General features: G+C 38.4%; 1 protein-coding gene across 1 annotated transcript; it reads right to left on the reverse strand.

The window, feature by feature from the left end:
• Nucleotides 1-21,850: 21,850 nt before the first annotated feature.
• On the reverse strand, nt 21,851-98,466 carry SLCO4C1 (solute carrier organic anion transporter family member 4C1). The gene is made up of 13 exons (XM_065919868.1): nt 97,827-98,466; nt 93,993-94,256; nt 52,565-52,747; nt 47,002-47,098; nt 45,290-45,411; nt 44,240-44,352; nt 41,265-41,409; nt 40,295-40,490; nt 34,081-34,234; nt 30,295-30,485; nt 28,607-28,671; nt 27,129-27,266; nt 21,851-24,941 (listed from the first exon to the last, which is right to left on the reverse strand). Exons 1-13 carry the CDS (start codon nt 98,155-98,157, stop codon nt 24,781-24,783), a joined length of 2,160 nt encoding a protein of 719 aa, XP_065775940.1. The 5' UTR covers nt 98,158-98,466; the 3' UTR covers nt 21,851-24,780.
• Between the last annotated feature and the right edge of the window lie 45,713 nt (nt 98,467-144,179).

Below are 144,179 nucleotides of genomic sequence, written 5' to 3' on the forward strand. Positions count from 1 at the left end.
AAGTCTGGTCCTTGTTCCTGTCGGCTCTCCATGGCATCTTTGTACCCCAGTGATGTTATGAAAGAAAGCACCAAGTCATATGATTATAAAGGCCATCTTTCTTTAATTATTCATCGATTGGCCCACTTCTAACATATTATAACTGACGACAGAAATCAAAATCCATTTTCCCAGATGACTTGTAAAATGTCAATAACAGAGATAAACCACAAGAAATTGGAAGTATGGCAAAGCTTTACAGCTAGAACTTTTTATTTTTCCCTTACTTCTGAAGCTGCTCTTAAGGTGTTCCTTTAGGGCTTCGCTGGTGGCTCTGTGGTAAAGACTCCACCTGCCAACGCAGAAGAAACGGGTTTGATCCCTGGTCCAGGAAGATCCCGCATACGATGGAGCGACGAAGCCATAACCCTCATCTACTGAGCCTGAGCTCTAGCGCCTGGGAGCCGCAACTGTCGAGCCCACGCGGCGCAGCTGCTGAAACTCAGGAGCCCCGGAGCGTGCGCTCGGCGACAGGAGGAGCCATGGCAACGAGAAGTCTGCACACCGCGGCTACAGGGCAGCCCCTGCGCCTCACAGCTGCAGAAAAGACTGCACGGCTGCAGAGACCGGCGCAGCCAAAAATCAGTAAATGAAAGTTTAAAAAAGACGTTCCTTTAAAGGCTTAGTCAGTGATGTCACAAACTCTGCAGAAACCCCACACTCCTTTTGCAAAAACCCCAGGTATTTATTTATTTGTTACCTGAGGAGAAGGCTCATTCCTAAGAGATTCTAACTTGATTTTTCTAAGCCAGCAGGATATTGTGAAAAATAAAAAGAACGGATCTCTGGATCCCTTAAGTGACAGGTAACTAATAGTATCTGAAGGAAACAGACCAAATATTCGAAACAAAAAATCAATACCATATTACTATGGTAATTATTACCACAAACAAAAATTAATAGTGTATTGTTATGATAATAGCATACTTAGTTACATAAATCCATATATTTTCTCCTAATTTCACTCTAACTGGAGGGTGAGTGGCATGCAAGCATCTAGGTTCCAATCTATGGCTACTCTTAATGAATCCTTTTAATCGCACCATTAAATAAAGAATAAAGAATGATTTAAGAATTCATTGTATTTAAGGGCATAGTAAATTAAAAATAAAAGAGTACCCTTAATTGAGATCTCCATTTCCTAATATTCATTCCTCTTAACTACCTAATTCCACAGAAAATAATGCATCTAATCACAAGAAAAGAAAGACAAATCATCAAACCTTTCAAGTTTGGAATTTGGAATTTTCAATTAATTTTGTTCTCAGGCATAAGATAAGGAAAAACAGGTCCGCCAGTTTCGAGGTTGTAGGATATTCTTCCTAAGAGATATTTGCAGGGTAGGAAAACAGAATCTTGTTCAACTCAAGCCTTTCCTCTTTCCTTTGAAAAATGTCAGCCTATGAAGAGATTATCGTAAAGTGAGATGAGTTGAGGAGTGAACCAAATCTTCCAGAGGATTCCAACCCTCAATATTAGAAAGTGGTATATTGAGAAGTAAACCTAAGGAAAAATAAGTCAAAATAATGACATTTTCTACTCTGAAAAGACCTCTAAGAATTTTCAACATTTTCCAACTCTTCATATTTGTCATATGAAGTGATGAATCAAGAGAATGGATTGAGAGGATGGGGAGAAGGTCAACTGGAGATGAGGGGAAGGTGAAAAGGTTTCTGGCAGGGACACTAGCATTCCTATTTCCATTCTAAGTCCCCTGACTGGGGCCATGCTGCGTTACTTGTCTTCAGTGACATAGAACTTCATTAGTGATTACTTTTATGAAGAGAACCAAAAGTTACGGCAGGTAAAGAGTGGTTATAACTGATGTACTTCATGTTGCTGTTTCTTTCAGGTTATGGGGGGGGAGCCAAATGTTCCAAAATAGTCTAAATGATTTCCTATGTTCTTCTACTTACCCAGGGTTTCTGTTGGTATGCAGTAAATTTTATAAGGTATGCTATTATGTCTAAGTGTTGAAACTTGTTTCCTGAAACATGCTTAGTTACAGAGCTGACCAGAGCTATTATTTACTGGGTTTAAGACTGCCCCATAAAAGATACATTTTATGTGTGTTGTATGCAAGAAAGAGACAGTGAGGTCTTCATGTTACTATGCCAACACAGCTCTAGAGTGTGTTCATTCGTTTCTTTTATAGTGGTGAGTTTGAATAACCGTCATTTAACCTTCTCAAATCTCCATTTCATTATTTATTAAACCCATCCCCAAAGGTTGTCTGGACTAAAGAAGTTAATGTATGTGAAGAACACTTGCTTTCAGGAACATATGTGTTCTGAATTTTTCTAAACTTCACTGATTCATGAAGTAGCAGCTATGATATAAGCGACTTGAATCAATGCAGATATATATGATGCGTTCTCTACCCTAAACTTCTGAGGTACATTCATGACTAGGTCAGTAACAGAACTTGAAGCATGCAACCTCATGGACTGCAGCCCGCCAGGCTCCTCCGTCCGTGGGATTTTCCAGGCAGGAGTACTGGAGTGGGCTGCCATTGCCTTCTCCAAGTAAACTTAGCCCGCAGTAGCACCCTGTCTCTGACAATGATTTGTGAGGGGTCTCTCATGTACTTCCTGCCGGTGCTATGGGGACACTTTCTGCCCGGAGCTCGGAACTCTTTCAGCACTGACTGGCCAGCAATAAATTGCTCTCTCCACACAGCAAGACCCCAGACCCCCTGGGCTGGGAGTCTGTGCAAGGCGCCGTCACTGATTTCCCCACGCTTCCCTTCTCTCCTCTCGTGGTACTCCATCAACATTCCAGTCACCACCTGGCTGTCTTGCTTAGGAAAAGGTTACTAACCGGCCATAGATAAGCTCTGCAGAACACAGCAAGCCCGTAATAAATATGTCCTGGAACAAAATGACCGGCAGACAACGCCCTGGTATGGGAAGCCGAAGGATAGGGGGACCACGCACTGGATCTATGTGACAAGAGTGCAATTTTTATGACTGAAGGCAGGAATTTTTCACATCTTCTTTAGCAAGAATGGATCGTATGACCCAAAATATACATATGTTATCCTAGGACTATGAGGACACTTCCACATTTCACTTTCTGAGAAACGTTTTGCAAATTTCTAATATTTCCATAAATCAGTACCTGGGTATTTAAAATTGTGATTATGTAGTCTCTGCAAAACCAGATGAAAACTTCTTTAGGTGACTAACTTCAGGAGTTTCAAAGTATGCATATTTCATGTATTTTAACTTCAATTATAAGCATCCAATCCCTGGGCACTTCGGCCTGCTCCATACCCGAGTCAAACTTCCTCCATGACCAGCAAGGTAGACAATAAATGGTGGGTAAGCTCCCCGAGCAGGCTAAAGGAAGGGGCTGGGTGCTGACTGTATCCTGGCACAGTAAGGTGGAATCTGTGACTTAAGATGGTTTGAATTTGCGTGATTTGAAGCAAATGATGGAATAAGTATGGTCAGAAAGAAGAGTATGTGTGGACTCAGCCCAGTTTTGATAGCACCGGGTATGTGATGCTAATGGGACATTTGAAAATGTGTGGATGGGACTTGAGAACTGATGTGGCTGAGTCTGATACAGCATAAACCAGAAGACACACTGGGGGGAATTCCCCGGCAGTCCACTGGTTAGGGCTCCATGCTCTCACTGCCAAGGGCCCAGGTTCGATCCCTGGTTTGAAGAACTAAATATGCCAAATGCCGGGAGGCACAGCCAAAAATAAATAAATAAATAAATAAATGTCTGGAACAAGAGGAAAGTTGGCATTTGGAGGCAAGAAGAGCCACCCCCCAAAAAAAAGAGCAAGATTAAAGATTGAGGAGGAATGAGGTATTAACGAATTGGTATTAAACTTACAGTACTATGCCAGTTTTACGATTTTAGAACTTTTTATCTAAGATACTTTGCGTCTGACATTAATTTGGAGATGTACTGAAAGTTTTGGTTCTGCAGTATTAAATTTCATTCATCACTGATGCAAGATGATCTGTAAGAGGAAGTGTACAGACTAATTTTTACAAAAGTAGACATTGTTTCCTGAGACTCCAGTTTTCAAACACTGCTGAATAAATACTTCTTCAACTTTTAAACCACACCCTCAGGAAAGCCTGAGAACAAATGGGAAAGACTGAAGTCAAAACTAGGTTTTATTTTAGTTCATTCCAAGTGATTGCAAATTTGGTATTTTGTTGAAAGCTAGTTTATAAATTTAGTTATTATATTCATTATCATATACCCCATAATAGCAGAGTCATTTCGTCCAAATGACTTTCCCTCATTTTGGTTTAATGAAAATGCTGTTCCAGTTGCTCCTACTGCAAAAACCGCCTGTATAACACTGCCTCTGCAAGATCGGCCACTGTTGGGATTGCAAAGTTTGCTCTCCTGGCCAGGATCAAACTTCAAGTCCAGATGCATCGCATTTCTGTGACTAGAAAACAGATGATGCAATCAAAGCATGAAAGTACCAACAGAAGGAAAGAGAAACAAGACTAGCAGGTTCTTTCAGGGAGATTCTTTAGGGTTATTATCTCTCGTGATAGTATCTTAACAACATGATGAGCTGTTCTCTTCATATTAGTTTAATGGAAAAGCTTCTGATATCTGGATATTACATGAACTCAGTGATGATTTTACTAGATTCTAATTTTCTCACTCTTAGATAGCTTAAGGGTGCTTATCAGTAACAAAGAAAAATGATTACTTTGATTTTCAGAGTATGCTAAAGTCATACACATTTCTTTTATTAACAAAGCTGCGGAACACATAACTCTAAGGCACACATTGGCTAAAATTTACCCCATGTGAATGAATCACAAAACTTGCCTTCCACACCAATCCCTGATTATTTTCATGCCATAAGCTGCCAGCATTAGGTTTTCAATCAAATAAACTTAAAGTTGTGCCTGTAAGCATAAAAATGAAGTATTGTATTTCTGTGGATTTCTATTATTGTGGTCAAGAAGCTTTTTCAAAAGTCAGAATTTGACTATGAGAAAAAATGTGTGTGTGCACACGCGTGTGTGTGTGTGCACACGTGTGTGTGTGTGCAGTGCAAAAAAAAAACCTTGGAGGTCTATTTAACCATTCCATAGCAAATGTATTTAAAACACATTAGTATAAATGCTAGAAAGCACTGAATTGGTATCTATACAAGATGGAAAAAACTTGGCAATGAACCAAGACTTTTTGCATCCCCTTGACTAAATTCTTTCCTTTTTAGCTGATTATTCTGGCATCCTGGGCAGACGTAGTGTATCTATTACAAATTTTTAGACAAATAACAAATTTCAGAAAAGCTTCCCTCCGTGTGTTTTCCTTTGAGATTCATCAGCCTCTGTGCATCTTTTTCATAATAACATGAGCGAGCAGAATGAAAAAGGATACACTGTAAAAGCTCTATCAAAGTTTAGGTAATTGTACTGAAGGAAAATTTTAGACCTTTCACTGAAAAACCCACAAAACTCTTTGTAAGTCCATGTTTTTGCAAAAATAATCCATTTTCTTGTATGAATCAGAAGGTTTTAAACTTTAATCTTTGTATAAATAATATACACAGAGAATTTGAAATGTCAAACAGCGCTGTAAACTTAATAAAAACAAGTTTTGTGAAATGTCACACAAAGACAGAAGCTGTGTCATTTCAGTTACATGAGGAAAATAAAAAACGAACAGACATAACAAAATGGAGTCATAGATACAGAAAACAAACAGGAGTTTTGCCAGAGGAGAGGGAGCTGGGTGGAGGAGAGAAACAGATGAGGGAGATTAACTGCAATCTTCTAGTTACAAAATAAACAAATAATTTGTAGGGGAAAAATGCACAGTTAGGAAAGATAGTCAATAAGTTTGTAATATCTTTGTATGGTGACAGGTGATAACTAGCCTTATCGTGGTGATCATTTTAAAATATATAGAAATATCAAATCATTGTGTATAATAGGAATGAACACAGTGTTGTAGGTCAATTATACTTCAAAAACAAACAAGCAAACAAATTCACAGAAAAAGAGATCAGATTTGTGGTTACCAAAGGCGTGGGGTGGTGGGAGGGGGAACTGGAGAAAGGTGGTCAAAAGGTACAAGTTGTGAGATGTATCAGTTATAATTGGAATAAATACTAGGGATGTAATGTACAACAAGGCAACATATAGCTGCATGTTATATTTAGATATTAAGACAGAATTCTGAGTTCTTGACACAAAAATTTCTTTTCACATTTCTTTATTTCTGTTTCTATAAGAGATGATTATTCACTTATTCACTAGAGTTAGTGTGATAATCATTTTATGATGTATGTAAGTCAAATCATTATGGAGTCCCATCTATGTTATGTTTATAATAATGCTCTGAGTTTGGCAAACACTGTCCCGCAAGAAAGTATCTTTCATGCTTTTTAAAAATTAGTATGTTCCTCCATGATTAGTACTGGATCATTTTCAAATGCCACTGCTGCTGCTGCGGCTAAGTCGCTTCAGTCGTGTCCGACTCTGTGCGACCCCACAGACGGCAGCCCACCAGGCTCCCCCGGCCCTGGGATTCTCCAGGCAAGGACTAGTTCATCTTTAATCCATTGTAATCTCATCCCCTGAACGTTCTGCTTAAAATTTGTCATTCCTTAGAAATGTTTCTAAGATATTGATCTCAGGTCTATTAAGTTGGATGACGTGGTTTCAAAGCTATTGAAAATAAAACGTTTTCTCTTCTTTTGATTTCATTTTCATGTTCTGAAATCACTTTATGTTCTGAAGTATCACATCTACCAGTTTAGACTCTATTGTTTATCTCCAGGTACAATTGTTTATCTCACAGTAACTGATAGACTCATCAAATTCATCTCTGATGTCTGATGCATCTTGTATTGCACTCAAACCCATTTAAAGATATTGACCTGTCATATTATTAATATTTTTATACTATGGAAAGGAAGTAAATTAATCATGATAGTCACACGTTAAAAGTCTGTAAGAGTGTTTTAAAAATCTAATGGGTTAGATCAAGAGAGACATTGACTTGGCCCATGACAAAGTAAAAAAATGGGGGGAAGTAGTGTAAGATTTGCTTTAGAGTTTTATAAAATAGACAAATGAATAAGTAAGAAAACTCTCTGTGAATGTGTGTGTGTGTGTGACTACACGTAGGAAAAATTAGAAAGCCTAATCCACTCTCACAGCAGTTAATTAAGGGAGTTGAATCATGAGACGTGGGAAGATTGAGCAAAGAGTGGTGATGGGATGAAAAAATTATTTGATTTGTGTCAATAGTCACATAAAAATGTTATAATTTAAACTAATACAGAAAATATAAAGTATAGTCTCCTGAAAAGAAAATTCCATCACTGACTTGAACCTGGCATCACTGACGCGATGGATATGAGTTTGAGTAAACTCTGGGAGTTGATGATGGACAGGAAGGCCTGGCGTGCTGTGGTCCATGGGATCAGAAAGAGTCGGACACGACTGAGCGAGTGAACTGAACTGAACTTGAACCTGAGTTCTGATGTCTTACATATTTTAATGCACAGGAAGATTTTTTTGTCATAATTTAACCATATTTCTTCTTTGCTAGTCATTTAAAAAAAAATGACCCTTCTTCAATGAAGCTGTGAAAAGTATAATGAGATACTGAAATTTAGATACTGAATTGGACTGTTGGGCAAGCCACATACTCTGAGTTTGTTAAAACTATGTTATAATGTGAAACAATGGTTATCATACTCATCCTAGGTACAAACCTTGTACCTTTTCTGGCAACTAATGTCATCCTTGTTAGATTCCCCTTTGTCTATAAAATGATTTTTTTTAAAGAGTATGATATCTCCCTTGACTTTTGAACTCTGGGGGAGAACGTGAGGGTGGGATGTTTTGAAAGAACAGCACGTATATTATCTATGGTGAAACAGACCACCAGCCCAGGTGGGATGCATGAGTCAAGTGCTCGGGCCTGGTGCACTGGGAGGACCCTGAGGAGTCGGGTGGAGAGGGAGGTGGGAGGGGGGATCGGGATGGGGAATACGTGTAACTCTATGGCTGATTCATGTCAATGTATGACAAAACCCACTGAAATGTTGTGAAGTGATTGGCCTCCAACTAATAAAATAATATTTAAAAAAAAAAAGAAGGTTATGGTAATGTTATGGGATACGAATTGTCTAACATATTAAAAAGTGAAAATGTCTGTGAGTATAAATCCATAATAATTTGTAATATTTGAATCATGTCAAAAATGGCAGATTACACACTTTGCATCTAACTAAGCAAAGAGGAAAAATCTTAGTGAATATAATTAAAAACAAAATCTCCTCCTTATAGGAGGAGACGGAAGGAAGTTACCAGTTCAAGTTTTCCAAAGTAAATGTTCTTAGAAAAGTGAGAGAAAAATTAAGTTTCTTTCTTTGTCCTTATAGAGAGAGTTGAGCAGCTAGTTTTTAATCTGTACTTGCTCATACACATCACGATATCCCACAGCAAACTCACAAAGGCCCCATGGGATATGTCAAGTTTTTAGGAAAACATAGCATACCTCAGTCAGTATCTGTTGTACTCTGTACAAACTGCTAGCTTGAGAAATTCAAAAAGCCTTAATATTTGATTGTACTCTATTCCTTTACATGATGACATATCTTTGCAAAGCTGGGATTTCAGCAGTCACTATTAAAAAGCAGAGACATCACTTTGCCCACAAAGGTCTGTACAGTCAAAGCTACAGTTTTTCCAGTAGTACAGATGTGAGAGCTGGACCATAAAGAAGGCTGAGCACCTAGGAATTGATGCTTTCAAACTGTGGTGCTGGAGAAGTCTCCTGAGAGTCCTTTGGATGGCAAGGAGATCAAACCAATCAATCCTAAAGGAAATCAACCATGAATATTCATTGGAAGGACTGAAACCGAAGCTGAAGCCCAATACTTTGCCCACCTGATGCAAAGAGCTGACTCATCAGAAAAGACCCTGATGATGGGAAAGATGGAGGGCAGGAGAAGAAGGGGATGACAGAGGATGAAATGGTTGGATGGCATCACCCACTCAATGGACATGAGTTTGAGCAAGCTCCAGGAGATCTGAAAGACAGGGAAGCCTGGCGTGCTGCAGTCTATGGGGTCCCAAAGAGTCCAAAATGATGGAGCGACCCAACAACAACAACAATGATAATAAAACAAGTACCTGTGGAAATCAAAGTAGGAAAGGAAACAAGAATAGCAGTTTCTAATCCAATCCTAAGCTTTAAGAAGATGTGCCCAACGGATGCATACATTAGTAATTCTGGTTACTGAAGAACGAAATAAAAATATAATTTTTCTTTCATTTTACCTATGATTTTTTTTCAAATAACTATTTTTAAATATTTATTTATTTGACTGTGCCGGGTCTTAGTTGCAGCACATGGATCTTCAAGCTTTGCTGCAGCATGAGGGATCTTTAGTTGAAGCACGTGAACTCTTAGTTGCAGCGTGTGGGATCTAGTTCCTTGACCAGGGACGGAACCCAGGCCCCTTGCATTTTTGAGCATAACATCTTAGCTACTGGAACACCAAGGAAGTTCCCAAATAACTATTAAATTTTTAGGAAATAAATATTTATTAAATTTTGGATCTGTCTAGTTAATCAACACAACTGTTAGCTGTTTCTCTGGATCTAGATATGCCATGAAAAAATTACTGAGATGCTATGTTTGTTGTGAGCCATGAAAGCTTGGGACCTTCTGGGTCAGTACCCAATCTCTGCAAAACTACTGTGCTATATCTATATCTATATATATCTATATATATATATCTATATATATATATATAGATATATATATATAGGAATACAGTGAAGCCACCTCAGTCTGTGCCTCTTTTCCTGAGACTCAAGTGTGTATTCATTAAAATGGGAGTAATTCTAAGACTATCTTTTTGTTTTTATTCAGTATCTTTTCCAGTAGTCGTATATGGATGTGAAAGTTGAACTATAAAGAAAGCTGAGTGCAAAAGAATTGATGCTTTTGGACTGTTGGAGGAGACTCTTGAGAGTCCGTTGGACAGCAAGGAGATCCAACTAGTCCATCCTAAAGGAGATCAGTCCTGAGTGTTCATTGAAAGGACTGATGCTGAAGCTGAAGCTCCAATACTTTGGCCACCTGATGTGAAGAGCTGACTAATTTGAAAAGACCCTGAAAGATTGAGGGCAGGAGGAGAAGGGGATGACAGAGGATGAAATGGCTGGATGGCATCACTGACATGATGGACATGAGTTTGAGTAAACTCCAGGAGTTGGTGATGGACAGAGAGGCCTGGCCTGCTGCAGTCCATGGGGGTCACAAAGAGTCGGACATGACTGAGCAACTGAACTGAACTGAACTGATCTTTTTGTTTAGAACAGATAAGAAATGGCACCACATTTAAGTTTTGTGTTTTGTTTCCCCTCCCTAATGACTAGGCCCACTGCTATCTTTTTATCTTCTTGTGTGTGTGAATTCTTTATATATATATATATACTTTGGGGAGGAGGGGAGGACACTCTGCACCCACAGCATACAGGATCTTAGTTCCCCAACCAGGGATCAAACCCGTGCTGCATGCCGTGGAAGATAGAGTCCTAACCACTGAACCACCAGGGAAGTGCCATTGTATCTTTTCCTAAGAATAATAAAGCATATTATTTACATTTATATGTGCATGAGAATGAATTAATAAAAAATATATATTTTCCACCAAAACACAGACATCTACCCAACAGAGTGTCTGACTTCCAAGGCTTAACAATTCGTTGAAAATTGAGAAAACAACCCTGCTTTGACAACCCATCATTTCATTACTTAAATTCTTATTAATGTGCACTTCCAGCAGTGTTTTGATTGATAAAGAGGACATGACATTGGGAAAGTCCTGTCTTCAGCTCGATAAGCATAGCCCGTTGCATCTCTATTCCACATGGCTTCACGTGTACAGAATTGTATATCTGCAATGTAATTAATTATCTAAGTATTAAAGAAAACAGAAAAAGCAAAGAAACGAAGGCAAAAAAAAAGCTAACTGTAGACCACCAATGTGTCTCATGTTCTCTTATAAATACTGGATTCACGAACCATTGCCAAAGAAGGTCATTCATTTCAACTGGAATGAAACACAATAGCAATGTAATTTTCTTAATCTCCTGTATGGCTTTCCTTCCATGCGTTACATTTCCATCCCTCATTTCTTTTGTCTCATTTCATGTCTTCTATTATAGTGGCTTTAATATGCTTACTCCCCAATCTCTTATTGGCCCACATTCAAACCAGTTTCTGTAAGTAATTAGCTGTAGTGTGTCTGAGTCTGTGTTATCTCTGCCTGCTCTGCTCACAGCAGTCTTTTATGTGTAGTCTTCTCATACCAGAATTTTAAAGAGTCAGAATAGGATCAATGTCTGCTGAGGACATTATTCAGTTTCTAGCAACTAATTGCTCCATTCAACTCTGTGAGTAAAAACACAAATCCATTGACAGATGTATCATTTAATTAAAAAAAAAAAACAAAAGGTTAAATTAGACTAGAATTTATGAAAGGTTATTACTATATTACAGAGTCCCTAAGTTCAAATACCAAGTGTTGAATTTAAAAAAGAGAAATACATTTGAGAGCTGGGAGTAAAGTTTTATTGGGGGCAAATAAAAAGACCTTGATTCTGGGAAAGATTGAAGGCAGGAGGAGAAGGGGACGATGGAGGATGAGATGGTGGGATGGCATCACCGACTCAAGGGACATGAATTTGGGTAAACTCCGGGAGTTGGTGATGGACAAGGAGTTCTGGCGTGCTACGGTTCATGGGGTCGCAAAGAGTCGGACACGACTGAGTGACTGAACTGACTGAAGACTGCAGCCTGGAAGACAGCAGCTCAAGTAACTGAGGAACTGCTCTGAAGAGGTAGCAGGGGAAGGCCAGTTCATACGTGACTTTGGTGAAGGTGGGAGAACATGCAATCAAGCGCGTTTAGTTTTTAGGAAGTTTCTGCTGGTCTCGTGAGGCCTCTGCTAGTCACGAGAAACAGTTTTCACCATGAAGGACTTCAGTGCTTTTCTAGATCTAAGGAGATACAAGAATTGGGCTCAAAAAACCAGCCCCTGAGAATACCTAACTACTTGGAAGACCCGTCCTGCCGGGTTTTCCCCCAACCCTGAACAGAAGGCCGCATTTCTGCTCTCCACTCTCAACTCCATTCAGGAGGCGCTGAAGGTCAGCAGCTGCAGGAGCAGACGGTATAATCCTTGTAGAGGTAGACGGCAAGTGCCCATGATGGCAAGTACCAACTTGTAGTTGGCACAAGCAACTGTAAAACACACTATATAAAATTGTGCTCAGACAGGGTCAAGGAAAATTGAAATAAGGTTAAAAAAAAAAAAAAATAGAATTTGCCTCCTTTTGACAAAGACAGCCTCAACATTTCCCTCAGCTTGACTGATCTTAAAAATTAAGCTTCTTCCTAATTCTAGGCCCTACCTTAGAACATTTGCTTTTAGAAAACCAGTTACTGTAAGTTCATTCTCTGCTCATTTAAGATGTAAACATTTTCTTCCCTCGTTTAGTTTTTTGCCTATTATACAAACCGGGATTGTCTTTCACAATGACTTGAGAGATTTCCCCTTAAAATGTATTATCAATGGAAATTCTATTCATAATGAGTTGAAGAAATGAGATTGGTAGATAACTGTTACAAAGGATTCCTTTCCCACTGAGATGGAAAAAAAAATGGATAAAAATACGGTACTATTCATCCCTCCTTCACCCATTTCTCTGTAAAGATTGGAGCCTAACTTCAGTGGGTTCCTTGCTCTGAGCAGTAAAACTATCTCACTCACGAAAAGACTAGAAAGTTTACTTTTCCTTTGGTAAAAGCCAGTTGGCAAACACAGATGGCCTATAGCCTCCCCCTCGCCCCACCTCTTACAAACTACACCACCGTTTCCTTACGCAGAGCTGAGTTCATACTGAGTTTGGTGTCCCTCCTCGGCTGCAGCAACCTTGAATAACGTCTTCCTTCCTGGTTTAACTTGGCTAGAGTAATTTTTGCTCTGATGCCCTAATACTGCCCCTTGGTGCTCAGCTGGTAAAGAATCTGCCTGCAGTGTGGGAGACCTGGTTTGACCCCTGGTTTGGGAAGATCCCCTGGAGAAGGGAACAGCTATTGACTCCGGTGTTCTGGCCTGGAGAATTCCACCTGTTAAAATTATTTAAAAATATATTCAAAATTTTCAGTTTTGCTTCATATTTTTTCCCCATCCCTGGCCAATCAGCTGAGTATTGTGGAGTTGGAAAAAAAGAATTCAAGAAAATAAGCATTTCCATTGATAATCTATATCAGCAAGGTAATTCATATTTCAGATTATGAAATTATCATATATTCATAAAAGAAATGCTTGAAAATAAAATTAAGAAGTTAAATTTACTATTTTATCATTCTTGATGGTTTAAAATTCTATTGTATCTTCACAATAACATATACTATATGAAAAAAAAATTTACTCTAGTTGTAGACATGGCATTTTATTTATTCTGCTTTCATATAGTACAACCCAACACATATATATTGAAGAAATTTAAAACTGTTTCTAAGCCTATCATATATTTATATGTTTCAATTCAGTTCAGTGGCTCAGTCGTGTCTGACTATTTGTGACCCCATGGACTGCAGCACGCCAGGCTTCCCTGTCCATCACCAACTCCCAGAATTTACTCAAACTCATGTCCATTGAGTCAGGGATGCCATCCAACCATCTTATCCTCTGTCATTCCCTTCTCTTCCAACCTTCAATCTTTTCCAGAATCAGGGTCTTTTCAAATGAGTCAGCTCTTCGCATCAGGTGGCCAAAGGATTGGAGTTTCAGCTTCAACATCAATCCTCCCAATGAACACCCAGGACTGATCTCCTTTATGATGGACTGGTTGGATCTCCTTGCAGTCCAAGGGACACTCAAGAGTCTTCTCCAACACCACAGTTCAAAAGCATCAATTCTTCGGCGCTCAACTTTCTTCACAGTCCAACTCTCACATCCATACATGACTACTGGAAAAACCATAGCTTTGACTAGATGGACCTTTGTCAGCAATGTCTCTGCTTTTTAATATGCTGTTGAGGTTGGTCATAACTTTCCTGTCACTTTGACAACAAGCAAGCGTCTTTTAATTTCATGGCTGCAGTCAACATCTGCAGTGATTTTGGAGCCCAAAAATGTCTGTTTCCACTGTTTCCCCATCTATTTCCCATGAAGTGATGGGACCAGATGCCATGATCTTAGTTTTCTGAATGTTGAGGTTTAAGCCAACTTTTTCACTCTCCTCTTTCACTTTCATCAAGAGGCCCTTTAGTTCTTCTTCAGTTTCTGCTGTAAGGGTGTTGTTACTGCATATCTGAGGTTATTGATATTTATATGTGTATTTCCTTGAAATTATAGTCATTGTATGCAATAGTGGTGAGTTTATAATCAATGGTAGAGATAGGGATTGTTTATGGATTTAGAATAGATGCCGAAGGGGTTAGAATGCAAAGGCAGAAGTTGTTTGGGGCTCAGCTGGATCCAGTCATTAATCAAAACAGAGAAAACCAGACAGGTGAGAAAAGTGGGTGGGGCAGGGAAGATGGTGAGGTGAGCTGCTGACCAAACGAGTTACCAATGCCTGTGACTTAGCCCAAGAGAGGTGTCCACTAAAATTCTAAATATTTAAAGACTCATCAGGGCTAGACTTAGGCATTGGAAAGCATGAGGGAGAAAGATAATGTCCTGTAGAAGGAGAAACATGGAACTCTTTCAATGAAAAAAATGAAATGAAACAGACAAAGGTTAATATATTCCACAGAAGAGAGAGAACTTGAGCAATGTCTTGAGAAAGAAGATCAGGGGGTTCAGAATGGGATGAAGTTATAGGCTAGTAGATAGGTAACTGCTAAAAAGAACCTGTTTTCCACTGAAATGGAATGAAAGACAGATAAACCATTAATTTATAAACAGAGTATCAGTTCCGTTCAGTTCAGTCGCTCAGTTGTGTCCGACTCTTTGCGACTCCATGGATTGCAGAAGGCCAGGCCTCCCTGTCCATCACCAAGTCCTGGAGTTCACCCAAACTCATGTCCATCCAGTCGGTGATGACATCCAGACATCTCATCCTCTGCCGTCCCCTTCTCCTCCTGCCCTCAATCCCTCCCAGCATCAGGGTCTTTTCCAATGAGTCAGCTCTCCGCATCAGGTGGCCAAAGTACTGGAGCTTCAGCTTCAGCATCAGTCCTTCCAATGAACACCCTGGACTGATCTCCTTGCAGTCCAAGGCATAAAGAGATGTAAATAGAAGCTGAGAACACTCCTACTGAACAGCCTCTGTGGACTCAGATAAGGATAAAGCCCTGCCACCTGTGGAAAATGAGGTCGGGCTGGGTAGTCAGGGCTTCCAAGCGTCTGCTCGCTGCGGAGACAGCGCTCACCGCACCAGCCGGGGCAGAGGGCGCTGCGGCCCGTTTGCGACTGGCATCGCCCGGTGACGTGACAGCAGTCCGTCAGCTCCCAAGTCACTGATGCAGCGGCCCTGCCCTGCGTGAGCTGCTGTGTCGCCCCAGCGCGTGTTCTGGTAGCCGTCTGAACACCGCTGCACCTACAGAGGCTGATTGATCCTAAGCTCCAGCTGGGGACTGGGATGTGCGGGAGGAGCTGTTTCCCCACGTTACCAATGGTACGCTTGACACCGAACTCCACCCCCCCCCCCCCCCACACACACACACACAAAACTCCTGGGAGTAAAATTGGATTGTATTTTAATATTATTGATTAAATACAATTCAATTCACAAAAGTCCACAAGCCCCTAAAGATTAAATACAGACAGAAGGGCCTGTCTCTGGAGTTCCAAGCATTAAGTGTCAATAAACATTTCTGGAAGGTGAATATTTTGACTTTGTGTTTAAATCTTTGATTGCTTTACTTGCTAACCCTTAACACACTTGTTTTATTTTGCCAATTAGATTCCAACCTTTTGAGGAGAGTAACTTTAGTCACAAAACTGCACAATAAAACCTCTATTAGCTTGAAAAGAAAACCTTGAGAGAGGCAGTTTTGTAAGAAAATGACATATTACATCTCGGCTAGCCAAAAAGGATTTGAGAATCATAAAAACAACTGAAATCTCCTTTTAATAGGAAGTATAAAGTAAGAGAGCATTTTATGTTCTTCTATCAGATTTGCTCTCTTTTTCATTTAATTTTGAGGAGGTCTTATCAACATCGATGGGATGAAATGTCAGCATAAAAGTAAAAAAAATGTTAATTTTAGCATGTACATAATGCATGCTGACCAATGAAAAGGCAACTTAAACAAAATTTTGAATTTTTTTTTATTTTAGGGTATTTTTTTTCTGTTTTTAAAGGATCAAATTCTTTTTATGAAAGATAATTCAGATAGCTAGTTGGCATTTTAAAATAAAATATAGAATAATAAGAAAAATTCACTCTTGGTCAGTACTTGGATAGAAAACTCATGAAATTAGAAATATGTGACATCCTATTTCTAACCAATTAAAATCAACACAATGAAAACCATTCTGCTGCATTCACCAAATAATTCTTGTTAGTTATTAAATAGTTTCTTTTCTAACTGGAAACCTTTCCAATGATATGCAAAGAGAAAATAATTATGTAAAAATTATTAAAAGATAGGAAATGAAAAATTGCAAATGTAATTTTTACCAAAGAGCCAGAAATACTCTTCCATTAAGAAAAAATTTGAACTGTGGTGTTGGAAAAGATTCGACAGTCCCTTGGACTGCAAGGAGATCCAACCAGTCCATCCTAAAGGAAATCTGTCCTGAGTATTCATTGGAAGGACTGATATTGAAGCTGAAACTCCAATACTTTGGCCACTTGATGCAAAGAGCTGACTCCTTGGAAAAGACCCTGATGCTGGGAAAGATTGAAGGAAGGAGGAGAAGGGGACAACAGAGGATGAGATGGTTGGATGGCATCACCGACTCAATGGACATGAGTTTGAGCAAACTCCGGGAGATGGTGAAGGACAGGGAAGCCTGGCGTGCTGCAGTCCATGGGTTCACAGAGTTAAACAAAACTAAGCGACGTAACAGAACTGAAGAAAAGGTTCAGGGCTTCCCTGCTAGGCCAGTAGTTAAGAATCTTCCTGCCAACACAGGGCACACAGGTTCAGTCACTGGTCCAGGAAGATCCCACAAGCCGCAGAGCAACTAAGCAACTGTCCAGTTGCTACTGCAGCCCCAGCACCCTAGAATCCATGCTCGGCAACTGAAGAAAGTCCCCTGGGCAGCGAGGAAGACACCACAGTCAGAAATTTTAAAAAAAATTCAAAATCAAAGCACTTTTACTGCGGTAGCCAGGTCAACACTGCCACCTGCTGGTAAAAATACAAATTGCAAGCCTGGAAAGGATATGAAAGGGTTTAAATGAAACACTTTTTCTGGAAAGTGAAGTGAAAGTCGCTCAGTCCAGTCTGACTCTTCCCAACCCGATGGACTATACAGTCCGTGGAATTTTCCCGGCCAGAATACTGGAGTTGGTAACAGTTCCCTTCTCCAGGGGATCTTCCCAAGGGATCTTCACAATCCAGGGATCAAACCCATCTCCCACATTCTTTACCCGCTGAGCCACCAGTGAAACTCCAGAATACTGGAGTGGGCAGTCTATCTCTTCTCCAGGGGATCTTCCCAACCCAGGAACGGAACCAGGGTCTCCTGCATTGCAGGTGAATTCTTTACCAGCTGAGGACCAGGGAGACCAAATTATTTTCATGTCTGTGTGCCTGAAATTTGCTTATCAACAGTAACTTCATAAAAATTTTGGAGCCAAAACTTGATTCAAGTTCTAGCTCTGACCATTTATTAGCTTTTCGGCATTGAAACAACTTAATTTCCCTGGGTGTTAGCTGTCTCACATGTGAAACAGAACTGCAGTGAGTATAAACCATATATATGTTCAGCTCATATTTTCAAGCAAGAGCAGCCTCATTTTCACTAGAATTACCTGATCTCTGCTAGTGTTTTAAAAAGTGTTTTCATGGCTAGTGTTACCCAGCAGGTTTTGCTGCTGATAATTTTCAGACCTTGAAATTCCTTCTTAAAGACCCATGATAATCATCATTACACCACTTACAGAAACAGAAAGCTAACAATAGACTGATTTAACATAACCAAGGCAAAAGAAGGCTGTACATTAAACAAGGAGAAGAGAGAGGAAAAGGGGAAAACATTCAGAGACGTGTGAATCAGTGATTCAATTTTTCCTTATAAGCTTCTGCTTATTTAACTTATATGCAGAGTACATCATGAGAAACGCTGGGCTGGAGGAAGCACAAGCTGGAATAAAGATTGCCAGGGGAAATATTAATAACCTCAGATATGCAGATGACACCACCCTTATGGCAGAAAGTGAAGAACTAAAGAGCCTCTTGATGAAAGTGAAAGAGGAGTGAAAAAGTTGGCTTAAAGCTCAACATTCAGAAAACTAAGATCCTGGCATACAGTCCCATCACTTCATGCAAATTGATGGGGAAACAGTGGAAACAGTAGCAGACTTTATTTTTTTGGGCTCCAAAATCACTGCAGATGGTGACTGCAGTCATGAAATTAAAAGATACTTACTCCTTGGAAGGAAAGTTATGACCAACCTGGACAGCATATTAAAAAGCAGAGACATTACTTTGTCAACAAAGGTCCATCTGGTCAAGGCTATGGTTTTTCCAGTGGTCATGTATGGATGGGAGAGTTGGACTGTGAAGAAAACTGAGCACCGAAAAATTGATGCTTTTGAACTTGGTATTGGAGAAGACTCTTGAGAGTCCCTTGGACTGCAAGGAGATCCAGCCAGTCCATCCTAAAGGAGATCAGTCCTGGGTGTTCACTAGAAGGACTGATGCTGAAGCTGAAACTCCAGTACTTTGGCCACCTGATGTGAAGAGCTGACTCATTTGAAAAGACCCTGATGCTGGGAAAGACTGAGGGCAGGAGTAGAAGGGGACGACAGAGGATGAGAAGGCTGGATGGCATCACCGACTCAATGAACATGAGTTTGAGTAAACTCCAGGAGTTGGTGATGGACAGGGAGGCCTGGCGTGCTGGGGTTCATCGGGCTGCAAAGAGCCGGATACGACTGAGCGACTGAACTGAACTGAACTACTTTGTTGACAAGTAGCAGAGACCAGCCAGAGAGCACCCTGTCATTAAAAGCTATGTGTCCGCTTTTTCCAGATCCTTTGAAAGATCTCAGGAATAATCCTGAGGAGCACATGCCAGGGCGTCCTTATTTTATGACTGTCAGTGTCTCTAGAATTGCCACTTAGTTATGTCAAATCTGCTCCATTTCACTCTGCCTATCAGAACATCTCACGTTTCCATCACCACATGATGCCATGCACTCAAGCCCATAATTCATGGGTCCCTCCATGAAACAGGCTGCAGGAGAAGTGACACCTTATTTCTGAAGTACCTCGCTAATACAACAGAAGAAGGAACTTAGCAAGTGCCATCTCTAAGGTTTCATTTCTGAAAGGAGGCACCTTGGGAAAAATTGCAACACTGCTTTCCAACTTCCTAGCACCCTTTCTTCCTCAACTCACTGTCCTGCATCCCAGAGAACATGTGCTTCTGTATTTTCAGAAGCAAACCCTGGCACTATCTCAACCCTCGAAATTACTCAATTATTCGTTCTCTCTCGTTTGCTTTCAAACCAAACATGAATTTTCTTGGGGATCAAAATTAGTAATAAGAAAACACACTTAAGTCACTGATCACGAAATAAGATTCACACTCTTCCCCAATCTTCTTCAATGTGTTACTTTGTAATTAGAAGTTCCCAGCCCTGATTTCACTTTAACAATCCCCTAGGGAATTTTTAACAAATTGAACTGGTCTGGGATGGGGCTTGAACGTTGTTAAATTTTAAAGCCCCACAGGTGGCTTCAATTACAGTCATCTTGGTCAACAACTCAATCCAAAAGCTTAATGAATTTTAAAAAGTTAAATATTTTCATAGGTTAGAGAGGAAGATGTTTATTTCCTCTAAGTAAAATGAAGACACAAAAATAGTAAAATAATTTAAAAAGATGACACTCATGAAAATCAACCTTTTTATCCCACTGTTACCTTCAAATAACATTCTACTTTAATCCCTTGAAAACATTCATGGATAGATTCCATCATTATGTGGCCATTTTTGGTATCAGAAAGTTTCCACTTCCCTCTGGCCTTGAATTAGAACTGATTTTGGAAAAAAGTCCTACTAAGCAGAGTAGCTTCAGGATCAGTCGTTCCAGTGAATACCCAGGACTGATCTCCTTCAGGATGGACTGGTTGGATCTCCTTTAGTCCAAGGGACTCTCAAGAGTCAAAAACATCAATTCTTCAGCACTCCACTTTCTTTATAGTCCAACTCTCACATCCATACATGACCACTGGAAAAACCATAGCCTTAACTAGACAGACCTTGAAGGATTGACGCTGAAGCTGAAACTCCAGTACTTTGGCCACCACATGTGAAAAGCTGACTCATCTGAAAAGACCCTGATGCTGGGAAAGATTGAGGGCAGGAGGAGAAGGGGATGACAGAGGATGAGATGGTTGGATGGCATCACCGACTCAATGGACATGGGTTTGGGTAAACTCCGGGAGTTGGTGATGGACAGGGAGACCTGGAGTGCTGCGGTTCATGGGGTCGCAAAGAGTTGGACACGACTGAGCGACTGAACTGAACTGAAGCAGAGTAGGTTAAATTCCTCACTACAGACAGTCTCAAACATAGGATGGTTCAACATAGTTTTTTCGAACCTTCGGATGGTGTGAAAGTGACGCTCGTTCGGTGGAAATTGTACTGTGCATTTTGTCTTCGGATCTTTTCCTGGGTCAGCGATGTGGGGCAGACGTGCTCTCCACGTGAAGAGCAGTGGCAACCGCTCCCAGTCAGTCACCTGGTCATGGAGGTAGACCACTGATACACTTACAATCACGCTAAAATACTAAAATGTTTCGACCCACTTCACCAGACCTGATTCTGATTGCTTAGTTATTTTAGATCACTTACATGAAGTCCCAGTACTTTGGCCACCTGATGCAAAGAGCTGCCACGTTCATTGCAAAAGACCCTGATGCTGGGAAAGACTGAAGGCAAAAGGAGAAGGGGGTGACAGAGGATGAGATGGTTGGATGGCATCACCGACTCATTGGACATGGGTTTGGGTGAACTCCGGGAGATGACATGACTGAGCCAGACATGACTGAGCAACTGAAAAACAACAAACGTAACATATGTTAATGTTATTGTCTGGGGTACAAAAAGGCTAAGGGAACCTGAATGTGTTAAAGTGAAGGGAAAACATCATTACATCTCAAATTAATGACCAATGTGATTTCTTTAAAAGATATTGTACTGAGTATTTTGACAATCCATGATGAATTAAATATATAACCTTTTGCAGACACATTACTTTTGGTGTCAGATACTTCAAAACAAACCATCTGTAACACATATCCTTATTATATCAATCCTATATATTCATCTGCCTTACATGGAAACTGTTGTGTGAAAGAATCTTAGTATGTATTTCATAATGAATGGCTTATACTGAATTAAATACATCCACTGAGACAGCAGAAATCACTGTATTAAATTACATTCTCAAGTTCAAAAGGACAGATTTTCCCTCTCCCAACCAACAAATGTCTGTGTATATATAAAGAGAAATAAATCATATTTTAAAATCTGTGACTTTAATAAGATTAAACACTTAAACAAGTACAAACATATTGATATTTTAAAATATATAAATTTTACATAATTATTTATAATAAAGATTGAAAAAATAGAGCTAAAATTTTATTTGCATTTTCTTCCAATTTACAGAGGTAAACAATTGTACAGTTCTTTCCATATGTAAAGGTTTTACATTTGTATTTCCTACAATTAAGAAAATTCAAATGTTAAATTTTAAGACATATATTCAATTATGTACAAAAAAAATAACCAAATTACAAACTTAAAAATCATTATAAATTGTGAAAAATACATATTATAAAAAATTATGTTCTTAAAGTAGCATAATACCAATTCATATAATCTAGGTAACTCCAAAAGAATAAACAATGTTTAATAATTATAGTAGTGTCTATATTGCCCTAGCATAAGAGGAGGTATTCTTTGTAAATATGTATGTTATAAATGAGTCTGACTTCTTTCAAGTGCCAAAATTATTTTCACTTTAATCACGTTCATTAAAATTTTGTAAAAATGTTTATCATCTACTAAAATTGAGTATGCTGAACACAATGAAACCCTTGATAACTAAAAATCATTGTGAATGCCAATCATTTAGTGACTTATTTAACTATTCCTGAGTGGCGTGATTTTTTTTCTTTTCTCTCAAGTGGCTTTAGACTAATATGTTTTATAGTTTTTGTTTCCACTCTATAAATGAGTTCTTGAGGATTTGCCGTTATTTTACATCTAGAAAATGTTTCCAGTCAACTCCCAGCTTCCACATATAGGATTGTTGTTGTTTAGTCCCTAAGTCGTGCCAGACTCTTTTGCGACACCCTAGACTGAAGCCCACCAGGCTCCTCTGTCCATGGGATTTTCCAGGCAAGCATATTGGAGTGGGCTGCCATTTCCTTCTCCAGGGGATCTGCTCAACCCAGGGATCGAACCCATGTCTCCTGCACTGGCAGGCAGATTCGTTACCATTCAGCCACTGTGAAAGCCCCACACATAGGATATAGAAAGCCTAAACTCTCCCGTTAACCTTGGCTCTAAGAAGCATTTAAAAGGTGTCTGAGTGGGGCTTCCCTGGTGACTCAAAGAACCGGCCTCCCAATGCAGGTGATGTGGGCTCAATCCCTGGTCCGGGAAGACCCCACATGCCACGGAGCAACGAAGCCCGCCTACCACAACTGTTGAGCCTCTGCTCTGGAGCGCGGATCTGCAGTATTTAAGTGCACGCAGGAGGCCATGCTCTGCGAGAGAAGCCGCCCCAAAGAGAAGCCTGAGTACTGCCGCTGGAGAGTGGGCCCTGCCCCCAGCAACTAGGGAAGAGCCTCAGCAGCAGTGAAGACCCACAAAGCCACAATAAAAATAAGAAAGTGATCTAAAATGTGTCCGGCTGGGTAGGAGGGAGACCGCTTCTGAACTAGGAGTATCACATGTTTGCTCCCCTGTCCACCTTGAGCTGTCCCTTGGCTGTCATGCATTTCCTGCTTCTCAAGCACCTGGGTTTTGGCCACCCATTCTGGCTTCAGCCTTTGGTGCCTACATGTTCCTAGTTTAAGTAGATCTGTCTCTCTGCTGGGCGACCCACTGCTCCTCCAATCCCTAATATCCATGTGTGCCTGCCTCACTTCAAATTCATTCCTCCTGCATCTCAATCTATAAAGCTACTCAATTCTTGAATCGCCTCTGGCCACCAATTACCACAAAATATAATTCTTCAAAACTCTGTGAATTACTAGTGCTTCTGATCCTGCTCTCCTATCAGGCCTTTACCCATTTCGTTACTCAATAAAACACTGATTGTAAACAGCTAACCTAGGAAAAAGCTGATAATGAGTCTTATTAAATCAGTAACCTTATTTTATGAAATTTCAAATGGGTATGAACTTCAACAATTTTCTTAATCAGTACAGCTCTTGACCAGGTAGAAGTTATTTTTATTGATGTTTACTGATATATGTCCTCCACAATTCTGAGTACACAAAGTTGGCAAAAGTCTGAGCTGAAAAAATGGAATTATAATGCTATATATGTGAAATACTTAATCTTTAAATAAACGGATCAGTTAAAAGTAGAGTTTAATGTTTTAACCAAACAATAATACAAGCCTACGATAAGCAAAGTGCTGCTTATGTGCTATAAGTAATGTACTAGGAGATCCATTTTTCAAACGACAAAAGTTGAGCTACTGAGTATATAAACACTGATCATAGTTCATGAAGAAAGCTTTTCAAAGAAAATCAATAAAATGGACATAAGCCTTTTTTTAAAAAAAGAAATCTTTTCCTATCTAATTGGCACTTTACTGAAGCTGGCACCTTTCTCTGGAAGACATGGAACTGAATAATACTATCACAGAATAATAAAAATGGTAAAAATCAGCAATATCAACAAATCACTTCCTGTAATTCTTGAGTTAAAGTGAAGATATGTGTATAGAATGCCAATAATTCTGAACGCACTATGTACTTGGACACAAAACAGATAATTAACCAACATTCTAACAGTTCACTGTCTATAATACATCGACAGATTAGTACGTATAAATTTAAAAACAAATAATATTATTTAGATGGTTTTAAATTCATGTTCTTTCAATAACAGTTCTTGAAACTTAGAACTTAAACTAGATATATTTGAACTTTTACACCATGAATTTTCTAAAAAAGGCCAAACTACTGACAATGTTAATTAAAATAAAACAAGTTGTAAGAGGGACAGAAATATCACTTTGGTTTTAAAATATAAACTGTTAACTAAACACTGGCTTTTTCTTTCTAGTACTGTTTATTAGCTGGGGATTTCATCTATATATGTGTGTGTGTCTGTTTTGAGGCTTTTGATGAGCTTTGAAGGCACAGGTCTGTTTCTTATATTAAAACAAAAACAAATTAAGAGTCCATACATACACAGGAAACACATTTAATTATAAAAAAAAAAATTTCTAAAATATGATTGTCCACATTGGATAGTTAATGCTGCAGTGATATGCACTCTTACAAATGCAGGCCGATTTTCAATCTTTTCTTTTGCGATTTCATTCGTCATTCCCTGCTTTGCTGAGATCACTTACTAATGAAACCGTAGTCACAGCTGCATTCTGATTTTGAAATGCCACATCTGTGACTGATGGTGGAGGTTTATACAAAAAGACTGCAAGTCCATTGAAGAAAACAGTGATAATTTTACAAATAACACCTAAATAGAAAAACAAAAATTAATCATGGATTTTAGGCTTTAATTATTACAAAAATTGGTCCTCATTGAAAATTCTTCATGAATAGAATCTCACTACATACAGAAACTTTCACTTTTGTGTAAAGAAAAGGAGTATACAGGCAATTAGTTTTATGTTTTTAATTTTTAAAACTTTAGTAAGAAAGGTGATAGTTTTCAATAGAACATTGTCTACAAATCAAAGAATGAGTCTTATTTTTTCTAAACAATGAAAATATATAATAACTATTCTATTTTTGGCTATGATCGTACGTTCTTCTGGAGAAGGGCATGGCACCCCATTCCACCATTCCTGTCTGAGAATCCCATGGGCAGAGGAAGCTGGTGGGCTACAGCCCATGGGGTTGCAAAGAGTCAGACACGACTGAAGCAACTCAGCATAACACAGCACACACTGCATGCACATTCTTAACCAAGGAAAGATACTGATGGCTTACAGTATCATTGAACGTGAGTAATCAGTTGCAAAATTTTCATGTCCATGATGAAAAGTAATTCTAAAATTAAAAAAAGCTTCAGAGTACTTAGGAGAAAGTCTCTTTGGGAATATATAACATTCAATACTTAAAATTTACCTTTAAGCATCAACTAAAAATACGAAACATTTAGATTCACATCACAGGCTTCAATTTATTTTCAAAGAACTCTGAGAGTTCTTTGAAAGAATATCATCTTTCTTACCAAAGTTTTAAAAGTTTAAAAAGAGACTCTTTAAAGAAACTAGTTCTGGCCATAGTACATCTAAGTGCTAACTAAATATATTAAATGACCCCACATTGTAGTTTTTGCAGCAGCTAATTTGTATTAATCATTAATATCTGACTCAAACTGGGTATTTGAGAAACAGAAATACTCATTGAGCTAAGCATTTCTAGATTTAGACTAATTATAGGTACTATTATTATAATATTTTTGGAATATCTAAAGGTACGTATGTTTCTGGTGGAGGAATTCTCCTATTTATCACTGAGTAGGTAAAAGAAAAATTATCTACATTTTTGGTCAAAAAGTATAAATATAATCAATTAAATAAATTTTTAAACATAAAAATACACTGAATAAAAAAATGTTTCTTAACAGGTAAAAGTTATGGGAAGATTAATTTTGCCTATTTTAGTCAGTATTTACCATCTCATTGTTTTCCTAGATTTATGTATTTATTTCTTCAGTGGATAATTTATTATTCTGTCATTATAAATTCAGACAGCATACTCTGAATTTAAACACATGTAGGAGAAATAAGGGGCTTCCCTGGTAGCTCAGTTGGTAAAGAATCCACCTGCAATGCAGGAGACCATGGTTCAATTCCTGGGCAGGGAAGTTCCCCTGGAGAATGGACCGGCTACCCATTCCAGTATTCATGGATTTCCCTGGTGGCTCAGACAGTAAACAGTTTGCCTACAATGCAGGAGACCTGGGTTCAATCCCTGGGTTGGGAATATCCCCTTGAGGAGGGCATGGCAACCCACTCTAGTATTCTTGCCTTGAGAATCCCCATGGACAGAAGAGCCTGGTGGGCTACAGTCCAAGGGGTTTGAAAGAGTCGGACACGACCGAGCAACTAAGCACAATTTCTTAGGTTGTTTTTTAAATTTTCTAATTTTATCATACTCTTTCAAATTAGGTGCACTGCTCTAGTTCCTTAATCTTAATTTCCATTGATTGCTTAAGCAAGACTACAGAAGAGAGATTACTGAAGGCAAAACGGGTTAAACATCACGGCTAACCTGTTATATCATAAAAAGGTCTCTTACAAAGTACCTAGGAGCCAAGAATACATCCTGACCGAGGCTCCATGTGCTCTCCAAAGGGCAGGTGCTTAGATGACAGTCATTCCAGTTTCTCAGAATTTTCTTTTAGCCTTTTGTTATACTTTCCAAAAAATTTTGAGAAAAATTGTTCAAAGAAAATTATATAATATGTGATGCAATGACAGCTAAAATGTTACTCTCTTCTATCTTGGACTGTGCCTCACACACTCTAGGTATGGCCTTTTGAAACATGCTTTGATAACTGATTTCTGCTTCAGGACGAAAGGGCAGTCCAACTGCATGGACCAAACATGTCAAAACCTAAGTAAGTCACAATAAGGTGTTTTCTCTCTTGTCATAATCCATTTACGTAAAGTCACAAGAGGTCACCACTTACTTATGGCTACTAGCATATAGGCCATCCTGACGTTGTTGTACACCCAGCAAGCTCCTTTGTTTCCACATTCATTAATATCCCAGAGAATACAGGTGCTGTCTATTATACTGCCAAATATAATAGGCCCAGGTATGGTGCCTAAAAGAAATCACACGTAAAATGCATGAGTGAAGATTAAAGTTTACAGTAACAGGGTTTTTTACATATATTTTTTACATAAACGGGTAATAGGTATTGATCTGTCTATCCTACAAATCAATCAGTTCATGTACAAGTGATAGGAATATAAAGAAACAGACAAAACATTCTAAAATAATTATACATAATTATTATATATTTCTAGTCAATTCAAAAATTTATTTTAATAAACATCTTATAAATGTATTGGATTAATATTTTAATAAATATTAATGTATTGGATTAATATTTAGTTAAGGAAATGTTTTTGTTCACTGCTTTTCTAATTTAATAATTGTCTTTGAAATTACCTATTATATTTTTAAAAAATCAAAATAAATATCTGATGCATGGAATAAGTCTCCTAAACTTCAGCATATGTATTATGTGTGCATGTAAACTAATATGGGTATGAGTATACATATATATACTGTATAAACATGCATACACTGACAGGTATGTGCATGGGAATGTACATGCACACACACATTCACACTGACATGTTGCGTTCACCATTAACTGTACAACTATGGGCAAATCCCTGAATCTCTCAGGTCCTTAATTTATTCATGTAAAAAATGGGAAAATCAGTCTAGGGGATCTCTACCATTCCCTGCTTTTGGTTTTCATTTTTATAAACAATTGTAATATTATGTGTATAATATTATATGTAAAATTATACACACAAATAATTATGTGTAAGACATGTTTCTGTCTTATTATTCTTCCTATATCTGGAATCTTAAATTTTGGGGGGCTTAAGTTATTTCTTCCATCAATTTTTAACTAGACACAATATTTAAGTATAGTTTTTATTGAAACATACAAACTCATTATTTTTCACTGCTAATGCAAGAAGATTATGTCCCAAATGGAGTTAAATGCAGGGAGAAAAAGGAATTACAATGGTTGTAGATAAGATTTTATCATAATTTATGTTGGTAGTAGGTTTTATATGAATAAACAAAAAATTTGTCTTTTACTGTGCTCTATTAGAAATGTGCTGGTGATCATATGTCATATCTTAAATAAATATACTCTTTAGGGTTATATTTGTGACAGAATTGGAAACAACAGATAATCAATCAGATAAGTAAAAAGTAAAGTCCATATCTTTTTATGTGATCTGTAAATACTACATCTTGAATAATGGAAGATAGTTTTCTTCAATGACAGTTATGTAGTTGTCCACTGCAAATAAACCAATTGTTTTCTTGGCACATATTGTAAGTAAATAAATCAATAACAGTAAGGAATAAAAACAGTCAGCAGTTACCAATGCACTTAGAAAAATGACATACCTAATAATCGAAGCAACGTACACTGTATTCCCAATGCTAGAGATCGCTGCCTTTGATTAACACACCTGGAGATATTTAATGCATAGGAGACAAAAAATAGTTGTACAGTATATTTACTCTTTGAGAAAATTCATTTTTATATGAGCTCAGCATTTCTAGATTAAAATAAACACTATATGCAGGAAGTAAGCAATTATTTATAACAGCTTATATACAGTTCAACCTTTCTGGGACTGTAAGAGAAGAAAAATTTTATCCAAACTAAAGCAGTACAAATAATACCAAAGAGAGCTAAATGAGTTTTAACAAATATACAGAATATGTAGGAATAACACCAAACATAAAGGAGAAAGGACATTCATTAACCAGACTATTCTTGACTGTTTGACTATTCTGTGAGTTACAAGTCACACAACTTAAGTTGCAAGCAAATAATTCTTCTTCTCTTACTAACTTTGAGACAGAAATTACACCTGTGAGTTACAGTCACAAATTAGAGTCAGTGTAAAACAGTTTCTGATATTCAATTTGATTCCACAATAAATCTTTTCAGTAATAACTCTCAAATACGGATAAAACATGATGTTTGCACACAAGAGAGTTGGATAGGAGATAAAGGAGATCAAGCGATCTTCAAAAAGCAAATATGTAGATAAAAAGTGATGTAGATAAAATAGGTGTAATATTAAAACACTACTTAATGCTTTTAGACAAATCTCTAAAGTTTCCATTTGTCAAAAAGTATGTGAGAAGGTAGTGACTGAGTATCAAGAAACAAAGACTGAAGAGGGAAAAAATCTAGTTTGTTAGGAAATATAAAAGAAAGGCTGATGAGCTTCTAAAACGGCAAACAGGAAATAAAAATAATAGGAAATATTTTTATAACTCAGATGATAAGGAATCCACGTCCCAATGCAGGAGACCTGGGTTCGATCCCTGGGTTGGGAAGATCCCCTGAAGAAGGGAAAGGCAACCCACTCCAGTATTCTTGCCTGGAAAACCCCAAGGACAGAGGAGCCTGGGGGGCTACAGTCCATGGGGTCACAAAGAGGAAGTTCAAGACGGCGGGGATATATGTACACCTATGGCTGATTCATGTTGATGTTCGACAGAAAACAACAAAACACTGTGAAGCAATTATCCTTCAATTAAAAAAGTAAATTAATTTTTAAAAAAAAAGAGTCAGACACAACTGAATGACTCACACACACACGGAGAATGAAGAGGCAATGAAACTATGAAATATTGTGAAGAGCCCAGTGACAGGCAGCGTTTTTACTGTTTATAGGAAGGTTTACTATAACAGCACCTACTGTATAAGGCAGAATGCCCGCCATTCTGATTCTGACATGTGGAATGTATTCCCATTTCCATCATACTCAAATACAACCGATCATAACCCCAGCTTACAACTGAAGCCTCATTACAGGAGCAGAGAAAATAGCATTGAACAGATGTCAAGTAGGTAACGTTAAGGCACTTTCACAACCATAATCTCATTAAAGCCTCAAACATTTCGGGTTCAATGAGGTAGCTCTTCCAATGCCATAGAACTAATGATCTAGTAAGGGCTGAATTAGTACTGGAACCAACAGTCAATATAAACCCCAAATGCATCCCTGAGTCCATTTTCTTTTTCATTCAACATGTTGCCTTAGGGATGGCAAATTTCACAATATAACACATACCTGAGGATGGACACAGTTATAGGAGTACCAGCCATGAAGGTAAAAACAATTGCAGCAAAGAAAATGCCGAGGAATGGGGGCAAGTTTTTACAATGACTTGAACACTTTCCAGCTTGAGCTTCAAGACTAACACTTGATGGAGTAGGTGTTACATCAATTTCCCCTTCAATACATGAACAGTTATAATATACCTAGAAATATCAGACATAAACATATGGAAAGTGCTTATCTTGAAAACATTTTATCATCTCAAATTAAGTGATTTCTAGACATGGCAAACACTCTTACACAATCTTAATTCATACCAACAAATAGTGATGAGAAACAGTAATAACCCTTAAGAAATTAAGCAAGTGAAAACAAAGGGCCATATTTACAAAGTAGAATGCTCTGTATTTGACTTTAGTGTCTATGATTTTAACTTGTAACCTGTTACTGATTCATGTCTTATAAGACAAATTGACAAGAATATAACTATTAGAAGATCTAGGGGGCCTCCCTGGTGGCTCAGATGGTAGAGAATCTGCCTGCAATGCTGGAGACTCAAGTTCAATCCCTGGGTCAGGAAGATCCTCTGGGGAGGGAATGGCAACCCACTCCAGTATCCTTCCCTGGAGAATCCCACAGACAGAGGAGCCTGTTGGGCTATAGTCTATGGGGTCACAAAGAATCAGACACGATGGAGTGCTCACTCACACACACACACACACACACACACACACACATTCTAGACTGCTTTCAATAGACCTATTCAATTGCTCAGTTTTCCTGCTAATTTTCTTCTTTTCCATTATTATGATACAAAGAAAAGCATGCATTGTGACAATCTCACTATCTATGCTAGCTTGAAAGAACGAACACTTAATATAATTTTAACCACTGCCACAGTAAAATTAAATAATACATTACAAGAGCTTGGGAAAAAAATTACTGCTTTCAACTTAACTTTTTACTGTAATTTTCTGAATTATCTTACCAAAAACAAACTGTATCCCTCTAAAGATGACATATTTACCACAAACAAAAACCAGAAGTTATTACATTATCCTAAATGCTATTTTATATATAACAAATTAACTATTTAATATATGTATACACATATATGTGTATATATACATATAATAGCATGATATGTTGGAAAGTAACATGTTTTAAAAATCAAAAGTATTACCTTTGTAGGAAAATAATTCAGGTATATGAAAAGTGAGGCATAATCATTTTGCAAAGGCTTTTTACATCTCAACTATATCCTCACTACAAATCTTCGTATATGTTTAAGGCCACAATAAAGTCAGCAGAGCTAGAGAAGTCAAAGTCAATCAGTTCTTTTATTGCCCCAAAGGCAAGAAACCCCTGGTACTGACTCAGGAAATCCAAATATGGAGGTGACATTCCTAAAATGACGTTATGGACTCAGCAACCAGATACACCAAATAATGAAATAATGGAGCCTTTAGAAATATTAAGAAGAAAAACTGAAAAGAGTATTTTCTATCTTAATGAAATCTTACAACTCTCTTACATAAAAAAATATACAGTTCCTATAATATAGCTAACTGCTAGTCAACATCTGTTTCTGTCATTTAGACCACTGGTATGAAATATATTCTATTTCTGTGAACAAACGTGTACAATTCTTTATTACATTATTATCAATGCCTTTTGCCTATCTAAAATATTTCATTTAAAAAATCCAGTGAAAAAATGAGTTGTTACATGGATTAGCTGGGCATAAAAAAGCCAGGACAAATAGAAAATTTGGAAGTCAAACTAACTTGCTTTTCTAAAACAATCCCTAGAAGACAATTTACTGTTTAAAATGGTAATGATAATATTTGGTGACAAATACAAATATTGAATTAACCACATCAAAATGACCAATACCATTTCAGGTGTGCTCTAGGTACTAGAATTTTTTACTTATTTACTTATTTATTTATTCATTTATTTTGGTTTCCTTGTGCAGGATGTTATTTCTGTCTATACATTTTGATATGTGGATAAAACCTTTCCAACAATTTAATTCCTTGTCATAATCTTCTAACTGAAGTTAATCAGTAGCACTTACTGATATTCTGTTGATGATATTTAATATACAGGAAAAAGCTACCTACTTATCTGCTTCTCAAAGAAATAGTTTACCTTCTAGATAGTTCTGAATCTATGATATGTACCATGCTCACTTGTGGAATTTGATTCCTTATAACTGACACAAATACCTAATTTTTTCAACCTGTTTTGAAACTAAAGCCTCCCCAGATGTCCACAGATTTGAAGATATGATAACTCTCAGTTTTGGGGCTTTAAAAATCTTCCTGATGTCTTTCCTAAGTCTTTATAGTAACTTTATGGTAGTGATCTAATTAATTAGTTTTATTCCAAGGATTAAAACTGCACATGTCAATCAAGTCTATTAAATCTGCTATGATTTATCACATTTTTTCTGCCACATTTTCAATATTCTTACACAACTATTTTTAAATCTAGTAAGCAAAATTTAAACTACTTTTAAATCTAGTAAGCTCCAGGAGTTGGTGATGGACAGGGAAGCCTGGCATGCTGCAGTTCATGGGGCTGCAAAGAGTTGGACACGACTGAGTGACTGAACTGAACTGAACTGAAGTTAGATAATATGAAAAAAAAAATGTTCACTCTTTCCCACATTCTGGTTGACCCCCAGCGGAAAAATAAAACCCTACATCTCTGCTGAGATAAATGTTCAATGTATTTATCACACACAATATCCTTAGATATGTATACATATGCAAGACATATTTATGTATGTGTATACACGAACATATAAATATGTATAACCACACACACACACACAGATATCCATGTTAGTTCTAAGAGAAATATGAAGTAATTTTGTGATCTTAAACTTATCTTTATGTAGGAAAAAAAAGAATGCCATATCACCAATCCATATTTCAAATAACCAAGACTGTGCTGTTTTGTCATATAATTCTTATCTATCTTATTCATTGTAGTCTTTTATATATTTCCCTCAGATCTTTTCAAAGTTATCACATTATCTGTTAATATATAACATAACCTATTATGTACTACTAGTAATATGAATATTATTTTTCCCAAGGCTTTCAAATTTAATGAAGATAAAATTTTTAGATTGTAGATATAGTACAACAAAATTCTATGGGATTTTTTAAAAACTATTTAATTGAATTTAAAATAAATCATATTTAGGTAAGTTAATATGCACTCTAATCCAGTACTAAAAGTAACGTTGCACTAGAGAATGGGTTAGTGATTTGTATTTTTTAATGTGTCCATCGTTTAGCAATTAAAGGCAACCAATATTTATTCAGTTTTTATTATATACAATGTACTTAGTAAGAGTAAGAGAAGTTTCCTGACTTCAAGGGACAAACAATATAGTTGAAAAAAATAAAACAATGTAAAAAGCTAAATAATATTACAGAAGTGATGTTTAAAGATATATGCGAGGAACTGCCACGATGGTAATTGAATCTGAGGCATAAAGAGTGGGACCGTTTGGGGCCTTGTTTAAAACTTAAGGCAAGAACAATGAATTTTAAGTGTATAAGGCATTACTGCTGACTGTAGGTGCAACGCCTACAGCAGAGCTCTAGAACTGACTCATATTACTCGACTGAAGCTTTACACCTGGCTTCTGGATGGAGGAGGCAGGTCAGGGAGAAAAGACTAGTCGCAGCGTAACTCTCCTAGAGGAATACAGAAGGGCATCCAGAAATATATAAACACACTGCCTCATATGGTAGTAAAGGAGCAAACACAAGTTACCTTTGCGTGTCTTTTGGAGACAGATTGTGTACAACCTGCATAGCAGGGAGAAAAATACTGGACTCCATTTCCTCCACAGATAGGATAGTAATACGATCGCAGGCAGTTACAATCCGCATTACAAGGAGCGGTCAAGTTTCCCAGTTCCCCTGTCCTGTCAACAAGAAATAAAAGATGAATAAATTATCTACGTCATAACTTTTAACGAACAGATCAGAAGCATTGCTATATCTTGCATTTAGCCATTTATTCACTCACTTAATGCTTATTTAATTAGTGAACAAATAGAATGTCTGCCTTTTCACATAGAGCTTAACTTCATGTGGAAGAGACACGCAGTAGAAACAACAGCTATATAATAGAATGTCAATGTTTTAAAAAGCATAGACAGAGTAAGCAAATAAAGCGGTTTTCTAATTTCTCATAGATAATTTTTTTTTGGTGGGGGTTGGGGAGGGCTGGTTCTGGGGATTGTAAGACGTTCAGCAGCATCCCTGACCTCTACCCACTGGATGTCAGTAGCATCCCCGTAGCTATGACAACCAAACTGTCTCCAGACACTACCGTATTTCCCTAAAGTGAAAGACAATGAAGTCGCTCGGTCATGTCCAACTCTCCGTGACCCCACAGACTGTAGCCTGCCACACTCCTCTGTCCATGGGATTTTCCAGGCAAGAATATTGGAATGGGTTGCCATTTCCTTCTCCAGGAGATTTCCCTAGGGTGTGGTTAAAATGTTAAACCTGGAAGGATGAATACAATTATAATGTTCACCACACTCACTTTATCAATGGGAAAACTGAGGCCTAGAGAAATTAATTTACTTAACTTTCTTTGCCATCTAATACTCCTGGTTCCCAGACTCACTGTTATTCCCTCCTGCCTCTTGAGAGGAGGCAACCTCTTTTAAAATATAAAGGGTTACTCTCGGCAAAGATGGGCTTCCATGTGGCACAGTGATAAAAGAATCCATCTGCAATGCAGGAGAGACAAGAGACTACAGGTTTGATCCCTGGGTCAGGAAGGTCCCCTGGAGGAGGAAATGGCAACCCACTCCAGTACTCCTGCCTGGGAAATTCCATGGACAGAGGAGCCTGGTGGGCTACAATCTGCGGGGTGGCTAAGAGTTGGACATGACTGAGCACACATGCATAGACAAAAGATATTTCTCCAATCCCTTATCTATTTATTCATTCAATGAACATATACTGAGCAAGTGCAAGCCGCTATCCTAGGAACTGGGACTACAGAGCTGATAAGGTGGTTGTCATCCTCAAAGATTCCCTAGTTCAGGAGAAGAGATGGACCAAATTCATACAATAATATGGTTATAGACTGTGGTTATAGATATCAACAAGATGCATTTTAGATACCTGCACCGAGGAATGATGCTTAAAACAAGCCACAGTTTAGGTAAGAGGGCTGAAGCGCTGCTACTCGAGTCTTAAACAATGAGTCAATTAGCTGGGTAAATGGGGAAGGAGCAAGGTACTTCAGAGAAACTGATAAAAGGCATAAGGATGGGAAATAGCATTCTACATTCTATATGGAGAAATATGAATGATGTCTGAGTCAGAGAGTAATAGGAAATCTAGTTGGAAAATAGTCATGGATCAGATTACCGAGTGCCTCATGAGGCTTGTTGAAAACAAAGGGCTTTAACTTATTTTGAAAAGGTAATCAACTATTTTAGATGAAAAAATATTGTTAAAAATACATTTTAAAGAAATAACTCTAGGAGTTACACAAAGTTTCCAATTACAATATCCCAGGCAATAAATTATGACAATGTGTAGTAGAACTGAAATAGAATATTGATGAAAGAAAACAGATTTGAGAAATATTTTGGATGTAGAATCAGTAATATTCAGTGTTTAGCTGACTGGAGATAGGAACCGAATGGAAGAGTCAAGAATGACTCCTAGTATCTAACCTGGCATTTTGGCAGAAAAGAATTAGCTTTGGGGAAAACACAATGGGTGTGATTTTATAAATGACATTGAGATTAAGAGTCTCAAATTCGGTGAAGAAACCTGGTCTGGAGCCAGGTATCTTAATATCCATTTGCACATGGATATAACTGAAACTACGAGAATGATAAGATCAACCGAGTAAAGGTGGGAAGAATACAGAGGTCCTGGGAGTTCATGTATTTCATGAATACATAATGAGCTCCAATGATGTGCGAAACTTGAAGTGGTGGATATAGATCCAAAATAAATAAAGAGACAGAAATAAAGATAGAGAAAGAGAGAAAGGAAGGAAGGAAAAAGAATGGAAGTCAGGGTGGAATAAAATTTCCTACAACCATGAAGCAAAGTTTCTTGTACTGGGGATGAAAGACATAAACGAGTGATTTATCTATTAGAAGATAGTAACTGCTATACTGCAAAAAGGTGACACTTAAAGAGTAGGTGGAAAACAAGAAGCTCATACAGGAAACAGATTAAAGAGAAGGATATAAAGCAAACAGGAAGGTAATCAGTGGGGAAGTTGAGGGAAAGGGTGAGCAAAGAGTAAATTTTAAGTAATTTGTCCCCTGCTTGGAGCCTCTCCTTCAAATTCATTCCACCAGCTGCTGCTAGATCTCCTCATCAAGCACGCTTCCACTCATGAGATCGAGCATTACAGTCTCTGCTCTCATCTAGTATATACTATGTATGTAGAAATGAGGTGGCGAAAAAACCATTCCTGCAACTCTAGAAATAGTCTCTGCACAGTAACTTTGAAACTAAAATATTTTTATAATTCCCATATTATTGATAAATGATTACTAAGAACGTCAGAGTTTAAGACAGTCATGTAAACTACCATAGAAACAAAGAAATATAGAATGCATTCCTTATTATCAAGAATTAGTCACTGTAGCCTATATATTTATAAAGGTTTATTTCATGAAGTAAAGGGGGAGCTATGATCAGGAAAATAGTCAAAGTTTGTTAAGTTTATTGATTTTTTTAATTTTTGAAATATATAAAATATTTTATTTTAAAAAATTGAATATTTCAAAATGTTTTTAATATATTGAATATACACAAAATATATTTTAAATATTTTAAAAATACACGTGTGTGTTTATACATACAAATATGTAGATATAAGAAACATGTTTAATCACAAATAGCTGAATTTAATCATTAATGCTTTATTTGAATCCAAGCTATTATTTTCTTTTCTTTTATTTATTTTTTTTTGTCAGATAGTCTTTATATTAAATGAACCACAATTCATTAACAATGAAATACAGTATTGCCTGCCTGCTCACTAAGACTGAATTTTGTAATCACACTGTTGGCCGTGAAGAATCCAAGCTATTATTTTATAAATATGCTTCTACAAAAAGCAAAGATTTCCCTAAATCTATTGCAACTCCTTGATAGATATGCCTCTTACAGGTGCTGTTTCAGATAAGCAATGAAGTTACAGCTTTAGGCCATGGAGGGAAAAAATATTGTGTGTACTTACTAAGTATAAAGTAAAATGCAAATCACCATAACCAATACTGATTACCAGAACAGACCCAAAGATCTTACAGATAGATTACCAAGGTGATATAGGACAGTGGCAAATTTTAATAACTACTAGAGTTCTGGAAATATTCTCTGACAACTTCCTTTCAACTGAATTTAGTGTTGTACTTGTGTGTACTCAGTCGTGTCTGACTCTTTGAGATCCCAAGAACTGCAGCCCACCAGACTCCTCTGTCCATGGAATTTTCCAGGCAAGAAAATTACAGTGGGTTGCCCTTTCCTCCCTCAGGGGATCTTCCTGACCCAGGGATCAAAGCTGCATCTCTTGTGTCTCCTACACTGGCAGAAGTATTCTTTATCACTGCACCACCTTGAAAGCCCAGTGTTGTGCTCATATCAAACATTTAATAACACATTTATCTGAAATATTATGAGTATTAAAAATATCCCCTGAAATAATCAGTATTACTGATCTTAAGCTTTGAATATACTGTTATATAGGACTTTGAATGAACCTAACAGTAAACCTAATTCATTAATTCAGAGTTACAAACAGCAAAGGGCGAAGATTCTTGGCATCACTCTACTAGAAATCCTGCATCTTGACAACCTCTCTTTCTCCCACTCACTAAGGAGGTATTTCTTGAGCTTCCAAGTCTGTTCTATCCATATACTTTTTCTTATGAGTGAGTTTCTTGCATAAGTTCATTATGACTAAGTTGTCCATGATATGGACATTTTAATATGCGGGGAACAGAAGTAAGTTAAGAATGTAGGGCCACAGAGAAAAATGACCTGATGATGTCACACCTCTGTTGTGGCCTGGCTTTATCTCTATATTAGTACAATCTATACACACATTCACACACATCCCGTGTGTGTTAATGTATGTGTGGATGTGTGTACGGGTTTCCCCAGGTGGCTCAGTGGTAAAGAACCCACCTGCCAATGCAGGAGATGCAAGAGACATGGGTTCTATCCCTGGGTTGCGAAGATCTCCTGGAGTAGGAAATGGCAACCCACTCCAGTACTCTTGCCTGGAAAATTCCATAGACAGAGGAGCCTGGTGGGCTACCATCCCTGGGGTCACAAAGAGTCAGACATGACTGAGCACACATACACACAGACACGTGTGTGTGTGTATGTATACGCACTTTTAGTCTTTTCATCACTAAGAATGTGTATGTAATTAAGCCCGATCTCTATGTCCCAGATCTTGATATCTCTCCATGACCAGTCCCCAGAGACACCTCAAACTGACACCACTTCATTTTCCCTCCCTTCTAAGTATGCTAAGGACAACTCATTGGGTAGTGACTCTTGTCTAAGACAGAAAACATCAGATGGACTCACATCCACATCATTTGTTTGCCAAAGTGATAGAGTAGTAAGTTTCTGTACTTCTAAAAGGAACTTACAAAAAACTGTGGTTTCTTGGAGCACATCTGGGTGAAGCTTATGGGTGTCAATCAGGTCTGTACAACTTAACCTCTATCTACCTTTCAACCTTTCCGGGTATTTTCCTGCTATTTCCTAAGTCCCATTCAAACAGGTGCCTGAACCTAGCCTTCACTTTCTAGCATTTATGCTTTGGCTTAACATTTTCCTCTGCATTCCCTCTCTCGAAATCTTTCTCTCTCAAATTTTTTGTACACTTAAGAGCATATATTAGCCCTATTTCTCTATTGTGCCATGAAGCCTTTCCTAAATCTAATTAAAGAAACTGAAAAGCTCTCTTTTGATTCCACAGCACTTCATATCTCTCAATACCTAACACACTTTTCATTCACTGTTCTGTCTCCCAATCTATGCACCTACCCAGGAAACTCCTTTAGAGTAGGAATTTTGCTGTAAAAGTCTACCAGAGGAAACAGTCAATAAATGCTGAATAATGGTAATAAAGGTGAACCAAACACCGCTTTAGAAGATTCACCATTTTTCATTAATAGAATGACAGACATGAACAGTAGCTACAAATCATGATAAATGTTATTGACAAACTTTTCTCTATATTTATGTTATCTGAATCCATATTAATACAGAATTATGGAGTCCCTGACCTGGTGCACCATCCCCTTCAGCAGTCTCAAACACATATATTCAAACAATTAAAGCAGTACCGGAGGCTATAAAGCACTGCTGAGCAACGCCCTGACCCTCTACTTGTGACTTAGGATTTCAAAGCAGAATAAACCAGGCAAAGAAGGATAAAACAGTCACACCAGTTATAGGCAGAAACATGTTGATAGGTCAGAAAAACGAGAACTTATTTCTTTAAAACAAACAATCTTCTAAAGTAAATACAACAATGATTACCATCACCTAGTTTCAGCTTCATTTTAATTTCTCTCCTACTCTATTTTCAATCTACCTAATAAAAGAATTTCATCATAAAGAGTTTCAAAATTTAAATCAACAGGAACATACAACATGAAATTCTCCTTAGGATGCTGAATCCATTATGGACAAAGATTCTGTAATACCAATCTTTATATCCCTGAGCATAGTACTCAGTACAGAACAGCTGTTCCTTAAATTCTTCCTGAAAATATCCAACTTTTGATATGATATCAATTACTGAAACTAAATAGAAAAACTACATATTCTTACATAGGAAAAGCAGCCTTCCAATTTTTTTTAAAAAAGTCAATTACTCATTATTTTCTTTAAGAAAGCATACACTTGGAAATACACACAGTTTATTACTCTGATATTAATATCAAAAAGCAATGAAATATATTTACCCATTATATAATTCAGACACACCCGCAAATGGCTCATTTTCACAGTTGGCATAAGCAAACACAAAAGTCAGTACAAGTGAGATTACAGATGTGAGCAAAGCGAACTTCATGATGTTTTTACACGTCATTTTGAATTTCGAAACAAGAACACCACCTAAAATCTGACCAAGAGCAGCTCCAGGAATTAAAACAGTCCCTAATGAGAAAAAAGATACAGACAGTGAGAAAACATACAAGCATACCCAGTAATATATACCAAAATTTATACCATTGTAAAACTATAATTTTATATGTGTGTGTGTTAGTCACTCAGTTGATTTTTATATAATTTTTAATACAATTTATACCATTTTAACCCAGTAGAAAATGGCACCTTCTACTTCCCTCATACCAAAAACTGGAAAACATCAGAAACAAGTACAATTCTGGTTCTAACATACGAAGCATTCATGTGATTTATAAATAATATGCATAAATGAGCTAATAGTTATATTAAAATGAGAAGTTAATAAAATTAATGCTTTGAATATTAGGATTAATATGTATTCTCTTTAGCTCTGTATATAGCCTCTGTAGCCCTCAAATTCATACAACAAATTGTCTCATATCAGAAAATTGGAAACATATCAAAATCAGTATAAACTTCAACAAGTGGCTATCCAAAATTTTGCACTTCCCTCGTGGCGCAGTGGTAAAGAATCTGCCTTCAATGCAGGAGCCCAGGGTTCAACCCCTATGCTGGGAAGATCCTCTGGAGAAGACATGGCAACCCACTCCAGTCTTCTTGCCTGGAGAATTCCATGGACAGAGGAGTCTGGAGGCCTACAGTCCACAGGGTCGCAGAGCCAGACACGACTGAGGAGCTAAGCAGGAGCGGCACCCAAACTTTTACACACATAAAATCTAAGAAACATCTAATGTGGTGAAATAAAGTTGCTAGTCAAAGTTACAACCAAAGAAAAGCTTTTACCTGCAAGAGTAGCTGCAGAGCTAGAAGACAATCCAAATTGATTTTCTATAAATTTAGGTAAAAAGGTAGCAAATCCAGTGGTAATTAAGGCTTCCGAACAAGTTGATAGAACTAAACACATAAAGACAGTATTCCTCATCAAATTCTAAAGAAAAAATACAGTTCACCAAATGAATAACTATGATTATACTGTAAAAGGTAGCACTAGAATGGTAAGTTCCCTGATGAAATAGCACATTTTAAATAAATACAACACAATTATTTCTAAAATTTCAGCATTTCCTTTAGCACAAAAATACAAATATTGATTATTGATAGCCTTCTACATACAATGTTGAGCTCTACATACATAGAGCACCTAGAAAATTAACAGATAATTAATCAGTAGGGTGAACATGCCCTGATTACAAGCAAGGGGCCAGGGAAAGGAGGTGAAAGCTGGTTTTGAAAGTTCCCTTCCCCAGTCTTACTATACATATTCACATAATAAATCTACCTCTTATTCATTTTTTTTATTGTGTTCTGAATTCCTATACCCAATAAATGAAGAATTGACTGTAAGCAGAGATGAGAGTGGTTCCTAAGTATCATACTTGTAGTTTTGCTCCACAAGTGAAGGAATCAGTAGTTAAGAACCTTAGTTGGGTATAGAGTTAAGCAATTTTAAACAAGGGTCTATACTGCTGGTGCTCTCAGGATCTATTAATCTACTGGAGGAGAGTAGAGAGATTCACTTATTTCACCATACGTAACCATAAAGTGAAAAACTACAAAGTATAGTTCTGGAATATTCAATGCAAAAAAATTTCTGACCTGAACAACACACACACACAGAGGAGGCACAAAAAGGCAAGAAAAGAGATTCAGAAGTCAGAGCCAGATGATGCAACATAAGAATAACAATAATGACAAAAGGAAAAAAGCACCTAAATGAAGAAATGCAACAGTTTTTTAGAATAATGACTAGAAAATATTTAAGCTTTCAGACTGAAAAAGATAATGGACTCTGAGTAAGCATTAATGAAAAATGATAGACTCATAGGACCTAGTAAAGTTCCTGAAATCAAAGAGAAATTCACAAATTGGTAGATGGAAAGGATAACTAAGAATCACATTAACTTGAAACTTCTCAACTTCAACATATTTAACTTGAAAAGAGACAAACACTATCTACAGACAATGAGAATTAAAGAAGTATGATCTGAAAGTATTCATCCAGTTATAAAGATCATCCTGACATTCAAGGATACTTAGATGGCATCCTATCTGAGAAGACAGTGACAAAATGCTGTATCTATAGAGATTTGAATCAGAACTGAGATCTTGAAGCATGACAACATAAGGATTAAAAAAAGCATTGGTGAGTAATGAGTCTTGATGGTAATACATGTGAGAATTTACAAAATAAATTTAAATAGATACATTAAATAAAATAAAACTACTATAAAAGAAAATAACAGTAGTTGGAATTAAAAATTATAAACAACTGCAGCAAAACACAAGAATGTGCCTATATGGGAGAGGAGGAAGGAGAGTTAAAAGGTAGGATGAATGAAGTAAAAAACATTTTAAGGCTTTCATTTGAGGAGGAAAAAAAATAATGAAAAGTAAATAAGTTCAAATATTGAAAAGGTAAAATTATAAACTCCCTTATGTATAAAACTTTAATGATGCTAAACAGAATACTCTGCCAAGTTCAATAAAATAGACCATAACACTATTGTTTCTTTAACCTCAAATTCAAAAGAAGTAACCTGTAACTGCCACTTTTTCCACAAGGGAAAAATACTGGCTTGGCATTATCAAAAATGTTTACAATTCATTGGTAATTGATCCACCCATTACATAAGAGAAATGGAATGGGATGATGGACTACATGCTAAGGAGTAACTGCTGAATATTGATATTGCCAATAAGATAACGCATGCTCTTCCAACCATTCTACTCAGGAATACTTTTCATTTACTCAAAGCACAATACAATTAAATCTGGAGAAGTCTGTATAAGAGCCAGAACTACAGTAAATAAGCAAGCAAGAATGCTTTGTGATAATACTTGTGTGTATGGATATACTGTTTATTAACATATATTTGTTTTACATATATGTCAATAACCTCAGATATGCAGATGACACCACCCTTATGGCAGAAAGTGAAGAACTAAACAGCCTCTTGATGAAAGTGAAAGAGGAGAGTGAAAAAGTTGGCTTAAAGCTCAACACTCAGAAAACTAAGATCATGGTATCCAGTCCCATCACTTCATGGCAAATAGATGGGAAAACAGTGGAAACAGTGGCAGACTTTATGTTTGGGGGCTCCAAAATCACTGCAGATGGTGACTGCAGACATGAAATTAAAAGATGCTTACTCCTTGAAAGGACAGTTATGACCAACCTAGACAGCATAGTAAAAAGCAGAGACATTACTTTGCCAACAAAGGTCCGTCTAGTCAAGGCTATGGTTTTTCCAATGGTCATGTATGGATGTGAGAGTTGGACTATAAAGAAAGCTGAGCACCAAAGAATTGATGCTGTTGAACTGTGTGTTGGAGGAGACTCTTGAGAGTCCCTTGGACTGCAAGGAGATCCAACCAGTCCATCCTAAAGGAAATCAGTCCTGGGTGTTCATTGGAGGGACTGATGTTGAAGCTGAAACTCTAGTACTTTGGCCACCTGATGCAAAGAACTGACTCATTTGAAAAGACCCTGATGTTGGGAAAGATTGAGGGCAGGAGGAGAAGGGGACAACAGAGGATGAGATGGTTGGATGGCATAACCGACTTGATAGACGTGGGTTTGGGTGGACTCCGGGAGTTGGTGATGGAGAGGGAGGCCTGGCATGCTGCGGTTCATTGGGTTGCAAAGAGTCGGACACGACTGAGTGACTGAACTGCTACTAATATTGATATATATATATACATATGTATTTGTGTGTGGAGTACGTGTGTGTGTATAAATGTGTGTGTGTACACTGTACCTTTAGAGCAGCTGGAAAATCTTTAAAACTTTGTCCAAAATTACTATCTGTATGTTGTAAGGAAGCACTCTGATGAGTTTGGGAAATTTTTCCTTCTTGAATTTTTGCTGTACCTAAAAAAGTAGTAAATACACTCAATCTTCTTGCTTTCAAATGATTCTGTCTCATCCTTTACACATTAAACAAAGTGAGTTAAAAGCTTTTTTCTTTTACTCTAATTCTAACATACTTTTTAGATGAAATAATATTTACTAACTATTATCATGTCCTTTAATTTGTTGAGAAAAGTCACTATGTGGAATCAGAAGCTGAATGGCCCAGGGTAGAAAAAAATCAATGAGTCCATCTACTGCTACTCTTCCTACTTTTCTTTTGCCCGTTTCCAAAAGTTAATCATCTGTTCTTAGAATAGATGAAACAGTGAAATGTCTTCAGCCTAGAGAAAAATACTTCTATAGATATGTATATGAACCACACAATTATAAAGAAGCAAAATCTCACAGAGAAAGGAATGGATATTTTTTCCATTAATCTTTTCTTTTTGTACAAAATTTTAGTATTGAAATTTGGTGGAAAATAAGTATACTACAGCATGACTTTGGTGACAACTGAAAAAACAAAGTACTTGTATTATCATGAGCCAATAACTAACATCAATAATTTAACACAGATTAGGTTCTGAAGTTACTAACTGAAAAAAAACTAATAGTTTAAAAGATATTATATCTTGCATAAACATAAAACAAGATTCAGATAACACTTAAGTTACAAAGTTAGCAAGTATTTAATAAAAAGGTGAATATGTACAGTTTTATTACATATTAATGAAAAACCAACAAAAGCCATGAAATTAAGATTGTTACCCAATATCTCCTAAAATAGAGGCATATTCAAAAGCTTGCATAAGCAAACAACTAAGATTCTATGTTAAAAAACAGTGAATTTTCCAGGATTCTTACTAATTTCCAGGGTTCTTATTAATCATTTAGGAAGCACCACTTGACCTAGAATTGGAATAAAACTCTCTGGTTTTAAAGAAGACATTTTTACCTGGTAAATGTTTTGGAAAGCAAGAAAAAGGTATTATCAAAGACCAAGCAAGCAGCCAAGATATAAGAAATCCAATCCACCATGCCCCCAGCCACCGAGGGTCATCCTCAGTAATATCAACGCTGTGTGACAGAAAAACAAGAGGCAGAAGTCAACTCTCTCTTGTTAATTAGAACTCAGGCCCAATAACTACATAATTTATAATTCAAATGCATATACAGAGAAACTATATTATTCAAAATTTCAAGTGGAGCCATTTTGAAGAATCCCAATGGATAGCAGGCATAAATGGTCTCAGAATAATGGCCTACAAGTATTTCATATGACAAATACAACATAAAAGTTTTAGCTATTTAATAAGAAATATGTTAACTATTTGAAGGCATACATAGAATTTCTGAACATTCTTCAATTTTGGCTAACTTTTTCTTCTTTAAATATTATAATATGTAACATATATATAGAATACTAACTACATCTCACAGCAAATCACCAATTTTTGTTAAAAGCCAATACACTGTGCTTCAATTGTGGCATTCATTTGAATGCAAAAATTCTGCTTAAAGTGATATATATTAACAGTTTCTTAAAATGGTTGTCACATTTTTATACCAACAGCCTTTCCCCTAAAACACACTATTCCAATAACTGATTTCACCCCACCAAAATGAAAACCCAGCTCTCTGCTCCAGGACTTCCTCTCCAAACCTTACAGACAGTCTCTAAAAGGTTAACCTAGGACTGCATGCATCAGTGTCGTTGCACAGTACAACCTCTGAGCGTTTTTATTAACCTACCGTCTCTAAAAGATTAACCTTGTTTCTAAAAAGATTAACCTAGGACTAATAGCTAAAGAACAGATCACATGCTGTGACTACTTTCTTATTCATGGTTCACAGTCTTGCAAAGGACTGTGTAGTTACAGTAAAATGAAATAACATGCCCTCATCAAAGGCTACTAACTTCTCTATTCAGGAAAAGGAGAAGGTAACTCAGGTGGGTAGGAAGGGGGTTTCAGAGTCAAAAAGAGCTACTTCATTTCGTGCCTTGGCCACTTACCCAGTTCTGTATATCAACTACCTTATAAGATAAGTAAGAGGATTAAATAAAATGGCACATAAAGTAAAGTTTTATATATATATATATATATATATATATATATATGTATTTTATATACACAAAACCTATATTATACATATCTTAAATACACAAAATCTATATTGTCTGAAACATTGTATGGGATAAATAAACATTACTCATTATTATCTTCCAGTGTTAAAATTGTTAAAGCTGAACAACTGTTATCTCTATGGTATTATCAGAGCTACTACAGCACTTTGTTTGAGAATGATAAACTGTTAAGACTCTTTCAGGCTATCTACCCACAGCAATATCTACTGAAAGTACAACTAATTTTAATTAAATTATTATCTTCGAACAATGCATAGCATCTTGGTTGTATATTTTGAAAAATAAGATCAGCTAACTATTAATCATCCTTATTTATGAATAAATGCACTATACTAAGAGATGATGTGGCATTAATTCATGAAGCAACACAGTCAAAATATTACATAGAAATTGTGTGTATTCAGTTTTTTCCCAGAAAAATCCCTCATGATATTCTGAAGAAATACTATAAAAATGCTCTGGCTGTGGTACTAACATGATTAAAATAATATAAATCTAAATAAAAATAGATATCGCCTTACCTGTGTTTCAAATCAACATCAATGTACAGGGTTAGCAATTGTCCTCCCAGCACATAGCCAACAGCAGGGCCTAAAATTGACATGGCATAGCCAATTCCTAGCAAAAAGCAAAGACACTGAACATGATCATCTGTGCAATTTTGCTTTGAATGTCTGACAAGTTAAGAAAGACAAATATTTTACTACAGAAAAACAAAATGATTCTAATTATATCAAAATTACATATTTTTTAACTAAAAAATGCTATCTGAGTGGTATCACTGTCAAGGTACTTCAAATACATAAATCTATATAAAATTTTTTAGACTACAATGATGACTGCAACAAATCCAATAATTATAAATATATGGAAAGCTGTATCATATGAACTCACAGCAGGGGTAGTCTTCATCTACCACTACCCTTTGTGAACAGTGATGGTAATTACTGTCTACACTGCTCATGGAAGAAAGCAATGTGAAATGAGAAGTCTTTTATCTTCAGTGCATACGTGCATGCTAAGCTGCTTCAGTCGTGTCTGACTCTTTGCGGCCCTGTGGACCATAGCCTGCTGTACACATTCCAAAAGCATTGTTTATTTTGGAATGGCAGCTGATTTAAAACCTGGATGCAGTCATTAGTCTGCTTCTTAAAAGTAAACCATTAAACTCTTGCTCTTAGTGAATCTCCCATTTTAACTGGCAGCAGCATTAAACTGACCTTATTTTTCTGATATTTAAAATTTTGCCATACACAACTTTTTACTTTTTATTAAAACATTATTTATACAAAAGATTATATCCTCATGTGGCACCACCTTCTGAGATGATTATTAACCACTGAAATTCTCATCCCCATACATGGAAGGAAAGGAATACACCAAATGCAAAGTGGGGCATACATCAGTGGCAAAAATGATTGATGTACTAGATTAAGGCTCCAAAGTAGAGGTCATGCAAGATGATCTGAAAACATATACGACTCTTATTTATCTATCCTACCCTAATTTATGGGCTTACCTGGTGGCTCAGTGGTAAAGAATCCACCTGCCAATGCAGGAGATGTGGGTTCAGTCCCTGGGTAGGAAAGATCCCCTGGAGGAGGAAATGGCAACCCACTCCAGTATTCTTGCCCAGGATATCCCAGGGACGGAGGAGCCTAGTGGGCTACAGCCCACGGGGTCACCAAAAGGGTCCGGCACGACTTAGCGACTAATATATAATTATATTTTTAAATGTAAAAAATGTGTTAGGAGAAAATTTTAAGTGTATGTAAGATTCATGCTCACAAAACTTTTATGGATAGAAATACATGATTTAAAATGCTGGAAATAAATGATCCTCAAATTATCTTTAGTGATAGATCTTTTTTATAAATTATATCCAACTGGGTTTAGATTGATACATTTATAAGGATGGTAGATGGACTAGATAGACTAGTGTTTCCAACCAAATTGTCCACTAAGAAAAACTTTTAAAAACTGTAAAAATTATTTTTAAATATATGCTTGAAGGCAAAGAGATAAAAATAGTGAAGGATCACTGTGTTACGATTTTGAAGAAGAGAGATGTTTAACAAAAATCGAGACTGACTTTTTTTATTTTTCCTGAGTACACTGGCTGATTCGACAAGAGGCACTGGGAGGGGAAACTGTCCCTTGCTAGGCTTTAGGAAGTAAGGATACAAATGATGCAGCTCAGAGTATGTCTTGTAAACTTTCCCTGCCCTACATTTTAAGTTGCCCCAAGGAGGTTATACTCTAAAAGCAAGGACGAGTTAGAGGCAGCCTGATTCACAACACAAGTGCAGTTTAGCTTCAAATAAACTCAATCCCTGAAATTAGATAAAGGGCATCCCATTGCAGTGTTCCTACGTATGAGAGAGGCTGGCAAGTTATTAAAAGACACATGGAGTGATTCTCAAAAAAATTCTAGAACTATAGAATACATCTGTCAAAACAAACATGAAATGGATCCACAGTAGATTACCTAGAACTAAACTGGGTATTATGAAACTGGAAAATATATTAGTAAATCAGTAAATATTTATCAAGAAGCAAGAAAAAAATAAAGATAGAAAAATACAGAAAAGACATTAAAGGACAAAGAATACATTTAAAAAAAAAAGGCTGAGCATACATGTAACTGGAATAGGAGAGGAGATAATAAAGCCGAAGTTAATATATTGGAACAGCCTGCTTGTGCTGAATTCTCTCACTTTTTCCATCTAAAAATGCTTTTTTCTTTTTACTCTTTTCCCTGATGAGTATTCTCACTGGAAACAGAAGATTAGCTGCCCATTAATGTTCCTTCAGTACTTTAAAAGCACTATTCTACCGTGTTCACTTCTACTCCTTTCTTATGATTGTTAATATAATTTCTAACTTATTGACTTAAGATTGTTCTTCAAGTTAAAGGAAAATGATTTTTAAATAAACCACTGCTGATGTTGCTGTTGCTGTCACTTCAATTCGTGTCTGACTCTTTGCAACTCTATGGACCATGATCCGCCAGGCTCCTCTGTCCATGAGATGCTCCAGGCAAGAATACTGGAGTGGGGTGCCATGTCCTCCTCAAGCGGGTCTCCCCAGCACGGGGATCAAACCCACATCTTGTATGTCTCCTGCACTGGCAGGCAGGCTCTTTACCACCGGTGCCACCAAGGAATCCCAAATAAATCATTAATGATACTTATTTCAGGAACTGAAATATAGAAGGGATCACAGGACACAGAAATAATTGCCTAAGTGTTGGGACAGGAATAAAATTCAAAGGTTTTAAGATTATGTGATGATCATGAATGTGATAAAAGTATCAATTAACATTAGAATTTCATAAAATCAAGTTTTCATGTAAGGTAATTAGTAGATGAACAGTAAAAGAGCATATACCTAGGAAGTTAATAGAGGAGAGAAATGAAATAATAAATATTAAATTATCAAAAAGAAAGGAAAAAAGGGCAATAAATAAGAATGTAGAGCAAACACGAAGTACATATTAAGATGAAAGATTTTAACACAAAATAAGATTAAATGAACTTAAAAGTTTAATTAAAGGACAAAAATTGTAAACCCCAAAAAGCATTTAAAGACAAAGGCATGATGAGTGAATGGCATGGACATGGCTATGAGGTGAGACATGCTATGTGACTACAATTTTCTCATTATTCTAATAGGTACCAATTTGACTGTTTTCATTTTGCCCATTTTTGCCTTGCTGCATAAAACTGTTTCACATAGAGAAAGGCATCGTACCAGTAACAGATACTATTGTAAAACAAAGAAAGAATGGGGAAAGATTTTGGAAATGGGGAAATGTATAGACGTAAAAAGCTTAAGGAAGGATTTCACTCAACAAATCCTAATTGTCCAATGAAAAGAATCAGTTATCTGACACTGAAAAAAATTAAAATGAGTTTCCCAGTTTTATTACTTTGGTTTTTTTCCCTTTACTCTCAAAAATTACCATTCAGTGAATTCCTATGGTACTGCAAAGAGTTAAAAGTAGCAGCCTCTGTGGCTGCAATCTTTAGAAAGACCCTGCTTGTGAGGCTGACCCTGAGCTCGCATCTGGGATCTTAAATGTCCAGAGGGATGCCACCATTCCCTAATAAAGGTGGGTCATTGTGCTGAAACTGTTTGTATAAACAATGTGGTTTTTCCAAACACTTGTATTCCTTCTGAGAGTCTAGAACTTTCCTATGTGCAAGGCAGAGGGTTCCTACATGGTCGATTACCATTAAAATCCTTGGGCATTGAATCTCTAATGAACTTAGCTGGTAGAAAACACTTCATATGTGCTGTTACAACTCCTGGCTGGAGGAATTAATTCTGACTGGTGTGGCTCCACTAGGAGCGAGTGGATGCTTGAGCTTGCGCATGGTTATGTATGTACTTTACCTCAGGTACCTTTTCCCTGTGCTGATTCTCCTTTGTATCCTTCTGCTGGAATAAATTACAGCCCTGAAGACTTCAGTCCCAGGGAATATAAAATCTGGGATGGTCTCTTGGGCCTTCACCCCAGTCTCTCATTCTTAAACAATCTTTGAAAAACTTCGTATTTTGTGTGTTACTAAAATATGAAGATGGAAATTGCTTTATGAGAAGCGCTGATTAGAAGAGGACCTCAGGGAGAAAATCTGTGAGCTGGAAGACTGAAAAGCAGCACTAGTAGCTAACTGAAATAAAAGCACCGTTAAATTAGAACGTGGAGTTGTACAGATCCGCCAGAATGTGTGAGAGAGCATCAGATCTCGTACAAAGACCAAAGCAAAACGAGCGGACAGGTAGGAGTGCTGAGGCTTCTATATTAGAGGTTCAGGGCTACACTGAACACAGGTGACTTCCAGTGACTATAGCAACAGGTCTCTTTATACACTGAAAGTTGATGTCACCCCAAAATTCATATGCTGAAATCCAATTCCCAATGCAGTTGCATTTGGAGGTGGGGCCTCTGGGAAGGGATTAGGTCATAAGAGTGAAGCCCTCAGAACGGGATTAGTGCCCTTAAAAGAAGGCCCCAGAGAGCTCACTTGTCCCCTCTGCCACAGCTAAAAGGCAGATGTCCACGAACCAAGAAATGGGCCCTCATCAGATACTAAATCTCCTCTGGGCACCATGATCTTGTACTTGCCAACCTCCAGGACTGTGAGAAATAAAGTTCTCTTGTTTGTAAGCCAACTAGTCTATAGTATTCTCTTTGAGCAGTCCAAGTGGACAAATCCCCTACATCTGAGTATACTGATAAAGTGAAACTGAAAAGTCAAAGTGTCAGTCGCTCAGTTGTATCTGACTCTTTGTGACTCCATGGACTATAGCCCGCCAGGCTCCTCTGTCCCTGGAATTCTCCAGGCAAGAATACTGGAGCACATAGTCATTCCCTTCTCCAGGGGCTCTTCCTGACCCAGGAATTGAACCCAGGTCTCCTGCACTGCAGGCAGACTCTTTACCACCTGAGCCACCAGGGAAGCCTCGATAAAGTGAAAACTCACATGCAAATATATTACACATTAATTTCGATGTAGACCATGCATGGTTTAGTTAGCTCTACCTTCCAGCAGCTCCAGGGATGGAATTCAAGAGAAACTTGTGCTGCCAAGAATTAGACCACAAAGGGAAAATATTGAGTCATATGTAAAAAGCATTAATCCGAAATGAACAACTCCACAGAGTTTCTGAGTACCACTGTGTGCTTTCTTTTGTTGACTCTAGTCATTTCCATGTAGGAAGAAGTAAGTCACACAGAATAGCAGAACTCTATCCCCACACTTGTATAAATTAGGCTGGAAACATTCCAGCAATCAAGACGACCTATTTCTTGGATAGCACTTCCAGGAAGACTTGACATGCCCAGCACAGGAGATAAAAGGAGGATGTCAATAAAAATCAACTACATTCAACTGAAGGACATGGTACTTCGGCAAATAGTTAAACAACAACAAAAAAAGCAATATTGCATTTACCTAATGTAAATACTTATGAAATCACAACTAACTTCTTAAAAAGTGCATGCTGTGCATGACTTATAAATTAAATAAGCAATAACATGAAATGACACTGAGACATTTGTATTAGCAGCAAACTTACCTATATAGAGAGAAGATTTGTGGATGGGGACAGAGTCATCAATAAAGGCTGTTCCCAGGGTATACAGAGGAGTTCCTCCTGTTCCCAGCAACAGTTGTCCCAAAACGAAGACATACAAGTAGTAGAAAAGTGGAGAACTTGAAGTGTTACAACCATGCTTATTCTTTGTTGTTGAGCAAGTATCTTTAGGGAAAAAATAAAATAAGATTGTGAATTTATCAAAATGTTAGCTAACAATTTAAATATCATAAATTCTACCTGCCTAACATAACCTTCCTTCTTCACTTTATTATACTTAAAAATACTTAGAATATAATTAAGATATTTAAAAGACAATTATTAAAGAAAATACATGAACCACTGGATGCATGCTCAATCACTCAGTTGTGTCTGGCTCCTTCAAATCCCCATGGACTAGATTAGCCTGCCAGGCTCCTCTGTCTGTGGGAGTTTTCAGGAAACAATACTAGAGTGGGTTGCCATCTCTTCCTCCAGGAGGTCTTCCCAACCCAGGGATAGATCCTGGGTCTCCTGCATTGGCAGGAGAATCCTTTACCACTGAGCCACCTAGATGCCCATATGAAACACTACAGTCTCAAAACGTGACAGCATCAGAATATGTGGTACATATATGTAATGACATATTCCTCAGCCACTAAAACAAAGGACACAATGTCATCTGTAGCAACATGGATGGCCCTAGAGACTGTGGGACTGAGTGATGTCAGACAGAGAAGGAGAAGTATCCTATGACATCCCACACATGTGGGACCTAAAAAGAAACAATACAAATGAACTTACTTACACAACAGGGAGGCAATCACAGACTTAGAAAATGAACTTATGGTTGCTGGAGGGAAGGATTGAGGGAAGGTACAGTTAGGGCATTTGCCATGGACATGTACAATATTGCTATATTTAAAATAGATAACCAAAAAGGGCCTACCATATAACACAGGGAGCTCTGCTCAATGTTACATGGCAGCCTGGATGGGACAGGAGTTTGGGAGAGAATGGTTACAAGTGTATGCATGGCTGAATCCCTTCTCTGTTCACCTGAAACTTATCACAGCATTGTTATCGGCTATGCTCCAATACAAAATAAAGTTTAAATATATATATATATAAATATATATATATACTTTTTTACCACAATATTGATTTTATGAATCAACATATGGTCATATGGTATTTTTCTTTCTCTTTCTGAGTTACTTCACTTAATGTGATAATCTCTAGGTTCATCCATGTTACTACTACAGATGAGCATTATTTCTTTCTTTTAATGGTTGACTATTATTCCACTGTATGTGTGTGTATATATATATTCACACACACACACACACACACACACACACACACACACACACCCTGCATCCTATCTTATTCACCTATTGATAGACATTTAAGTTGCTTCCCTGTCTTGACTATTGTAAATAATGCAGGTATCAACACTGGGGGGCAAGTATCTTTTCAAGTTAGAGTCTTCTCTGAATAAATGCCCAGGAGTAGACTCTGGATCATTTTAGTTTTTTAAAGAACCTCCAAACTGTCTCCACAGTGGCTGCACCGATTTACATTCCTGCCAGCAGTGTAGGAAGGTTTCCTTTTCCCCACACTCCCTCCAGCATTTGATGTAGTTTGTTTTTTTGGTTTTTTTTTTGATGATGGCCATTTTGACCAGTATGAGGGCATACTTCATTGTGGTTTTGACTTGTATTTCTCTAATAATCAGTGATGTTGACCATATTTCATGTGCCTATTGAACATTTGTATGTTTTCTTTGCAGAAATGTCTATTTAGGTCTTCTGCCCATCTTTTGATTGGATTTTTTTTGTTATTGAGTTGTATGAGCTATTGGTATACTTTGGAAATCAAGCCCTTGTTGTTCACATCATTTGCAACTATTTTCTCTCAGTCTGTAGGTTGTCTTTTTTCGTCTTCTTTATGGTTTTCTTTGCTATATAAAATTTTATATGCTTGATTAGGCACCATTTGTTTATTTTCACCTTTATTTCGATTGACTTGGAGACTGACCTAAGGAAACATTGCTACACCTTATATTAAAGAACGTCTTGCCTATGCTGTCTTCTAGAAGTTTTATAAAAGTGTCATGTCTTATATTTAAGTCCTTAAGCCATTAAGTTTATTTTTGTGTCAGGTGTGAGGGAATGTTCTAATTTCACTGATACACATGCAACTGTTCAGCTTTCCCAACATCCCCTACTGAAAAGATTGTCTTTTTTCCATAATATACTCCTGCCTCCTTTGTCAAAGATTAATTGACCCTATATGTGTATGTTTTTTTTCCTGAGCTCTCAATTCTGTTCCATTAATCCACATCTGCTTTTCTGCCAATACCACACTGTTTTGACCACTATAGCTTTGCAATATTGTCTGAAATATGAGAAGGTTATACCTCCAGCTTTGTTCTTTTTCATCAGGATTGCTTTGGCAACTCTGGATCTTTCATGGCTCCATATAAATTTTAGAATTATTTGTTCTAGTTCTGTGAAAAATGTAATCGGGAATTTGATAGGCATGTGCATTAGATCTATAGATTGCTTTGGGTAGTATGGCCATTTTAACAATATTAATTCTTCCAATCGAAGACCATAGGATATCTTTCCATTTCTTAAAAGTATCTTCTGTTTTCTTTATCGATGTTTTATAGTTCTCAAAATACAAGTCTTCTACCTCCTTGGTCAGGTTTATTTTACCTTCATAATGAAATTTTAAAAGGAATTGTCTTTTTACTTTTCCTTTCTGATATTTCATTGTTAGTGCAAAGCAATACAACAGATTTTTGTGTGGTTAAACTTGTATCCTGCTACCTTGCTGAATTCATTTATCAATTTTAGTAGTTTTTGTGTGAACTCTTTTAGGGTTTTCTACATATCATATCATCTGCATAAAATGATAATTTTACCTCTTTCTTTCTAACTTGGATACCTGAAAATGGTTATCTTTAAGTTTGATTAAATAAAACCTTTTATGAAAATATCACATTTAATGGCTGGGCATAATAAATTCATATTTTCTAACTTCATCATGGGCTTCCCCAGTAGTTCAAACAGTAAGGAACCCAGCTACAATGCAGGAGACCTGGGTTCACTTCCTGAGTCAGAAAGATCCCCTGGAGGAGAGGGAATGGCTACCCATTCCAGTATTTTTGCCTGGGAAGTCTCATGGACAGAGGAACCTGACAGGGTACAGTGCCTGGGGTCACAAAGAGTCAACCATGACTGAGTAACTAACACACACACAAACAAACTCATCATATTATATTAATGAACTAAGAGACTTGTTAAAAATATATTCCCAACCCTCTCACTTTAGTGTAGCATCCAGGAATTTGTATTTTAAAAATGACGTCAGCTAATTCTATCTTCATTTTCTTGATATCAGGTCAAGACTTATTATTTCCACACTGATGAAATGTAGGGCCCCTGAAGCACCAATTCTGAATGTTCCTTAACTGGCTGACAGGCATCAAAGTTTCAGATGCAAATTCAATGCATAAAAATAATTCTTAAAATTTTGTATCTAAAATATTCTCTATAATATTGTATATATTCATATTATAAGAGGTTGGCAGATATTTTGGCAGGTAATCTATACTTATAACTGGACTAAGTCTGCATTATTTGTGATATTTTCCTGGCCATGTCAAACCTTTGAATTATAATTCCTGATTTCAATATTCATTGTCCTGAAGGTAGTAGGTTAGACTATCAATCTCTTATTACCTGATACACTGCTAAATTGAACATATGTATATGCATGCAGGTCAGGAGGCAACAGTTAGAACTGGTCATGGAACAACAGACTGGTTTCAAATAGGAAAAGGAGTACGTCAAGGCTGTATATTGTCACCCTGCTTATTTAACTTATATGCAGAGTACATCATGAGAAACACTGGGCTAGATGAAGCACAAGCTGGAATCAAGATTGCTGGGAGAAATATCAATAATCTCAGATATGCAGATGACACCACCCTTATGGCAGAAAGTGAAGAAGAACTAAAATGCCTCTTGATGAAAGTGAAAGAGGAGAGTGAAAAAACTGGCATATAGCTCAACATTCAGAAAACTAAGATCATGGCATCTGGTCCCATCACTTCATGGCAAATAGACGGGGAAACAGTGGAAACAACGTCAGACTTTATTTTTCGGGGCTCCAAAATCACTGCAGATGGTGACTGCAGCCATGAAATTAAAAGACGCTTACTCCTTGGAAGGAAAGTTATGACCAACCTAGATAGCATATTAAAAAGCAGAGACGTTACTTTGCCAACAAAAGTCCGTCTAGTCAAGGCTATGGTTTTTCCAGTGGTCATGTATGGATGTGAGAGTTGGACTGTGAAGAAAGCTGAGCGCTGAAGAACTGATGCTTTTGAACTGTAGTGTTGAAGACTCTTGAGAGTCCCTTGCACTGCAAGGAGATCCAGCCAGTTCATCCTAAAGCAGATCAGTCCTGAGTGTTCCCTGGAAGGACTGATGCTGAAACTAAAACTCCAATACTTTGGCCACCTCATGCAAAGAGTTGACTCATTGGAGAAGACCCTGATGCTGGGAGGGATTGGGGGCAGAGGATGAGATGGCTGGATGGCATCATCAACTCGATGGACATGTGTTTGAGTAAACTCCGGGAGTCGGTGATGGACAGGGAGGCCTGGGGTGCTGTGGTTCTTGGGGTCACAAAGAGTCGGACACAACTGAGCGACTGAACTGAACTGAACTGATATGCATTATTGCTTTACTGTTTCCTCCTAGTTCCTTTTTTATAATAGATAAATTGCCTTTAGGAAAATATTTTGTTGTAATAATCTTGTAGACATTTTGATTATATGAATATTCTATGGGGTTTGGTGTTTTTTTGTTTTTCCCGGAGGAAGTAATTGATGAGCTTCAACTTGCTTGTTTAAATAAATTTTCAACATGTTTGAAGAGCATCAAGAAAAATATCCAGGGTTAGGAGAGAAGATGGCTGAGGAATAAAAAGGCAAGATCAGCTTCCTCCCCACAAATACATCAAAAATTCATCTGCATATGGAATAACTCCTACAGAACAAGTTCTGAATGCTAGCAGAACCACCCAAACTCTCAAAAAGGCAAGCCAGTCTCCTTAGAACAAGGCAGGGCAAAAGATAAAGATAATAAAAGAAACAAAGGATTCCAGGACAGAGACCTGAAGGAGGAAAAGTTTCCACACAGTAAGAAACTCTCTCACAGGTGGGGTCAGGGGAGCTTCAGAACCACAGAGGGGAGCACAGTGGCGGCTGCTCAGAAGGCACAACAGAGGGAATCCACCACAGAAATCACGGCCAACAACACACCATGGCCAAGAAGAAGCTTGGATGCCTCCGCCTGCAGCGGAGGTGAGGGCAGGGTGTTGTGGTTCGGGTGCAGCTATTGGACCTCAGGGAGAGGACCTGGGCTGGCTTCCATGCAGGTTCTCTGGGGGAGCTGGGATGACACAGCACAGGGAGTCAGGGAGAAGATGGCATCCCAGGGGGGCAAGAGGTCCTTGTCACCGGGACACCCCAACTCTGCACTCACAGACAGTAGCTGAGGGAGCGCCTGCCGGCGGCCACCAAAACCAACAAAACCAGTCAGAGCCCCAGGCAGAATTAGACTTGACTGCAACTTACAATTCCACAGCAGGAAATGCAAGCCACCAGACTATGGTATCTGGTGCCATCACTTCACTTCAGGGCAAAGAGTTGGGGAAAAAATGAAAACACTGACAAGCTTTATTTTCTTGTGCTCCAAAATTACTGTGGACAGTGACTGCAGCCATGAAATTAAAAGATGCTTGCTCCTTGGAAAAAAAGTAATGACAAACCTAGACAGTCTATTAAAAAGCAGACACATCACTTTGCTGAGATATCCTTATAGTCAAAGCTATGGTTTTTCCAGTAGTTATGTACAGATGTTAGAGTTGAACCATAAAGAAGGCTAAGCACTGAAGAATTGATGGTTTTAAACTGTAGTGCTGGAGAAGACTCTTGAGAGTACCTTGGACTGCAAGGAGATCAAACCAGTCAATCCTAAAGGAAATCAACCCTGAATATTCATTGGAAGGATGGATGCTGACGCCAAAGCCCCAATACTTTGGCCACCTGATATGAAGAGTTGACTCATCAGAAAAGACCCTGATGCTGAGAAAGACTGAAGGCAAGAGGAAAAAGGGACGACAGAGGATGAGATGGTTGGATGGCATCACTGACTCAATGAACATGAGTTTGAGCAATCTTTGGGAGATGGTGAAGGACAGGGAAGCCTGGCGTGCTGCAGTCCATGGGTCTCAAAGAGTTGGACATGACTGAGTGACTGAACAACAAGCCACCACCAAACCCAGGGAAAGTGCCTGAAACAGCAGACAAAACACCACTGATGCGATTCAGACCCCAGAGGTGGCAATTACCACCAGGTTGTGAGCGGACACAGGTTACTGCCTGCACCCTGCGGAGAGGATAAGCAGCTTGGTTCCTCTTAGGGACCCACGATCTGGGGCCAATTGCTCTGAGAGCGCGCATGACCCATATCAGGCTGTAAGGACATCCAGAAGGTCTCTATTGCAATAGGCATCCCCTAGTACATCCCAATTGTGGCTGCCATACCCCCTCCCTCTCCCCAGCCAGAGTGAGCAAATGAGTCCTAAAAAGTCTCTTGCCTTCTCATGTCTAGGCAGGGAACAGTCATGAGAGGGCAACCTACAAGCAGTGAATGTGTGCCTCCTAAGTCACTGCAGTCGTGTCTGACTCTTTGCAACCCGGTGATCTGCAGTCCACCGGGTTCCTCTGTCTATGGGATTTCCCAGACAAGAACACTGGAGTGCGTTGCCATGCCTTCCTCCAGGGGATCTTCCCCACCCAGGGGTCAACCCAGTGTCTCCTGCATTGCAGGAGGATTCTTGACCCACTGAGCCCCCTGGGAAGCCCATCTCCAAGCGGAGTCAGACCCAAAACCAAAGCAGAACCACCAGGGGCTGTGTGACCAAAGAAGAAAAAGAGAATTAGCTGCCACAGAAGTGGATTAAATCCCCACAATCAGCCTGAGACTGTGGACTCCAGGGGCTACTGTGGACGTCAGGACAAAGTACAAGCCGGAGTAAGGCCAGATCTGAGACTGGGCAGACCCCACACTGCCCACAACAGATCTAGAGACCTTCCTAGAAATATTGGAGGACTTTTGTGTGAGTTCCTCTGGGTGTTCTGGGATGCTGAGTGTTGCTTTTACCAACAGTCTTGGGGTTGTGTCTTCTATGCTGTGTGGCTTGTGAGGTTTTAGTGCTACAGTAAAGGGTTGGACTTGAACCCCTGAGGTGGGAGACCTGAGTCCAGGACTCTGAATGACCAGAGAACTCCCAACCCTATGGAATATTAATTAATGAGAGCTCTCCCAAAGGTCTCCATCTCAACACTAAGATCAAACCCTACCCTGAGGTCAGCAAGCTCCAGTGACAGATGGTCCATGCCAATCCTTCAGCAAGACAGGAGCGCAACCCTGCACATTAGCACAGAGGCCACTCAGAGCATACTAAACCCAGAGACACAACAAAAAGCGCTACTGCACATGGCACTGCCCTTCAGAGAGACAAGACCCAGCTCCATCCACCAGCCAGAAAACCTTCACAAGGCACTGGTCCAACACCACCCACGGTGGGCAGACTCCACAATAAAAGGAACTATGACCTTCCAACCTGCAGAAAGGAGACCCTAGACATAGTAAATTAAACAAAATGAAAAGCCAGAGAAACATGCAGCAGATAAAGGAGCATGGTGAAAACCCAAAAGACAAAACAAATGAAGAGGAAATGGGCAGTCTGCCTGGAAAAGAATTCAGAGTAATAACACTAAAGATGATCCAAAATCTTGAAAATAAAATGGAGGCACGGATAAACAGACTGGAGGCACAGAGAGAGAAGATGAAAGAAATGATCAACAAGGACCTAGAAGGATTAAAGAATAGACAATCAGCAATGAACAACACAATAACTGAAATGAAAAATACACTAGAGCGAACCAATAGCAGAGTAACTGAGGCAGAGGAATGGATAAATGAGCTGGAAGATATAATGGTGGAAGTGGCTGAGGCAGAGCATACTAAAGAATAAGGACTAAATAGAAATGAGGACAGTCTCAGAGACCTCTGGGGGCAATATTAATCATAAAGACATTTGAATCACAGGGGTCCCAGAAGACAAAAGGAAAGGGCATGAGAAAATATGTGATGAGATTATAGTAAAAAAATTCCCTAAAATGCAAAAAGAAATAGCCACCCAGGTCCAGAAAGTTCAGAGATTTTCATACAGGATAAACTCAAGGAAAAACATGCCAAGACACATATTAATCAATCTAACAAAAATTAAACACAAAGAACAAATATTAAAGGCAGCAAGGCAAAAGCAACAAGTAACATAAAAGGAGATCCCCATAAGGTTAACAGCTGATCTTTCAACAGAAACTCTGCAGATCAGAAGGGAATGGTGGAATATACTTAAATGGAATGAAAGGAAAAAATCTACAACCAAGATCACTCTATCCAGCAAGGATCTCATTCACATTCAAAGACACAATGAAAAGCTTTACAGACAAGCAAAAGTTAAGAGAAATCAGTACCACCAAACCAGCTTTACAACAAACGTTACAGGGACTTCTCTAGACAGAAAACACAAGAGAAGGAAAAGGCCTACAAAAACAAACCAAAAACAATAAGTGATAATACTGTCATACGTATCAATAATTACCTTAAATGTAAATGGATGAAATGCTCTAACCAAAACACACAGATTGACTGAACATATTCAAAAACAAGACTTCTATATATGCTGCCTACAAGAGATATGCCTGAGACCTAGGGACACATACAACTGAAAGTGAGGGAACTAGAAAAAGATATTCCATGCAAACAGAAATCAAAGAAAGCAGGAGTAGCAATACTCATATCAGATAAAGTAGACTTTTTTAAAAAGACCATGACAAAAGACAAAGAAGGACACTGCATAATGATCAAGGGATCAATCCAAAAAGAAGATATAATGATTATAAATGCACCTAGTATAGGAGCACCTCAATACATAAGGCAAATGCTAACAACTATTTAAGGGGAAATCAAAGTAACAATAATTGTGAGATATTTTAACACCCTACTCACACTAATAGGTCATTCAGACAGAAAATTAATAATGAAACACAAGCTTTAAAAGATACATTGGACCAGTTGGACCTAATTCATATCTACAAGGCAATTAATCCCAAAACAGTAGATTTCACTTTTTTTCTCAAGTGCACATGGAATATTCTCCAGGACAGATCACACCTTGGGTCACAAATCAAGCCTTGGCAAATTGTAGAAGACTGAAATCATTCCAAGCATCTTTTCTGACCACAACACTTTAAGACTAGATATCAACTACAGGGGGAAAAAACAACTGTAAAGTAACACGAACACATGGAGGCTAAACAATATGCTTCTGAATAGCCAAGAGATCACTGAAGAAATAAAAAAGGAATTAAAAGTATACCTAGAAACAAATTACAATAAAAACACAACAACTCAAGGCCTATGGAATGTGCCAAAAGCAACGCTAAGAGGGAGATTATAGCAATACAGTTCACTTCAGTTCAGTCGCTCAGTCGTGTCCTACTCTTTGCGACCCCAAGAACCACAGCACGCCAGGCCTCCCTGTCCATCACCAACTCCCGGAGTTCACCCAAACCCATGTCCATTGAGTCGGTGATGCCATCCAGCCATCTCATCCTCTGTCGTCCCCTTCTCCTCCTGCCCCCAATCCCTCCCACCATCAGGGTCTTTTCCAGTGAGTCAGCTCTTCGCATCAGGTGGCCAAGTATTTGAGTTTCAGCTTCAGTATCAGTCCTTCCAGTGAACACCCAGGACTGATTTCCTTTAGGATGGACTGGTTGGATCTCCTTGCAGTCCAAGGGACTCTCAAGAGTCTTCTCCAACACCACAGTTCAAAAGCATCAATTCTTCAGCACTCAGCTTTCTTTATAGTCCAACTCTCACATCCATACATGACCACTGGAAAAACCATAGCCTTGACTAGACAGACCTTTGTTGGCAAAGTAATGCCTCTGCTTTTTACTATGCCATCTAGGTTGGTCATAACTTTCCTTCCAAGGAGTCAGCATCTTTTAATTTCATGTCTGCAATCATCATCTGCAGTGATTTTGGAGCCCAGAAAAATAAAGTCAGCCACTGTTTCCACTGTTTCCCCATCTATCTGCCATTATAGCAGACCACCTGATCTGCCTCTTGAGAAACCTGTATGCAGGTCAGGAAGCAACAGTTAGAACTGGATATGGAACAACAGACTGGTTCCAAATAGGAAAAGGAGTACATCAAGGCTATATATTGTCACCCTGCTTAGTTAACTTATATGCAGAGTACATCATGAGAAATGCTGGGCTGGAAGAAGCACAAGCTGGAATCAATATTGCTGGGAGAAATGTCATAACTTCAGATATAGCAATACAAATCTACCTCAAAAAGCAAGAAAAACATCAAATAAACAACCTAACCTCACACCTGAAGCAATTAGAAAAAGAACAAAAAAAAAAAAAAAAAAAAACACCCAAAGTTAGTAGAAGAAAAGAAATCATAAAGATCAAAGAAAAAATAAATTAGAAAGAAATGAAGGGGACTATAGCAAAGATCAATAAAACCAAAATCTGGTTCTTTGAGAAGATAAACAGAGTTGACAAACCATTAGCCAAACTCATCAAGAAGAAAAGGGAGAAGACTCAAATCAATAAAATGAGAAATGAAAAAGAAGTTACAACAGACAATGCAGAAATACAAAGGATCATGAGACTACTATGAGCAACTATACTATATGCCAATAAAATGGACAACCTCAAAGAAATGGACAAATTCTTAGAAAGGTATAACCTTCTAAAACTGAACAGAAAATATAAACAGAACAATCACAAGCACAGAAATTGAAACTGTAATAAAATAATCTTCCAACAAACAAAAGCCCAGGGCCAGATGGCTTCACAGGTGAATTCTACCAAAAATTTAGAGGAGAGCTAACACCTATACCACTCAAACTCTTCCATAAAATTGCAGAGGAAGGACAACTCCCAAATGCAATTTACAAGGACACCATCACCCTGATACCAAAACCAAACAAAGATGCCACAAAAAGAAAATTACAGCCCAATAACATTGATGAACATAGATACAAAAATCCTCAACAAAATGCTAGCAAACAGAATCCAACAACACATTAAAAAGACCACACATCATGATCAAGTGGGCTTTTTTCCAGAGATGCAAGGATTCTTCAGTATATGCAAAATAATCAATGTAACACACCATGTTAAAAAATCAAAAGACAAAAGCCATGTGATCATCTAAACAGATTCAGAGAAAGATTTGGACAAAATTCAGCACTCATTTATGATAAAACCTCTCCAAAGAGTGGACACAGAAGGATCATGTGTGCACATGTATTTAGTTGCTCAGTTGTGTCTGACTCTTTGTGACCCCATGGACTACAGCCTGCCAGGCTCCTCTGTCCATGGAATCCATCAGGCAAGAATACTGGAGTGGATATCCATTACCTTCTCCAAGGGGTCTTTCGGACCCAGGGATCAAACTCGGGTCTCCTGCATTGCAGGCAGATTCTTTACAGACTGAGCCACCAGGGAAGCCTCTCATAAGGACCATACGTCAACATTATGAAAGCCATATACAACAAGCTCACAGCAAACATTATTCTCAGTGCAGAACTGAAAGCACTTCCTCTAAGATCAAGGTAATACAAGGAACAAGACAAGGGTGCCCTCTCTCACCACCATTATTAAACATAGTTTTGGAAGTCCTAGCCACAGCAATCAGAGAAGAAAAAGAAAAGGAATCCAGATTGGAAAAGGAGTAAAACTTTCACTGTTTGCAGATGACATGATACTATATTGAAAACCCTAAAACATGCCACCAGAAAATTACTAGAGCTGCCCAAAGAATATAGTAAAGTTGCAGGTATAAAATTAATACACAGAAATTCCTTGCATTCCTACACAGTAACAATGAAAAATCAAAGCACAATTAAGGAAACAGTCCCATTAAATACCTAGGAATAAACCTACCTAAAGAGACAAAAGATTTGTATGTAGAAAAGTACAAGACACTGATGAAAAAAATCAAAGATACACAAACAGATGGACACACATACCATGTTCTTGGATTGGAAGAAGCATTTTTGTGAAAACCACTGTACCACCCAAAGCAACTGACTGATTCAGTGCAATTCCTATCAAACTACCAATGGTATTTCTCACAGAAATACAGCAAAAAAATTCATAATTTTCATGGAAACACAAAGACCTCAAATAGCCAAAGTAATCCTGACAAAGGAAAATGGAACTGGAAGAATCAACATTCTTGACTTCAGACTAAACTACAAAACTATAGTCATCAAGACACTATGGTACTCGCACAAAAACAAAAATGCAGACCAATGGAACGAGATAGAAAGCTCAGAGGTAAAACCATGGACCTATGTGCACCTTATTTGACAAAGGAGGCAAGATTATACAATGGAGAAAAGACAGCCTCTTCAATAAGGGAAAACTGGACAGCTATATGTAAAAGGATGAAACTAGAATACCTCCTAAAACCATACACAAAAATAAACTCAAAGTGGATTAAAGACTTAAATTTAAAGCCAGAAACTATAAAGCTCCTATAGGATAACATAGGCAGCATACTCCTTGACATAAATCACAGCAAGATCCTCCATAACTCACCTCCTAGAATAATGGAAATAAAAACAAAAACAAACAAGTGGGACCTAATTAAACTTAAAAGCTTTTGCACAGCATAGAAAACTATAATCCAGGTGAAAAGACAACATTCAGAATGGGAGAAAATAACAGCAAAGGAAACAACTGACAAAGCATTAATCTCCAAAATATACAAGCAGCTCATGCAGCTCAATATCAGAAAAACAAACACTCCAATCAAAAAACTGGCAGAAGATCTAAACAGACATTTCTCCAAAGAAGACATACAGATGGCTGATAAACATGAAAAGATGCTCAACATCTCTCATTATTAGAGAAATGCAAATTAAAACTATCCCTGACCCCTACCCCCTAGGATTAGAATGGCCATCATCAAAAAAAATCTACAAACAATAAATACTGGAAAGGGTATGGAGAAAAGAGAACCCTCTTGCATTGCTGGTAGGAATGTAAATTAATATAGCCTCTATGGAGCACAGTATGGAGATTCCTTAAAAATCCAGGAACGGAAGTACCATACGACCCAACAGTCCAAATAGTGGGCATACACTCTAGAAAACCATAACTGAAAGAGGTGGATGTATCCGAGTGATAGTCATAGCACTATTTACAATAGCTAGGACATGGAAGCAACCCAGATATCCATCTACAGATGAATGGATAAAGAAGATGTGGTACATACATAAAATGGAATACTACTCAGCCATAGAAAGAACCCATTTGAGTCAGTCCCAATGAGGTGTGTGAACCTAGAGCCTATTATACAGAGTGAAGTAAGTCAGAGAGAGAAAACAAATATCATATATTAGTGCATATATATGGAATCTAAAAGGAGGGTAGTGATGAATCTATTTGCAGGGCAGCACTGAAGACACAGACATAGAGAACAGACCTATGGACACAGTGGGGAAAGGAGAGGGAGGGAGGAATTGAAAGAGTAACACTGAAACACATACATTACCATGTGTAAGACAGATAGCCAGTGGGAATTTGCTGTGTGATGCAGGGAGCTAAAACCTGATGGTCTGTCACAACCTAGAGGGTTGGGAAGGGTAGGAGGCGGGAAGGAGGTTCAAAAGGAGGGGACATATTTATACCTATGGCTGACTCATGTTGATGTACAGCAGATATTAACACAATAGTATAAAGCAATTATCCTGCAATTAAATTTCTTTTTTAAAAAGGCAATGGAGAAAATGTTAATGAAACAAAAAAAAAAGAAGGAAAGCAAACAATCCAAACTCTCCCTTACCTCTACCTTTCTCCACTTTATGCTCTTCCATGCCACTTAGATGGAGGCAATAACCCCTGTCAACAGTTTATTTGATCATTTTTCAGACATTTTCTCACACATTCACATGCCATATCCATTAAAATTTTTATACATGATCATATTAAACATATTATTCTTATATTCAACAACTTCCAGTTTCCACTTCTTATGTCCTAGACATCCTTGATATTGATATTAAAACTTAAAGCTATATTTAAATTTCTTTATTGGCAGTGTTATAATAGTCCACAAAATAAATGTCTTGTGATTTATTTATCAAGTTCACAACTACTATTTATTAATTAATAATATAACATATAGGGCTTCATGGGTTCTCAGTGGTAAAGAATCCACCCGCAATGCAGGAGACATGGGTTTGACCCCTGGGTTGAGAAGATCCCCTGAAAAAGGAAATGGCAACACATTCCAGTATTCTTGCCTGGGAAATCCCACGGACAATGTAGTCTGGAAGGCTACTCCATGGGGGTGCAAAAGAGTCGGACACAATTTAGTGACTAAACAACAATATAACATAAAGTATTAAGGTTATCATATTATGCATACATTTAGGTCAAAATAATGCCATGATGAATATTTTTAAAATTTATTTTGGTATAGCTGTGCAAGCCTATCTATAGGACAAGTTCCAAAAGTGGAATTTCTAGGTCAGCATGTGTAAATCTTTACATTTGATTTGCCAAACTGCCTTATCAAAAAGTTGTAAAAATCCCATTAGCAATGAAGCAACAGTTTACATAAAAAAAAACTTGAATCACTACCAACCTCACTGGTTAAATAAATAAAATATGTATGGACACACACAATTTTTAAATTTCATTTTAAAGACTCAGCAAAGAAAGTAAGCATTTTTCCATGTGCTTATTGGCCACCTGCATGTTGTTTGGTGAACTAACTTTTCAAATTTACTTCACAGCTTCTAATTTTGATATCTAATTTATAAAAGTCTTTTCTTCTCCATGATTACATATAAATTAATTTATGCTAGGTTTTATCCTATCATTTTTACTACTTTAATTTTTAATTCATACATGTAATATATTTTAGTGAGAAAATACAAGGGTAGAGCATTCTGTTAAATCAATCAAAGAGTACATCTCATTAAATTTCTTATGCATGGATTTACTTCTTGATAATCAGTTTTGTCACTGATCTTTGCAGCCCTTCTCTCCAGATTTATTGTAAGCACTTCATCTGTCTAAGGTTTGTGGGTATTAGAATCTCAGCCCAGCTACAACCCATTTTATATTACTACATTTAAGGCTCTGTAACAGTTACCAGATACTATTTTATTATTTTTCCCAAATAAACAAGGCCTAAGATTTATTTATAAAACTACTATATCCAATATATTGGATTACTTTCTGCATTACTTCTGAATATTTCCTTCTACTACTTTTCCTAAAATTGATAAAAATTGATAATGACATGTCAAGCCATAGAAAGGCAAAGAATCTTAAGTGCATATTTTTAAGTGAAAGAATCCAGTCCACAAAGGATACACACATTATAATTTTAAACATATGACAATCTGGAAAAGCAAAAGCATGACAATAGCTGCCAAGGGAAGAGGGGAGGGACGGTTGAATATATGAAGCACCATAGGATTTTTTTAGGGTAGTGAAACTATTCTTTGTGATGGTTTGATTGTGGATACATGGCACTATGCATTTGAACATCACAGTTCAAAGAGTAAACTTTAAAATATACAAATTTTTAAAAAATCATTTAAGAGGCCATAAAGTTTCAGGAGGAAACGTAGAATGTGACAACAGGATCTAACTAATGCAAATGTGTGAAACAACCTCACTAAAGAGGATGGGTCCTGAGTAACTCTGGAAATGAGTGGAGTCTTCAAGACTAGAGACAAAAGGATCTATACATAATCTCTATACTCTAGATGATAAAGTAATAAAGAAACCAGGGCCCTTGAGAGAAACAGTTAATCCTAGAACTGGGGCAGGAAATATACTGGATGATCCTGAAGCATCTCAGAGTGTAAGGAAATAGGAAGTTCTCAAAACAAACAAAAATATCTGTAATAGTGGAGGTAAGTCAAAGGTACACAGGAGCCAACTGGAAAAATTCCAGGTAGACAAAACTATAATAATTTGAACAACAAAATAAAGCAGCATTGGATTATAATCAAAAGTATAAGATATATATCCATGCATCCACACTGAAAAGAAGTGGATTTTTAAATTTTTATATATTAATATTTATATTAATAAGTCTAATGCTACTTAAACTACTCCAATACATAAAAACAGGATTAAAAATTACCAAAATATTTTTATTGACTACAAATTGATAATGTGAAAACTATTAACACCACCAAAGAAAACCATAGACCAATCTCATACCTGAGTATCAATGCAAAAAAGTCATAAACAAAATATTAGCAACAAAATCCAATAACATGTATAAAAAATACAACATGACTCTATAAAGAAGTACATTAGGAAGTCTATTACAATTTAACATATTAGACCTAATTAGAAAAATCAAATGACCAGTTTCATAGATTTTAAATAGACAATTGACAAATGTCAACTAAATCATATTATTCAACATAGAACAAGAACATGTATTTAACATAATTAAATATAAGTGTGTATACACACATAGGTATGTATATGTACACATACAGACTGCTAAAATCAGGAGTTAAGACAAGGATACACACTAACTTTGCAAATTTTCATGTTGTACTAAAGGGAAAGGAACTAGAAGCCTATGAATGGGAAATCAAAAGGTAAAGCCACTTATATTTGCAAAAATTATAACTGTCTTTTTGTGACACTGAATTCATTCCAGAACTAATGGAAAAACTACTAAAAACAATAAGGGAGTTTAGTAAAGCAGTAAGATACAAAACTAATTTTTTTAAAAAAAGGATATGCAAAACAAAGTAAGCTTCACATGCACAAGTTAGATGACAAGATGAAAAAAAAAAATTTATAGAAAGAAAAACACTAAATTCACTTAGAAATAAATGTAAACATCTTATAGGAAGAACACTTGTCTACCTAGCATCACTGAGAAGTCAGAAAGGTGGAACAAAACAAGGAAGAATGTGTCATAAAGGTGAGGAGCCGAACAAAAATTCTAAATCTGAATAGCAATCTTTCCATGTGGGAAAGAAACACTCCATGACTTATTCAGGAGGGACCTCCATCTCAGCCAAAACAATCCCCGTTTGTCCAGAACAGAGCTCCAGGCCCTCTCCTGAGTGCACATGAAGTTAGGCAGGGCCCTGAAACAGTGCCCGGGGCTCCCAATCCTAACTCCTGGGCCTGACTATGACAACATCACGCCTCTGATTATGTCACAGCGGCAAAGGGAACGCTCAGAGTAAGTCCATCCTACTAATTAACTAACAAGTTACTAATCGGTTGATTTTGAATTAGTCTGAGATTTGACTGTGTTCAACAATCTAATCACAGGAGCCCTTTAAAAGCAGAAGCTTTCTCTGGAGGGCAGAAGCGGTGACAGAGATTTAAATTAGCAAAAAGATTCTGTAAACTTTCACTGGTTTTGAAGACGGAGAGAACCACATGCCAAGAAATGTGAGCAGGTTCTAGAAACTGAGAGAAACTCCCATTGACAATCATCAAGGAAATGGGAGATCTTAGTTCAACAATTCCAAGAAACGGATACTTCACGACAGCTTAATAGGTTTGCAAAAGAATTCTTTCTCTAAAGCCTCAAACGAGAATACAGCCAGCTGACACCCTGAGACAGAGACTCTGAGCAGAGAACTCAGAGCTGTGCCAGGCTTCTGAACTATGAAGATGGTAAGATAATATATTCATGTTTTTTCAAGTTGGTAAATTCGCGTAATATGCTATACAGCAATAAAGTTAATACAAACTTCATGCAAAAAGCTCCCCAAGGTAAATAATTTACCTCATTCAAAATAACTTCCTCATAACCCAAAAGGAAAAGCAAATACATAACAGAACAATTGCCATATTGCTATCCTTTAAAGTAATGAAAACAATTGGTTCTTAAAATCAAAAGCTGAAAACAGGGATTTAATAAACTCATAAATGTGATGAGATAAGGGATTTTAAAAAGAAAAAGCAGGCTGAAAGTCCTGGAAATACATGAAATACAAATGAAAACTACCACAGAAATAAAAGTCACGCTGCAATGGACAAAAAAGAGAATAGAGATTGTGAGAATTACAAGGACAGACAGAAAACACTTGAAAAATACAAAAAAAAAAAAAAAATTAAATGAACAAAAACCAAGACTTAAAAGATTAAAGAAAAAATTATAGAAATTATGTCCAGACAAAATCAAACATATGCAGAATCAATCAGAATAGAAAAAGTACATATATTCAAGTAGGCAGCTTTCCTGAAACAAAGACTAATTATAATTTTAAGAGACATAGAACAATCCTGGTAATTTTGATGCAGAACTTTCAACAAGACATTCCCTTATAAAGCTACTAGATTTTAATGATGAAGAAAGATTTCTTTGAACAGTCAGGAAAAAAGATAGTCACTTAGGCAGAGGGAAATTAAAGGAAAAAAAAAAGCACTTAGCTAGACTCAGACTACTTTAAAACAAAATTTAATCCCATACAGGCAGTAAAGGAATGGCATAACAAATTAGTGAAAGATAATGTGACTCAGAAAATTTACGCTCAGCCAAACTGTTATCCAAACATAGATAAAAGGCAAATATTTAACATATTTAAAATCTCAAGAAATTAACCTTTCCTTAAAACAAACTAACAGAAACCTAGAGGATACATTTCAGCCTACCGTGAAACATCAGTATTTCATTCAGAGATACACTATAGGGCCCTAAAGAAGACCATTCATGTTAAGTAATATCAATATATTAAATTGCATCTGTTATAATATAGCTTTACAAGATAGTTAGATTTACCTACTACACGACTTCTGTGGTATTAATAATTGAGGGAACTATCTGAACCTTGAATTTCAAATGCTGATGTGAAATCAAAAAGTTTCTGACAAAGTATTCACAACGCTAAATTAAAGGTATGTGATCTGACAAGACACCACAAGAGGGAGCTTCTATGTCGTTTAAGAACTGAACAAACTGGTGCCTAGTTCTGCCCAGCAACATGTTCAGGAACTAAAGGCCAAAGGGTAAAAGGAAATCCATAATCCAGAATATTTAGTATTTAAATATGAAGCTCAAAGCAATCCTCAGCCTCAGACAGCGGTCCCCAGCCTGCTCCACCCCAGCGGGCCTTCACCTTCAACACCTGTTAAGTGTAAGGAGACCAGGTTTTCCTCTGGCCCACCCTTCTGTCGAGCATTGGGAAGGATGTTGCAACCTGAGACAGGATTCCACTCCCCTAACCACACTTTCCTGACAGTATTTCCAGGAAGTGCCTGAACCTCCTGAGAAGCAGTTTTATGGGGACACCTCATATGCTTTAATTACCTGTACTCTGAGGGGGCCGACTTTGATGAAAAGCAACCTCTCTTTCTCCCCAGGGAGTGACTTTAATTTTCTTCCCAAGGCTCCACATCCCATCTCCTTAGCCACTGCCCTGAAGGAGGAGAACGAGCTGCTGCTTTTGTTTAAACTTGACCATCCCCAAGTCAAATTCCCAACATTCACTGGATCACAGAGAAAGCAAGAAAATTAAAAAAAAAAAAATCTACTTCTGCTTCATTGACTATGCTAAAGTCTTTTACTGTGTAGATCATAACAAACTGTGGAAAATTCTTAAAGAGATGGGAATACCAGACCACCTTACCTGTCTCCTGAGAAACCTGTATGCAGGTCAAGAAGCAACAGTTAGAACCAGACATGAAACAACTGACTGGTTCCAAACTGGGAAAGGAGTATCACAAAGCTATATACCATCACTCTGCTTATTTAACTTACATGCAGAGTACATCATGCGAAATGGTGGGCTGGATGAATCACAAGCTGGAATCAAGACTGCCTGGAGAAAGGTCAACAACCTCGGATATGCAGATGACACCACCCTTATGGCAGAAATTGAAGAGAAACTAAAGAGCTTCTTGATGAAAGTGAAAGAAGAAAGTGAAACAGCTGGCTTGAAACTCAACATTTCAAAAAACTAAGATCATGGCATTTGGTCCCATTACTTCATCGCAAATAGAAAGTGAAATAGTTGAAGCAGTGACAGATTTTATTTTCTTGGGCTCCAAAATCATTGAAGATGGTGACTAAATCAACGAAGTTAAAAGACCCTCCCTGAAAGGAAAGCTATGACTAACCTAAGACAGTGTATTAAAGAGCAGAGACATCACGTTGCCGACAAAGGTCTGTATAAGTCTAAGCTATAGTTTTTCCAGTAGCCATTTACAGATGTGAGAGTTGGACCATAAAGAGGGCTGAGTGCTGAAGAACTGATGCTTTTGAATTGTGGTGCAGAAGACTTCAGAGTCTCTTGGACAGCAAGGTGTTCAAACCAGTTAATCCCAAAGGAAATCAACCCTGAATATTCATTAGAAGAACAGATGCTGAAGCAGAAGCTCCAATACTATGGCCATCTGATGTAAAGAACTGACTCCTTGGAAAAGACCCTGATGCTGGGAAAGATTGAAGGCAGGAGGAGAAGGGGACGACAGAGGATGAGATGGTTCGATGGCATCACCGACTCAATGGACATGGGTTTGGGTAAACTCTGGGAGTTGGTGATGGACAGGGAGGTCCATGGGGTCGCAAAGAGTCGGACATGACTGAGTGATTGAACTGAGTGCAAAGACTCAGGATTTTGCTTCCCACCTTTTTTCTTACAACCCATCTCCTTTGAAATGAACATATAGATGTAGAAACTGTGAGGATGACTCCAAATCTCAATTTGAACTTCCAGTGTTTTATGCTCTAGAATTACACTTTTCTAAAAAAAGATATCTATATTTTATTTATTTATATTAGTTATACTTCTAATGTCAAGCTTGTACCTCTAAATCTAAAACAAAACTCACAATCTTCACCACAAACCAAACTTCTCCACCTGATTTTCCAATATCTGTTCATAACATCCATTTTCTAGTCATCAAGTCTGAAACATGAAAAACATTCATGGTACAGTCCTTAACTATAATGACCATGTCAAGTGCTTTTTCTCCTGATACCATACCCATTGTTCAAGTCCAGTCACCTGAGTTGCCCTAAGGAGATTTCCATTTACTAGTGTTTTTCTTTATTCAGTGACTAGGCCTGCATGACTCACTGGGCTCTTAATTACCATGCATTACTTTTATCTTATCCTCATTTATGTTAACAGTAATAAAAATAATACACACTGGGTGCTTATCTTAAGCAAGGTCCTTCAATGGCAAACATTTTCTTATCTAATCCCCAGAAAAATCCTATGAAAGTGACACTATCGCTTTCCTCATTTACAGATAAGTCTGAATTAGATTAACTTCACAATTTCTAAGATTTAATAGCCTATGTATTTAAGAGATTCGTCTCATGGTTAACGGTGACATAAAGTAAAATTAATCAGTTTCTTGGATAGTTTGGGATGTGAATTCAAAACATTTCTATAAGAGCTCCTGACTTTAAGATAGAGACAAAAACTTTTTAATATGAGATTTAAAAGTTGATCTCCTTATCATCTCTAAAGTACAATAGAAACTCTGGACCTAACAGGCCATTAACCCATTAAAAGATAAGGAAACTGGAATTGCGTATCATGAATATAACAGGAATGACCATAAATGCATAAAAGATTTTTTTAACATTAGAAAATTATATGTATAAGCATATACCAATAAATTTAAAATCTCTTAAAATAAAAATATTGACTACAAATGATATAAAATTTGAATGAACCTCTTGTGGCTCAGCTGATAAAGAATCCACCTGCAATGTGGGAGACCTGGGTTTGATCCCTGGGTTGGGAACTCACTCCAATATTCTGGCCTAGAGAATTCCATGGACTGTATACTCCATGGGGTCACAAAGAGTTGAACACGACTGAGTGACTTTTACTTTCACATGAGTCAGGAATAAATTGAAATAGGAATCAAAAGTGTACTTCTAAAATCAACCTATCCAAAATGGTTTCTCTAGAGAATGTACATCAAAGCTCCATCAAGAACAATCAATCCATGTATGCTATTTAAACTGTTCCAATATAGGGAAGAAGATAAAAAGTTTCTCACTTTGTTATGAAGGATTAGCACAACTGGGCTTCCTAAGTGGCTAAACAGTAAAGAATCCACCTGTCAGTACAGAAGACACGGGTTCAGTCCCTGGGTGGGGAAGACACCCTGAAGAAGGAAACGGCAACCCACCCCAGTATGGCCTGGGAAATCCCATGGACAGAGGAGCTTGGCAGGCTACAGTCCACAGGGTTGCAGAATATTCAAATGTGACTTAGCGACTAAACAGCAACAACATTAGCACAATCTCACTTCAAAACAACAGTCATTTGTAAGGAAGAGCGTAAATCAAAATTTTTTTAAAAGTTAGAAAATGTGTATACTTTTACATATGAGTTAAGGTTGCAGTAGGGTACAGATAAAAGAGACGACAAGCAAATTTAAGATTTTATATGGATGTGAAGAGCTTTATGAGTGATTTTTTTTTTTTACAAAGGCAGAGTTAAGGGAAGAAACAGTGGGTGTAACTGGGCAGTTAATGAAATTGCAGCAATGTGGCGTTAGGCAGAGACACATAGCAACTTTCACATCAGGAAAATAAGCAGGAGAACCCATGCTTCCCCACATGCAAATTCCCACTGGCTGAATACAACTAGAAGCCACAGGGCAATGTAGTCCATGGAGCTTATTCTAATAAATCCGACAGCTGACAAGCTTGGCAATTCTCCTTTCTGTAATCACTTCTACCATCCAGGCTGTCTCCTTACCACCTGCCTGTCTCTCAGCTGATGAGGGATTTTACAGCCTTTATGAGTCTTCAGCTGTTCTGTCTCAATTAGGTTGCCACAGGGCTCCTGTTTTTTTTTTAAATGGAAAGTATCAGTATCTTTTTATTTATTAGTTTTTTATAATTAATGTAAGCATCTGATGCCAAAGAAATGAAGGTGATTTTTACAAACTCAGAATGTTGGCACATCCATGAAATTTCCATTTTATTTATAGCTTTGAATCACATTAGTTCAAATGCATTTCTCTACAACTATTCCAACATAGCTTCTTCAGAACTATTTCAGTCATCCTTATCATGTGATTTTACCAAAGACTTTGAATCTAAAATAAACATAAAATTTCCAACCAGTAGCATTTCATTATGAATGGGATAAGTCACAAGTTGGTGGCTGGCGCTGTTAATTTCCAACAAGACATTCTTTTGACATGTTTCCTCTGATACCACTAGTATAAATGAGAACCTTCAGAAAACCAAAGGGCAGAACCAAGGTACGTTAAAGAAGCCTCTGCAGCTTAAGTGTCCCATAGTCCCAGACCTCTGAGAGACGCTAGGCAAAGCATCTTTCCAGCACATTAAGTGGGTTTCCAGTATTTCCACGTGGTCAGGCTTTCAGAGACAGACACTTAGGCATATCATGAGGATATAGCATCTTGGCTCTGGTTCCCTTATCTATGCCAGAAGAGGGTAATACCTGTCCAAGTCCAAAGGTGGAAGAACACATAAACAGACACGGTAACCAGCAACAGCTGACTGTAAAAGCGCAGGCTGCCGGTCCTGGCGCAGCCCTGGGGGAGTCTTCCTCCACACAGGCCGCGTACAGCAGTCCTGCTGAAGATACCAATGGAACAAGGACAGTCAGTGGACGAAGAGACAGAACCCTTCTTCCCTGCCACGCTGACCGTGTAAAAGGTAGATGGTACTTAGAATGCTGACTTGTGTGTGCTGCTTTTAAATATGATCTAATGCTGCTCCACCTCCTGCTTCTATTCTGACGTGTCATCCAAGCTGCCTGTGGTACCATATTAGGAACCCCACCAGGAATTGGATAGGCTCTTCCTAACTCTTCATTCATCAATTCATTTGTCCATGCTTCACTGAGCGGCTTACTGGAGAGAGGACACACCAGGAACCACAGCAATGCCTGGTCCAAGACGAAGGGCTGTTTCTCCATCCTCTCGCTCCTGTCTGTGGAGGGCTGGACCTCTACGGGAGCAGACACCTCGGGGAGACCACCGCAGACAGCGGCACATGTCCCCCAGTAGGGCTGCGGCGGCCAGCCGGCTGCACGTTCTGCTCAGCAAGGTCTGGCAGCCCAGCAGTGGGCTCTGTGCACAGTCAGCCACGCTCCACAGGTTTCCTTTTAACAAGTACTATTAGGTATGAATGGATGTGAGAGCTGGACCATAAAGAAAGCTGAGCCTCGAAGAACTGATGCTTTCAAACTGTGGTGTTAGAGAAGACTCTTGAGAGTCCCTTGGACTGCAAGGAGATCCAACCAGTCCATCCTGAAGCAGATCAGTCCTGGGTATTCACTGGAGGGATTAATGCTGAAGCTGAAACTCCAATACTTTGGCCACCTGATGCGAAGAGCTGACTCATTGGAAAAGGCCCTGATGCTGGGAAAGATTGAGGGCAGGAGGAGAAGGGGACGACAGAGGATGAGATGGCTGGATGGCATCACCGACTCAATGCACATGAGTTTGGGTAGACTCCAGGAGTTGGTGATGGACAGGGAGGCCTGGCATGCTGCAGTCCATGGGGTCGCAAAGAGTCGGACATGACTGAGTGACTGAACTGACTGGGTATGGGGATATTAACAGGAACCCTCAGTCCAAAATACACTCTGCCTTGCCACTGATTAAAAACAACCCAATTTCCCCTTCTTAACAAGGATCCATCACTTCTGCAAGTTCAATGGTCATCTTCTCTACCTGTTGATTATTTAGTATGAAGACTAAGGCTGGAAACAAATTCTGTAAGTGGACTTTTAGGTACAGTAGTAAAAGGCTCCAACCCACTGCCACTCCCTATTTCAGTATCCTATTTATGCAGGCTATGGAGGTCCCAGAAATACAGAATGCATTCTGCCTCACGTAATGCATATACCATGTTCTGTAGAGAAGGAAATCTTATTCTGCAAGTTATACCAAAACAGACACTATTCTACTAAGTCAGAGACTTCTGGGTGTTGGAGTACATGGTAAGACACACAAGTGAATTTCATGAGCAGAAGCTGTTATCATAATTCTGCTGCAAATGAATTTCTTCATCAGAAGTGATGCAACTTCAGAAGTTAGCTATAGTAATGAATAAGGCATTTTGTAAGTCAAACAACATTGAGTGTTTGTAGAAGCATCACAGGTGGTAAAAATAAATTCATATCTAGAATATGTATTTGTCTTAGGAGGACAAACTGCAACCAGGATCGACATATTTTGGCTGTCCTGGGGCATATTGGTTGCTCTAAGGAATATTACCAAATCATTGCTCTCAGGACTGGACCCTGAAGTTGGTAAACTGGGTAATGCATCTGCAATACAGGAGTTAAGACCAGTCTATGAGGAGGAAAAAATCATTCTGAACCTATGATTAGCTTCCTTTTATATTACGTGGTCATTTTTAATATGGGTCAATTCCACAAAAAGTACAGTGGCTGGGGAAAAACACTGATTGACACTCACTGCTGCTGCTGCTGCTAAGTCGCTTCAGTCGTGTCCGACTCTGTGCAACCCCATAGACGGTAGCCCACCAGGCTCTCCCATCCCTGGGATTCTTCAGGCAAGAACACCAGACTGGTCAGACCATATTTTCTTCCTTATTGAGAGCATCCTCTACAATGGATGCCCTCAAGTTAACAAGTGACAAAAACGCCTTTACATTCTAGGCTTCAGATTCAGCATCAGTCTTTCCAATGAATATTCAGGATTGACTTCCTTCAGGACTGACTGGTTTGAACTCCCTGCTGTCCAAGGGACTCTCAAGAGTCTTCTCCAACACCACAGTTCAAAAGCATCAATTCTTGGGCTCTCAGCCTTCTATTTGATCCAACTCTCACATCTGTACATGACTACTGGAAAAACAATAGCTTTGACTAAATGTACCTTTGCCATCAAAGTAATGTCTCTGATCTTTATTAATATGCTGACTAGGCTTATCATAGCTTTCCTTCCAAGGAGCAAGCATCTTTGAACTTCATGGCTGCAGTCCACTACACATATGTATTAACTCATAGCATACTATTAAAATTACCTTGTTAACAACTTTCATTTTTGTTTTTGTTTTTCAAGCTTCTGACTGGCCAGCTTATCTATTAGAGTTGCGCATGGAAGAGTTAGTCACTCAGTCGTGTCCAACTCTTTTGTGACCCCATGGACTGTAGCCCACCAGACTCCTCTGTCCATGGGATTTTCCAGGCAAGAATACTGGAGTGGGTTGCCATTTCCTTCTCCAGGGTATCCTCCTGACCCAGGGATTAAACCTGGGTCTCCTACACTGCAGGAAGATTCTTTACTGTCTGAGCCATTAGGGAAGCCCAGACTGTTGTGTGTGAATCAATGAAAATCTGTACCTCAGGCCTTCTCTTCCATCAAAACAGAATTTCTGCAGACAATTGTCTAGTAGGGTCATGACTGACTGGGGTTTCTCTACAAAATGTTCACCTTTGGTAGGTGCCAGCAAAAACCCTCTGTAAACCAGGCTTACCTTTTCCTGCTCTGTTAGCCAGTCACAAGGAACTCTGTAAGATTCTTGTAATGAGGACATCCAGGGTTTTGTAGTAAAACCAAGCTAATTCCTGCCTATAATAACCTTTCTCCATTGGAAAAGAGGGACGTGCAAGTCAATAAAAAACAAGTAGGCTAGTAGTATGATATATATGCCTATAGTTACTTGCACCTTTCAAATTTATTTTCATCTACCCTTTCATTTAACAACAAAATGTCCAACTTTCACATGTCTAATTTTATTATTTCTTCCCTTGTAGCTCAGCTAGTAAACAATCTGCCTGTAATGTTGGAGACCTGAGTTGGATCCTGGGTCTGCAAGATCCCCTGGAGAAGGAAATGGCAACCCACTCCAGTATTTGTGCCTGGAGAATCCCATGGACAGAGGGGCCTGGCAAGGCTACAGTCCATAAGGTCACAGAGTCAGACACGACTGAGCAACTAAACCACCACCACCATGGTAGTAACACATACTTCATGATGAGAAGTTCAGGTTGCACAGTGATCATAATCCTGTTTATGTCTAACACACCAGCACTGAGGAGCAAACCAATGGTTGCTTTTCAAAAGAATAATGTAGGCAAAAAAGCTTGGACTGTTTTTTTAGCCTTACTAAAAAAAACCCAGGGGTTCTCCCAGTGAAGACTTGCCAGAGGCTTCCTATATCTTCCCAGTCTGCCATCAGTTCAGTTCAGTCACTCTATCATGTCTGATTCTTTGCCACCCCATGGACTGCAGCACACCAGGCTTCCCTGTCCATCACCAACTCCTGGAGCTTGCTCAAACTCATGTCCATCGAGTCGGTGATGCCATCCAACTACCTCATCCTCTGCTGTCCTCTTCTCCTCCTGCCTTCAATCTTTCCCAGCATAGGGGTCTTTTCTAAGGTATCAGTTCTTCCCATAATGTGGCCAAAGTATTTGGAGCTTCAGCTTCAGGTATGGCCAACGGGTATGGACAATATTTATGACAGTGTTCTTTGGACAGTCTGCATGAACAGTCATAAACATTGTCAATACCTGCTGCAAGAATTTTATCATGTTCCAGAACTCAGAAGGCCTTTGAGCAACACAGGTAATTAAAATAGACTGTGGAGTAGATAAAACCAAGGCTATGGCCCCACTCCCTGTTAATGGTACTAAGTGGATTAAGGGGACCCCAAGAAAAATACATTGCATGCCATTAACAGGGAGTGGGGCCATAGCCTTGGTTTTATCTACTCCACAGTCTATTTTAATTGACCTGTGTTGCTCAGAGGCCTCCTGAGTTCTGAGTTCTGGAACATGACAAAGTTCTTGCAGCAGGTTTGGACAGTGTTTATGGCAGACTGGGAAGATGTAGGAAGCCTCTGGCAAGTCTCCAAAGGGAAACCACAGGGAAGACCCCTGGGTTTTTGTATTAAACACTAAGCTTTTTGGTGTATATTATCCTTTTGAAAAGCACCTGTTGGTTTGCTCTCAGATGCTGGTATGTTAGACATAAACAGGATTATGGACACTGCAACCTGAACTCTCCATCATGAAGTATGTGTTACCTACTGTACATAGATGGAAACAGATTTGGAAGGCACAAGTAACCAAAGGCATATATCTCATACTACTAACCTACTTGTTTTTATTGACCTGCACTTCAAGCAAATACTTTTAATTGGAAAATAAGCATTGGGGAAAAGTGTCTAAGGGTTTGACTCTTCCTTACTCTGATAAGCTTAACTTTTAAGTCCAAAGAGACAAGACACAATGCAAAACTGAGAGTGTGATTATTGGCACATAAACCTGAATCATGTGAAATGATTTTCTTGGGCTCCAAAATCACTGCAGATGGTGACTGCAGTCATGAAATTAAAAGACGTTTGCTCCTTGGAAGAAAAGCCATGACAAACCTAGGAACCATATTAAAAAGCAAAGACATTATTTTGCAGACAAAGGTCTGTATAGTCAAAGCTATGGTTTTTCCAGTAGTCATGTATGGATGTGAGCTGGACCATAAAGAAGGTCGAGTGCCAAAGAATTGATGCTTTTGAACTGTGGTGCTGGAGAAGACTCTTGAGAGTCACCTGGAGTGCAAAGAGATCAAACCAGTCAATCCTGAAGGAAATCAATCCTGAATAATCATTGAAGGGCCTGATGCTGAAGCTGAAGCTCCAATACATTGGCCACCTGATCCAAGAGCTGACTCACTGGAAAAGATCCTGATGCTGGGAAAGATTGAAGGTGGGAGGTGAAGGGGACAACAGAGGATGAGATGGTTGGATGGCATCACTGACTCAATGGACATGAGTGTGAGCAAACTCTGGGAGATGGTGAAGGACAGAGAAGCCTGGAGTGCTATAGTCCATGGGGTCACAGAGAGTTGGACACGACTGAGGGACTAAACAACAACAACAATACCTGAATCAATTAGTTTCTGAAACATCTACACTGTTAAATGAACCATTAGCCTCTTCTAGGAGAGACTGTGACTGAGTAAGTATTAAAATGATCCTCAGTTCCCTAATTTTTATAGGCAAGAAACAGGCTAATACAACTTCTAAGCATACAAATATAGCCAAGCATAATTATAAAACAGGACCAACAGAGAAAAATGAATTATGAAGGCCCTCGCAAGAAGCTGGAGGAGAGTTTACTCAAGGAACAAGCTTGACAGCTTCCCAGTGGGATTTCAGGATTTCTCTGAACCAGTGACTCCTGGCGTTCAGTCTATGGGGTCAGAAGGAATCAGACAAGTCTGAATGACTGAACAATGAACAACAAACTGGTAATGATTATTGTGGCAAGTACATTAGTTACACATTTCTGTTTTTAAAATGCAAACAGAATGTTAATTGGAAATATAAAAAGAGTCAAATAAACAAATAATACAAATATAAAGAGTAATATCAACTCAGGATGTATCACAGATTTAAATGGAAAGTGGAAAACTATAAACAGACTGGTTCCAAATTGAGAAACAAGTACGTCAAGGTTGTATATTGCCATCCTGTTTATTTAACTTATATGCAGAGTACATCATGTGAAATGCTGAGCTGGATGAAGCTCAAGCTGGAATCAAGACTGCTGTGAGAAGTATCAATAACCTCAGATATGCAGATGATACCACCCTTATGGCAGAAAGCAAAGAGGAACTAAAGAGTCTTTTGATGAAAGTGAAAGAGGAGAGTTAAAAAGCTGGAATAAAACTCAACATTCAAAAAAAAAAGATCATGACATCCGGTCCCACTACTTCATGGCAAATAGAAGGGGAAACAATGGAAACAGAGACAGACTATTTTCTTGGGCTCCAGAATCACTGCAGCCATGAAATTAAAAGACGCTTGCTCCTTGGAAGAAAAATTATGACCAACCTAGACAGCATCTTAAAAACCACAGACATTACTTTGCTGACAAAGGTCCATCTAGTCAAAGCTATGGTTTTTCCAGTAGTCACATATGGATGTGAGAGTTGGACTATAAAGAAAACTGAGCACCGAAGAATTGATGCTTCTGAACCGTGGTGTTGGAGAAGACTCCTGAGAGTCCCTATACTACAAGGAGATCCAACCAGTCCATCCTAAAGGAAATCAGTCCTGAATATTCATTGGAAGGACTGATGAAGCTTCAGCACTTTGGTCACCTGATTCGAAGAACTGACTCCTTAGAAAAGACCCTGATGCTGGGAAAGACTGAAGGCAGGAGGAGAAGGGGAGGCAGAGGATGAGATGATTGGATGGCATCACCGACTCAATGACATGAATTTGAGTAAACTCCAGGAGTTTATGATGGACAGGGAGGCCTGGCGTGCTGCAGTCCATGGGGTTGCAGAGTCGGACACAACTGAGCAACTGAACTAACTGAACTGATAAACTTTTTGAAGAAAAGAAATAGAAAACCTTTGAGATTAAGGACTAGGAAAAGAGTTCTTAGACTTGACAACAAAAGGAAAAAATATAAATTGAATTTCACTCAAATTAAAATCTTTTTCTCTGTGAAAAACTCTGTTAACGAGGTTGAAATGGATAAGCTACAGACAAAATGAGAACATCTGCAAACCACCTATGTGACGAAGATCTAGTACTTGGAATGCATAAGTAACTTTCAAAACTCTACAGTAAAAAGTAAACAATCTACTTAGAGCATGGGCAAAAAATAAGAAAAGATATTACATGAAGGACAAACAGATGGCAAAAGAGCACAAGCAAAGATGCTCAACATCATTAGCCATTAGGGAAATGCAGATTACAAGCATAACAAGATTTCACTACAACCTATCAAAAGGGGTAAAATAAAAAATACTGAGGGGGAATTCCCTAGTGGTCCAGTGCCTAAGACTCCATGCTCCCAATTTAGGGGGCCTGGTTTCCATCTTTTTTTCAGGAACTAGATCCCACATGCCCCAATTAAAGAGCTCACATGCTCCAACTAAAAATTACCACATGTCACAACAAAGATCGAATATCTCATGTGTGGCAACTAAGACCCAGCACAGCCAAATAAATAAAATAAATAAAAATAAATACTAGAAAAGACTTTTAAAGTAATGACAGCAACAAATGTTGGCAAGGACATAGATAAACTGGATCATTCATACATTCCTAATGGTACTGTCAGTCTGGAAAACAGTAATAAACTAAGCAGAGAATTGTCACACAATCCATCAGATTTACTCCTAGGCATCCATCCCAGAGAACTGAAAAGTATGTTCACACAAAAATCCATATACAAATGCTTATAACTTAACTTGGGATAGCCAAAAAACTAAGATCAACTCAAATGTCCTTTAGCAGGTGAATAGTTGAACAAAGCTTGGTAAATCCATACCATGAAAAACTTACTAATTAGCAATAAAAAGGAAAGAGTAATTAATAAACTCAACTCTGATGAGTCTTTACAGAATTATTCTGAATGAAAAAAGTCAATTTCAAAATGTTAAGAACTGTATAACTACCAAAGTATAGGACAATTTTTAAACATAAAAATGTTATCATGAGGTGATTTATTATGGAAAATTTTTAAAATGTAAATATTTAGCTCTGTGAGAATGGTTAATATATATAATTGAATATGGTACAAGAATAAGAATGTTCATATGTTGTAAACAATGAAAAATATTATACTAAGTCTATAAGAGACACACAATAAAAATATTAAGACAATCCCAAAGTTGCTCTCTTGAGGAAAGAATAATAATGAATTTTTTTCCCCTCTTTCTACTGTTTAGTATACTCAAATTGTCTGCCATGGCCAATAGAACTTTTCTAACCAGAAAAATAAAATGCATTAATAAAAATCACAGCAAAGGAGGGTCGATTAACTAGATTATCTATAAAATGAAATAATATAAAAGCATAAGTGTTCTTCAGTTTTGTCTTTTTTAATATTTACAACATCCCACATATATTCTAAGTTAAAAAATAGATACCCATAAGTTCAAAATATTGTTTCCTTAAAATGTGTATTGGTATATATATGTGAAAATGTGATATAAAGATATATGAATATGTATAAAGGTTAGTAAGAGGGTATGAGAATCTATGTATTAGTGACTCAGTTCAGTTCAGTCGCACAGTCGTGTCCAACTCTTTGCCACCCCATGGGCTGCAGCACACCAGGCTTCTTTGTCCATCACCAACTCCTGGAGCTTGCTCAAACTCATGTCCATAGAGTCAGTGATGCCATACAGCCATCCAATGACTGTGGATGGATCCAATGACTACAGTATTAATGACTATGTAATGTAAAAGTATAGTCGTGCATAACTACTTGTGAATACACATATGAATATGTATATACATTAAAAGGCTGAACTACTGATAGTGTGCTATCTAGGATGTGTTATCATGCAGATTTACTTCCTTTTATTCTGTATATTCTAGTTTTTCCCCTTTTATATCATTTTTTACAAATTTTCTATCTTCTAATTGGCTGCCAAAGGGGCATATTATATTCAAAATTAGGAAAAAATTAAAACTATTTAGAAAAAGACAACTTGACTATTTAAAAGGCAATATTTTAGTATGTTATATTGAGTAGCCCCAATTAATTTAGCTACAGCAAATCAAGGTTAGCCAGACTTTGGGGATATGCTGATATCAAATGGCACTTACAAAAACATGTGTCAGACTGAAAGATGTTTAGTTGTCCATATTGTAGCCACCATTGACAATAACAACAAACCAAGTAGGCAATGTTTTACATCAAAATAGCTGTTAATCAGCATGAACATGATTTTTACTCGTTACTATCATCTGATGAGAACTTGCCCACACCAGGCACCGCCTTGGCACTGCGTGTAATTTCCTGTGAAGGAGCGGTTACTACTCCCATCATGACTGACAGCTGAAAAAACCTGTGCAGGGTCACACAGCTCCATCACACAGGGCTTGAGCAAAAATTTAAACTGTCTTGTCTGGCCTTAATATCCCTGTTATACTACTGATACTTTCACTCAATGTAATGAGCTGATACCACTAAAATAAAAGAAAAAATACAGTAAAACACACTGGCTAATTTGTGCATTTTTAAGAACTAGTGACCAAGAAAATTGAATTTCCTCATTTTTTTCTTACCACAACTTTTACCAACCATTCTGAGGAAGCTACAAAAAGCATTGCTTAGTCATTACCTCCCATATATTACATCTGGTTAGACACAGCTATGGCTATGGTCCGCTTGAATGCCCTTTCAGAGCATTTCCTTTTATTTCACACATGAAGATAAATAAGGGTAATCACTACTAAAGTCTAGCCAAAAACATCTGACATTTTAGTATCACTTTAGAAGTACAGTAGATAGTAAAATCAATATTTTAGCAAGCAATTAAGATGAAAGCCCAAAACAGAATATCAATGCATTTTGCTTCTATTTCTGAATATGCTTCTCATTTTAGCTTCCTTTTTCATGTTGCAAATTTTTCAGATCCCATATCTTACCCATAGGGGTCATTTATGGCAAATAATCTTTGACTCTGATAACTTACAATTCTTTCCAAGTCAGTGGCAAAAGGAAGAGAAAATTATTCTTTATGGAGTAATTTTGGGTTCCATAAGGCCAAGCTAATAGAAAATGTGAACAGAGAATCCCAGACTGCCTTTATCTGCCATTACCTACTTACTGCCTTCTGTGCAAAGACAAGTCATCAGACTCCTAACACGCCTCTACTGAAGGGGTCCAGTCATTCATTCATATGTCTGATAACTCAATAAACAATTCTCAGGTACCTACTATCCATCATATGCTGTTATATGTGCTGGCCATAATGAAGTTTCTAAATTCAACAAGGGATTTAAAATCACATACTTAGACATTAGTGGGAAGCAGACCTTTCCACTAAGCTGGAGGAGAAAATGTAAAGTGAAGAGTGGAAGCAGGGTAAAAGGGACAAGTGTATCTATGGAGGTCTTTGGTCAGTAAGTTCAGAACTATACATTCCATATCCCCCAGCCAAAGAGTCACACAATGCATTCACTTTTACAGTGATACAATAAGGCACGTCTCTAGCGTTCATCTTTCCCCCAACTCACTGAACTAGGGGAACCCATGTTTAACATATCCCTAATACCGTCAGAAACTTGGCTTGGCAGATCATATTTTGGTAAATGTAGCAACATTAATTTCTCTTGTTCAAGACCATGAATTTTAAAACGTGTATCCGTCTGCAAACTATAACTGTGGGCAGAATTGAGTTTGTGCTAACAGCTCATTGACACATGCCTCCTTACTTATTTTTCTCTGTGAGTTTCCTCTATTTCAGAAGTTAGGTCATGTGAATTTCAACAAAACTGGCTACATTAAGGTAGGTAGTATTTCATGATGCTTGTGAAACTCCTGTTTTAAAGGAAAATATAAAGCAATAATCCTGAAATGAAAAGAAACATTTATTTCTATGTCCAGAGTTGACGCTACAAAATAAGGAAATTCTAAACTGGACACATATTTCCCAAATGGACTTCTAAAATAACCTGGGTAATTTTAAAAAACATACATTCCCAAGTTCCACTTCTTGAATTAAAATTAGGACCTCCACAGGGCATTAAATAAGGGTACCAATCATCTAGGATAATTCATATTATCTAGGAAGTCTGGGAAACAGTAAAAACAGTGATATTAAAAACAGTGATAGTTTCTTCTACAGCACTGAATATCCCTAAAAGTTAGCTCTAGCTCTTTTACTGTTGTATATTAAATTTAAAGATCATTTTAAATAATTCACTTTATTATACTACTACATATTTTAACCTAAGAAACCACCTCTCCTCTTTATTTCATTATAGTAAAATTTAAATCTAAGAAAAATAAAAGTGATTTTCATACAAAAGAAGCAATATAAAGAAGAAGGAACACTCAGAGGCCAAGCAAAATTAAAGCATCCTGTATTGCACTGAAAAACTCTAAGATTCTTGGACCTCTGTCTTCTCCACTCTCGGCAAGCGTTCCATATTTAAAAAATTAAAAAAAAATAAAAAACCTTTAAGAACACAAAACAAAGACAAAACAGTAATTAAAATTTAAGTCCAATTTTGAGTCCTGCTTTAATCATTTTCCTAGTTCAATGTTTTTAGTTAGCCTGCGTAACTAAAGTCCTTTGATGCAAAATGCTCCCTGAAATACCATTTCTAAAACATTAGAAATTTAGTGATTAAGCAAATGGGAAGTGTTGAGCCCTATATATAATTTTTTTTTGAAAGAAAATGATATGAAAGAGAAACAAGAAAATAATACAACTTAAGAAAATTTATCCAACTATTGGTCAACAGAGAAAAAACAGCTTTACTGGATTTAGTAATTAGTTCTCTATAATTCCTAAGTATTTACTAATGACTTCTGTCACAAAGTCTAAAAGAGAGGAAGAGATAATTTTATTTACCAACATTAAATTAACACTCATCCAAAGGAAATTAAAAAGTGCTTGGATGAAAACAAAATGTTATGTGGCAAAGATCTGAATATTTATTGCATTTTAACAATATTTAAAAGGTATATTAAAATATATTCTGGTATCGGTCTGTTAAAATACAGCAAAAGTGAGTGGCAAATATGATTTACTTGAAAATGGTTTATGACATTATTCTATTCTAAGGTTAACATATAAAAAAATTAACCCTTAGAAGCATTTATTTCCCTGAAATTAATTTTTCCTTTTTTTGTGTTTGTCCTTCCTTTTTTGAAATTAATTCTTCCTTTTTTCTTGTGTTTGTCCAATGACAGTAAGCAAACCTTCTCTTTGATAAATGTTATTTTCTCCATTCAAAGTTAGATCTTTGCCTCTAACCCTTATGTCTCCACTAAAATTTCCTTTAAGAAAATAATTTCCCAAACCTACTTATATTTATTTTTTATAGAATAGAAAACTCAAGCTGTTTCCAAACACACCTTTCTTCCTTTTTGCTAATTCTTAACCTCCTTTTGTATTTTTCTCACACCTGTGAAAATTATACATGCTTATCATATTTCATATTTTGTGTTCTTCTACTTACCAATTATACCACATTACTTTAATCTCCTCTTAACAGAGAGTATTTCATTCAAACTGATGTTTGGTTTCCCTCAAGTTCAAAACAACAGCAACAAAAAAAGCATACAAAGTAATATATTAATTTTCTCAATGTCGGTTTCAAATTAACTTAAAATGGCATGTATGATTCAAGTAATATGATTTCTTAATGTTATGCTCTTTAGGTTATTTATATAAAATTACCTAAGAATATTATACATTTTCTTCTAATTTATTTCCAAAAGCTTTCAAACTCATTTGTTTTCCTTTTCTCACTTAAATCTCCAGTATTTTTCAACATTCTCCTTAGAGTTGGATAAATAACTCAGATTTGTGGTTACATGATCCCGTATTTACAAAAGTGGATTAATTCACTTGCGCAGACAAGTTATACAGACCATTAAAACTGGCTATCTGTTACAGATGACCTAAAAGCACACAAAAGGATGGTCAACATCACTAATTAGTATAGAGTTGCAAATTAAATCTACAATGGGGTATTACCTCACACAGTTCAAAATAGGCATCAACAAAAAATTTACAAACAATAAATACTGGAGAGGGTGTGGAGAAAAGAGAACCCTCCTACACTGTTCATGGCAATGTAAATTGGTAAAGCCACTATGGAGAACATGGAGGTTCCTTAAGAAACTGAAAACAGAGATACCATATAATCCAGCAATCCTACTCCTGGACATACATATGGAGAAAACTATAATTCAAAAATATACATATACTCCAGTGTTCATAGCAACACTGTTTACAGTTGTGAGGACAAGAAAGCAACCTAAATGTCCATTGACAGAGGAATGGATGAAGAAGACGTGGTACATGTATACAATGGAGTATTACTCAGCCACAAAAAAGAGCAAAATAACGCCATCTGCAGCAACATGAATGGACCTAGATATTCTCACACTGAGTGAAGTAAGTCAGAGAAAGAAATACCATTTGATATTACTTATTTGTGGACTCTAAAAAAATGGTACAGATGAGCTTATTTACAAATCAGAAATAGTCACAGATGTAGAAAACAAATGTATGGTTACCAAGGGGCCTCTCTGACAAATCAGCTGGTAAAGAGCCCACCTGCAATGCGGGAGACCTGGGTTCCATCCCTGGGTGGGAAGATCCCCTGGAGAAGGGAGAGGCTACCCACTCCAGTATTCTGGGCTGGAGAATTCCATGGACTGTATAGTTCATGGGGTTGCAAAGAGTCAGACACAACAGAGTGACTTTCACAAAGGAAGGGAAAAGCTTGGAGACTGGAACTGCCATATGCACACGACTATATATAAAATAGGTGACTAATAAGGACCTACTGTATAGCACAGGGAACTCTACTCAATGTTCTGTAATGAGCTATGTGGTAAAAGAATCTAAAAAAGAGTGGATATATGTAAATGTGGGATTCCCTGGAGGCTCCGACAGTGAAGAATCTGCAGGCAACACAGGAGACCTAGGTTCAATCGCTGGGTCAGAACGACCCCTGGAGAAGGGAAAGGCAACCCACTCCAGTATTCTTGCCGGGAGAATTCCATGGACAGAGGAGCCTGGCTGACTATAGCCCATGGGGTCTCGAAGAGTCAGACACACTGCAAACTCACACACACACATACATGATCCACTTTGCTATACAGCAGAAACTAACACAACATTGCAAATCAACTACACTTTGATAGAAATTAAAATAAAACTGGCTATGTGAATTTACGGAAGAAAGGGTTTCATTTCATAAAAATATAGAAATTATTTGATATACTTAATCAACCAACTACCAGTAATAAATAAAAATTTTTAAAACCCTAAACAAAGCATAAAAACTAGTCTTAATTTTAGCTGTTACTGACCACCTATGAAATCACTATAAAGTCACTTCACCTCTTTTACTAGGGGGTGTGTGCATGTGTGTGTGTGTGTGCGTGTTAGTCACTCAGTCGTATCTGACTTTTTGCTACCCCGTGGACTGCAGCCCACCAGGCTCCTCTGTCCATGGAATTCTTCAGGCAAGAATACTGGAGTGGGTAGCCATTCCCTTCTCCAGGGGATCTTCCCAACCCAGGGATAGAATCCGGATCTTCCGCATTGCAGGTAGATTCTTTACCACCTGAGACACATGGGAAGCCCTGTCCTAAGGTTCTACATTGTAAAAGAAGGGATTCACAACTTCTAACATTCCACTTGCAAGTGTCCAGGTTCCTTTACATATATAATGTAATTTCAACCCTGAGTTTTGTATCTGTTACATTGTAAACACCTCCACTTACACACAAACACACCCCAGTGACATTTCTATTAAGGAAAAGTTTCAGGAAAAAAAGAATGTAAAAATTTCAAAATAACAACCAGGCATTTTTCATATGTTGACTGTGGAAGAGTAACTGATACAGTCTTCCCTAAAAGTCAGTGTGACATTACCTATCAAAAATCAGAATAAGGAAGCCCTTCTAACCAGTGTTTTCATTTCTAGGAATGAAGACTAAAGAATGACTTGCATATTTACATAAACATTCATGTCCAGAGATATGTATTGCAACACTAGATATATAGTATGCAGTTCATACTTCAGCCCAAACCTGAATTCTTTATTTCCACTCCCAATTCTGTTCTACCCAATCTTCCACACGAGAGTAAATGGCCCCAATTGGTCAAACCAAATATGAAGGAGTCATTATCCATTCCTTCTTCACAATCAATCCACTATAAAGACCCATCTCTTTTTCCTCCAAAATACATTGAAAATCAGTCTCTCCTCTAAATCTCTGTTAGCAACCCCACCCCAGCCACCTTTATTGCTCACCTGAACTATAGTGAAAATCTCCTGGGTGACTTCCTCGCAAATACTCTTGTCCCTCAGAACAACAGAAGCCAAATGATCATTTAAAAACATAAATAAGATCATGTACTCCCCTGTGTAAAACTCTCTCATGAATTCCCATTGCATTTAAAGACAAATCCAAATGACTCACGCTGTGGTCTGCCTGCCTCTCAAGTTCATCTCATGCCACATTCTCCCTACCTTTGATGAAGTGAAGTAAAGTGAAGGGAAGTCGCTCAGTCGTGTCCGACTCTTTGTGACCCTGTGGATTGTAGCCTACCAGGCTCCTCCGTCCATGGGCTTCTCCAGGCAAGAATACTGGAGTGGGTTGCCATAATGCTGGCCAAAATTGACACTTCCTAACATCTACCAAGCTGTTTCCTGCTCCAAAGCCTGCGACCATTTTTTCTCCTGCCTAGAAATCATCTTTCAGGACTGGCTCCTCATTATCCAGTTTTTATCACAATAGCCTTCCCTTGACTGTGTATTTTTCCTTGTGTGCACTATTACTTAATACTATTTCTTCCCTTATACACTCACCTCAATCTTTAGTTATCATGTTTGTTGCTTTATTTTGTATTTCTTCCCACTGGTATATACAATCCAGAGGGCATGAAACTGTTTCACTGCTATTATTTCGGCATGAGGTAGAGTTCATAGCAATAAATATTCATCATACCAATGGCAGAATAAGGGCAAACTGAATTTTTACTTTTATCTGCCATAGAGAAATTATTACTTAAATTATGAGTCAATTTAGAGTAAAAATTTTACAGCTCATCCAATTCCTCTACCTAATCTACTTCAACTAAAATCATGAAAAACATCAACATGAACGTGGTGAAAACTTGCATGATGTACAATAATGTACTAAAAGTTTACAACCTGGTTTCAAGAACCTTCTTGGCTTCATCTCTGGCCACACACTCCTTACTCTGTGGCAATTTCCCTTTGGGAAGTAGAAATTATTCAAACTGACTGCAACACAACGGGTGTAAGGAAGACAGGAAGCTAAGAAGATGGCTGAGGACAGATCAGGCTTTTGCACTCAAGCAGGTGTTTATGTCTTAGTTCAAAGAGTTAAAGTTGTTTTTTTCTTTTTTAAAACAAAGTCTGTACACTTTAAGAACAAGTAGGGCATCTGAACAACTGGAAAAATGAAGGATTAAATTCAGGACAAAGATCACCACCTAAAGGCTATCGATACAATGATGTTTTTGCTATCACAGAATCAGTTCTGTATTTCTTGTGACACAAAATTAAGCTTTTCCTTTACCATGAAGATATCAAAGATACAGTACTAAATCCTCCATGTCCTATTCCTAAAACTACTCCCAGAGAACGTATGTGCAGTTGACCTAATAAAATTTCATGGAATCTTTGATAATATACTAGAATCCAGTAAGTGTCCTTTCTATAGGTAACACATTCACCTTATCTCATTCATTTCAAGCTGAACCACCTTTTTAAAATATCTTCTCTTGATCCATATACTTGCATATGCTATTTTTATTTCTAAAATGAAGTCTGCTTACTTAGTAAGTACACCCCTAAAACCACGCTGCATGATATACATACTTTGTTATTGAAAATACGGTCCTATTTGTTGTCTACAACTGGGAAATAGATCTTGGGAAATGTTAACACTTTAATATGAATCTTCAATACTAATACAAATATAAAAATCTTAACCATTTAAAAATAATGGCTCTCATGCAGCAGGCCACAGTTCCCCGTTCTTCCTACTATAAGACTTTTTTTCATTTACCTAACTTCTGAAAGCTTCTAATTTTATAGCTCTCTGATTTTATTTCAATATCTGCTATTAAAAGTCTCAGGAAGGACAAAAAGTGTTTAAAAAGTCTTACTTTCATTTGCACATTTCTTGGGCTCTACCATAATCGATTTTCCATTAAAAAAGATACTTTGGGGGAGAAGAGGAGAAGGGCTACAATCAAACTTCCTTTCTGAGTCTTTAAATAACATACTGAGAGGAGGAACACTTTAGGTAACTCATGAAGTTTTGCATCTCTAAATCAGAGTCCAAAGTGAAGCTAGTTTCAGTACTCAGGAAAAGCCCTACTCCTTTAAGTTTCACCTCTCATTCTCAAATCAGGAGTCAACAGGTCCAGGGTGCAGCGCTATAAGCACAGCGAACAGAACTACCAAGGGGAAAATTTAGATCTTAAAGCCCCAGTGAAGCCACACCACCGGCAAAGCAAAACAGGTCATGTTTTTAAGAAAGACTGTGTATAATATGGGGAATGAGTATTAAGATTAAAAACTTGGAGATCCACTGAAGCAATGAACAATGGACGATCTGTCTCTATAATCTCCTACTCCACACAAATCAAATCATAACAAACCAGCAAACAGTGGAAAACAGTTAAGCCCTTACCTACATACCCATACAAGTGAGCTGCAATATAGAGCCAACACAACTTCTTAAAACAAGCAGAAAGGGAACAGAAACTTACCTTTGAAAAGGGACCCAAATTGGTATTTTCCACTAAAAAATTTGGGCAGTGAAAACACAAGCGCTCCCAGCCCAATCATAAAGGATGAAAACGCAAGCCATCTTGGTTTGTGTCCTCTTTCACCAAAGAATGATACAAATAAAGACAGCAAACAGAAGGCAATGTCATAGCTTGATGATATCAAGCCCGTCAGGGAACTCTGCAATTCATAGCGCTTCTCAATAGTGGAAATACTAATATTTACTAGGCCATTCACCACAATACCTAAAAGAGAAAAGAGAAAATTTATGTGCATTATTACAACCTTACCATATAGAGTATGATCACTAAAATGACATACTAAAGTTTGTTCATTTCTTTTGATATTTTTAAATGTCCAATTTTAAAAATCTCAGTTTCAAAACTAAGCAAGCCAAACATATTTCCTTTACAAATCAGTTCTCTTTTAAATTATACATTTGTGAATTTTCAGTTGTTAAATAAATTTGATGTTTATCACATACTGAATCACAGCTAACCATGTTTCTTTAAATGACAAAAGAGACTGGTAAAGTCTCATGAAGCTGATTCATTAGAAAGTTTCCAGGTATAGTATATTCCCATGGGCCTCACTTGGAAGAATACAAAACATATAGGTGATTGAGAGGTCAAATGCTAAAACTGTTCAAATTACTCAGTCCTTGACTTAGTCTTATGAAAGGTGCAATTGAGTTCTCAAACCTCTATTTTCTTCTTAGAGTCATTAGAGTCATCATTTAAAAGTTTCTGGGGCAAAAACAAACTAAAAGTCTACTTCAATTACTAGCATTCTAAATCATAGGCAATGTGACAGAAAATAAAGAAACAAACAACTTACACTTCGTCTGTTCATTATAACTGTGATGAAAGAATATAAAATAAACAAGAAAAAGCTGAAAATTTAAATCTGACTAACAACAAAAATGTCCGATTAGGATACTGATTATACAGAAGTTTAGATATTACTATGCTGCTGCTGCTAATTCACTTCAGTCGTGTCCGACTCTGTGCAACCGCATAGACGGCAGCCCACCAGGCACCCCCACTCCTGGGATTCTCCAGGCAAGAACACTGGAGTGGGTTGCCATTTCCTTCTCCAATGCATGAAAGTGAAAAGTGAAAGTGAAGTTGCTCAGTCGTGTCCTACTCTTAACGACCCCATAGACTGCAGCCCATCAGGCTCCTCCGTCCATGGGATTTTCCAGGCAAGAGTACTGGAGTGGGGTGTCATTGCCTTGTCTGAGATATTACTATAAAGTAAAAATAAAAACCATCTGATCAAATTACAAAGTTTCAAACTGATTATTCTTTTTACTTAAGAGGCTACCATGAATTGTTTTCAATCATTAATTAATAGAAAAGAGTATATCCAAGACATTATCTCTATAATCTCTTCATATTTTGCTTTATCAAGACTGTAACTGGGAATATATTGCAAGAAACTTTACCCAAATTTTAAAAGTCCTAACATGATATTTATTTTCATATCAGTTTAATAAATCTATATACCAATTTATAGCTCTTGAAGTTTTAAGATAAAATTTCTAAATAGCTAGGAATGACAGATTTATAAGGAGGTATAGCTTAGTTGGTAAAGAATCTGCCTGCATGGCAGGAGACCCGGGTTCGATTCCTGGGTCAGAATGATCCCCTGGAGAAGAAAATGGCAATCCACTCCAGTATTCTTGCCTGAAAAATCCCATGGATAGAGGAGCCTGCAGGTCCATGGGGTCGCAAGAGTCGACACAACTTGGTGACTAAACCACCACCACCAAGGCTGTCTGAGAATCTGAAAAGTTCCCATCTAAAATCAACTTCCCAACACCCTTGCTATACTGACTAAAAATCAGTCATTAAAATTCATTGTTTTTACATTAAAAAAATTTCTGATAAAGTAAATTTGTAGACTGTTATGCAAAGACAGCATTTTAAGCCTAGGATCCCAAAGTAAATTCTACACTACATAAACTCCAAGAAATTTGCTTTTTTAAAAAAAGAAATTTCATGAAAGGCTGCATACTATGTCCACTGTAAATGCAAGAAGCTAGGAGGTACATTAGGAAATTAAATGCTAAGGGAAATACTGTTTATTTTTGATAAGTGGCTGGGTTAAGTAAACTCATTTGACAAGTTTTGGGTCTTTTTTCACAAATTAATCACCTCTATAATACTGTACTTGGAAACGGTCTTCCCAAGAATCAAGGTTGAGAAACATGACAATGTTTTCAGTCATTCAAACTTAAGCCGAAATAAGAATTTATGGAATCATTTTCAGCTCAGTTTACACTTCTGAAGTTGGAGATTTCTAGGTAGGGTAACTCCAGGCTAAACTTGACACATTTCTTTAAGAATTTCAATTACATTTGATAATAATTTTAAATAATATTTTATATTAAACATAAAATGATATATTCTGGAATACTGCAGTTTCAGAATGTGTCTTAAAACACAAGATAAATTTTTTATTTGTGAAAGAGTTGGACACGACTGAGCGACTGAATTTCTTTGAATTTTACATTTGACTTTAAGATGCTTGGTAATCACTGATTTTGGACAATTAAGGTTAAGATGCTGAGAGAGGGCCAACTTTGGTGGGGACAAGAAAGGTGGAAAGGGAAGTAACTCAAGCACAAAACTGTCACTAGGAGAAGAGGTGCAGCTGCTTCGCAATCAACAAATATTTACTCAGCACCTAACCTGTGCAAGCGACACGGAGTTGCTTTAAGACAGTGGGGCAGGAATAGAAACAGCTAGAATATATTTCGATTCACTATTCTGTTAATCTTAAAAAAGAGCAATTTCAAACCCATTTTTTTCCGATTACATTTCTTTTCATCAGTACTTGACTGCCTCTTTACAAGTTTTAAGCTGTGACCAAAAAAAAAAAAAAAAAAAATCTACATACTGTCAAATCCCAGCTAATTTATAGCATGTCCTTGAAGATGCTCCATTTTAATGCTCCCTGTCCTTAATTTGTCGCCCTAGCATAAGTTCCATTTCTTTCATTCTCTGCATGCTTTCCTTCATGAGAACCACGCTCCCAATGCCTACCCCTCCAATCGAGACTTAGATTGCAACCTTCTGAGGGTATAACACTGGGCTTTTATCAGTAACTCCCAAGAGAATCTAAAAGAGATCCGTGAACAAACAGATATGGGGTTTGAAGTGCCTTACCAGTTAATAACGCCTGAAGCCTCCGTAGATTTATATTCCCTGGGCTCACGAGAGCATCCAGCGCTCGCCAACGACACTCACAAAATCCTGAACGCGTAGATCTGACCAATCCTCTGCATGTCCAACAAGTTTCTCCTTGGCGAACCGCCCTACCTTCAGCTGCACATTTATCCACTCTCTTCCAGAGCGATGTAAAGACAAACCCCTTTAATAAGCGTGTTTGCTTGTTTTTGTTTTGTTTTAGCAAAATGCATGCTTTTGTAATGGAGAGAGGCGCCCCCCACCCCACCCACCCCACCCCGAGCACCCGGTTCCCGAAGGAGGGCTCCCCTCATCTCCACCTTCTCTGCAGGAAATTGCTAGGCTGGAGGTAGAACACTTAAAAGAGAAAGAGTTTGCCTGGCAAGTTTTCAATGTTTCGCTAAAAAGAGAAGCTGAAAATGCAGAAGCGTGAACCTGGACCTGGTTGGCTGGCGTCGGTGCGAGCGCTCGCGAGTCCCGAGCCCCGGGACCACCCCTCTCGGGCGCGCAGACCCCCTCACCCCCGGGGCTGGAGGCGCACCTGTCCCCCAACTCTCCTCCCCGGCGCCCCTCGACGCCCCCCGCTCGCCCACCGCCCCGGGAGCCGGCGCCGGTCCTCACCTTGCGTGAGGGCCAGGAGGCAGTAGTGAAACAGAAAGCCCCGGGGCGTGTTGCAGCACTGGAGAGCCCGCGGTTGGAAGCTGCCCCAGCCGTAGGGCCCCTCCTCATATTCGGACAGCGACCCGAGCCGGGAGGCGTCGGGAGCCCCCGAGGGCTGAGGCGACTCGGGGCGCTCCGGAGGCTCCTGAGGCGCCGGCGGCGGCGGCGAGCCCGCGTCCGGGGTGGACACGACGGAGATCTCGATGCAAGGCGACGACGCACAGAGGCGGCGCGGGTTTTCTGGGCTGGAAGCGACGAAAGCCGGGTTCTCGATGCCTTTGCAGCTCTTCATGATCCGGGCGCGTCCTCCCGACTCCCTGGGGCTGCCGCAGCCGCAAAAAACAAAAAAATAAAAAAATAAACCCAGGTTCCGCTGGGGCTCCTCCTCCGGGCAGGTGGCAGCGCCCCCGCGCGGGGCAAGTCCCCGCCCCTCCGGCGTCCCTCTCAGGGGCTCTGTCGCCGCCGCCGCCGCCGTCGTCGTCGCTGGGAGCCTCCTCAGCGAGCTGGCGGCCGTCGGCCTCGCCCACCTGTTGCCGCCCGCGCGGAGGGAGTCCCCGCCTCCCGGGCGTCCCTCACAGGGGCTCCCCGGCGTCGTCACCGGGAGCCTCCTCAGCGAGCTGGCGGCCGCCGAGCGCGGGCGGCCGGCCCCGCGGCGGCGCGGTCGGTCCTCGGCCTCACCCACCTGAGGCCGCCCGCGCGGGGCGAGTCCCCGCCTCCCGGGCGTCCCCCTCAGGGGCTCTCTCGTCGTCACCGTCGCCGGGAGCCTCCTCAGCGAGCTGGCGGCCGCCGGGCCTCGCCCACCAGGGGCGAGTCCCCGCCTCCCCGGCGTCCCCCTCAAGGGTTCTCTCGTCGCCGTTGTCCCGCGGCCCGTCCGGAAGCCTGAGCGGGGGCCCCGGGTCCCCGGCGCCCCGTCCCAGGGGCTGGGGACCAACAAGACGTCGTGGGAGTCGTCTGGCTGCTGACTGGAAGGCTGTGAACACACCTGTTTCAGGAGATAATTCCAGAAACTCTCCAGCAGCCTTCTTCCCTTGAACTAGTTGCTCAGTCGTATGGCCCCCTCTTTGCGACCCCATAGACTGTATAGCCCAGGTTCCTCCATCCGTGGAATTTTCCAGGCAAGACTATGGGGATTCGCCATTCGCCAGGGGATCTTCCCGACCCAGGGATCGAACCCGGGCCTCCCGCATTGCCGGTAAAGCATCTGAGCCACCCGAGAAGCCTTCCCTTGCCGCTTAGCGAATCAGGCTTAGGTCTGGACTCCCAAGAATCTGAGCCTACACAGGTACAGTATTTTGGATTCCGTGAGCATCGTGCTAAAGACTTTATACCTGTCATCCTCCCTAGAAACGGAAATCCCTACCAGCCCTCACCGCTACAGCCATTGGCATGATAACCACCTTTTTTGTAGCTTTCACTTCCCCCAAAGTGAAAGAATACAAATTAAGAAAATTTAAAGCCATGTATATATATAATATTCTTTTAGCTGTACGTTGCATCCCTTCAGATGAACAATGCTGATAGTAGTGTAAATAATTTCTGTCTGTGGAATAAATAACAATAACTCCTTGAAGAACTGAAAAACCACTATGATAATTGTAGTTACAATTCATTCATTCGTCCTTTCATTCATTCAACAAAGCATATTTATTTTCCGGGTGCCAAACACTGTTCGAAGTTGTGAAAAAGTGCACAAAAATGGACAAACACCCCTAGGCTTACTATGCTTACATTCTGATGGAAGACAGACAATAAGTAATAAATATGCAGTGCGTGTGTTCTCAGTCATGCGTGACTGTGATCCTGTGGACTGTAAGACTTTCCTCGACAAGAGTATTAGAGTGGGTTGCCATTTCCTCGGCCAGGGGATCTTCCTGACTCAAGGATGGAAGCTGCAGTCTCTGTCTCCTGCACTGCAGGTGGGTTCTTAACTACTGAGCCCACCTGGGAAACCCCTAAATATGTAGTGCCTGCAGGCGAGCTCAGTCCTGTATTTAACTCTGAGATCCTGGGCACTTTAGCCCACCAGTCTCTGTCCGTGGACTTTTCCAGGCAAGAATAATGGAGTACGTCTCTACAAATGCTACGGAGAAAAGTAAAGCAAGGATAGGCTGGGAAGTGTGTTTTGGGGGAAGGGGGAGAATTTGATGCAATTTTAAATAGGGTGGTCAGGAAAGGCCTCGGGTTTTTAAGCAAAAACCTAAAGTAAGGGAGGGAGTCTGGTATGTTGGGGAAGTAGAGTGGGCTGGAATGAGATGGTTGGAGAGCACTAGAAGTTCACGGCAAGTAAAGGGGTACAGGTGGGGTGGGAGAGGAGTGGCGGGGGCCAGGCCCTGTAGGCCTTTATAAGGACTTTGGCTTTATTGTGATTAAAACAAGAAGGTTTGGAGCTGAGGTGTGACTTGATCATGGTGCGATTAGATTTTCAAAGAACCCATTCTCTCTCCCCTTCTGAAGGTAAACTAATGCATCTGAAAGTAATGTATTTTAAACAAAGACATTATGATCTTGGAATGTTTATCTTTCCCTAAATGAAATGTTTATTCCAAAAAGGAACGTAAGAAAAACCACAAATACTGTCTTTTTGCTATGTAATCAGGGATACGTGCACAAAGCTGTGAGACGTCGAAGACTGCAGAGTGTTAAGGAACCTCCTTCAGATCTGATTATTGGTTATTCTGTGCTGTGCTGGGTGACTCAGCTGTGTCCGACTCTTCCAGCCCTCATGGACTGTAGCCCGCCAGGCTTCTCTGTCCATGGGGATTCTCCAGGCAAGAATGCTGCAGTGGGTTGTCATGCCCTCCTCCGGGGGATCTTTAAAACCCAGGGATCGAACCCAGGGATCGAACCCAGGTGTTCCGCGTGGCAGGCGGATTCTTTACCGTCTGAGCCACCAGGGAAACCCAAGAATACTGGAGTGGGTAGCCTATTCCTTCACCAGGGGATCTTCCCAACCCAGGATTCGAATTGGGGTCTCCTGCATTGCAGGTGGATTCTTTAGCAGCTGAGCTAGCAGAGAAGCTCCAATTATTGGTTATAAAAATTCTCAAACAATATGTCTGAACTACATTTAGCAAAGTTAATAGAGGTCTCAGATATTACTGAATACTATTACTGTTGTTATTGTTGTTATTCAGTCTCTCAGTCATGTCAGACTCTCTGTGACCCCATGGACTGCAGCACGCCAGGCTCCCCTGTCCTTCACTATCTCCCTGAGTTGGCTCAGATTCATGTCGATTGAGTCGGTGACTCTATCTTATCCTCTGCCACCCGCTTCTCCTTCCTCTTCCACCACCTCTGTTCAATCTTTCCCAGCATCAGGGTTTTTTCCAATGAGTCTTTTCCACTACACTGCTATATGATATCATTTTCTATTATTCATTTGTTAGGGCCCTTTTATCGAAAGTTCTATTGGAGTACTTCATGAAAAATTAATCATGCTATCAAGTTCTGGGCTTCCCCTGTGGCTCAGCTGGTAAAGAATTTGCCTGCAATGCGGGAGATCTGGGTTTGATCCCTGGGTTGGTGTGATCCCCTGGAGAAGGGAAAGGCTACCCACTTCAGTATTCTGACCTGGAGAATTCCCCGGCCTGTATAGTCCATGGGGTCGCAAAGAGTCTGACATGATTGAGCAACTGAATAACGACAATAACAGCAGTATAGTATTCAGTAATATCTAAGACCTCTATTAACTTTGCTAAATGTACTTCAGACATATTGCTTGAGAATTTTTATAACCGATTCTAGAGACAGTTTTCAAGTCTTCCTATCCTCACTTAACACCTGGCTAATTGCCTGCCCAAGAAGCTACTTCTAGATTCAGTGCTAATGTCTCTCAAACAGTAGTAATTCGGTAGCACATGCTGGTCCTATCCAAGTGTAGCCTTACATCCAGAGATGAGAGTATGGTGATGGAAAGGTTATCATTCATCCTGAAACCAGATGTTTTATTTATTATAACCACTTATAGCTCACTTAATGTAGCATGGAGGAATGTTTGTCAAACACTATTACTTCTTAATGAAATAAACTAGAATTTAGAAGAAAATTCACAGTGGATGACACATAATATAAGTACTATTTTGTAAAACTTTTCTCACTTATATACTAAGCCTATTTTACTGATGAGGGATTGAGATATAAAATATTTATCTTATTTTGAACAGACATGCATTTGTGACTCAATGGGTAAAGAACCCACCTGGCAATGCAGGAGACATAAGAGATGAATGTTCAACCCGTGGGTTGGGAAGATGCCCTAGAGGAGGACATGAAAACCCACTCCAGGATTCCTGCCTGGAGAATCCCATCGACAGAGGAGCCTGGCGGGCTACAGTCCAAGGGGTCACAGAGAGTTCAATACAACTGAAGTGACTGAGCGCACACACATGTACATTCTGTTTTTTATCCCCACACAGTCAAAAAAAGTCTACCCTGGCCTAAAACCTAAGGAAAAAGTGCAAGTGGAAACTAGCATTTTTTAAATGTCCCATCATCTAAACCTTATAAGAGCAGTATCTACTATCATCTTCATTTTACATATTAAAGAAACTATACTCCAGAAAGGATTAGTAACTCTTCCAAAGTCATATAACTAATAAATAGTCAACCACTTATTAAGAATTTCAACATACTTCTCTTAGTTAGATCTCTTCCCTGGCCTCTGCACTTTCTTTCTTGTAATGGCTATAGCCTGTATTTGTGGTTACAATTATTTCATAGCAATTCTGAGAGATCAAAACTCATATTTACTTCATATTGATGAGGTCTGGAAGACTAATCCTGCTCTGAATTCCCCAGATTTTGCAAATATTCAAATTAGAATTGGTATGTAATCATCCTAGACTCATTGAAAAAGAGTTTCGACAAAAATAAGTGGTGTTTAAATGTATAAATAGATATGGTCACAATTTTATCTCTGAAATACAAATTAACTTAACCAATCAGCAAAGTTTAACTTAACCAATCAGCAAAGTTTGCTTGATGAAATGTAAGTACATTCATAGTTTAAGACTATTTTGCAGCTTTGAATGGACAAATTCAGACTATCAAAATCAAAGAAGCATAATCTTCATGCACTTAAATCCATGCTAGCTAAGGAGAAATCACCACTCTTGCTGTGAGGAAGAGTAGAATTTTGCTGAAAGATTAGCAAAAGTACCATTGCTTCATCTTAGGTTCTTGCTCTTCGTGAAAGTGCAAGAAGCACTTTCCTGTTCCCTCACATCCTTTATGCTGCAATTTTAAAACCAAGGGTGTTGAAGTTGGCAAAAACCAAACAACTTCATAGATTTTTGTCTCTGATAATTGTTTGAAAATTCTTTGTTCGACCTAGGGTAAATCTAGTAAGCATATTCAAAATGCCATCTTAATTGTCAGGAAGTAATTAATAAATTGCTGTTCTTTTAGCAGATTTTATTTGCTATATTTTTAAACTGTGGAGAATGAGAGAAAGAACAGCATCTAGATTTAAAGTAGAACCCCCCCCCCCACCTCAGTGTACACAAGAGCATAAGTCCCTGCCTGCGAGTTCCATTTTCTGGCATGTGAAATAGTGGATCTTCCTTATCAGGAGTTGGGTGAACCCAGGGGAACTGGACTAGTGACAGAAGCTTTCAAGATGATCCCACCAACTCCCCTTGCTCTGATCCCATGCTTAAAAGCATTCTAGTGATTATATTTTTGCGTTCTATGTAGGGTGCGTTCTTTATTTTGCGTTCATTTATAGGGTGAAAATGTACTTATCTGCCTATCTAGAGTATTTTATATTCCTTTGTTTGCTTTTAACATTTCATCAGTTCCCTTCCACTTTCAGACAGGGTGTGAAATCTTTGGCAGTATAACATTATGAGGTTAAATTTGTTAAAATTGGAGAGATCCTGAGGGAGCCTGAAGAGAAAGATGGTCAAATGCAGATATTTTTGAGATAACTTAAAATCCCAGTGTTCACATACATACTACTGTATAAAATGGGTAAGTAATAAGGACCTACTGTGCAGCAGAGAAAATGGTTCTCAATATTCTGTAATGACCTTTATGTGAGAACAGTGGATATACGTATATGTAAAACTGATTCACTCTGCTCTACAGCAGAAACTAACACAACATTGTAAATCAACTATACTCCAATAAAAATTTTTAAAAGGACAAAAGAAAACAAAGCAGAGTGAAGCAACACCAGAAAAAATTAAGAACAAAAATTCCTAGCATTAAAGATTTACAACACCACTAGATCTTATATTAACTACACAAAAGTAGAAAAGACTGTTTCATTGCCTCATCCAAGAGGAGTAGTGATACTCCTAGTATTCTTCACTTTAAATGCTCTCCAAAATGTATAATTAAAAGTTGCAAATTATATCCAAGAAAAAATTTAATGCTGGCTAGATTTGTAAAATACTGCTTTGAATTGCAGTTTCATAGGAAAATGTTTATATTAAGAAGGAAGACAGCTATACTTTTCTTTCTGTAATACAAATCATAAATCACAATGAGATGTATCTATAAACAGTACTGATCATAATTTTTAAAATAAAAAAGGCAAACATTTAATACAATAATTCTCATAAGAAAGAAAACTCAGTAGGAAGTGAAAAATGAACTATTAGTATAAAATTTACTATATAGTATCAAGTTAAGCCTTTCATTGATAAGTGATTGTTATTATAATTCATTCAAAACACTGAATTCTTTAAAAGTATACTTATGGTCAAGTATCACAACATTCAGTTCAGTTCAGTTGCTCTGATCATGGAGAAAGCAAAGGAATTCCAGAAAAACATCTACTTCTGCTTCACTGACTATGCTAAAGCCTTTGACTGTGTCGATCACAACAAACTGGAAAATTATTAAAGAGATGGGGCTATTAGACTACCTTAACTCCCTCCTGAGAAAGCTGTATGCTGGTCAAGAAGCAACAGTTAAACAGACATGGAACAACGGGCTAGTTCCAAATTAGGAAAGGAGTACAACAAGGCTGTATGTTGTCACCCTATTTAACTTCTATGCAGAGTGTATCATGTGAAATGCTAAGCAGGATGAATCACAAGCTGGAATGAACACATTGCTTTTATACTCAAGGTTTGAGTTTGATCCCTGTAAGCAGTCTTCAACATGACTGATTCTATCAGTCAATTCAGTTGCTCAGTCGTGTCTGACTCTTTGTGACCCCAGGGACTGCAGCCCACCAGGCCTCCCTGTCCATCACCAACACCTGGAGCTTGCTCAAACTCACATCCATTGAGTCAGTGATGCCATCCAGCCATCTCATCCTCTATTGTCCCCTTCTCCTCCTGCCTTCAATCTTTCCCAGCATCAGGGTCTTTTCAAATGAGTCAATCAGGTGACCAAAGTACTGGAGTTTCAGCTTCAGCTTCAACCTTCCAATGAATGTTCAGGACTGATTTCCTTTAGGATTGACTGGTTTGATCTCCTTGCAGATCCAAGGCACCCTCAAGAATCTTCTCCAACACCACAGTTCAAAAGCATCAAATTCCTTAGCGCTTAGCTTTCTTTATAGTCCAAATCTCACATCCATACATGACCACTGGAAAAACAATAGCTTTGACTAGACATGCCTTCGTCAGCAAGGTAATGTCTCTACTTTTTAATATGCTCTCTGGGTTTGTCATAGCTTCACTTCCAAGGAGCAAGTGTCTTTTAATTTCATGGCTGCAATCACCATCTGCAGGGATTTTGGAACCCAGAAAAATAAAGTCTGTCACTGTTTCCACTGTTTCCCCATCTATTTGCCATGAAGTGTTGGGACTGGATGCCATGATCTTAGTTTTTTGAATGTTGAGTTTTAAACCAACTTTTTCACTCTCCTCTCTCACTTTCATCAAGAGGTTCTTTAGTTCCTCTTTGCTTTCAGCCATAAGTGTGGTGTCATCTGCATATCTGAGGTTATTGATATTTCTCTCAGCAATCTTGATTCAAGCTTATGCTTTATCCAGCCCTGCATTTCTCATGACGTACCTGCATATAAGTTAAATAAGCAGGGTGACAATATACAGACTTGACTGCTTTTCCAATTTTAAACCAGTCTGTTGTTACATGTCCAGTTCTGTAGGCTTTACATAATCACAATGTCATAATCATAACAAAATGCCTTCTTTACTGAATAGAGAAACAGCCATCTTGCCATTCTTGATAGTCCATGACACCCACAATTTAACCACTCTCCACTTCTTAACAAGAGAAGGGAGATAATGAAAGTTACTAGAATTTAGACTTATAAAACTATATGAGACATGAAGATTTTATTTGTTTAGCAGCCTGCTTCCATCAAGATTAATGTCCAATACACCCAAAATCTCAGTGCATTCAGAAGCAGAAATAGGCCAATAACAGATAAAGTGATAGTGGTGAGTGAGGAATTTTCATATATTCTTTCACAAATCTTTTTATAATTCACTGGGAGTTAGGAGAAGTCTAGTGTGAGATGAAGAGAACTAGCAAGATGCTATTAATTAGCATAATAATTTACTTGTAAATAAAGTAAGAGCTTTAATAAACAAAGCTCAAGGCAGTAGACACAGGTAAAATAAATCCCTTACATTTTCACTCCACAACTTGTGAAAAATCTTAGAGTATGGTCCTATAGGACAAGGACAAAATGTACACTCTGCAAAAGAGATATGAAAATAGAGAATTGCTTGAGTGAGTATCCAAAGAAATACACAGAATCAACTGTCAACTGATTGACAGTTCAACTGTCAGTTTAACACAATTTAACAGACAGTTTAACATAATTTAACTGTCTCTTCAGTTAAAAAGAAGGTACAAGGCCCTCCATATTCCAACTTATCAGGGGAGATGAAAATTTGCTAGACTAGAAGAAGAAAAAAAATACTGAAGGACTATAAGAAGTAAAAACTTCTGAGGCAGTCGTGAAACAAAAACATTTTTTTTAAATATGAAAAATGGAACACAAAAACTGATATTAAAAGAAAAGTCAGTGAAGGGACTTCCACCTCTAGGCAGGATGGGGTAACAGAAACTAGATTTAATCTCTTCTTGAGACACCCAAAGGAAGAAGAAAAAAAAGACTCTATGAAGGGAAAAAATGTTTTCAAGACACCCAATATCAGATTATGAAGGGCAGTAATCTTAAAGAGATGGGAAACAAACTAGATGAGCAATTTGCTGTCTTGAGAGAGTTTTCAAGTGATGGTGTATGTGGGTAGGGTGGGACAGGGCGTGAGATCCACAAGAAACCCAGCAGACTCTCCTGAGTTGAGGTGACAAAGCTGAAGGTTCAAGACAGCTAGAATGTGCAAGACAAAACACTGGAAAGGGAAAGCTGGACTGGGTTGATGGGCAGAGGATTCCCTAGAGTATTTAGCAGAGACCAGAGAGATGTGTAAAGAAATGGTCCTAGTCCAGGAAAAGAACCATCTGCACAGATTAGAAGGACAGTGGCCAGTAAGGCAACATGAATGTGAAGCAAGTTTTCAGACATTTAAAAAAATGGAAATATTAATAATTTATCTTCCTGAGCACCTGCATCTATGTTATAGAAGTCCTTCAGGCTAAAGGAAAGTGATAACAGGTGAAAATAATGATTTGTGCAAAGCAATAAAGAGCACCAGAAATGAGGAGATGGAGCTTAAGACCCATAGAGAAATATGTGTGACTTTATTATGTCAGTCTCTTTAAAAGACAATTCATTATTTAAACAAAAATAAAGAAGTATTGTGGGATTCACAGTTGTGTAGAGGCAAAACATATGCCAACAATAATGCAAAGACCAGATAAAAAGAAATGGAAGTATGCTATTGTAAATGTCATATATGTGAAGTTATAACACGTCGAAGGTTTAATATGACAACTTACACCATGAGGCATAGAGCAGCCTCTAAAATAGCAACAATAATAAAAAAAAAAAAAGCCAAGGGAAAAAATAAAGTGGAAATACATTAAATTAATCTAAAAGAAGGCAGAATAAGAGATGAAAGGGGGCAGAATGGATAAGACAAAAAAAGAACAAGTAGCAAGGTGATGATTTATACCTAACTATATTAATAATCACACTAAATGTAAATAAAGATTACAATTTAAAGGAAAAGATGATCAGATATGATACAAAAAGCAAGCACCAATTAAATACTGCCCACAAGAAACATACTTTAAATATAAATGCTAAAAGTAGAAGATTGAAAATGATATATTACACTTATACTAATCAAAAGAAAGCTGGAATTGGATACATGAATAACAGTCCAAATAGACTTAACAAAGAAGAATATTACCTGAGATAAATAAGGTTATTTCTTAGTGATAAAGGGGTAAATTCATCAATAGCACTTAATCTCAAATAATTATGCATAAAATAGTGTCAAAATACATGAAAATTAAGACTGATGGAACTGCAAAGAAAAAGACACAAATCTACAATCATGCTCGGAATAATTAATATGCTCTCAATGATTAATACAACAAATAGAAAACTCAAGAATATATCAGACTCAAACAACACTATAAGCAATCTTGATCTAATTAACATTTATAGAACTTCTCACCAATAACAGTAGGCCACACAGTCTTTCAAAGTGCACACAGAATGTTTATCAAGATAGACTTTGAGCCATAAAAAAAGTCTCAGTAATTTTTAAAAGACTCAAGCCACACAAAATATGTTCTCTTGTCACTATGGAATCAAATCAGAAATCTGTAACAAAGATATGTAGAAAATCCCCAAATATGTGAAAACCAAATAACACAGCTCAAATAACCCACAGGTCAAAAACAAAATGAAAATGAAAATAACTGAATGGGGGCGGGGGGGAAAGCATCAGAATTTGTAGAATGCTAGTAAAGCAATGCTTATAATATGCCTCTAAGAAGAAAGGGCTTGAATCAGTGACTTCAAGTTCTACCATAAGAAACTGAAAAACAAAGAACAAATTAAATGTAAAGTATCAAATAATAAACAATGGGAATAATAAAGGCCAGAGAGGAAATTAATGAAATAGATAACAGGAAAACAATAGAGAACTTAACAAGACTAAAACCGATTTTTTAAGAAGATAAAATTGAAAAATTTCTAGTGCAACTGACCAGAAGAAGGGCACAAATCACCAATATCTGGAACAAGAGAGATGATATCATTACAGACTCTACATATATAAAAGGATATAGTCATAAATAACCTATGCCTACAAATTTGACAGTTTGGGTGAAATGAATAAAAATCCTATAAGACAAATTACAAAAGAACTCTTAAGAGGTAGCAGATCATCCAAACAAGTCTAGGTCTGTTAAAGAAATTGAATTTGTAATTAGAAATCTTCCCACAAAGAAAACTTCAGTCCCATTGACTTTTTTTTTAATTGAAAGATAATTGCTTTACAGTATTACATTGATTTCCACCAAACGTCAACATGAATCGGCCATAGGTTTACCCATGTCCCCTCCCACTTGCACACCCCTCCCACCGTCCTCCTGATCCCACCCCTCTAGGTTGTTATCACGCCCTGGTTTGAGTTCACTGAGAGTAACATGGAAACATATATTACCATATGTAAAACAGATAACCAATGGGAATTGGGAATGTAAAACGTGATAGCCATAAATGGGGATAAGATGGGAATGTAAAACAGACCACCAATGGGAATTTGCTATATGACCCATCGACTTCTGGAAGGAATTCCACTGAGCATTAAGGAAGAACTTGTATCAATTATGGACTTCCCTGGTGGCTCAGCAGTAAAGAATGCTCCTGCAGAGTAGGGGACACAGGTTCAATCCCTGGGTCAGGAAGCCCCCTGGAGGAGGAAATGGCAAACCACCCCAGTACTCTTGCCTGGGAAATCCCGTGGACAGAGGAGCCTGGGGGGCTACAGTCCGTGGAGTTGCAAGAGTCAGACATGACTTAGCAACTAAACAGCAAAGCAATTCTACATAAACCCTTTCAGAAAATCAAACATAAGGGAACACAACCCAACTTATTCAGAGGCCAGCGTCACTTATTTATCTAAATTTCACTGTAGCATCTACCAACAATTATCTTATGTTCATGTAGATATGATAAATAAATGTGAGGTAAATGACAGTACTGTTAGTCTTCTTAGTATTATTGAGGTATTATGGCCTTTTTTGGTTGAATGACTGGCAAAGCAGTTATTGAATAACAGATTAATATCAACCATAGAGAATTTTAATAGAAGCTGAGAACATGTATTAGGATAGGCTGCCAAGTAATTCCATGAACTTAAAGCAGATTCTTTCTGGTTCATAAATAACAGATTCTTTCTGGTTCATGAAAGGTTCAATGTGACTTTTCCTCTTCAGGAGGCTCTCCTGAATGTTCTCCTTCCAAGGAAGAACTCAGGGATCCAAGTTCCTTATACTCTTTCATTCTCTCTGAAGTCTTTTCTTGCAGTCAGTCAATTGGACAGAGTACATCTCTGTACTGCATGTTTCTGGCTAGCACTGAAACAGATCATAGGGAACTTCTGTCCATATGTCACTGATCAAACTCAGACCTATGCTTCAATGCAAAGGGAGCTCAGTATATAAAACAATTTGGTGAACATATTGCATTATATCTGCCATTAATATTATGAAAATTTTGTATAACAGCATCAAAATTCACAAACTAAAACCATGATCCATATCCAACAAGATGACATAGGTTTAAAAAATTCTATAAATCAACTTAAAACTGGAAAATAAACATTTGGCTAAATGTCAGCTAGTTAAAATATGGATCAAATGTGTGTTTTAAGAAACATTAATTGAAGTATGAAATCCAGGTTAAGATTTTCTCTCTGCATCATTCAGACTGTCCTGAAATACTGTTTTCTATCCTGATTCATGCACCAAGGAAACAACTGACTAATGGGAGCAGGCCCAATGATGTTATAAGTAAGATGGAATGAAAAACTGTAATTTTTCACATGATAATTTGTTGAAAAAAGTATGAGAGTTTATCCTGAAGGAAAGATACAGGGATAACTAGCTGTTATACAATATTTGAGTGAAGGGACCATTTGAAACAGAGATCACATTTATTCTTTATGGTTCTTAAGATTAGTAAAAAGGACCTTTCATGTAGAAGGAAAACATGAGTTCAAAATAAAGAAAATCCTTTATAAGTAATTGGAACAGTGATTCTCAAAATGTTATCCAGGAACCCCAGGAAAATCTGAGACCTTTTCAAGGGGTCTACAAGTTCACAGCTATATTTAAATAATTATAGGATGTTTTTTGCCTTTTAGATTCCCATTGTCTTACAAAGGAACAGTGAAGTTTTCCAGAGGCTATTTGACATATCATATCACAAAAAAGAAGACATAAGAACCACTTGTTAAGCCAGACATTAAAGAGATTTGAAAAGAGATAAAACCATTTCTTTCTCCTCACTATAATTGTTTTAAATATATTTTTTAAACTTTATTGAGATATTAGTAACAAATAAAAGTGGTATATATTTAAGGTGTGGTGGTGGTAGTTTAGTCACTAAGTTGTCCGACTCTTGCAACCCCATGGACTGTAGCCTGCTAGGCTCCTCTATCCACGATATTTCCTAAGGAGTGGGTTGCCATTTCCTTCCTCAGGGGGTCTTCTCAACCCAGGGATCAAACCCAGGTCTCCTGCATTGCAGGTGGATTCTTCACCATCTGTGCCACCAAGGAAGCCCCAAGCTAACATACCCATCAACTTATATAGTTACCTTAGTGTGTGTGTGTGTGTGTGTGTGTGTGTGTGTGTGTTGCTTATGAGAACACTTTAGATCTATTCTGTTAGCAAATTTCAAGCATGCAATGCATTAACTATAGTCACTATGCTGTACATTAGGTCACCATAATTTATTCATCTTATAACTGAAAGCTTGTACTTGACCAACACCTCTTCTATTCCTCCACATCTTCCAGTCCCTGGTTCCATTCTACTCTCTGTCTCCATGAATTCAATTTTTTTTTTAAATGCCACATGTAAGTGAGATCATGCAGTAGTTGCCTTCCTGTGTCTAGCTCATAATTATTAAAATTTTAAAACTAATATTTTTATGCTAATATTTAATGGGCTTATTGTCACTACTTTATATGAACTAATTCTTTAAAACCCTCATTTTAATTTCTAATTTAACTATCAATAGATATATCCTATATCCCACAAACAAAAAGTTGTTTGTGATATTCTATTCAGTAAGTTCTAACAGTATAAATGGACTGGAGACAAAAAATATTTGACCCATTGAATTAGAGGTATACAAAATAGGACAGATTGCCCCAGTAGGTAAAATATTCTCTTTCACTGAAGGGGCTAGCTGGTTAGTTGATAGGGATACTGTGGGAATGTCGTAGCATTCATACTACAGAGATGTGGGTTAGATAATCACTGAGCTCCTTTCTAGCCATCCATTAATTTCATAAAATACTGATAAAAATATAAACTTAATTAAAATTTGTTTCATTTAACATCTATTTCGTGTCAGAGCCATACTTAGAACTTTGTCTTTCTACTAGGCCGCTTTTTTCCCGTGATCATATTCCCATAGCTAGCAACCTTATGTTTACTTCCAGACCTTGGCCAGGCAAATAAATGTTCTCTTCTAACTAGAACCATTCATGAGCTCACCAGCTAAGATGTTTGTTTATTGTGACCACCTTCCTTTCTTAGCACTCCTTGACTGAATAGACAATAGACTTCTTGATTTCTGGTGTACTGTTTAACGTTTGTTCTATTTGTGTCTAAGCCATTCAAGGTACACGTTAGCCAAGAAAGAAAGATTCAGTTCTGAGACGTGGGTGGGAAGAAAACAAGAAAGAAGCCAGATGAAATACTACCTAGTTTCAAGGTCATCCATGCAGTGCGATGAGACACGAAACGGTAAAGTACATTCAATTGTACGCCCACAAATACTTGCCCAGACAATGAACCTGAATATAAAAGATGCATTCAATGAATGCCATGTAATACTTTCTAAAGTAAGTGTGAAAAATCAGTAGGGATGGTATGGTTTAAGCATGGAGATACTGTAGGCACAAATGTCAATTAGGTACCATCATGCATCTGTCAAAATATTCGAGTATTGTTGGTATCAAAGGTTTGGATCAATTACACATTCCTTTAAAATGGCCATGGTTCAGAAACTTGCACCTATTATTTCCTTGCCAAAAAAAAAAAAATGTTAAGGCAAAAATCCAAAGGCGAAATTCAAGCAGTAAATTAAAATTGTCCATAAGATATCTGCAATGACACCAGATTGATCTGAAATATAATTTCCTACCAGTCATTAGGTGTCATTTTAGGACCCTCACAAATTTAAACACTTGAGATAATTTCAATAGTCCCCAAATATTTTTGCATTTACTATCTGAATATTTGAAAAGTGACCTAATTATGACGATGCCTGGTATTTATACAGAAGGAATAGACATCTTGTCTTCTTTGAATCCTAGAAAAGGAAAGACCAGTATATCATTTTAGATGTATTGAAGACAATATATTTGATCAGAGAGAACTGACACTGTTGTATTTTTCACTTCTCATATATGAACTTCTAATTCTTGCAAGTTTTCTATAATTTGTAGAAATAGAAATTTGGAATAAAAATTTTAAAAGTAAGATCTTTCATAAAACACTCCAATCCTTTCCATCACACTTAGAATAAAATAACATCCTTCCCACAGCCTAAGAGGTCCTATATACTTTAGTCCCTGACTACCTCACCAACATTATGACACTATCTCTTGCTCAGTATACTTTGGGCTTCCCAGGTGGTGCTAGTGGTAAGAACCCACCTGCTAATGCAGGAGACGTAAGAGATGCTGGTTTGATCCCTAGGTCAGGAAAATCCCCTGGAGGAGGACATGGCAACCCACTCCAGTATTCTTGCCTTTGATCCACACGATCAAAGGAGCCTGGTGGGCTACAGTCCATTGGGTCACAAAGAGTCAGACACGACTGAAGCGACTTAGCACGTATACACGCAGTGTACTTTATTCTAAAGGTTCTCCTATATCCTTAACATGCCAAACTCTTCTCTGCCTCATTGTCCTGGAACTTGCTAATCTCTCTGCCTACAACATCACTTTCCAGAATCTTATAAAGCTAATATTTTCTCAGTGTTCAATCTCCGCATAAGTATTATATCAAGTAGGCTTTCCCTTTCTGAATTGAAATAGTCAACACACACACACAAAATCACCTGCTCTGATTGCTTTTTTATATCATTCAACAAAATTCACAAATATTTTCTTTACCTTTTTATTATCATTGCTGCCCTAAACCAAAATAATTTTGTATTTCCCGTTCTAGCATGATAAGAGTTGAATAAATTTTTGTCAAATGAATCAATTTGAAGGAAAGCCACAAAATAATTATTATAATGATCATTATGATAGCTACCATTTAATTTGACAGTGACATGCTAAGTCCTTTATGGACATTATTCTATCCTTACCTTACCTACCACTATATCCTTACATTTCCTTTTTATTATTTAACAAAATTTTAATCTTATATTGGATTATAGTTAATTAACAATGATGCATTAGTTATAGGTATACAGCAAAGTAATTCAATTATACCCATACAAGTATGTACTCTTCTTCAAATTCTTTCCCCACTTAATTTAGTACAGAATAGAGCTGAGTTCTCTGTGCTATACAATAGGGTCTTGTTGGTTATCTATCTTGAATATACTAGAGTGTTCATGTCAATCCCTGATTCCCAATTTTTCTCTCCTCACCTCTTTCCCCCTGGTAATCATAAGTTTGTTCTCCAAATCTGTGAGTATTTCTGTTTTGTAAATAAGTTCATTTGTATCTTTTTTTTTTTAGATTCTGCATATAAGTAATATTATGTGATATTTGTCTTTCTCCAACTTCACTTAGTATGATTATCTCCAGGTCCATCTATATTGCTGCAAATGGCATTATTTCATTCTTTTAAATGGCTGGGTAATATTCCATTGTGTGTTTACATACATACACACATATGCCACATCTTCTTTATCCATGCATCTGTTGATGGACATTTACTTACATTTCATAGTATCATGGGCAATTTCTGAAATGACTCCCAATGACTCCTACCTCCTGATACTTATGCCATTATGTCATCTCCTTCCCTTGTGTGTCCTGGCTAGACTTAGTGACTTATCTCTAACAAACAGAATATGTCAAAATTGGTGGTGGTGGCGGGTTGATATTAAAAAAAAAAAAAATAGTAGCTTCATTAAAGTGAAGCCTGATCCATACAACCTTGACCAAACCATCAGACTTATGGATACTGGCAATATATATTGACACCTTGTACCCATGTTATGATAAAATGGAAAGGGATATCACTTTTGCGTTATCCTTCTAATAATACAAAACCTCAACAAAATCATGAGAAAATATCAACAAATCAAAATTGAGGGGCAATCCTACAAACTAACCAGCTCTTCTGAAAAAGCCAAGCTTATGAAACACAAGGAAAGACTGAGGAATGGTTACTAAGAGATGAAAGGTTACAAAGAGACCAAGGAGACATAACAACTCTGATGTGGACCCTAGGTGGAGAAACTGTTGAAATCTGAATAAAGTTGTAGTTTAGTTTGGGTTTTGTTTTTCTTTGTTTTTTTAGGGATGGGCTGTCAATTCTGAGACTGTGCTACAGAAGACTGACTTCCATCTAGCTTGTACTTACTCTTGGACTCTTCCTGCTTGCTGCTATGATGAAGCACATTTCATGGTATAAGCCACATGGAGAGGTCCACATTGCAAAGGACTTCTGGTCAAAAGCCGGTGGAGTCACAGAGCCCATTGGTCCAACATACCTTGAGAAGCTGAAGCCTACAAACAAAAACAGCATGATTATCATGATTGAGTTTGGAAGAAGGTTCTTCTCTATGTGAGACATGAGCTGACTGCACCCACAACTGACACATTGATTCCAGCCCTGTGAGACCCTGAGCCCCAGAACTCAGGATTGTGAGCCGTGCACTTGGGCACTCAGTCATGTCCGGCTCTCTGTGACCGCGTGGTCTGTAGGCCACCAGCCTCTTCTGTCCATGGAGATTCTCCAGGCAAGAATACTGGAGTGGGTTGCCATCCAGGGCATCTTCCCAAACCAGGGATTGAACCCAGGTCTCCGGCATAGCAGGTGAATTCTTTACCATCTGAGCCACCAGGGAAACCCACCCAGGTGACCTGCTCTTAGATTCCTGACCCCCAGAAACTGGGTGATAAATGCTTTAAATCACTAACTTTTAGATTAATGTATTACAGAATAATAGATAAGTAAGACCCATGGTTCTATACAATTATTATTCCTGCTTTTTGCAGGAATGAGAAAAGTTGCTTAAAGAAATTAGGTAACTTGCCCAAATTTACATAATTAAGTGACAAAGCTGGAATCCAAACAGTGGTCTATCAGAGACAAGGACTATGGTCTTAGTCACTGCATTAAAATGTGCTCACAAGGTTCCTTACAGTTACAGATAAATATAACAGCAGTTATATTTCTGTTAATGAAATTGATCTAAAACAAAGTAAAGTTTTAGAAGCATCTAAACCCATTACCAAGTAAATTTCAGAAGAAAAAATAGACTTTAACATCTAAACAATGTCAAAGCAAAACCACGAGTTTTTGAGAATGATCTACTGAACTGAACTGAACTGAAGCCCAGCAATGATAGACAAAATCAGACATTCTATAAGATTTCGTAGTGAGTTCGAGGGATTTCAGGACTGAAAATGGGAAAAGATATGACCGTGAGGTGGCAGTAGTACTATGAGCCTTATCTCAGCAAGACAGGTTTGCACGTGGGGGAAGTCCTTACAGCGCGATAGTTCAGTTCAGTCCAGTCACTCAGTCGTGTCTGACTCTTCGCGATGCCACGGACTGCAGGACGCGCGGCCTCCCTGTCCATCACCAACTCCCGGAGTTTACTCAAACTCACATCCATCAATTCGGTGATGGCATCCAACCATCTCATCCTCTGTCATCCTCTTCTCCCGCCTTCAATCCCTCCCAGCATCAGAGTCTTTTCCAATGAGTCAGCTCTCCACATCAGGTGGCCAGAGTACTGGAGTTTCAGCTTCAGCATCGGTCCTTCCAATGAACACCCAGGACTGATCTCCTTTAGGATGGACTGGTTGGATCTCCTTGCAGTCCAAGGGACTCTCAAGAGTCTTCTCCAACACCACAGTTCAAAAGCATCAATTCTTCAGCACTCAACTTTCTTCACAGTCCAACTCTCACATCCATACATGACCACTGGAAAAACCATAGCCTTGACTAGACGGACTCTTGTTGGCAAAGTAATGTCTCTCGTTTTTACTATGCTATCTAGATTGGTCATGACTTTTCTTCCAAGGGCAAGCATCTTTAGATTTCATGGCTGCAATCACCATCTGCATTGATTTTGGAGCTCAGGAAAATAAAGTGATGACGATAGTATTGGAGCCTAAAGCCCTGGGGTACGGGGTGAGAAGACCATCTAGATGAAGGGAGGCAAGTGAACTCCCAAGAGAGAGGGGACTCAGGGACAAGACCTACATGTCTCAGTGATGTCTGGCAAGAGCCCAGCAGGGTGTCGGGGCCAGAGAGCTCCAGAGGGCAGCTGCAGCTCTGCTTTTGTAGCTGTGTGTGTGCGCGCAGCCGTTTCAACCTTTGCAACTCCATGGACTGTGGCCTGCCAGGCCTCTCTGTCCATGGGATCATCCTGGCAAGAATTCTGAAGTGGGTTTCCATTTCTTCCTCCAGGTTTTTGAAGCTATCAGGTTTATTTTATCCACGGCTAGCAGATGTTGGGCATAGTTTCCCAACATACAGAAAGCAGTTCAACTCAAACTGACTAAAAATCTATTATGTTGAAAACTATTAATATGCAAAAATTTTAGTTTGACACCAGTGACCTTTAGACTAACAGGACCCGGTCTCCTGTGAATAAATAAACAACCTAGGGAACATCTTTGATTACTTTATAAAACAGATTCACACTAAAGTTCTTTTGTTATTAACTGGGTCAAATGGGAACAACTTGCCTTTAAAGATCTCTAGGCTAAGGTAAAATCATAACTTTTAGTTCACAGGACACTCAACTGCCACAGAAGTATTATTCAGGCATAGAGTGATGTCGCTCAGTCGTGTCCGACTCTTTGCAACCCCACGGACTATAGCCCAACAGGCTCCTCCATCCTTGGAATTTTCCAGGCAAGAGTACTGAAATGGGTTGTCATTTCCTTCTCCAGGGGATCTTCCTGACCCAGGGATCAAACCCAGGTCTCCCACATTGCAGGCAGACGCTTTACTGTCTAAGCCATCAGGGAAGCCCATTCAGGCATATGAGAGGCTCAAAATTCTTTGAGAAAAATACTGCCTCCTCTCCCAGCATTACTGTAGACTCTGTCCCAGGCACCTCCATGAAAGGTGGGATTACCTCTAAGCAAAAATAAAACCACCAGTTTAATTTGTGTAACTGTATCTTGTTCTGCCTATTGACCATCATCCATAAAGAACATATGAATCTTTTCAATAAGATACACAGTCTTCATTCCAGTCACTAGCCAGAGAGGACAAGTTAGATCTGGAAATTTTATGCGCTAAAAGCATAGATGAGCTGTTACAGTCTAAGGGCTATGTTAGCCACAAAGTCTTTGGAAATTCTGTAATTTCTATCTTTAAGCCAGAATGCTAGAAATTAAAGAAACTTAGTTCCTGACAGAACTATTTTTACTCAGTTATATTTAGTATCTGCTCTTTTTTCTTTTTTTTTTTTTTTAGAATAAACTATGTCAAATGACAGTAACAAATGACCACTCCAACTGTAGTGGCTAAGTATAATTTTTAAAAAATTATTTCTAGCTCCACTATCTGTTCAAAGAGGATTTGAGAGTGTTTCCTCTGTTACACGTAGGCCCTTGGGGGCCCACATTGACTGAGAAGCCGCTATCTTACAGCCGTACCACCTAAGCCATACAGCGATGGCGCTAGAAAATAATCTGACCCCAACGTGACCCATTCCACTTCTGCTTCCATCTCGTTGGCCAGAATGACTAACATCTAACTTCGAGGGAACTGGAAAATGTAAGTGAGGGGAGGGGATATCTGATGAATATCATCTCTATTGACAGTATCATTCCTGTAAACTTTTGAGAGCTAAATATGATAGATACACTTGCTTGCTATTGCTGTTTTAACAAATTACCACAAACTAGTGACTTAAAACAACAAGCAATGTAATACCTTACAGTCTTTGATGATCAGAAATCCAGAATGGTCTCACTGGATTAAAATCAAAGTGCTGGCATTCCTTGGCCCATGGTCGCCTTCCGTCTCCCATCTTTGAAGCAAGATGTGGGCATTTGGGATTTTCTCACATCTCTTCATTCTGACACTGAGTCTTCTGCTTCCCTCTTCCACAATCCAGGGTTCTCATGATGACATTTAACCTGGAAAAGCCAGGTACTCTATTTTTAAGGTCAGTTGCTTAGAACCTTAATGCCATCTGCAACCTTAGTTCTCCTTTGCCACATTCTGAAACATACTGACAGGCCCCAGAGTTAAGAATATGGACATTTTTGAGGGGCTATCATTCTGCCTATCAAAGTAAGATATGAAAAAATATGTGCAACTTTGTCATATTTGCTGTTAAAGACAATGCTACCTACTCCAGTATTCTTGCCTGGGAAACCCCATGGACATAGGAGCCTGGTGGGCTACAGTCCATGGTGTTGCAAGAATCAGACACGACTTAGAAACTACACTACCACCACCAACACTAAGGTAAGTACCATTCTTTTTGGGCTTCTCTGGTGGCACAGTGGTAAAGAATCCACCTGCAATGCAGGAAACATAGGAGACACAGGTTCAATCCGTGGGTCAAAAAGATCCCCTGGAGAAGCAACCCACTCCGGTATTCTTGCCTGGAGAATCCCATGGACAGAGGAGCCTGGAGAGCTACATTTCATAGGGTTACCAAGAGTTGGACACCACTGAAGTGATTGGGCATGCACAATGTTTATTATGTTAAGCAGTGAATTTTATATAAAATTTTCATTTAAAAAACTAAGAAAAGGACTTCCCTGGTGGTCCAGCGGCTAAGACTCTGTGCTCTCAATGAGGCGGCCTGGGTTCAATCCCTGGTCAGGGAACTAGATCCTGCATGCCATAACTAAGACCCAACGTAGCCAAATAAACAAAAATAAATAAATTTAAAAAAAAAAAAAAAAACAAAAAACTAAGAAAAATTCATAGGAACAAAGTAACACAACATCTTTTCTTTGTATTCTGAGAGACAAGGAAGAAAACTAAATTCAGTAATGCGTTGCCATATGAATTTGTGTCACTTTTTTAAGTAAGCAAATCTTGCATTCCTAGGTAGTCTTATAATTTATTTCTCCTTAAAATAAATGCTTCCTGTTGTTTCCAGTGTTTTCAAATCCAAAATGTTGTGTATTAATAAAAAATAAAATAATAATGTCAGCATAGCTGAATAAAAAAATTATAGAATACTAGATGCAAAGTAAAAGGAAAAATACATTTTGAATATTTTCTATAGAATAAAGTTGTCCTTATATTTTATTTTCAGTAATGTAGAGATCAAGGCATGTGTATTCTCAGGAAAGAGAGTATGCAGAGGAATGAAGAAATGCTCCTCCTCAAGGAGCATAACATTTATTTGGAGTAATAAAATCATAAAGGTATAACTAGCTACACCTAGCATGAAATAAGCAGAAAAGTGTCTTCTAGTTAAATGCTATCAGAAGGAAAAATGAGAAATTATATGGTAAAGAAATGTCTGACTGAAGAAGAGTAAGTATTTTTTAGAGCTGTGTTTTCAGCGTAGAGCAAAAATAAGAAGAGGTACAGAGATTTCCCATATAAACCCTGTCCTCTGTCCTATACATGCAGAGCCTCCTCCGTTATCAACTTTCCCCACCAGAGTGGTAGATGGGTTACAACTGGTGAAACTATCTTGGCGAATCATTGCCACTTAAAGTTCGTCATTTCCTTTAGGTCTCTCTTTTGATGTACAGTCTATGGATTTGGACAAATTCATAATGACATATATCCACCATTATAGTATCATACAGAGTAGGTTCATTGTCCTAAGAATTAATCTGTGTTCTGCCTAAGGGTCCTCCTCTCCCCTGGCAACTACTGATCTTTTTACTGTCTCCAAATTTTACCTTTTTCAAAATGCTATGTAAGCTGGAATCATATAATATGTAGCTTCTTCAGACTGACTTCTTTCATTTAGTAATATGAATTTAAGTTTCCTCCAGTCGTTTCACACAGCTTGAAGGCTCATTTCTTTTTAGTGCTGTATAATATAGCCATCTGGATATGCCACACTTTATTTAACCACTCACCTACTGAGGGCATCTTGCTTGCTTCCAGGTTTAAGCAATTATAAATAAATCTGCTATAAATATCCATTTTTATGTGGATATAAGTTTTCAACTCATTTGGGTAAATACTAAGAAGTGCAATTGCAGAATCTCATGGTAAGAGTATGATTAGTTTTGTAAGAAATTGCCAACCTGTCTTCCAAAGTGGCTGCACCATTCAGAATTCCCTCAGCAATGAATGAGCGTTCCTGCTGCTCCACATTCTCTCCAGGACTTCTTGCTGTTGGTATTCCAGATTTCAGCCATTCTAACAGGCTGTAGTAGCATCTTGTTTTTTTAAATGCATTTTATGGAATCATGGTTGATTTACAATGTTATGTTAATTTCTGTTGAACAGCAAAGTAATTTAGTTATACATATCTATATATATTATTTTTCATATTCTTTTCCATTAATGGTTTATTATAAGATAGTGATTGGAGTTCCCTGTGCTATACAGTAGGACCTTGTTTATCCATTTTCTATATAATAGATTGCATCTGCTAATCCCAAACTCCCAATCCACCCTTCCTCAACCATCACCCCCTTCCCCTGGAAACCACAAGATTGTTCTCTATCTCCATGGTTCTGTTTCATTGTTGTCTTCATTTGCATTTTCTTGATGACATATGATATTTAGCATCTTTTCACATGCCTATTTGTTGATCGTATATCTTTTTTGGTTATATATCATTTAAGATCTTTGACTCATTTTTAAATCAGTTTGTTTTATACTGTATAGCATATGGAACTCTGCTCCATGTTAAAATGTGCCAGTCTGGATGGAGGGGAGGTTTGGAGGAGAATGGATACAAGTACATGGATGGCTGAGTCCCTTAGCTGTACACCTAAAACCAACACAACATTGTTAATCAGGTGTACACTAATACAAAATAAAAAGCTTAAAAGGTTTGGAAAAAAAATCAGGTTGCTTTCTCATTGAGTTTTTGTTTTGTTTTGTTTTGTTTTGTTTTCTCATTGAGTTTTAAGAATTCTCTTATATTTTGGAGAACAGCCATTTATCAGATGTGTCTGTTTCAAATATTTTCCTCCAGTTTGTGGTTTGTCTTTTCCTGTTCTTTTGCAGAGCAGAAGTTCTTTATTTTAACGTTTTTGATTTTACTAAATTTAAGTAGATAAAGCCCCAGTAAAAGGGCTCCTGCCACTTTTATGGACCGGAGGTTTGCAGGGGAGGATGGGGCTTCCCTTGTAGCTCAGCTGGTCTTCCAAAGAATGCACCTGCAATGCAGGAGACCTGGTTTTGATCCCTGGGTTGGGAAGGGCCCTTGGAGAAGGGAGCGGCTACCCACTCCAGTATTCTGGCCTGGAGAGTTCCAGGGACTGTATATCCATGGAGTCGCTAAGAGTTGGAATGAGTGACTTTCACTTTCAAGGGATGACTGGGAGTGGATAAGTACTAAATATTGAGTTAGGATGAAGAAAAATATCTTCAAGACCTTCCAATAATGTGATCTGAGCAGAGGCATCTGAGAGTGACATTGGCCCAAGTCTCCTGATAAAGACATCTCCAAACTGAAGTGTTTGGGCTGGGAATACAGGTACCCACAAAGCACAAATAAGAGCATGCTGGCCGTCGGAGAGGCTGAGTCCTTGAAAGTAACTCCCTCCAGACTTGGTACCAGGTCTGCTGTGGAGAGGGCAGATTGCGCCCTGAGACCTTCCAGGTAAAACCTTCTAATTATGAATGGGTGGACCTGAGAGATTGCAAGTAGGATTTTGGTGTGGTGCTGGACTCCTCAATTACATATTATCAACATTTCCTTTGCCTTTTTTGACATCTTCTTTATCCCTTAACACAAATAAGAAACAATGAACTTGACCAATACAATAATTATTAAAGATCGTGTGTGTGTGTGAGTGTGTGTGTGTATGCACATTAGTTGCTCAGTTGTGTCTGACTCTTTGCAACCCCACGGACTGTAGCCCACCAGGTCCTCTGTCCATGGGTGTTGGTCCTTTAATGGACTGGAACCTGGTAGTCCGGAGTCAACAGTAAGAAAGTAAGAGAGAGAAAGAGGCTGATATCCCCTGGTTCACGTGGAAAGCCAATAGAGTCCTGTTCTTAGGGCTCACGCTGCTGCACGCAGGCACCAGGCGCCCTCTCGAGTGGGTGAAGGCACAGGGCGCCCTCTCGAGAGGGTCTTAGAAGCCCGGGCAAGAAAGTGAGCTCAGCGGGCCTCGGCGCTCCAAGGAATTAGCCAGAAACAGAGAGAGAGAGAGAGAGAGAGAGAAAGACAGACACGGGGACCCAAGCTCTGATGGAGCAAAGGTGTTTTAATCAACATGGTGTGGGCATATATACTGTCTTACAAGGTGGTCATTCTCAGCAAAGATAAAGATTAAAATTCCAGACTGACAAAACATAAGACGATCCCTATCAAAGAGACAGAGTTGCAAAACAATCACCTTTTACCGTATGGCTCATAAAAAGGAAGAGGGTACTTATCACTGTAATGAGAAATGCCTGGATTCCTCAGCCCCGGGAAAGGCGTGCCTCTCCTCTTAGTTCCTGAATATTCAGGAATGAATAAGGGCCAGAGGGTTCCTGACAGATCCAAAACAGCACACAGGAAGCCTCTTGTTAAATGCTTCCTGACAATTCCCCCTATTTTATTATATTTGTAAGAAAAAGGTCCTGACCAAATGAGTTTGGTTAGTATTAACCAACCCTATAGAAAGGTGATGATAAACAACAAACACAGTTATCAAGACAACTACCAAAGTTACAGTTTTAGACCAGATGTTGTGGGTAATACTTTGAAACCATCCTTGTGGGTCTAGCCCGGATAATTTGTTCAGCTAAAGTTTTCAAATTAGTGGAAGAGGGCAGACGTTTAGAAAAAGTTTTAAAGATTTCCTTTTTGCAGTAATTGAACATTCAGAGAGGCATTAACAAGTAAATGAAATTTGATTTGTTCCCAGTTGTAGGTACTATGATTGAAATGAACAGGAGTAACACAAAATTGGCAATTACACATCAAGTTGTAAATTTCTTATGGCTATAACAAAAGGAAGTGGGACACAGGCCTGTATAAAATGTGACTGATTATAGGGAAAGAAATAGTTACTAGGACTACGACTGGTCCCTGTGAAATGTCCGGTCCGAGTCCCAAGTTCTTTGCTGCTGGCAGCAAGTTTCCATATGTTCTATATGTCTCTAGTTCAGGCCCAATTTGTTTATCGAGGATGATTCCAGGAGGAGGAGGGTGTCAGCCAAGAAGTTTTTTGTCATGGTAATGTTTCAACGTAGTGTTAGTAACCTTTTACGTAATGTTTCTTGTTCTTTCCCTGGCTCTTTCCCTGAAGTTTCAGTAGTAAACGTGGTTCACAGACAGAAAAAGGGCAGCAATGTCCGAAAGTCTTCTTTTGGGGGCAGGATGAAAGCCCAAGTTTGTCCGCCGATGTTTATGCATACTTTTGCTGGGCCCATACACAAAGGAAGGACTTCATAACCTAAAGAAATGTCAGTTTTCCCTCCTCCCCAGGGTGTGAGGGTTCCAGGGAGGGGGCATATGGGTGGAGTCATTGGTTGATACGCTGGGTCTTTTCTCCATCCATTTTATGACCTGAAATAAAGGGGGGTTGGGTAAGTAAGTTAGTTAATCCGGCTTGAGTGGGGGGGGCGGGGACGGGGGGGGGGGGGGTCGCAGGCCAACAGAACATAGCCATAAGGTTTCAGGACTCTGAGGCATTCCCTGTTGAGAAATCAGATTCCTAACGTGATTAGTGAGGTTTTTTATTTGTCCCCAAGTGGGGAGATCATAGGGTTGATGTCGCTGAGGGCGGTGCTTTCTGGAGATCTTTAGAGCAGCCGTGGCCTGTATTGGAATTTCTTCCTCCCGGGATTCTTGTTTCCATTTTGAATGTTGGGGGCCCCCTTGGGTCAAATTTTCTGAGGAAAAAGTTTGTTGGATCCACCTGGGGAAATACAAGCATATCCCTTTCCCTGTAAGATTAATTTCTCAAATTTCTATTGTTTATGGAACCCGTCTTGGTCCCAAATGGGCAAAGGAAGAGAAGTGTCCTTCAATGCCTCGAAATCTTTTTTCTCTTGTTAAAATATTTCCCTGTGGTAGGTTTAAAAAAATCTAAAACAAATAGAGCTGTATTGACAATAATTATGAGTTTAGAAAATATCTTATGTTGGAATCTAGTAAAGTCTGCTTTAGATAAGGAAGACAGTAGTGTACCTGTGTATTCCCCCTTCTTTAATATTTTTGTTTGTAACTTCGGTGTGTGATGTGTTTGTTTGACTATGTCTCATGTCTGTGGATTATAATACCTGTAATATGTTTAATAGAAAAAGATTGTAAAACTTGTTTAAACTATCTTGAAATATAGGCAGGGCCAAGGTCTGTTTTAATAGAACTAGGAGTTTATGGTGGAGGTTTTTGTATTTTTCAATACAAAAACTGAATATTTAGAATCAGAGACTATATTAATGGGGTAAGGATATAGGCAATAACTTGAATAGGAGCATATACTTTATTTTGTTGAGCAGAATGGAATTTAGTGTAAAAGACTTTGTATTCTTTAAGAGACCAGAAAGAAGCTTTCGCGTTTTTAGTCTCATCTATATAAAAACCTCAGCTTGTGGTATAGGCTGTGAGCTAATAATGTGAGAGATAATAAATTCAGTATTTTTGAAGAAATTCCACAGCTTACCAGAAGGATAATGAAATGAAATTTATCCAAAATATTCCAGAAAAGCTATTTGGAAATCAGTATATATTTGTAATGTGTTCTCAAATTGAGACTTATTTATAATAAAGTTTTATTAAAGTATAAAGGAGATAGAGAAAGCCTCTGACATAGGCATCAGAAGGGGGCGGAAAGAGTGCCCCCCTGCTAGTCTTTAGCCAGGTGTCATATAACTACCAGCAGTCTGCTAATTAGAGAAAGGAAATGTCTCAAAACTGAAGAGAATAGCACCAGGCCCCTGCCCCACAACATGCACTTTGAGATAACCTTAGCACCAGGTGAGTTGTCTGGGGCCACAAAATGATTGACATGAATCTTGAAGAAAGGCAGGTTTTTAAGCAAATAGTTTCATTAACCTATCTTAAGAGAACATTTGCATGAGTAAAACATACCTGTTTGTCAAGTCTGTTCTGAGTCTTAGGCAGAACCAACTTGAAGACAGAGTCTGGGGTAAATGTATAGCACATTAACATAGCTTAAGGCAAACATTTCTATAAGAAAAATGCATTGGTTAACTCAGGGTTTCAGAGTAGTTAACTTCAAGTGAAACCAGGGGCCATTATGGTAACACTGTATTTTAAGAGGAACCTCTTTTTAAATTTGTATAGAGAAGAAAAAAAATATATATGTATATATATATCGCTAGGGGTTTTTTGTTTGTTTGTTTTTTCTTTTCTGCTGCTTAGAGAGATAAAAATATCTGACACTTGCAGCCTATTTTTTCCATTTGGAGAACCCTGTCCTTCTTGTACTGAAGGTTTGGGGGAAGGGGCCCAAAAAGTCTACTGGGTATTCTAGAGGGGACTTCTTGAGGGTAAAGGAGTTTAGGGCAGGTATATCGAGGGCAACGCTGCCGGATGTTGAGGGTTTGAGGGAAAAGATGGAATTTGCCCCTGATTTTTGTTGAAGGGAACGTGGGAGTTCTCTTGCTTGGAGTTTCCCGGAATAGGTTTTTCTTTAATATCAAATTTAGAGTTACACTCTTTGGCCCAATGCATTTCTCTACAGCAGCGAGGATAGATTTTGGAGATTTTGTTTGTTTGTTTGTTTTTTACTTTCTTGTTTTTAATTTTTCATTTATTTTTATTAGTTGGAGGCTAATTACTTTACAATATTGTAGTGGTTTTTGTCATACATTGACGTGAATCAGCCATGGATTTACATGTGTTCCCCATCCCAATCCCCCCTCCCACCTCCCTCTCTACCCGCTCCCTCTGGGTCCTCCCAGTGCACCAGGCCCGAGCACTTGTCTCATGCATCCAGCCTGGGCTAGTGATCTGTTTCACCCTTGATAATATACATGTTTCGATGCTGTTCTCCTCAAACTCCCACCCTTGCCTTCTCCCACAGAGTCCAAAAGTCTGTTCTGTACTTCTGTGTCTCTTTTTCTGTTTTGCATATAGGGTTATCGTTACCATCTTTCTAAATTCCATATATATGTGTTAGTATACTGTAATGGTCTTTATCTTTCTGGCTTACTTCACTCTGTATAATGGGCTCCAGTTTCATCCATCTCATTAGAACTGATTCAAATGAATTCTTTTTAACGGCTGAGTAATATTCCATGGTGTATATGTACCACAGCTTCCTTATCCATTCGTCTGCTGATGGGCATCTAGGTTGCTTCCATGTCCTGGCTATTATAAACAGTGCTGCGATGAACATTGGAGTGCACTTGTCTCTTTCAGATCTGGCTTCCTCAGTGTGTATGCCCAGAAGTGGTATTGCTGGGTCATATGGCAGTTCTATTTCCAGTTTTTTAAGAAATTTCCACACTGTTCTCCATAGTGGCTGTACTAGTTTGCATTCCCACCAACAATGTAAGAGGGTTCCCTTTTCTCCACACCCTCTCCAGCATTTATTGCTTGTAGACTTTTGGATAGCAGCCATCCTGACTGGCGTGTAATGGTACCTCACTGTGGTTTTGATTTGCATTTCTCTGATGATGAGTGATGTTGAGCATCTTTTCATGTGTTTGTTAGCCATCTGTATGTCTTCTTTGGAGAAATGTCTGTTTAGTTCGTTGGCCCATTTTTTGATTGGGTCATTTATTTTTCTGGAATTGAGCTGCAGGAGTTGCTTGTATACTTTTGATATTAATTCTTTGTCTGTTGCTTCGTTTGCTATTATTTTCTCCCAATCTGAGGGCTGTCTTTTCACCTTGCTTATAGTTTCCTTTGTTGTGCAAAAGCTTTTAAGTTTCATTAGGTCCCATTTGTTTACTTTTGCTTTTATGTCCAATATTCTGGGAGGTGTGTCATAGAGGATCCTGCTGTGATTTATGTCGGAGAGTGTTTTGCCTATGTTCTCCTCTAGGAGTTTTATAGTTTCTGGTCTTACATTTAGATCTTTAATCCATTTTGAGTTTATTTTTGTGTATGGTGTTAGAACGTGTCCTAGTTTCATTCTTTGACAAGTGGTTGACCTGTTTTCCCAGCACCACTTGTTGAAGAGGTTGTCTTTTTCCATTGTATATACTTGCCTCCTTTGTCGAAAATAAGGTGTCCATAGGTTCGTGGATTTATTTCTGGGCTTTCTATTCTGTTCCATTGATCTATATTTCTGTCTTTGTGCCAGTACAATACTGTCTTGATGACTGTGGCTTTGTAGTATAGTCTAAAGTCATGCAGGTTGATTCCTCCAGTTCCATTCTTCTTTCTCAAGATTACTTTGGCTATTCGAGGTTTTTTGTATTTCCATACAAATTGTGAAATTATTTATTCTAGTTCTGTGAAAAATATCGTTGGTAGCTTGATAGGGATTGCATTGAATCTATACATTGCTTTGGGGTAGAATAGCCATTTTGACAATATTGATTCTTCCAATCCATGAACACGGTATGTTTCTCCATCTGTTTGTGTCCTCTTTGATTTCTTTCATCAGTATTTTATAGTTTTCTATGTATAGATCTTTTGTTTCTTTGGGTAGATATACTCCTAAGTATTTTATTCTTTTTGTTGCAATGGTGAATGGTATTGTTTCCTTAATTTCTCTTTCTGTTTTCTCATTGTTTGTGTATAGGAATGCAAGGGATTTCTGTGTGTTAATTTTATATCCTTCAACTTTACTATATTCGTTGATTTGCTCTAGTAATTTTCTGGTAGACTCTTTAGGGTTTTCTATGTAGAGGATCATGTCATCTGCAAACAGCGAGAGTTTCACTTCTTCCTTTCCTATCTGGATTCCATTTACTTCTTTTTCTGCTCTGATTGCTGTGGCCAAAACTTCCAAAACTATGTTAAATAGTAGTGGTGAGAGTGGACACCCTTGTCTTGTTCCTGATTTTAGGGAAAATGTTTTTAATTTTTCACCATTGAGGGTAATGCTTGCTGTGGGTTTGTCATATGTAGCTTTTATTATGTTGAGGTATGTTCCTTCTATTCACGCTTTCTGGAGAGTTTTAATCATAAATTGATGTTGAATTTTGTCAAAGGCTTTTTCTGCATCTATTGAGATAATCATATAGTTTTTATCTTTCAATTTGTTAACGTGGTGTATTACATTGTTTGATTTGTGGATATTAAAGAATCCTTGCATTCCTGGGATAAAGCCCACTTGGTTATGGTGTATGATTTTTTTAATATGTTGTTGGATTCTGTTTGCTAGAATTTTGTTAAGGATTTTTGCGTCTATGTCCATCAGTGATATTGGCCTGTAGTTTTCTTTTTTTGTGGCTTCTTTGTCTGGTTTTGGAATTAGGGCGATGGTGGCCTCATAGAATGAATTTGGAAGTTTACCTTCTTCTGCAATTTTCTGGAAGAGTTTGAGTAAGATAGGTGTTAGCTCTTCTCTAAATTTTTGGTAGAATTCAGCTGTGAAGCCATCTGGTCCTGGGCTTCTGTTTGCTGGAAGATTTCTGATTACAGTTTTGATTTCCTTGCTTCTGATGGGTCTGTTAAGATCTTCTCTTTCTTTCTGGTTCAGTTTTGGAAAGTTATACTTATCTAAGAATTTGTCCATTTCTTCCAAGTTGTCCATTTTATTGGCATAGATCTGCTGGTAGTAGTCTCTTATGATCCTTTGTATTTCAGTGTTCTCTGTTGTGATCTCCCCATTTTTATTTCTAATTTTGTTAATTTGGTTCTTCTCCCTTTGTTTCTTAATGAGTCTTGCTAATGGTTTGTCAATTTTGTTTATTTTTTCAAAAAACCAGCTTTTATCTTTGTTGATTTTTGCTATGGTCTCTTTAGTTTCTTTTGCATTTATTTCTGCCCTAATTTTTAAGATTTCTTTCCTTCTCCTAACCCTGGGGTTCTTCATTTTTCCTTATCTAGTTGCTTTAGGTGTAGAGTTAAGTTATTTATTTGACTTTTTTCTTGTTTCTTGAGATAAGTCTGTAATGCTATGAACCTTCCCCTTAGCACTGCTTTTACAGTGTCCCATAGGTTTTGGGTTGTTATGTTTTCATTTAATTCATTTCTATGCATATTTTGATTTCTTTTTTGATCTCTTCTATGATTTGTTGGTTATTCAGAAGCATGTTATTTAGCCTCCATATGTTTGAATTTTTAATAATTTTTTTCCTGTAATTGAAATCTAATCTTACTGCACTGTGGTCAGAAAAGATGACTGGAATGATTTCAATTTTTTTGAATTTACCAAGACTATATTTATGGCCCAGGATGTGATCTATTCTGGAGAAGGTTCCGTGTGCACTTGAGAAAAAGGTGAAGTTGATTTGTTTTGGGGTGAAATGTCCTATAGATATCAATTAGGCCTAGTTGGTCCATTGTGTCATTTAAAGTTTGTGTTTCCTTGTTAATTTTCTGTTTAGTTGATCTATCCATAGTTGTGAGTGGGGTATTAAAGTCTCCCACTATTATTGTGTTACTATTAATTTCCTCTTTCATACTCGTTAGCATTTGCTTTACATATTGTGGTGCTCCTATGTTGGGTGCATATATATTTATAATTGTTATATCTTCTTCTTGGATTGATCCTTTGATCATTATGTAGTGTCCTTCTTTGTCTCTTTTCACATCCTTTATTTGAAAGTCTATTTTATCTATTATGACCGTTGTGACTCCTGCTTTCTTTTGGTCTCCGTTTGTGTGAAATATTTTTTTCCAGCCCTTTGCTTTCAGTCTGTATGTGTCCCTTGCTTTGAGGTGGGTCTCTTGTAGACAGTATATATAGGGGTCTTGTTTTTGTATCCATTCAGCCAGCCTTTGTCTTTTGGTTGGGGCATTCAACCCATTTACATTTAAGGTAATTATTGATAGGTATGGTCCCATTGCCATTTACTTTGTTGTTTTGGGTTCATGTTTATACAACCTTTCTGTGTTTCCTGTCTAGAGAAGATCCTTTAGCATTTGTTGAAGAGCTGGTTTGGTGGTGCTGAATTCTCTCAGCTCTTGCTTGTCTGTAAAGCTTTTGAATTCTCCTTCATATCTGAATGAGATCCTTGCTGGGTACAGTAATCTAGGTTGTAGGTTATTCTCTTTCATTACTTTAAGTCTGTCTTTCCATTCCCTTCTGGCCTGAAGGGTTTCTGTTGATAGATCAGCTATTATCCTTATGGGAATCCCTTTGTGTGTTATTTGTTGTTTCTCCCTTGCTGCTTTTAATATTTGTTCTTTGTGTTTGATCTTTGTTAATTTGATTAATATGTGCCTTGGGGTGTTTCGCCTTGGGTTTATCCTGTTTGGGACTCTCTGGGTTTCTTGGATCTGTGTGACTATTTCCTTCCCCATTTTAGGGAAATTTTCAGCTATTATCTCCTCGAGTATTTTCTCATGGGCTTTCTTTTTGTCTTCTTCTCCTGGGGCTCTTATGATTCCAATGTTGTGGTGTTTCACATTGTCCCAGAGGTCCCTGAGGTTGTCCTCATTTCTTTTGATTCTTTTTTCTTTTTTCCTCTCTGCTTCATTTATTTCCACCATTTTATCTTCTACCTCACTTATCCTATCTTCTGTCTCCGTTATTCTACTGTCGGTTCCCTCCAGAGTGTTTTTGATCTCATTTATTGCATTATTCATTTTTAATTGACTTTTTTATTTCTTCTACGTCCTTATTAAACATTTCTTGCATCTTCTCAATCTTTTTCTCCAGGCTATTTATCTGTAACTCCATTTTGTTTTCAAGATTTTGGATCATTTTTATTATCATTATTCTAAATTCCTTTTCAGGTAGATTCCCTATCTCCTCCTCTTCTCTTTGACTTGGTGGGCCTTTTTCATGTTCCTTTACCTGTTGGGTATTTCTCTGCCTTTTCATCTTGTTTAAATTGCTGTGTCTGGAGTGGGCTTTCTGTATTCTGGTGGTCTGTGGTTCCTTTTTATTGTGGAGGTTTTACCCAGTGGGTGGGGTTGGACGATTGGCTTGTCAAGGTTTCCTGGTTAGGGAAGCTTGTGTCGGTGTTCTGGTGCGTGGAACTGGATTTCTTCTCTCTGGAGTGCAATGGAGTGTCCAGTAATGAGTTTTGAGATGGGTCTATGTATTAGGTGTGACTTTTGGCAGCCTGTATGTTGACGTTCAGGTCTATGTTCCTGCGTTGCTGGAGAATTTGTGTGGTATGTCTTGCTCTGGAACTTATTGGCTCTTGGGTGGTGGTTGGTTTCAGTGTCGGTATGGAGGCTTTTGGATGGTCTCTTATTACTTAATGTTCCCTGTAGTCAGGAGTTTTCTGGTGTTCTCAGGTTTGGGGCTTAAGTCTCCTGCCTCTGGATTTCAGTTTTATTCTTCCAGTAGTCTCAAGACTTCTCCAACTATACAGCACTGATAATAAAATTTCTAGGTTAATGGTGAAAAGATTCTCCCCCGTGAGGGACACCCAGAGACGTTCACAGAGTTACATGAAAAAAAAGGAGAGGGAGGAGGGAGATAGAGATGAGCAGGAGGAGAAAAGGGGGACTCAAGAGGAGAGAGACAGATCTACGCAGTTCTCTGTTCCCAAAGTGTTCTCCGTAGCCCAGACACCCACAAAGATTCACAGAATTGGATTGGGAAGAGAAGGAGAAAGGAGGAAATAGAGGTGTTCTGAGGTAGAAAACAGAGAGTCAAAAGTGGGAGAGAGTAATCAACACACTCCTGAGTAAAAATGGGTACTGAATATTGGATTCTTAAATGTCCAATATGGATATCAAATACTGAAAAACAAAGATTAAAAATCTAGAGTAGAGGTTAGACTCTTAAAACTACAATATTAAAAACAAAAACACAAAAAATTTTAGAAATATATATATGAAGTTCAGTTTAAAAATAGGGCTTCTTTTTTTTTTGCAAGGTTATAGTGAAATGAAAATGAAAATTAAGGAGTAATAGAGGACTTTTAAAGAAAATAAGAGAAAAAAAAAGAAAAAAAAACAAGAAAAAAATTTTTTTCCTAATTAAAAAGATTGTAGAAATATATGAAAATGAAAGTTAAGAAGTAATGGGGGAGTAGTAGGGAATTTTAAAAGAAAATAAAAGAAAAAATGAAAAGAAAAGGAAAAAAATTTTTTAATTAAAAAAAAAAAAAAAGGTAAAAATATATCTAGGAATTTCTCTGGAGCTGTTGCGGTCAGTGTGGGTTCGGCTCAGTTTCAGATAGCTCCTCGTTCCAGCTTACACTTCTCGATATCTATAGGCCCCTTCGGTGTAGTTGGTGTTACCTAAGGGATTTTAATCTGTTGCGCCGGTCCCTTCTCAAGCGGTTCCCTTTGTTTCTTTGGCTTCTGTTTGCTGGTCTCTTCAGTGTCTAATTTCCGCCCTGACACAGGCGGGCGGAGGTGGTCTCTTGTCCAGGTTCGCTAGTTCCGTCGCGCTGAGGGGAGGGCGGGGCGCTGCAGACAGATATCACTGTGTGTGGGGAGCACTCGCAGTGTTCCAGCCACACTGGGTCTGCCCCCCCTCACGGGCGTGTGCTCTCCCCGTCTACACTGCTCAGGCTCCCGGCTGCTCTATATGGAGCAGGCCCTTCGTTGCGTGCGGTTCCAGTTTTCGGGTACTCCACAACCAACCCCGCCCTCGGCAGATGTCGACCATCCAGAATCTCAGGAAGTCTTTGGTTAGAAACTGGAGGCCTGTTTGCAGTGCGGCAGGGGATGCTGTCTCTGGGGCTGAATTTGCCCCTTTCCCCTCCCCCCGCCTCCTGCCTCCGGTGGGGATGGTCCAGTCCGCCGCCGGCTACCTCTTCTCTGGAGTTGCTCAGTCCCTTTGTTCTGCGAACGGCCAGCAGTGTGTTCGGGCCGGTTAATTTTCTCTCTCTCTCTTGCTATTCCACAATTTAAGTTGCAATCTCACAAAAGCTCCCTCTGATTGCTCTCAGGGCCTTCAGGCCCAGTCCTTACCCTAAGCAATGCCGCCTGCTCCTCTTGGTTCTGCCCCCACTTGTTGGTGGTGGATGCAGGAGTCTGGGGTACTTTTCTGCTGGGAGTTGCTTTTAGGCACGTAATCTGTGGGTTTTATTTATTTTTCCTCCCAGTTAGGTTGCCCTCTGAGATTTGAAAACTTCCCCCAGACCCGCCAGTGCGAGGGTTTCCTGGTGTTTAGAAACTTCCTCTATTAAGACTCCCTTCCCTGGACAGGTCTCTGTCCCTAGCTCTTTTGTCTCCCTTTTTATCTTTTATATTTTGTCCTACCTCCTTTCAAAGACAATGGGCTGCTTTTCTGGGCGCCTGAGGTCCTCTGCTAGCAATCAGAAGTTGTTTTGTGAAGTTTGCTCAGCGTTCAATTGTTCTTTCGATGAATTTGTAGGGGAGAAAGTGGTCTCCCCATCCTACTCCTCCTCCATCTTGGCTCCTCCCCAGGGCAGTCTTTTTTTAAATGGTTCTTATCACTACATGTAAAGCATCCTTCATTTGCCTTTCTTAAGGTATTTTTCTTTTTTGTTTTAGCTAGCATTTGCATCTTTTGAGTTTCTGATCTTATATTGCGACAAGCCTTCAAATAATCAAAAATAGTCCCTGTATCACAAATTGGGGCTATAGCCCTTTGACATTCCTGATTTGCATTATCATAAGCAAGTAATTTCTCTAGCTGCTTTCTAGCTTTTTCTCTAATTACTGTATGGGAAATAGCAGTTTCTAATCTAACTAAGAAATTGGCGTACTTTTCATTAGGTTCCTGCAATATTTTAGTGTAGCTACCTGTAGGCTCCCCTTGAGGAATAATTCGATCCCAAGCTTCAAGGGCCACTGTTTTTAATTGATCATGCAATAAAGGAGGACATTGTATTTGAGCTTCTATAGTGTCAAATTGTCCAATACCAGTTAACATTTCAAAAGTAATTTGGTTTTGGGGAGCACCAGCTCGAGCATTTCTGTTAGCATGATCTCTGGCTATATCTTGAAACCACATTGTTCATTGAAGATACTTTCCTGGTTTAAGGAGAGCCTTTATTAAAATTCGCCAATCATGGGGAATAAAGGTTCCAATAGAAGAGGCCATAGCATTTAGAATCTCTCTAGCAAAAGGCAAAAGTGGCCCTTACAAAGTTATGGCCTTTTTCACTTGTTGCTTGTGAAAAAGGGTAATATCTTCATATTGAGGTGTTATTTGCCCCTGAGCATCAACATTTCTTAGAACTGGAAAGGCAGAGAAACCTTCAGCTTCAAAGACTTGCAATTTCAAAGCCAGTAACTCAGAGAGTCTCTGTCGGGAAGCGGGTAGATTATTGTTATTCAGAATGGTGTTGTCAGTTTTAATATTAAAAGGTATCTTAGGGGAGTGTCAAAATCATTAGGTTTCATCAAGGGAGGGACATTGGGATATGTGTCCTCTGGCAGGGGAGGAGCCCTTGGAGCAACCGGGGCAGGGTTAGTAGGAAAATCTTGAAGTATCTTTTGTTGTTCTAATTGGGCCTTTTGTAAGGTATCATCATCTAATTTATATTCATGTAATAAGTGTTCTGTCTGTTGCCGAATATCATGAATGCTAGAATTACCTTGAAATGGCAGAATCACAGTTTCAATGCGAGCCCATAGGGCCCAGAAATCTATCAGAACTACCTTCATTAGGGAACCAAGGGTTACATTCAACCACTGTCTGAAGGCAAGCCTCTATTCTCTGGCGTGAAACCGAAAATCCCTAAACTTTAAATAAGTGCTGAAGTAAAGTAGAAAAGTGAGGGGGCTTTCCAGCCGATTGACCCGTGTCTTAGTACTTACCGGCCTCAATAGGCACTGGGGGTCACTCCGTCCAAAGCCACGTGTACCAGAGTCCCTGTTCGGGCGCCACTTTTTGGTCCTTTAATGGACCAGAACCTTGTGGTTCCAAGAGTAAGAGAGAGAAAGAGGCTGATATCCCCTGGTTTACACGGAAAGCCAATAGAGCCCTGTTCTTAGGGCTCGCGCTGCTGCACGTAGGCACCAGGGGCCCTCTCGAGTGGGTGAAAGCACAGTGTGCCTTCTCAAGAGGGTCTTAGAACCCCGGGCAAGAAAGTGAGCTCAGCGGGCCTCGGCGCTCCAAGGAATTAGCCAGAAATAGAGAGAGAGAGAGAGAGAGAGAGAGAGAGAGAAGAAAGAAAGAAAAGAAGAAGGAAGGAAGGAAGGAAGGAAAGGAAGAAAGGAAGAAAGAAATGGAGACCAAAGCTCTGATGGAGCAAAGGTGTTTTAATCAACATGGCATGGGCATATATACTGTCTTACAAGGTGGTTATTCTCAGCAAAGATAAAGATTAAAATTCCAGTCTTACAAAACATAAGACGATCCCTATCAAAGAGAGAGAGTTGCAAACAATCACCTTTTACCGTATGGCTCATAAAAAGGAAGAGGGTACTTATCACTGTAATGAGAAATGCCTGGATTCCTCAGCCCCGGGAAAGGCGTGCCTCTCCTCTTAATTCCTGAATATTCAGGAATCAATAAGGGCCAGAGGGTTCCTGACAGATCCAAAACAGCACACAGGAAGCCTCTTGTTAAATGCTTCCTGACACATGGGATTCTCTAGGCAAGAACACTGGAGTCGGTAGCCATGCCCTCCTCCAGGGGATCTTCCCGACCCAGGGACTGAACCTGGGTGTCCCACACTGCAGGCAGATTCTTTACCATCTTAGCCACCAGGGAAGCCCATATGATCACACAATATATTTAAAAATCTGAACGTGTTGAAGTGATTGAGTCATAAGTTTCCCTCCATTGTCAACTCCACCCTAGCTTTCTCTGTTCCTTCAATAAACCCAACTTATCTGCCTTGTATCCTTTGTGTAAATTGTCTGAGACACTCTAATCAGATAGTCCTGGGTCTCACATCTCACTCTATTTAGATCTCTGCTCAAATGCCACTTCAGAGGAACACTAATTTGAATTGTGTAAAATATGGAAACTTTTTTCAATATAGTTCTGTTCCAACCTCCCTCATTTGTGCTTATATAGGTGTGTTATAAACCCAGCAACATAGTATTAAAATTATTGCTTTATAAAATCTTATAGAAATTAGGAGAACAAAGGAGGATATTATATTTATGAAGTTTTTCTTTTTTATTAACCCACATATATACCATTTCTGATATTCTTCATTTCTTCCTAACATTTTTCCAAGTTACTATCTGGTGTTATTTCTTTGTTTCAGTATAGCTCCATTCTCTGCCCCCTTTTTTAGGCTATATTGTTGCATAGATTATATCCATATAGAATTCATTTGTTCTACTACATATTAGTTTAAATTAAGTATTTCCACAGACAAGATAGCTTCTAAATTAAAAAATACAGTTATTTGTAATTATTTGAAAGCATATATTTTATAAATGCAATGTAATAAGAAATATTGTATAGTTTTACATTTTTCTTAAATATTTCCTTCCTATCTAGGGAACTCTTCATCAGTTACCAAATAACCAACCTGTTATCTCCTTGATGCCTAGTTTTGTAAACAAACTGTTTTAATCTATAAAATTTTTTTTTAAAGTTAAAGCTTACGCATTCTTGTCATTACTTAAGACATTTTTACGTTGTCAATGGTTCAGACAGTTAAGCGTCTGCCTGCAACGCGGGAGATCTGGGTTCAATCCCTGGGTCGGGAAGATCTCCTGGAGATGGAAATGGCAACCCACTCCAGTATTCTTTCCTGGAAAATCCCATGGATGAAGGAGCCTGGTGGGCTACAGTCCATGGGGTCACAAAGAGTCAGACACGACTGAGTGACTTCACTCTTTCTTTCAAAGCCCACAATGTTCTTCAGTTCCACAACTCTCTGTATGCCACAGGACACAAGACGTGTCTGTTGCTCAACCAAAAATACATGGTCCGGGAATAGTACCTGTGAAAAATATATTTATGTGTTAATATCCAGTTTGCTGTCTATAAATTGGGATAATATTTTGTTAATTAAATTTAAATTTAGGCATGTGTTTTCAGTTTCATTCCATAGTGGCCAACTCAAACCTGATTTATCATAATATTAAAAGACAATGAAAATGAAATTGACTTTGAGATGAACTTGTCAGGTCTGCAGTTTTCTTTTCTCCTTATTCTGCGAAAGTAACCATGCTTTTTGTGCCTAGTTCCCTGAGAGAAACTTGGTATTATAGAACCGAAAGTAGTAGTACATAACCAGCTTTCTTGGCTTTCTGCTCAAGAATGGTTCAGCTCCTTGAGGAATTAAGCTAAAGAGATGGGAAAGGAAGAGATTATTTCAGAATGGAGTATAGAGGCTGTTGGGTTACACAGAGATGAGGGGCGTTCCTCTGCCACCACTCCTAGCAGCAGTGGATAAAACATGGCCACATGTGCACAGTGAACCCAGAGAAACTGAGACCCTGGGACTCCAAGATCCCCAAGAGATGCTGAGAATGGAGATCCTTGGCCTAGGCAGACACCTCACTACCAATCTTGGTTCCTGATAACACTTTATTTTCTTGGGCTCCAAAATCACTGCAGATGGTGACTGTAGCCATGAAACTGAAAGACACTTACTCCTTGGAAGAAAAGTTATGACCCACCTAGACAGCATATTAAAAAACAGAGACGTTACTTTGCCAACAAAGGTCTGTCTAGTCAAGGCTATGGTTTTTCCAGTAGTCATGTATGCATGTGAGAGCTGGACTATAAAGAAGGCTGAGCACCGAAGAATTGATGCTTTGGAACTGTGGTGCTGGAAAAGATTCTTGAGAGTCCCTTGGACTGCAAGGAGATCCAACCAGTCCACCCTAAAGGAAATCAGTCCTGAATATTCATTGGAAGGACTGATACTGAAGCTGAAACTCCAATACTTTGGCCACCTGATGCGAAGAACTGACTCATTTGAAAAGGCTCTGATGCTGGGAATGATTGAAGGTGGGAAGAGAAGGAGATGACAGAGGATGAGATAGTTGGATGGCATCTCCGACTCAATGGACATGAATTTGAGTAAACTCCAGGAGTTGGTGATGGACAGGGAGGCCTGGTGTGCTGCAGTCCATGGGATCACAAAGAGTCAGACACGACTGACTGACTGACCTGACTGAACTTGAACACTGAGTCAGTCACTCTCAAGATCAACCATGGGCCTCTAGCTATCAATGGCAAAAATAATAGTCTGAAAAATAGAGGCAGTTTTGGGGCTCCAGTAGGTATTCTGAATTCCCAGTGTTATCTGAAATGGCATACTTTGTAGCCCCTAGGGGTAGAATCTAACTAGAGACAACACTATGCAGATTGAGCTCATGTCTCTCTAGGTTGTCTCTGCAATGGCATCTGCTACATCATAAGATTTTGCACCAGTGGCAGCAACAGGCCAGGATGAGGGTTGCAAAGAAGTAGCTCTAAAATCCATGACTCTCCTGCCAGGCAATTCCATTAGGACCAGAATGAAGGTGATATTATTAAACTAAAAACAGTCACCATGTATTTTTCTTAATTGTCTCTGAAACACATATTTCTAAGAAATTTTTATCGGTGAAGAAAAACATCACTAACTGTTGGAGATGGCTAATTTAAATTTTGATTTATATTACCCCATGGTAAAATACGTGAAGGAGAATAAAGGAGAAAAGGTTGACTGCCATTCCAGTTCTACCAAGAACAGCCTATAGCTCCTCTAGTTGCCCACAGACTGAGCACCTGGGGGGAACTCAAGAGGAAGAAAAACAGGAAAAGCATTCTGTGCATGTGCAGGCCCCCAGACAGTTGAAACGCAGATCTCAGGAAATAGTTCAGTGAACTCCAGATTTTCCTATCTTCTCATGTGTATAAAAGGACTAAAATCATTAACCTGAGATGCCTATTCTCTGTGATTAGCAGTAATATTTTGATGTTTGACATGTTTTTTCCTAGCAAAGAAAAAAATCATATATATCCTGACTCTTCCCTTACCTCTTTGGAGCAGGTCCTCAGAACTCTGAGAGGCTATTTCCTGGGTTGTTTTCCTCAGTAAGGTCCCTGAATAAAATGTAACTCACAACTTTTACATGGTGCTTTTTTCTTTCGTCAACAGATACGTCACATGGTGAAGTATATCAACAAAATTTAGGCTACGTCTATCGTCCTTCTAATTAAAAAAAAACCCGCAACATAGTACATTATACATGTAAATTATAAATCTGACATTTTAGCTCATGCTTTATGAGGTAGATAATAGTTCAAACTCTAAAGAGATGACATGTTTCCACAGCATGAATCATCAATCATACTGAGAATTAGAGGAAGGCTTCAGGTACATGCCCACAATAATTGATGCAAACTAACTGCAAAATGTTCTAATGTAAATGCCAGTGTTCACTGTGGTATCTGATTACAGCATCCATCCCCAGATATTAACTCTGCCTTTTTAATTCTGCTTTTGCTTTTGATATGGATAGCCATAAAGGAATAGGAATGAAAATTCAAAAATATTTCAGAAGAATAGGTGAGAATATTTTATTAGTGGCAAAATTCTTAACCTGTATACTTAAAGTATATTTATCCTTAGTCCATCTGAATTATAACAGAAATAATAGGATTCCTGATATACCGAATTACAGGATAAAACAATTTTTTTCCTGAGAGGAAATAAGTTTTAATTTCTAAAGTAGAATTACAGAAGTATATTTCTCCCGCTTTACTCACTCCAATGAAAGAGCAGAAATTCTTCCCAATGATGACTGCTCCAACATAGATTCTCCATGTTTTATACTAAGAGAGATATACTTTTTATGTATGCAAGAAAAGGCACATTTATATATTTACAGGATGATGGGAAAGGTAAATATTTAGCAGGGTAGTGCCTCATCTTGGACTTTCATATGCAATAATGGAGAAACCAAAGCTATTTTAGAAAAAATAATCCAGAAATATCACACTTCCTGATTTCAAACTCTATTAGAGAGCTATAGCAATCAAAAGACTATGACACTGGTATAAAAACAGATATACAAGCCAATGAAACAGAATCACAAGCCCCAAGATAAACCCACGCATATACAGTAAACTAATATTTGACAAGAGCCAAGAAACTCAGTGAAGTAAAGATAGCCTCCTGAAAAAAACGATGCTGGTAAACCTAGATAGTCACGTAAAAGAGAATGAAGCTGAACCCCTATCTTACATCACTCACAAAACTCAACTCAAGATTGATTCAAGATAAGTATAAAACCTGAAGCTATGAAACTCCTAGAATAAAACACAGGGAAAAAATCTCCTTGACATTGATCTTGGCAATGGTTTTATGGCTATGACACCAACAGCACAAGCCACAATAGCAAAGGCAAATAAGTACAACTACACCAACTAAAAAGTCTCTACACGGCAAAAGAAGCAACCAACAAATGAAAAGACAACCTACAAAATCAAAGAAAATGTGTGCAAATCTGACATCTGTTAACATGTTAATATGCAAAATATATAAGGAACGTATACAACCCAAAGGCCAAAAAAAAAAAATCGAACGATCCAATTAAAAATGGCAAGACATTAATAAATAGACATTTTTCCAAAAAGGTATTTAAATGGCCAACAGTTACATCAAAAAGTCACTAATTATCAGGGAAATGTAAATCAAAACAACAACAGACCTCACAACTGTTAGAGTCGCTATTATCAAAAAGACAAGAGACAGCATGTGTTGAGGAGGATGTGAAGAAAAGGAAGCCCTTGTGCACTGTCTGTGGTGGGAATATAAATTAGTACAACTGCTTGAGAGTAAGTAACTGTGGACCTCCTGTTTCCTCCTGGTTGTTGTACAGCCTAAGGGTGGTTTTCATATTTTTTAATGGCTTAAATGAAATCAGAAGCAGCAGATTTTGTGGCACATGAAAAGTATGTGAAATTCAAATTTCAGTGTCCATAAAGTTTTATTAGAACATAGCCATGCTCATTTGCTTATGTATTGTAAGGAAACCCAAAGCTTTTACCCTCTTCTAGAACTTGGCAGAGCAAGGTTACCGACCCCGAACCTTAGCAGACTGAACAACACTGGTAGGCAGGGGCTAGAACAGACAGAGAAGTAAGGCAGTGTAAGTAAATTCAAATAGCACAGGCGATACAACAAATCACTTGTGTGCTTGGGGGAAAAAAATTGAAAAGTAAAAAGCTTACATGAGAGTCCATGTAAGATGAAGCTTGGAAGTTTCTACTAGGGGTTAGTGGAAGAGTGGTTTCAAGAGAAACGGGCAAAGGTTTGTACTCAGAAATGCCAGTACTGGTGTTTACCAAAAGAGAGCAAATTTCAACAAAAATAGCAGAAAAATACTTATCTGTCACAGAGGAAATAATCAAAATATTGAATAAAATAAATGAGAAGTCCTGAAACACTGCACTCTTTTAGAAATACCAGGCTGCTCCTGAGATGCATTGAAAAGGCTTTAGCTTGTTGTCATCCATATGTACGAAGGAGTTGCTATCTTCCTTATATTAATAATTTTCTGATTCTTCACATGCTACTCCTGACCATTATGCATTTTATAATCCAAAATGTACCATATTTAATCAGTTCAGTTCACTTCAGTCGCTCAGTCGTGTCCGACTCTTTGCGACCCCAAGGACTGCAGCATGCCAGCCAGGCTTCCCTGTCTATCTCCCAGAGTTTGCTCAAACTCTTGTCCATTGACCTGGTGATGTCATCCAACCATTTCATCCTCTGCCACCCCCTTCTCCTCCTGCCTTCAATCTTTCTCCTCCTTTCTTCAATCCGTTCAGGGTCTTTTCCAATGAATTTAGCTTTTCACATAAGGTGGCCAAAGTATTGGCGTTTCAGCTACAGCATCAGTCCTTTCAATGACTATTCAGGACTGATCTCCTTTAGCATGGACTGGTTGGATCTCCTTGCAGTCCAAAGGACTCTCAAGAAAAGAGTTCAAAACAGTTCAAAAGCATCAATTCTTTGGCGCTCAGCCTTCTTTATGGGCCAACTCTCACATCCATACATGACCACTGGAAAAACCATAGCTTTGACTATACGGACCGTTGTTGGCAAACTGATATCTCTGCTTTCTAATACGCTGTCTAGGTTTGTCCTAGTTTTTCTACCAAGGAGCAAGTTTCTCTTCATTTCATGACCACAGTCACCATCCACAGTGATTTTGGAGCCCAAGAAAATAAAATCTGTCACTGTTTCCACTGTTTACCCATCTATCTGCCACTAAGTGATGGGACTGGATGCCATGACCTTAGTTTTCTGAATGTTGAGTTTTAAGCCAGCTTTTTCACTCTCCTCTTTCACTTTCATCAAGAGGTTCTTTAGTTCTTATTCACTTTCTGCCATTAGGTGGTATCATCTGCATATCTGAGGTTGTTTATATTTCTCCCAGAAATCTTGATTCCACCTTGTGCTTTGTCCAGCCCTGCATTTCACATGATGTACTCTGCATATAAGTTAAATAAGCAGGGTGACTATAGACAGCCTTGACATACCCCTTTCTTAATTTTGAACCAGTCCGTTGTTCCATGTACAGTTCTAACTGTTGCACTTTGTCCTGCATACAGTATTCTCAGGAGACAGGTAAGGTGGTCTGGTATTCCCATCTCTAAGAATTTTTCACAGTTTGTTGTGATCCATATACAACCATAAATAATAAAATTTACCCATTCATATACATAACTTGAAATTTGGCATTTTTGTTCATAATTTTATTTTTAAGACATTCATTTTGACAGCTACACCTCAGTTTCACTGTTTGATAGCAATTGGTTTCCATTATAAAAATATCACATAATACATTTATGTTATTTTACTGATTACAATTTTTATTGTTCCCTTATTTCCTAATACAAACCATTACTTCTATGAACATTTCTTAGCATGTCTCTTTCTGAACATATATAAGGGTTTTCTAAGATTTATACTCCTAGGAATGGAATTTTGGGGTTACATGGTACACACTTTCAAGTTAGAACATAAAGCAAATAACTGTTCACAATGCTTCTATAGTTTTACCCTTCCACCAGA

Source organism: Muntiacus reevesi, chromosome 1, assembly GCF_963930625.1.
Source record: "Muntiacus reevesi chromosome 1, mMunRee1.1, whole genome shotgun sequence".
Taxonomy (NCBI): Eukaryota; Metazoa; Chordata; class Mammalia; order Artiodactyla; family Cervidae; genus Muntiacus; species Muntiacus reevesi.

Coding starts and splice junctions, on each gene's coding strand:
- SLCO4C1 (XM_065919868.1), bottom strand. CDS start 98,157: ATGAAGAGCTGCAAAGGCATCGAGAACCCGGCTTTCGTCGCTTCCAGC. Junction 52,748..93,992: donor ATTTGGGTCCCTTTTCAAAG/GTAAGTTTCTGT, acceptor TTTTCCCTAAAG/ATACTTGCTCAACAACAAAG. Junction 47,099..52,564: donor CAAATCTTCTCTCTATATAG/GTAAGTTTGCTG, acceptor GCTTTTTGCTAG/GAATTGGCTATGCCATGTCA.